This window comes from Cryptomeria japonica, chromosome 3 (assembly GCF_030272615.1).
Source record: "Cryptomeria japonica chromosome 3, Sugi_1.0, whole genome shotgun sequence".
Lineage (NCBI taxonomy): Eukaryota > Viridiplantae > Streptophyta > Pinopsida > Cupressales > Cupressaceae > Cryptomeria > Cryptomeria japonica.
Genome location: NC_081407.1, coordinates 140,076,044 through 140,204,887, shown reverse-complemented (window position 1 = coordinate 140,204,887; position 128,844 = coordinate 140,076,044). Strand labels below are relative to the sequence as shown.

General features: G+C 37.7%; 1 protein-coding gene across 1 annotated transcript; it reads right to left on the bottom strand.

The window, feature by feature from the left end:
- Positions 1-12,042: 12,042 nt before the first annotated feature.
- LOC131027340 (lanC-like protein GCR2) lies at positions 12,043-113,445 on the bottom strand. Its single transcript, XM_057957368.2, has 6 exons — positions 113,036-113,445; positions 29,199-29,380; positions 28,941-29,052; positions 13,526-13,651; positions 12,848-13,159; positions 12,043-12,715 (listed from the first exon to the last, which is right to left on the bottom strand). Exons 1-6 carry the CDS (start codon positions 113,276-113,278, stop codon positions 12,374-12,376), a joined length of 1,317 nt encoding a protein of 438 aa, XP_057813351.1. The 5' UTR covers positions 113,279-113,445; the 3' UTR covers positions 12,043-12,373.
- Positions 113,446-128,844: the final 15,399 nt, after the last annotated feature.

Below are 128,844 nucleotides of genomic sequence, written 5' to 3'. Positions count from 1 at the left end.
CTCTTTCTTTTCAAAAATTCCCTCTCCCTTATATGTTCTGACTATAATTATTGTTTTGAGTAGTGTTATAAACTCCTTCTTTTTCATAATGTGTTGTACCACTTTTTTAATGTCCTCTTCCTAGAGAAGAATCTTCTTCCTCTAGAACTGTTCTACTACTTTGTTGTCAACTCCTCTCCTTCCTTCAAAGAATAATCATAGGCTTCTTCTAGTAAGCTCACTCTCATCATACTAAACCCATCTTGATTAGATTAGGTATAATCCATTTACATACCTTGAAATATTTTTTCAACATCATCCTCCACATGGCTAACCCGAATCTTAGACTTGTAGAATTCTTTCATGTAATGTTTAAAATTCATCTCCTTTTGCTTTATGTTTTGTAACTTAAAAAAAATTATCTAATAATCTATCTATAGGAATTCGACCTTCAACTTTACAACCATACAATCCCAATCTATTTTATTTTCTCCTCACCTCTCCTTTTTCTCTTTATTTATATGTGATCTCGCCACAAGGATGCATGATATTTTAGCCTAGTGCAAACAAAGTTCACCTTCTTGTGAGTTTCAATTGGCTTGTAGTCAAAACAATTCTCCATTTTCATAATGCAATATGTTAGCTCCTTAATGCTTAAACTTCCACTGTAGTAGGGGGTTTATAACTTTAGTTTCCTACCCATCTTCAAAATAACTTTTAAAAATTAATTTTAGGACATGCATCAAGTCTTCTACTTCAAGTTCTTGTCCTTTTTTTAAATTCCTTGTCAATTACATCCTCTACATGCACATCTCTTTTTTGTGTTGTCTACATCACATCCACTCTAGCAATAGTACCTCTTAGTTCAATTTTTCTATAACTACAACCATAGGATATCTATATCTTCCCCTATGAAGTATGTCTTATCCTCATAACTATTTATAATTATAGGACTCCACAAACAACCTACAACAATATTCTATAGATTCTTCAAGGCATAACCAACAAAAAAACCTTGCTTTAATACTAATTGGTGTGGTCTAGACAAGAGGATCTAGCTAAAGACTTCCTAAATCTAATTTAGCCTATACTCTTCAAAGAGTCACACAAGCCAGCATAGAACACCAATATATTTTTTATAGCATTAATTTGGAAAACATTATTTTATAACAGATTAATATATGTTCAAAGGATAAAATTATTTTCTCACACTCAAAATTAAATCAAATAACAGTATAAGGATTAGATGGATAAACTATAGACAAAAAAATTGTAATGAACCTTAGCTAAATATTTATGTAAAATTTTTAGGAATAAAATATTCATAAAATATATTTAAATGAAATGCATTAGATTTGAAAAATCTACAACTAAAATAATTTGCAATCATCAATATATTAGATTATATATGTATTAACCTCATAAAAGTGTTGAGTGCATTAGACAACCCAAAAGGCATAACCAATCATTCATATAAACCATCATTAGTCTTAAATATTGTTTTCCATTCATCCCCGGTCTGATTCTAATTTTATAGTATCCACTTTTCAAATCTATCTTAGAAAAATACTTTGAGCCACTTAAACAATCCATTAAATCTTCAATCCCGAGAATTGGAAATCTATATCTTATGGTTATTTTATTGATAGCCCTAGAATATGTGCACATACACCACTCTCCCCCTTTCTTCGGTACTAGTATTATTGGAACAACACAAGGGTTTAAGATCTCTCTTATCAAATCCTTCTTTAAAAGATCTTCCACTTGCTTCCTAATCTCTTCATTTTTCATAGGTGTCAACCTATAGGCAACCTTGTTTGGAAGGCTAGACCTTGGGATCAAATCTATATGGTAGCTAATGCTCCTCATAGGAGGAAACTCACTAGGTAAATTAGATGCACCAATATCCAGATGTTCATCCAAAATATTTTGTACTTCAAGAGGCAAATCACTTTTGCCGTAGTAAACACACTTAGGTTTAAGGACCAACGCAAATCCTACTTCCTCATTCTTCATATCATGTATAAACTCCTTACCAGCATTACCTCCTTGTTGATACCACTACTGGTGTGCTCTCCTTGCTCTTGTATAGGCATCAAGATATGCTTGACTCCATCTTTCTCTATTGTATAGGTGTTCTCTCTTCCATTATGCATCGCTTTCTTGTTAAATTGCAACGATCTTCCAAGCAATACATGACACACATCCATGGGCGTCACATCACATAATACACTTGTAGCATCATAAGATTGTGACCCTTGCAATTTTCGATCGCATTTGGGTCTTTGCATTAGCGGGTGAATCCCTAGCCCTGATTGGAGACTCGAAACATGCTCAAGACATCAATAACTTGCATTTTTCATCATTCTACACTACCTTCTTGCTATTGTTTGTCCTAAGTTAGGGAAGGACAGGGGCGTGACACCCCTATCCCCCTACAGGGGCGTGACGCCCCTATCCATAGTGGTGTGGCACCCTTGCCTTGGCCATATTTTGGGCCCCCTTTGGTCCCCCCTTGCATAGGGCTTATCAATTTGTGAGCGGGAAAAGGTTTTCCTATGTCGGCCTAAGAAGGGAAATTACCTAAACACCCCTACTTGGCAAGTATATAAGGAGCACTTCCCCTCCTCTTTGCATAAGCGAAATCAAGTGCAAGAGAAAGTAAGGCGAACAAGAGAAAGGTCTCCATTATCGTCATCAAACATTCAAGCATTGAGCATTTCAAGTCTCCTTTCAAGGCTAGGAGTTGCATTCAAGACAAGGATTCAACCATTGAAGGGGGGATTTCTATTAACATTCAAGACATCCTATTTTGCATACCCATTCAAGCAAATTCATTTACAAAGGTATCGACATTTCAATTACATCCCCTTCTTGAGGTGGATTTTACTTCAAACATTTCCTTTCATTTACTTGCAACATTTTACAACCACTTGGTTAATTCCAAAACGGGGTTTGACCTAAAGGCAAACCCCCAATCCCAACAACATTTCCCTCTCTTTTCTGTGTGTAGGTTGCAGGTGCGTGGCTATAATTGCAGGTTTAGGCTTCATTTTCAGAGACAGAAAAACCCTTTTCGGCATGGGGATTTTTTGGAGGACCGTGCATAACTTATGCACGGTCCCTGCAACTTTTGCTTAGATTTGCAGGGAAGCTTCGTCTCAACATTTTACTGCTAATTCCAGGTGCACAGCTTCATCTCACATCTCTATCTCAAGCTATAATCGTTTCTTTGTCATTTTTGCACTTAGTCTCAATTTGCTTAATTCAACTAGTCTAGTACAAAAGAGGGTTAATTTACTTTCCTAATACTCTCCAAATTTAATACAATCCACTTAGTATTCAATCTCTTACCATTGGGGATTGGATCTAGTGAATTCAACCCCTCTTTTGAATGTAATGTGTGAAAAATTGAAGGGAATCCTTTGTGAAACTTTCATTCCTCTTTTGCGGGGAGTAAAGCTTTCCACTTGATCTCCCCTCATCATTTTTCACCATATTACAACACTATCTTTGTAACCATCAATCTGAAAATCAACATAAGCCTGCTCATTTACCAACAATTGGTGTCCTTTTTGCAACTAGGATACCTTATAAGGAGAGGGGTGTTTAATTATTTCAAGGCCTAACTTATCTACCATTTTTGTGGAAACAATATTATCTGTACTATCACTATCAATGATCAATTTGCAACATTTACCTTTTGACTTACATTTGGTTTTGATTAATGCTCTCCTTTGGACTGCTTCTTGACTTTCCTTTTGGGGCTTCAACAATACCTTCTTTAGTAACAAATATTCTCCTGATTTTGGCTCTTCCTTGTGGTGGATAGGTGGCCCCACACTCTTTTGGTCAACATGAACAATTTGGTTACTCCTTTCAAAATTTGTTTGTCCTCTTTGCGAAGATTCGAGACATTCCCAACTTTTGTGTCCAGCATATTGATTGCACTTAAAGCATTTTCCAGCAAACCCTCTCCCTCTACCTTGAGAACCACCTCTTCCATAGGATATTCCCCCTTTATTTTGATATCCCCCTCTATCATTATTGGTTGTTCCACTAGAACTTCCAACCCCTTATTCTTGATGATATTGTTGCCCTATTTCAATTTGTTGTCCCCTTACTCTAAATCCTCTTCCTCTCTTTCTCTCCTACTAACTTTTTTTCCTTTGCAACTTCTCTTCTACCTTGATGGCAAGTTGATAAGCGTCTTCAAGACTTTTAGGGGACACTAGACTCAATTAGTCTTGCAAACTATACTTCAGACCATTCATATATCTTGACACTTTCTCCATGTCATCCTCACTATGCCCTCATCGTATCACCAACTCATAAAATTCTTTAGTATAATATTTCATAGACGTATCTTTTTGTTTTAGTTTCTGCGATATTTTGAAGATATTAGTTTGATAATCCCCTGGAAGGAACTTAGCCTTCAACTTTACAACCATCTAATTCCAAGAGTTAATCTTGTCTTTATTTTTCTTCCTTCTCTCAGATTGAACAAAGTCCCACCACATAGCAGCATGGCCCTTCAATCTTGTGCACACGTCCTTTCATCTGCAACTCCCTCATATTCAAAATATTTATCTAAGTCTGATCCAGTCGATAAAATCTTCTCCATTGAGGCTTCTGAAATAAGCAGGAAACTCCATTTTGTGTTTGGCGCCCACATTCACCACTGTCCTCAATAATCTTTCTTCTAACCTTTCAAGTTTTCCTTGCTCTTCTTCATCATCCTTTTGTGGTTATTATTCTTCTTCATTATCACTTGCATCATCATCAGGGGTTCCTCTTCTCTATGCCCTCTCCGTAGCATCCATCCAAGCAATCAAATGCTACAAGATTTCTTAGACGCCTTCACCATGTTCTCTCTTGCCTCGTCATCGGGCACCTACTTTGTCCATTCTCCTTGGAGGCATTTTGTCCACACCACTAAATCCCAATCTCTTAAGGCTTTGATACCACTATGATGGCAACCTTGCTGACAACAAAATTATAGGAACTTACAAATGATAGAACGAGAGGAAATAATGATAGGAAGTTCAGATTATAAACATAAATTAGTCAAACCAACATTCTTACTCCAACTATGACAGGAAACAGAATTGGGTTGCGTACAAAACATGCAAACAATGCACATAATCAATATTAACTTGGAACCATTCACAATTATATCAAACACATTAATATAGTTCTTCAATCCCCTACAGGAACCAATCTACAATGGTTCATCACACTTCAAAACATTCAAACTTCACCTTGACCTTTATTTCCACATACTCGATTGGCCTACCTCTCGTATTCCCTTGTCGGGCTTCTCTTTTCTCTGATCCCTTTTGTACTTTGACCAACCAACCCCAAAAACTAAGCAGTCCCCTTTGATATAGATTGAGGAGTCAGTTGATAGCCGATTGACTACCAACCTTAACCTTGCAAGAGTTGGTCGACGTAGCTACTGGCAGGTCTGTTTGTCTTCCTATCTTTGTTGTGGCAAGAAGTCGGTAACTTAGACACCCATGCAATGGTAAGATTATTATATACCAATATAGGAGGCACAAAGCTTGTATATTCAACCAAAACAAAAACTAAAGAATCAAAAACCAAAATTGAGAGAAGAAATACTGACGAAAAGAGAGGGAGGGAGATGCCCTTGCATCAGTAACTTGAAGGAAGGGAAAAACTCCAAATGGAATGACTCATTTTATTTTTGTTATAGGTTTAGAATTTCTTATATTCTTGTAGTGTAGTATGTAAATACAACTATTGTGAAACTGACCTCCAATTGCAACTGAACAAAATGTTTATCACCTTTCATATGTGCGTTGGAGCCTTCCATATAATGCTTTGCTCCAATAGTTTGACGATTTAAAAAGAGAGAAATATTGTTACTATTTCAATCACCATTAAAAGAATCAATGTGATATCAACAAACATCATCAATCGTTGCATGTTTCTATTATAGGAAGAACCTACATCTCATTGAACTCTCATTCATCCCGATGATGGATCACGAAGTGTGATCCGAAACGTTGATGATTAAAAATCTTACACACAATCAAATCCATAAATTGTTTTCATTAATATGTAAGGTTTTAAAAACTTATATTAGAATGATATATAAATATTATAAGGGTATGATCCCTAATAACATTATGTTCTAACACTCCCACTTAATGTTAATAGGGGGCATCACATGTCAATTTCCATAAAATAAAAAATGAAGTACCCCAGCAATGTAGGTCTCCTTTGACATTGAAAATAGGGACATCAATATATGCCAACATGAAGTTCGTCATTACGAACTACATCAAAATCATCTTGTCATAATTTATAATCCCAATGTTTAAAAATGAAGTTATGAGGTCTTATAAAAAAATATTGTGAAGACTAGGTCTCCACATATTAGCCTCTTCCCAAATTCATTATATAGCGTCCATAGGTCATATAATACAATACTTTTACAAGTGGAAGATTTACAAAGAGAAAAATTTACAATATGTCCATAAGACTTAAAAATACCCAATGGACTTACTAATGCCTAAAGTGCTTACGATATGCTTGTTAGAACTTGCTTATGCCTAAAGGACTTACATTTAGGATTTAGCCACTAGGTAGTGTCATTGAAATGCACACTCCCCCTCAATGCCATCACCTAAGGCCAAGCATTGATTTGAATTTGGAGCATATAATGCCTAAAGTTCTTATACCTATTAGGTCTTACATATAGGATTTAGCTACTAGGTGGTGTCATGTACACTCCCCCTAAATGACATCTCCTTAAAGTCAAACACTGCACAGATGTTTTACTATGTGACGGCTATGATTCCAATATATAACATACTTCTGCTTGAAAATAACTGGAGATAATTTTTATTATGAAATATTATCACTTTAATGAGGTGCTCATGATCTTCGATATGCTTTCCTCTCTTTAGAAATTAGACTCTTTGGAAACAGTAGAATAACTTCAACTATCATATAGTAAGATGGTACTTTTACACATATCCAATTGAAACTCTTCCATAAATGTCCAAAGCCATATTGGTTATTCAAGAGCTCCTTTAGTATCTCACTCTTTTGATTAATAAAAAAAGAAGATATTTTTTTTTAAGTATTGCAACAACCATGTAAGCACTTGCGCCATTTACTTTGAAGACAATCTATGGTAGATATTCTATAATAGAATCACCAAAATAATCAAGAATAATCAAGAAGTTTTTATTCATAATGTAGAAGTAATAAATACCATAATTAATTATATGTATTTTTTAATTTTTCAAAGAGCATGAAGTATTCCACATAGTTACTTTCATTATAAATAATCTGATGATCATTAGCAAAGAGATCATAAGATATTTTCATGAACATAAGTAAGAATAATTTGTCATATTTCTTTCAAAAGAAATAGAATTAGTCGTGCTACTAAACATATAGTAATGGTTCTTAAAAAGTTTAATCAACAGGCGAGCTACCCTTTCCAGGCTTGCTCCTCAGACAATTTTATTAGGGCAATAGCCACCCAGTTGTAATAGTGTTTTGTACCCAATGAATTTAGATAGCTGAAGCTCATAAAAAATGTTAGCTAAAATAACATGAGAGAAAATAAGATGTAGTAGCAAATTTTAAAAGTTTGAAAATTTTTGCCCTTACCTTTTGATTTATCTTGTCATTCTTTAGCAAGGGGTAATATATTTATCCATTTTAATATAAAAAGAACAAGAAGTCTTTCTAGTTTTTAGTATTGACCCTCAATGGACCTCTCTTCTCCATGACATGTATTATAAAATTATTCATTGATTATAACAAATAAATATTATCAATCGCCTAGTCATGCAAATTAATCCAAGATTTTTATCAACTATTTCATATACAAGAAAATCATCTAAAATCAAAGCCTTTACATATGAAAATATCTTATATGCATGATAATATAAATTCAACATTCTAGCTTTTTTATTGAACTCCTAGAAGCACACCACATGGCATCTATTAGGAAGCTACACAAAAAAAACAAAATAATAGAACCAAAGGTGGGTCCCACCACTAATAGAAGATACTTAGGGCAAATGGAAATGAGTCCACCAAATGATGTGGACCAATAGCAAGGCTTGGCATCAAAAACTCAAATTGTAACACACCAAGACCTTGAACATCGTCAAATGAAGGCTAACATGGCATGATCATATGACACTTCAACATTTATACAATAGCCCTACATGCTCCACAAAAATTTAAATAAACCATAAGAGATTTGTCATAGGTATGAACAACGAACACAATTGAACAAGGAAAGATAAATCTACTAGCTATAATGAAGAATTCACTATGTAATGTTCACTATCATGATTGTCTTGTGTACCTTTTGATTCATATGATATATATTGTATTGACTGTTTCATAGGTGTATTGTGCAGTCCATGTGTTTTCATTACACCAAACTTTTCGATGAGGCTTGTCATGCCATCAAGGTGTTCTAATGATGTATTCTAAGTGCTTTAATGGAAATTCTTGTATGACTATTGAGGTGTTTCTAATGAGGCTTTACTTTGGTATTGGCTTTCCAACTACACATTATGGAGTACATATGTTGTGCTTGTGTATGTTAGAGCATTTCAATTTTTCAACATTCTATGTTAGTATTATTTATGCATCTTGCTCCTTGTTATGCTAGTTGTAGATGCTCTACAATAGATTTAATGAATTGAATCATGCTATGATTTATACCATGTTGGCTAGGTTATGTCATTTATGCTATTATTATATAGAGAGTACGCCTGATATTTGACATTAAGTGTACAATTTATAAGTATTAGACCAATGGTTGATACTTGGAGAAGTTAACATGGATTTCATCTACCCATCTCACCCTACTTAATCCTTGTGAATCCCTATATTAACTTGAATCTAAATTGATGATGAGATTGTGATTCATATGTTGTGAAAACCTATAAAGTGTGATTGAGCCCTTTGTGTGTGTTTAAATTATCTTTTGCATTGCATTTAAATTTACTTTGAAATGTGTGATTGCTATAGTTGCAAAATATTTAATGCATGCATGGAGAAAAGTCTATTGCATCATTGACTTCGAGTTAGATTGTAGTTAATTATTCTTTCACAATGAGATACTTGACTTAATAAAATAATTGCTAGTTAAATCAGAATTTAGTTTAATTAATTAATTCCTTAATTATTGGAAAGGGTGTCGATTAGAATTAAATTAGCATATAGACTATAAAGTTTTAATACAACCATTTTAATTATTGTTCAAATGTATTTTTGGGTAAAGTGAATAATTGAAAATAAAGAAAATAGAAAAATAAAGAATAGAATATAAATAAAAAGGAAAAAACCGAAAATAGAAGACTTTTTCCTATTTATTTGTTTTTAATGTCGAAACCCTCTCTTACCTTTTGAGAGAAAATAAATAGATTTTGAAAGAAAGAAAAATTGTTTCAAAGTTGATTTTGGAGTACTAGTGATTGGAGTGGGAATGCTTAGAAGTCAAAGAGAACATTTGTTTGTGTGTGGAGTTGGTCAAGTAAGAGATTTCCTCCATTGTTGTCGGTTTGGAAAGATGTATTCTATTTACTTAAATTTGTATTTGAATTTCCTTCCTTTGGCCATGCTAACACGGCTAACATGAGGTAAAGTCAAAAGGCATCATTCTATAGAATAATTTAGAATGTTGAATGGTAGAGCTATTTTATATTTTTAAATCTTAGAAAATAGGCATTTTGAGGCCAAGTTCTTGCAAAATTTCCTAAAATTGATCGTGGAAATATGTGGTTGTGCATTTTTAAATCAAAGGGGTATCTTTGAAATTTGAAATTTTATTTTATTTTTAAGCTGAAAAGTTTGGAGGAATTTGAAGATAACATGTGACTCCATTAATAAAAATAAAAATTAAGAATTTTTATGGTTTGACCTCCTCAAAGAAAAATAGAAACAAATCATTTTAGACCTCATATGAGTGATGAGTTGTCTACTTAAAATTTTGGAATTTTCATCTTTTGCCAATGTCATGAAGGATTGCATTGATTTGTGTGCCAATTCACATTTTTAGGATTTGGAGCATTGGAATTATAGGAATCTCATCTTGCCCTCGTTGGATTTTGGAACCTAACCTAACTTGTGATCATGCATGCATATGTTTTGATTGGTGTGTGTCATGTATTGCCTTATGCTTGATTTGGCATGAGTTGCCACATGTGAAGTGCAACTTGAATTGGCATGAGTGTTGCCATGTATGATTTACACGTGTCTTGGCCTTGATAGTGGTGCATCCATGATCTTCTTCGTAGCTCAAGGGTTGCCTAGAGTGGCATAACCATGTATTGCATTCGATGATCATAATATGGTTGAGAGGTGGGTAACATTCCCCATTCATCCATTCTAGAAGATATATGAGAGCCTGGAAAGTTCTTGGTTAACATTTTATGTTATGATTTATGATTACTAGAGCTCCTTGGAGATGGCTCCCAACTATTGTAATAATATTTTGAGCATCTCATTTAAGAATTTTTTGCATCATTGTAAATGCAATCCGCAAGACCTTTGTTTTTAGCACATAGTTGTACTTTGATGCAATTTTGTAATGTGGATTTTGATTCATCCACATTTAGGATGAAACGCTTTTAAAGGAAATTAATTATTGCCATTGTTTGATATTTTTCCACACCTCATCTTGTGAAAGTGTTGGCATGTTTGTAATGTTGAAATCATAATAACTGTCTATGTTTAAATTATATTGGTTAATTTTGCAATCATGATTATGGATGTTTCTAGGTGAATCTATATTGTTTTATCTAAATGGTTGCTTCTCATAGCATTGCCTTGTGTTGTCTTGATATTGGTGTCAAACAAAGATGGCCTTCCGTTTCAGCTTTTCCACATTCTATTTTTTAGTTCCCTGTCATTGTGCTTGAGAGCTAATGTGACTTTTCTCCTTGTTTCTTAGGATCCATGCCCTTCGGGTCACTCTAGCGTAGTCAAGTTGGTGCTCATAATCCCTTCAACTACATAACTCAAAAAAGTCATGCCCCATCGAGTGAAGAAATTGTGTTTGTTGGTCCTATAAGTCAATGCATTTTGGTTTCAAGATATCGAAGTTGTGTTAGCTCCAATGTCATGCTTGGTTGTGTGTTTGTTGTTAGGGTGTCAAATTTCGGCTAACTCCAATACAACCCCTTTATTGTTAGGGTATTGAAGTTAGCGTAACTCCAATATTGCCCCTTCATGCTTTGGAGTATCATTCTTGGGCTAACTCCAATAGTACCCCTTTGTGCTTTGGGATATTATAGTTGAGCCTACTCTAATACTACCCTTTTGTTGTCAAGATATCAGAGTTGGGCCAACTATGATACCACCCCTTTGGGCTTTGTAGTATCATAGTTGGACCAACTCTAATGTCGGCCCTTGCGCTTCAAGGTATCAAAGTTGGGACACTCTTATACCAACCCTTTGTTGTTAACCTTTGTGTTTGAAGGTATCAAAGTTAGGCCAACTCCAACACTGCCTTGGTCATTGGGAAATCGAAGTTGGGCCAACTTTGATACCTCGCCTAATTTCGATATCAACCATTTGTGCTTCGAGTTATCAAAGTTGGGCCAACTCTATTATTGCCTTTGTTGCAAAGGTATTAGAATTGAACCAATTTGGATACCACATTTGTAGTTGGGGCATCGAAGTTGGGACAACTTTGATGTCACTTGTGTGTTTCAAGATATTGAAGCTACACCAAATCCAATACCGACCCTTGGTTAGTCAAGGCATCAAAGTTGGGCCATCTCCAATATTGCCATTGGTTTTTGAGGTATTGAAGTTAAGCCATCTCCAATATTGCCCTTGTTGTTGATCAAGGTATCAAAGTTGGGCCAACTCCAATACTGTCTCGGGTTATCGGAGTTGGGAGGACTATGTTACACTCTCAAAGTGTTAGAACAAGATGAGGCTTGATACCTTGCTGAGGTGTTGAGGACCAATGAAAAGGGTGACCTTTAAGAGAATAATTCTTTTTTTGCCATTTTAGTTTGTCTATAGGATGCTCAAACAAACAAGGCCTGGTCAAACAAACACATTACCATCTTATTTACAAACATAGAAAAATGCACTAAGAAGTTGGCTTATAGAAATACAAGCCAGATAAGATTTCTTTTATTGTCTGTATTTCTTATCAGCAGCATATTGAACATCAATATGCTTCCTACAGTTTGAAGATCAAGGTCACGACTCCTATGCTTCCTACAGTTTGAAGATTTCATATATCTGTCAAAAGTTTCCTTGTGAAACTACATAAAATGTTAGACACCAGACAGATCTAAAAAAGTCTTCCTAACACACCCATTGAATAGGTATCATAATGGTGATATGTACAACCTGACACTGCATTGATCTAGAGCTCGTATGCTGGAAATTTAGCTGCCAAAGGTCTAATCATGTCATACCACAAGTGTGCAGTTCCAGCAAGTCCTTCAAACAATGAGTAGGGATGATCCCCTCCATGCATTTGTCCAGCAGAAATAAGCTCATGAGACCGACCCAGTAGGAAACTCGTGAATGCCTTGGCTCGATAAAGATGTTTTTTATCTCCTGTTAAACGATATAGAGCTAGAAACACATACGCATTACCACTAATACCATGGCAGCTACCAACTCTTCGTAGCAATCCTCGATTCCATACTACTTCCCCAGCATCTAGTGCAGCTTCTTTGAATTCTTCATCTTCAGGAAACACCTATTGATTACAAGCAGGAAATCCACAAGTCAAGAAGCATCATAACATTTATTGTGGATATAAATACCAGTTTATCTGTCGCAAGCACCATAATAAAATTGTGCATAAAAGTCATTATATAATATAACAAACCTGAGCAGCCTTGCACAGTGTAAGAGCAACACCAGGAGCCCCATGGCACCAATGTACTAGCCTATCTGTGGTGCTCCCCTCACTTGATGGGTAATTACCACTAGGAAATCGATGTTCAATCATGTAGTGGAGAGTTTCTTTTACATCTTTCTCAGCATCTTTACTTAGTTGAAAATGCATCAAGACATGCATAATCCCTGCCAGACCATGGGCTGCACCCCAGTACTTTTTTCCATGCCATTCATACATTAAAGGACAATCCTTATGGGATAGGCTTTTTCCTGCTTTTAAAATATCATTAACTACATGATCCTGCAAAACCATGCCCAATTTAACATTTTGCTTCTGCAATACAGCGCAATCCATTATTTCCTGAAGCACTCTTTTTAAAATAGCCAGGGGATATCTGATACGATGGAAACAAATTGGCAATAAAGCACAAGCAAGAATCCATGAAGATTTGTTGAAATAGACCAAGTTTTTTAAGTACATAAGTAAAATACTTTCGATAAAAAAATGAACCAAAAAGAATAGAATCTTTCATGTTAAATCACTTCATCGTAATCTTTACTATAATAATGAGAATTTTTATCATTCCCTTCAGCCATTAAGAAAAAATTGACAAAAGTCAAACCTGAAAACTGATGCCGTAGAAACAACCTGCAATGGTTTACTTACCGTGATGCTGGAGGGAATTGTCTCAACCTCAAAATATTTATTCAAGAAAGCCACTGCCCACAAAAACCCAGCTCTACCATACAATAATTCGTAAGGCACGTCATAAGAGTCAAGCTGTTTAGGAATCTGCATTGCAGACAACCTGAACATTAGTCACTCAAAAATAGTCACAGTACAACACTCATTTTTCTTAAGATATCATAGACAATGAGAGATCAGTAGCATCAACGAAGATGCTCTTACTGTTCAGTGTTGATGTATTTATGTATTTATGCATTAATTATGCCTTATGATATTAAGCTGACTTAAGTAAATTATTTATTTATTCAGTAAATACCTCTAGACATTCAATGCTTTATTTCCACTTTATTCTCTGATTTTCACAAAGAATGCATTGTATCTTTCTATTCTGGAGTATGACTTGCCATCCTCATCCGCTTATATTTTCTATAAATAGTAAATACAACTCCCTTGCATTTATTGACAATTTAATGGTTAAATGAGTTATGTTCAATTATATGACAAGCCGGTCTGGATTAGGCTCTTTAATCTACCAATAGAATTCTGGGGTAAATCCAGCCTCGAGAAAATCGGCAGAAGTCTAGGTACCCTGCTAGAAATCGATGAAGAAATAATAGGGAAAGACTTGTACACTTATGCCAGATTAAAGATAGCCGCTGTGCAAAAAATCCCAGATCATATAGTACTGGTAAATGCAAATAGGAAATGGTCACAAAATGTGGAAATCGAAAGAGAGATCAACCCCTGTTATAAATGCGGGAGCATACTTCACCATGGAAGTAGTTGTAAAATGTATGTTTGCAAAGCCTATGACAGGCGAAACAGAAAAGTAAATCAGATATGGAAGGAAAAAGCAAAGGAGGTCATTAACACGAATAGTGGAGACAGGCCCTTGGAGAAGGAAGTTTCAAAAAACAACCGGCTACAGTTAGTGCCTATGTTGAAGCAAGCAGGATATGAGGACCCCCAACTTTGCAATATAAAAGAACAAGAAACGACGACCCTAACAAATGCAAACGACACCATGGACAATCAGGATATGGCCCCGATGGCTAAAACAACAGAGGATCCTCTTAAACAATCACCAAAACAGTACATCCCTGTTGCAAACTGCTTGACTCCACCTTTGAGTTCCATTAACAATAACAACTCAATGTCGAATACTTGGACACAGAACAAGCTATCATTGGGATCAAGGCCAGGGAATCCAGCAGAGGAATACCCGTTGGATACTGACTCGGAGTCATCCTTTCCAATCAATGATGGCGACGACCTAGACGAACTTAATATTTTGGACCCCAAGTGCATAAGCCAATCTGCGAATGCCTTACTGGGAAGAGTAAAAGGTACAAAGGGAAGAAAAAGCCACAAGGCCATAAGGGAGCAAAAGGCGGGGGAAAAAGGATTAGTAAGCATGCTCAATTATCTGAAAGTGTCCAAGGGAGGTAAGCCCTCCCTTGGAGAACAATGAAAATTTCAACATGGAATGTCAGGGGCCTAGCGGCCCCTGACAAGAGACGCTTGGTCAAGAGAGCCTTGACCAAGCTTGGTTCGGATGTAATATTGCTGCAAGAAACAAAACTGAACTCAGACAAGGCACTGGACTTTATCAAATTCTGTGTTAAGTGGGAGGGTTCATTTCATAGCGCAAGGGGTTCCGCTGGAGGACTTGGATTACTATGGAATTCTGCTTATATTGAGATTGGCTCTGTGCTATCTCAAGACTACTGGATGGCCTGCATAATCAAATGCAAGAGAACGAATTTAAGCTTCCCACTATTTAACATTTACGGACCAATTAAGACTGATGAAAAACTCAGAGTATGGAATGAGATCTCACATCAAGCCAAGAATCTGGATCTTGGGAAAGCTATAATGGCAGGTGACTTCAATGCCATACTAAGCTTTGACGACAAGGAAGGAGGATTAAAGAAACCCAACAAAGTTATGGTTGACTTTCAGGAGTTTGTGCACAATTGCAGATTGGTGGACATTCCTCCAAAGAACGGGAAGTTCACATGGAACAACAGAGATTAAACTTCTCTAATATCGCAGAAAGACTCGACCGAATTCTCGTTGGGGAATGGTGGGTTTTAGGCAACTATTCGCTCGAAACCACAATTGAACCACAGAGTGGATCAGACCATTATCCGGTCTCTCTGGCAATTGCCCATGCTGCCCCGGGTTCAAAAAATTATTTTAAGTTTCAAAACATGTGGTGGCAGGACCCGGCTTTGATGGAGCTCCTCAAAAAATGGTGGCTGGAAAGCAAGATTTTTGTTGGCTCCCCTAGCTTTACCTTTGTTAAGCGAATGCAGTTTTTGAAAAGAAAATTAAAGGAATGGAACAAACTGAGCTTCAAAAACATATTCACAGAGAAACTGCGGACTAAAGCTGAGTTGGAAATCCTTAACAGCCATGTAATGGATAATGGAAAGACCAAGGTGGAATTTGAATGTGAAAAGCAACTAAAAAAACAATATTCTGATTTACTTCGGAAGGAAGAGGTATTCTGGAAAGACAAATCCAGGGAACAGTGGATTGCAGAGGGGGGCATGAATTCAAAGTTTTTCCATGCCTCCATGAAGGGAAGGAACTGAATCAACAGAATTAGCTCGGTCGTGAACAATGGTGGCATTTGAGTCTCCTCGGATGCAGAGATAGAGCAAGCTGCACTAGACCACTACACAAAACTTTTAGGCTCTGGCAATGAGTATCCGACCTCCACATTTCCACTTGTCAATGAAGTCATCTCACCAATAGTCACCGATATGGACAGAGAGATGTTGCTTGCTCCATACACATTGGAAGAAGTCAGAGTTGCCACTTTCGCCCTACAACCCAACAAGGCCCCTGGCCCGGATGGAATGAACGCCGAATTCTTTCAAAGATGCTGGGAATTCATGGGTCACGACATATGGCTGCTCGTGGAAGAATTCAGAAAAAAGAGGAAATTTGTAAAGGAATTAAACCATACAGTAATTTGTCTTATTCCGAAAAAAGATGTATGCACCTCCATGAAGGATTACAGGCCAATTTCACTATGTAACACGGTGTATAAGATCATTGCGAAGACTATGGCGGAAAGACTAAAGAAAATCCTACCAAAGATTGTTTCAGAAAACCAAAATGGCTTTACGCCTGGAAGGGGAATCACGGACAGTATCATATACGTGGCTGAAGTAATCCACACAGTACATAAGGAAAAACTAAAAGGCATGGTCATCAAATTAGATGTAGAAAAGGCGTTGATAAGGTAAGATGGCGTTTCCTCACCTCCGTTTTAGCAAGACTTGGATTTCCAGAGCCATGGATTGAATGTATCAGATATTGCATTTCATCGGTCAAATTTTCTCTCCTCATAAATGGCAAGATATGTGGTTTTTTCCCTGCTACGAATGGGTTGCGTCAAGGCAAGACGCAACCCCATCTCCCCATCTATTTTTGTGTTAATGGCCGAAGTATTGGGGAAAATTATCCTGAAGAAACAGCTGGCAGGAGAATGGAAAGGGTTAAAAATCCACAATGATCTAGACACATGCACTCACTCTCAATTTGCCGACGATATAGTGGTATTTGGGGAAGCATCGATTGAAGAGGCAAAATGCATCATAAGCACGCTTGACAGTTATTCGGAATGCTCGGGCCAGGTAATGAACAAAGAAAAGTCCCAATTGTTTTTCTTTAACACAAGCAAACAAAACCAGCTGCGAATTGCGGAGCTAATGGGGATAAAAATCGCGGAACTAGCTTCTTGGAAAAATCGGTGGCTCTCCCAGGCAGGGAGAATAACAATGGTCCAATCTGTACTCTCTGCAATTCCGATTTACAGCATGTCCTGCTTCAGAATGCCTTCCTCCACAAGCAGGAACCTTGACAGCCTATTAAGAAAATTCATATGGGAGGGTGCCAAGGATGTTAAACGAATACCTCTGATCAGTTGGGATACCATGTGTCTCAAAAAAGAGGAGGGTGGGGCTGGACTCAGGAAAATGGATCTGCAAAATATGGCCCTTGGTGCAAAACTCACATGGAAAATGTATCGGGAACCCGGGAAACTTTGGTGTAAAATTTTTAGGAAAAAATACATGGACTCCGATTCACCTCAGCGTATTCTTATGATTGCCAATACTGACTGAGGCTCTGCTGCATGGAATTTCTTATGGGAATGCAGACCGGTAATAACTGACCATTTATCTTGGCACATTGGAAACGGACAATCGGCCAAATTCTGGCATGATTCCTGGGAAGGAGAACCTGCTTTGAGTGATCTAATTTTGGACAAGGCATGGATCCAATCAGTGGAAGAACAAATTGGCTCCTTTGTGAGCGACTATTTCGATTACAATCCGAGTAATGGAGTTACGCACTGTTGGAAACAAATAAACTCAGGCAATCCACAAATGTGTGATGAAATCAATCACATCCTAGAAAAGAGGAGAATCCCTATATCTCAAACAGAAGATAGTATATTTTGGTGCTGCTCTAAGTCTGGAGAATACAATGTTAAGTTGGGATATGAGGCAATTAGAGACAGGGGCTCAAAGGATTCTTGGCCCCACAAGATATGCTGGAATAAAAGGATACTTCCCAAAGCTGGTGCATTCCTATGGATAGCACTCCATAATAGAATTTTAACATATGACCGACTAAAACTCATAGGTATACCTGGTCCAAATATGTGCATAATGTGCAGAATGTCAGAAGAAACCTCCAATCACCTACTTTTCGAATGTCCGATTGCGATTGCATGTTGGAACTGGTTTTTGGATATGGTCAACTTTTCGATGGCAAGAAATGAGTTACTCAAAGATTTCCTCATTGCATGGCCCACCCAATACACATCAAAATGGAGTGACATATGGATAAATGGACTGTCATTGATAGTGTGGCATATATGGAAGGAAAGAAATCACCGGATCTTCAAGGAAAAATTCGCTACACAAGAAACACTTATTGGAACATCAAGAGTGCAATTGAGGAAGTAATTAATGGCAAGCCTAGGAAGAACATAAGAAGTTTCAACAGTTGGGATAAATCCATGGAGAAAAAATGGCTACTAAAGAATGACATCACAAGGGTAGTGACCCATAAGAGTAAGATCGAAAGGAAACACATCAAATGGAAGGCACCACGTCCAGATTGGACCAAACTAAACTTTGCCGGTGCAAGCAGGGGTAACCCAGGCATATCGGGCTATGGAGCATTAATCCGGAATTGGGATGGAAATGTAATTGCTAGAACATATGGTTCATTAGGCTGGGCCACAAACAACGAAGCGGAAATACGTGCTCTCACTGCAGAACTGATGTTATGTGTGGCAAAAGGACTAACAAAAGTTATCATCGAAGGGGACTCACAAATTATACTTAACGGTATTGCCCGCTCTCACTTCCAATCCAGGAACCTAAACAAGTGGAGGCCACGCATCAAACAACTATTAAGTCAGATCGATTGCTATGAAATTGTACATACATACAGGGAAGGAAATCGTGCTGCGGATATCCTTGCAAATGAAGGCATAGAAACACAAAGGGTGGATGTGATTTTCAACGGCACAAACATGCCTGCCAATGCCAGAGATCAAATCGCACTGGATATATCCCATAATGAAGGTTGTAGAACAGAGATTCCCGGTACTATTGGGAATGTGTTGGCACAAATCTAAACCAACGATACCTTGTCTCGCTGCACTCTTGGGCCTCATCAGGTTAATGTGAGTGACATCTAACTGATGTTGTGTTCCATGGAAGACCGAGCTATCCACATTGAGCCGTGTTGAGGAGGGGAAACTTCTAGAGATGCAGAACTTTATTATATAAATCGACATTGCCTCGACGCTGTTTAGCAAAGCAAATACCATGGCTTACTTCGGAAATGTTTCATGTGTTAACTGTGAAGACCCTCTCGACTTCCAGATTAGGTACCTGTTTCACACAGAAGATTTCGTCTATGATGCGCTGACGGGGCTATTTGAGACTATTCTCAACGACCAAAGGCATTGGTGCGATGCAACTGTCTACGTAACAATTCTACTCCCACTGGCAGACATTCTCGAATGCAAGGAGAAATTGGTGGTACTACTGGACGGGTTCATTAAGCCTGTTGTGGGTGACTTGGTGGCGGACGCTGTCCTACAGCTTCCTGGGGTTTCGTGGATAAGTATCTTGAAGGGATACATCAAACCAGAGAATCATCTCCCATCGGATTGTTTGGATTCTGAGGAGTCGAGGGAGGATTCTAGTGAGGAAAAAGAGCACGAGCGGTACTTTAGAAGGCTGCGGGAGCTAGAGAAAAAAGGGAGCGTCTAACTGCATTCATTGAGAATGCATGGGAGGTTTTTCGATGCACAATTTTCAATGATGATCTAACTCCATTCAGCAGGCTCACAGAATCCCCCGATTGGTGGTTATCGGATAATTCAACCTTCAAAGTTATCAACATTGGTGGTTATGCTGCCATTTTCCTAAATGCCATGCAAGGCAACTAGATGACTTTGCTTGCTAATAGGTTTGAAAATATACCTAAGTATGTATCTGAATCCTATTGTCACTGTATTTTGTAATACTCACGGTGAACAACTAGGAAACTTCATATTGTAATTAAGCATTCGAAATTAATATAGGGCGCTATCCCCATACTTGATAGCACTTACCCTTAAAAAAAAAAAAATTATTACCCCCCACTGTCTCCCTCTCCTTCCCCTTACCCCTCCACCTTTTCCTCCCCTCCCCCCGCCCCTTAAAACCCCATCCCAGAAAATCAGAGAAACACTAAGAAAATAGCATAAAAGGTTGGTTTGGTGATAAGTAACAATTTATATTTGTGAAAAATTCCAATCTAGATGACTAATTTCCTAATGTTAGAAAACATTGAATCAATCACAAAATAACTGAAATGAATACAAGTGCACAAACAATTTATACCTTCAAATCCGTTTTAGATAAGTCTAGACCATTAGTACTAATGCACACTTTATTTATTATTAGACTAAATAGTAAATATCTAAATCACAGTTGAAAAACTTGGACTCAGCATTGACTCAGCTGGCACAATATTGTTAAAAACTTGGGACTCGCCAAAAGCTCAGGAAAAATTAGCAATAACTCGGCAAATTTAACGAACATTTGAAAATATATAATTTCTTTTAATATTCTTAAAATACACACATATACACAAAATTGTAGAGCATATTACTGATTTCCATCATATAAAAATCGAAATTAGATACCATTGACATTTACATATATATTAGTGGGGATAAGTTATTAACTATAATACTTTAAAAGATATTAATATTTAGATATTGTTATGTTATTGTTAATATTAATTGTTATACTGGTATTCTATAAAGTCTAAATACATATTATTGTTATATTAATTTTTATAACAATATCTAAAAAATTAACAGTATAACAATTAACAATCAACGTGTGGCCTTAATATTAAATGTCTAACTATTAACGATCTCCTTGTATGTAACACACAATTAATACATTGATTCATTCATATTATACAACGGCAGAGGCCGGAGTGAAGCAGTCTTAATCGCTCAACGTGTGCCCTTACTCAATCACCTGTCATGTGCCAAACAGAGGTTGGAGTGAAGTCAAAATCAGTGTTTTATTTAACTGCAGCATTAAAATCGTTGATCCTGTGATTTGAACGAGTTTTTCACCAAAAAAAGGCAATTTATTCAGGTTAATGGCAAGTTTTGCATGTCATATTTGCTGCTAGTTTTTGAAAAACCCATTGATGAGTGATCAAGCGAGTGACTTGCCCAGCTCGGTGGCTTGCGATTACTCGCAAGTTTAGCAAGTTATCTGCAAATTATGCATCCATGATTGTAATGTCCCTTCTAAGATTTCTTCTATCTTCACAATCTGATGATTATACTTATGATCTCTGCAGATTTGATTGAAGGGTCTAATGGATTTATTGCTATGCAATACTATAATCCTAGAGAACTTAATTCGTGAGATTTGTACAAATTTGGAAGGCAAGGATAAAAACCTTCATATCTAATATAACATTAAATATGCAATGAATCAAAGTTCCTTTGAATTTGTGATTGTAATAATGTTACAAAGTATAGTTTCGGATCTTTATCAAGTAAGATCGCTGTCCCTGCTATATCTTTATAATCGTGCAATTGGATGCGTAGTGAATTTGATCCAAATTGGAATTTCTGTTGCTCCTGATATAGCCTTGTAAGTATGCAATCTTGACACCGTTCCAGTTATAATCTCTTTTGTGCATGGGCCTTCTAACCTTGCAATTGGATGGGTAGTCACCCTCCTTCACTAGGTTGTTAATTGGCTTGAGTGAGCACTGCAGATACACATAAATATATGAAAACAAAAATTCAATGCTTTTGGAAGAACTTGTGATTGCCTTTAAATACTCCACGGTAAGGCATGATGTGAGAAGTTGTGTCTCACTTCCACATCCTTTGCAATGATTAACTAATTTGTGCCTCTTCATTACGAATTCATTTGTCATTAGTTAATTAACTAATGCAGATCGGAATTCTCCTCCTTGAACAGTGATAAGGTAGAAGATAATCTCTTGTTCGGGGGTTGATCTATATTACTTCCTTGACAGTGATTATGTAGAAGACTATTTACTTGTTCATGCAATCTGTAGTGTCTTCTTTGACAGCGATCATGTGTGAGATGATCCATGCCTAGAATTGACCGGTTTATTCCCTTCCTTGATAGTGATCCATTTCTTGCTACTAACTAAAATGAAAGTGTCCTAGGCCTGCCACGCCTGAACCATACAAGGTTCTTTTTGCTTGTTTGGTTTCAGAAATTGGACAGGGATATTACAATGATCTAAATAAAAGATTTTCACTTCATCACTTACATGAATTACAAAATAGATTTAACTCAAACTATGTGCACCATCTCCCTCCACCCTTCTCCTTTTTAGTCTGGTAAAGTCTGCAACCAACCCATTTTCAATCTCCTTTTGCTATCTACCATCCTAATGATGGATTACAGAGTGTGATCTGAAATATCGATGCAAAAAATTCATGCAATCTACGCCAGAAACATCAACAGTGTAACTCAAACTACTTGCACATTCACATTGAACCTATGCAAAAGTTCCTAACTAAGCTAAAAAAAGCAACACTCCCTCTTAGTGAGGAAGGAATTCTGCACCAATTTAAGTTTGTCCATGCATGCTTCAAACGGCTTGATCAAAGTATTAGCCAACTGCTAATCCAATGCTTCCAGTAGGTTGAATTACTCAATTATGTTACTCATCAAGGCTATTTAGTTAGTAAACCTCTTCAAAGGTCTACTCTACCTGAATGTGCTCCTTGGAACCTCAATATGCTCTTGAGCATCCCCTAATATTTGTTCCAACCATCTAGGTCTCCTAACAAAAGGAACTGAAGCTCCTTCCTTCTCAACTGAAGGCTATTGTCTTAAACTAGAAACGATTGGAACCTTTGGAGATTTAACCTTCAAAGCATCCTACTTCTCATCTACTGTTGATGGAATGAATTCTTGAGACTTTTTGGATGCAAAGTCTTCCACAAACTTTGCATCCCTACTTACTTAATAAAATTTTCCTTAGCTCTAGAATGTAGAATTAGACCCTATAGGCCTCTGAAGTCTCACTATAACCTACAAATATATGGATATATATGCTAGACAACCAAAGATGCAGAAATGCAGAAATGACTCACCTCTAGCTTCACAGCACTGAATGCCTCCTCTGGTGTCTTGTCATCCAAGATCGTACGAGGAAACCTATTCTAGATGTAAGTTGTTGTAAGACATGCTTCTAGCCTTCTACCAAAAGAAACACTGGCAAGTCCAGGTCATGAATCATGGCCTTAGCAACCTCTATGATGGATTAATTATTCCACTCTGCAACCTCATTCTCTTGTGGGTTGTATAGAACTATTAACTCTCTCTTTATCGCTGCAACCTTACAAAAATCCTCGAACTCCTTCGAGATATACTCACCCCGATTGTCAAATTTCAAGACCTTAATATTCTTCTCTATCTGGTCCTTAACTAGATCAGCATCTTGGAAGAGAAATCATCAATGAAGGTAACATAGTACATGCTTCCTACAATTGATCCTATTGACATCAGTCCACACACATCCAAATGCACTAAGTCTAGGATTTCCTTAGATATATGCTCGTTGCTTGAGAAAGCAGCCCTGATATGCTTTCCAAGTGTGCATCCTCTACAAACTCCCTGTTGTTCAATACTGAACTCAGGAAGTTTTGTGACAATCTCCCTCAGAATATTCAACGTTGTGTGATGCAAATGCCCCATTCTCTTGTGCCATAACTCACACATATTGTCACTGTTATGAACTAGAGCTGAAACTCGTTCACCCTGTAACATGTAAAAGTTGCCTTCTCTAACCCCTATAGCCTATGTTGTAACTGGGCTAGATTCCTTTAACCTGATAAGAACTTGTCGTTCACCCTGTAACATGTAAAAGTTGCCTTCTCTAACCCCTATAGCAAATCCCTTATCCTTCAATATTAAAACTGAAAGTAAAATCTTTCTGAGGCTAGGAACATCTGTATGGCCTTTAATTATTTATTTTCATGAACTGCTAAATTTTATGAATCTATAGGCAAAGCCACCAAATTCTTGACAATTCCCATTGAACATTTTCCTTCAGTAATAAAGTCACCAGACTTTCCAAGGTAGAAAATTTAGCATGCCTTCCAACCTATCCTCGAAATGGAGAAAAGATTATGCCATTAAAAATATTTTTTCAGAAACAGACTCTCAGATCTAGAAATAAAATAAATAAACTACTCAATTTTTTTTGGAAAAATCACCTTAAATCAGTTACATCTGTAAACCCTAATTCATGTGGCTAACCTAACTAATGCTTCTAGCTACCAATTTCAGTCCTTCAAAAATACAATCATGGGTTGAAATACCTAACCTTACCAATCATTTTCTCTTCCAAAACAAAACCTTCAAAAATTTGCTGCCCAAAGCTCTTGCAGTTTCTAAAGAACATTGCAATTTTTAGTTTGACAGGTGCAAAAATGGCACACAAATTTATGAAAAATGATGCACAACCTATTGGTAAAAAATAGGGCCCAATTTCATCAAATCCCATGCACAAATTTAATTCCTTTCTGCCATAATTTCTTACCTTACGTAAAACGATTTCTTCCACTGCTTCTGTCACAATTTCTCACCTTACCTAGCACAATTTCCTCCACTGCTTCTGCTGCAATTTTTCCACCCATAAAAGCCACGATTTTATTTCCAAAAAATATTCCTATGAACTTTCCTTCAAAAACTTCCATTTTCCTTTTCTGTTGTTGGGTGGGATTTTACACAAAACACCTTCACCCCTCCTCGAACTACATGATTTCCACCTATGTTTTGTAGCTTTGATACCATGTAAAAAACTCTAATCTAGATGACTAATTTCCTAATGTTATAAAAAATTGAATCAGTTACAAAATAATTGAAATTAAAACTACAGAAACGAACACAAATACACAAACAATTCATACCTTCAAATCAGCTTTGCATTCCTTTGAAACCTTACAAGAAAACCTCCACAACTATTTCTTATAGTTGCACAAAATTATCTTGCATCTACCTTATACTATTTAGCTAAAAATCTTATCTTCCAAAAAATAACAATCTTCTCTCACACAGGAGATGACTTGGAAAATAAGTCCAAATCATTAGTGCTTATCTGCACTTTATTAGACTTAATTAATTAAATAAAAGATTTCACTTTATCACTTAAATGAATTACAAAGTAGAAATAACTTGAACTACTTGCACATTCACATTAAAGTTTAAACCTATGCAGAAGTTCTGAACTGAGCTAAGAAACTCAACAATATTGGCCAAGGCTCTACGGCTTGAAGTATATGATCATATTTCTCTAGCCTGGGATCAGATACCAACTACTGCCTAAAATCAACATATAAACTTGGGCATATATTCAAACAAAAAGCCTAGTATCACCTAGGACAATAAGCTTTAAACATATTATAAGAAAATCTAAACATTCCGGTTAAAAGTCAACAGTGGGATAAAAAAAGCCAAGCAGTACACAGCCCCAAGGTACAAAGACTTGGGTGGAAGACAAAGAGATTCACTCAATGCCACAACCTGCTAAAAATGGGATCTTTTGTGCATGCAATGAACATGCTATTGCACGTGATTTGTGCCTGTCATGGCAGTAGCATAGGCAACATTTGGGTACTTGTACATTTTGCAAATTTATAAGCATAAACCTTCTGACATATTTTACAACCAAAGTAAACAGTGCTGAACATGTAGACGTAAAAATTGTAAAATTGATGGATAAAGTAGTTATTATAAGGTTCCATCAAGGGTTCTGAGTCAAATGCTGCTCTTGGTGACAATCATCGAATTGTATATATAATGAACCAATAGTCACCAGGAAAATCAATTAAAGAAATGTGAACTACATCCCTGCCCCAGTACTCACAATTTCTAGTGCGTACATCTATATGTAATATAGCTCTCCTTACTCATTTACTTGTATACCCTAATTTACCAGTACCCCTGCATCTCCTGGTAACTATGAATAAATCCTTATTTATAATATATTCTCACATTATTGCTACTTCTGCTCTCATATATTTGTTTTGTGTAAATTTACTTGCCCCCTGATTCTCGAAAAACAACATACTTAACAGGAACTTCAACACGTTATGCTGATACCTCATATGGTCTAACATGAGAGCTATGTCGATTCCAAGGAAATTCCAATTAGGGAGTTTGTCCTGAGCTAGCTGAAAGATAATAGAATGAATGTGCAAGGATTTTGATTGGTGGTCGGCACCCTCAGATTTGATGTGCACCAATTGGTCATATTATCTAATATCCACTACATAAACTAGTATTGTGTAATGAATAGCGGTATCAAATGGTCTAACATGAGAGCTATGTTGATTCCAAAGAAATTCCAATTAAGGAGTTTGTCCTGAGCTAGCTGAAAGATAATAGAATGAATGTGCAAGGCTTTTGATTACCTGGTCGGCACCCTCAAATTTGATGTGCACCAATTGGTCATATTATGTAATATCCACTACATAAACTAGTATTGTGTAATGAATAGTGGTACAATGGAACATTAATGATATTAATGGATATGGTATTTGAGCAGGCTGTGTGCTTTATGCGGCTAGAACTTAGTCTACTTTCTTGCAAGTGGTGGTATTTCTTTAGAGCTAGCTAGCATGGTAAGTTAGTGCATATCTAGCAAGGGTAAGGAACTTAAAAGCCTTATAGTTATGTTATAGACAAGGATTAGGATGCATTTTCACTTGCAGCTTGATTGCAGCCTAAGGGTTTGTAAAAAGCATGTTGAGAGAAATTGGTATGAAGCAAGGAATAAGTCAGAAGGTGGCCATTACAGGAGCCTTTGTCTCCAATCTTGCATTGTGTGTTCCAAATGCCAACTTAAGGTTATGCTAGATGAAGTTGTTTCTTCCTAATTGATGTGGAGACATGGAGGTAGTGAAAAATGAAGATGAGCCTGGGATTCCAAGAAAGGCAACTACTAAAAGATTGGGGGGGTGGGGCACAGAATTTGTGAATTGACCAATGACAATGGAGGGTCGACAAGCAGAACTAGAGATGCCCCAGGAGATTAGTGTTCTAAAAGCATATTGTACCAATGTTGGCAAAGTTCTAAGGTTGCACATTTCCCACCAGAATGGCTGTATCGAAGTAGGTAGTGATCACAAAATCCCATTCTTTTGTGGTGGTTTGATTTGCAAATCTCAACACCATAATGAGATGTGTTTCAGCATACACTTCCCTTCCTTATCTTTATCTAGCACAAATCAATGCAAGCTGAAGTTTTATGGTGTTTTAGATGTTGTGAACTGGGTGGAGGAAACTATGAAAGATAAAGGTAGCAGCAAGCTGTTGAATCTTGGGGTGTAACATGCGGATGGTGTGGGTCATGGCCTTGTGTTTGTTTCTTGTGGCTCTTTTGCATGTTTTACTCTTTTTATACACATCTAGTATAGGTAGTATGATAGTTATACATTCAAATTGTTAGAATTTTGGTGTGGACAGCATAGAGTTGTAGTTTGGCAAGTCTTTCAAAGATGATATCGTACGCAGTAGACTTTGTTTCTTTCAAGGGTGGGACCCTAAAAGAACCCCAACTAAAATATCTAAAAAAAATAAAAAATTAAGTTTGATATTTAATTTTAGTTTATCTTTAAGTTTACTAAGTTACTTACAAAGTTATAAATATAGCCCTTACTACTTACAGATTTCTGGTAGGAAGATTTTGGTGCAATGACACCTAGTCTTCAAACCCTCACCATCAACATTTTGTCCCAGTCTTGTAGTGCTTATGGGTATGATTGGAGCACAATGGAGGTCATTCACACGAAGTGCAATAAATTGACTCAACGACACTTGAGTGACCCTGTCTTTGTGCATACAACCTTCATCTATATGCAAAGGTGGTGGGGCAGCAAACATATGAGGCGACTGACCTCAATATTAGTAATCCATTTTCATATTGGATTGCAAGGGATGTGGATCCCACGTTTCTACACATGATATCGATTGTTTAGAGACAAAGGCAGCAGACATAGCAACAAATGAGGAGGTTGAAGGCAAGAGACCTTGTCTTTGTGCCATACAACCTTCGTCTACAAGCAAAGGTGGATGGCAACAAACATATGGTGATTGACCTCAATGGCAGTATTTTCAAGTTGGATTGTAGAGGATGTGGATCCCATGTTTACTACATATGATATAGGCTACATAGCTGATTAGAAATGAAGGCAGCAAACCCAGCAGCAAATGAGGAAGTTGAAGGCAATGCATCAACAGGTCCTTCATCAGATGAACATCATATACCTAAAGCTCCTATTGAAGATGATATTTTTCCTTGACAACATGCATTACCATCTAGTTTGAGGGCACCCAGACAGCCACTTAGAAGCTTTAGTAATAGAAAAAAATTATATTTTTGATCATATAACATATCACATAAATGCTTAAACACTATAATGTGTATTGAACTCATTTTTTAATCTATAAATAAAGGAAAGCCACTTATGAGTTCTCTAAATTCAGTTTTATGCATGTTTTTGTAGATTATTTTGCAAATTAACATTTAAAAAATAATTGCTGAGACAAATTTTGGATCTGCCAAGTTTGTGCCCAGTCTGAGATTTTGAACTAGTTCCAAACTGTACTGATGATGCACCATGAACCTTCACGATATTTTTGCTCTTTCCCAAATAAAATTGCCATATTGACAAAAAGAAAATAAGAGCTGTTCATTGTGGTATGTTAATACTTATTCCCAACAAAGCAAGAAATAGGAGTGGCATTTGGATCACATTTGTTTCGTGCATATTGTATTTTACCTTTTTGAAAAGATTTAGATAATGTTCTTGCAGCTGCTGATCACCACTGTACTTGGCAGCAACTGCTCCTAATGCATATACACCAGCTTGTCCACAAATAAATGTTACATACCTGCAAACAGCATAGTCACATTCAGACATTAGATATAAACCATAGCCTCGATGTTGGCTATTTTACTTTACATTTATGCTATCCCATGTTTAACAATCTTGCACCAATTTAGAATGCTTAAATATAATAAGTTAGTACAAACATACTCCCTCATGCCTCGAGCAGCTGTAACACAGGATTCAATAATCTGTGTGCAAAGAGACAAGTCATCTGGGTTTTCTGTCGCCTCATAAGCTTTGAGACACAAATATGCAGTTCCAAGAGAGCCTGTGTACAGGCTGAAATCCCTTACAATAGCCTGAGAGTTAGTCCACGTTTCTCTCACAATCTGCAGATACCATAGAGAGATTCAAACATTTTATGGGATGAAAGAAGCCACATGCCCTACACTCAAAGTTTTACAATGACAAAACAAGGATTGTCCAATATTACAGAAGGAATAGTGCAATGATATGAGTTGCTCGCACCAAAGAGCGATAAAAGAACAAATAAACAACATTTTAATGGAATCACTTGATTGAAAGCCTTAAGTGGCCAAATTCCTCACTCAAATCAGAACACTTTAGAATTTCTGAACATGATTCAAACATTGTAAATTTACATAATAATTAAAAACATGGGTTTTTAAAGTTCTATTCATAGCAAGATTTTCTTATTAGAAACACTAATAATTTAATTCATGGCAATTCACTTACAACAATGACTACCCATCATAGTTACCTACAGATGGGACAGGTCTTGGGTACAACAGATAAGGCCCAAGACAAACACCATCTTTAAAAAAACATGATAGTGGCTACTTAAAGACAGCTACAACACATGCATATGCACCCACATGCACGTGTGCACACATGTGCATGCAGGTGATTTATTGGGATTCAATTTTGTAGTTGTGAGTCAATCTTCATCAATCCCTACTTTATAAATAACAGTTCACAAGAACCCATCTCTCATGACCATAAATGGTTAAGTTAGCACTCATTGTATCTAGGTGATGCTCATAGGGGTGAAGCATTGAAACTTCTGATACTACTAAAATGTAAGTGCACATAACCATTGAGTTTCCCTGACAATAAAGCCCACTTAGCTTCCTGTACTATTTACTTGTGCCTAAATGGTAAGGGATGGATAATCTCCTTCAATGTTGTAGTGCTTCACTCCTATAAACATCACCTAAATGCAATGAATGCTAAACAAACCATTCATGGTCATGAGAGATGGGTTTGTGTGAACCAGTAATCATGAAATATACGTCAATGAAAGTTGACACAAAAGTATGAATTTGATTTCGAATAAATCATCACATAATTTTATACACTACAAAAACAGCACATAAATGAATATGTATATATGTGTATGCATATGTGTGTATATGTGACTCATAGGTATTCATACATATATACATATGTATTTGACAGTTTGTTTATATAGTGAATGTATGTATATACATATTAGCATTAGTTCCATTTCTCTTTTTGGTAAGTCAAGATTTTTAGGTCAGGCTGTTGTGAGGTATTCACAAATCGCCCCATTGCAAATGGGGACCCCCACTTTTTTCCTGCTTTCTAGGTTGTGTTAGAGTCCTTAGCTATTAGCCTTTGCATCAGAAGGGTATAGGTGGTCAAGAGGCCAGGAGTCAAGTGGATAGTCTTGTGTAAGGTGTGAGATGAGTAAGTCAGAACCTTCACTTCATGTGCATACCCTCAGGAGTGTACTTCATGACCATCACCCTTGGGGCAAATTCCCTTAGAAGGCCTTATTTGAATGTGTATTGGAGCATTTGAATGAAGATAGGGAGCATGGTTTTGATTTGAAATCATTCATTCTTTAGAGCAAAGTTTCCTTCATGTGCTCCATGATAGGAGTGAATTTTGCATCTTAAGCCTTCATGAGGTTAATTTGACATGTTTTGATGATGAAAGGATCTAACTTCAAGAATTGATGTACATCAGCGAACTTCATGTTTTGAGCAATAAGATCAAGTCATGAGTGAACTTCATGAGTTGAAGGAGAGGAGCAAACTTCATGTTTTGTCATACATGAACGAATTCAATGTTAAACTTCATGAACTCCACTAAATGAGCGAACTTCAAGGATCAGTACACATGAGCGAACTTCGTGACTTGAGGTGGGTGAGCGAAATTCATGATGGAAGAACAAAGGAGATTTGCCTTGAGTCGATTCAATCTAAAACAAACTTCACAAACTCAATGATATCAGCGAACTTCAAGAATTGATACACATGAACGAACTTCATATCTTGGCATACATGAGCGAATTTCATGATGAACTTCATGAACTCCACTAAATGAGCGAACTTCATGAGTTGTAGGAGAAGAGCGAAGTTGTCTTATTTATCCACAATAAGATACAAAACTGCCAATAGATCATTTCCTAGAGCTTATTTGATGCCTTAACATGCCTAAGAGAGAATAATTTTGAATGAAAGGCATGTTAAGAGGTTAACTTCATGTTGAGAGCAAGATGAGCGAACTTCACAAATCAAGCTACATGAGCGAACTTCAAGAATCAACTTAGATGAGTGAACTTCACAATTTGAAAGATATGAGCGAATTTCGCAAATTGAGCTTCAAGAATGAATTTCAAGTGAGTGAACTCTACTCCATGTATTCTTAATAGAAGGCGAAGTTGCAAGATTGATTTGATGTTTGGAAGAGTCGTTTTGAGTTAAGAAGATGAAGGTAGAAGTTCAAAGATCACTCCATGTGAAGCAAAGTCAAGGCGAACTTCATGAGCAGCACTCCCAGAGCGAAATTCCTATAGAGGCCTATCTTAAAGGTAGTTCGTCATGTTGTCATCAATTAATGACTAAAAACTTTAAAGTTGAGCTCATATAATGAAAGAAAATGAAGGAGAGCAAGTTCAAAGACAAGGGTAACTTCATAAACGTCAAGGGTGGGGTGAACTTCAAGAGCTCCTCTCTAAGAGAGAAAAACAACTTCAAGTGCTCCTTCATGAAGGCGAATTCTCTCCAAATCCTCTTATCAAACCTGCAAATCACATAAAATCAAGGGATATATCAAGTTAAGAAGAACTATCAAAGTTATATATTATGTATTTGATATCATGTTTGTTTTGTTTTACAGATGAAAGAGGATGATGATTGCAAAGCGGAAGGAGAAAGGTTGTAAGATCTACATCCCCATACAAGGAAGAAAACTTCATCTACAAGCGTAGAATGCCCAAAAGGAATCTCAACTCTTACAACACTAGGGAGTCACAAAAAAGGAATTCCAAAGCAGAGGCAGTGGTGACATCAAGAGTTCGTTCTAGGGCACATCAATACTTCAAAACCAAGATCTATACCTTGCACTTTCATGATTGAAGCATTCAAGAGGATACTTTCAAAAGAGTTAATCAAAGTTAGAAGATCATCGTCATCATCGCTAAAGCTGGATAATGTGGAGTATCAAGAAATATTCCTTCATGATGATCTATCAAGCCTACAAAGTGCAAGTTGAGGTGGAATCCTAGTCATCATCCCAATCACCACTCACCAAATCAAGAAGTTCCACATCAGCATGTCTAGATGCAATGTACCTAACTCACCCATGATGGCACAAACTTCGCGGCACCTACCCCTATCATCTATTGGTCATGTTAAAATGTTGTAATTATTTCATTGGCCAAGTTGAGTTTGTTGTAACAAACCCTAATTAGGCTTTTCATTGTAAAATCTCGGCCATTGATCTCAAATTGATCTGAGCCATTGAATTGTATTGAGAGCATTATAAAAGGCTCAAATCTCTCATTTGTAAAGGTTAATAGTTAGTAGCAGGGAAATTAGTGAATAGGAATAGAATAGAAGATAGAATAGAAGTTAGAGTAGATTAGGAGAATGAAGAATTATTGTTACGACTTGTAAATGAGATACTCTTTTCATTGAAGTTATGGTGAAATTTTTTATTTCAACAAGCCTCATGGTTCTACTTCTCATTTTGTTTTCATGTTAATTAGATTGGATGGAGGAAATTGTTGAATGTATTTATGTGGAATCTATTTAGTCCATACCACTAGCCTCTTGCTGATTGTAAGCTCATTTTGTTTTCATGTTAATTAGATTGGATGGAGGAAATTGTTGAATGTATTTATGTGGAATCTGTTTAGTCCATACCACTAGCCTCTTGCTGATTGTAAGTGTGCCTTGCATGGTCAACTGGAATGATATTAGCTTAACTTCGAATCGTTATACATCCATTGTTTATGCATTAACTTTGAATGGTGAGCAAGGTTTGATGGTAATGATTTGAACATCTCCAAATTGCACCTTAAAAGATTGCACTGAGCTTGTGTCAAATTGTTCAAGTTGATGGTGAGACCTCGCCCAGTAGGATTTCATCTGATCATTCACCTATCTTCTTACATTCTAGGTCTTAGAATATACTCTCTCAACCCTTCATCTTTTGCCATTTTTTCAAACTCAAGCTAGTTTAGGATAAAACAAAGCATCACGAGATTGAAATATCAGGTGATCAAGTTCCAGCAATTCAAGCATTTGATAATTCAACGTAAGTCCCCTTGTGATACCAGCAATCACATCAACCAAATGTGCTTATCCACACATCCTGACCCTACATTTATGAACCTTGGAGTTGTCTCAAGTGATCCTTAAGCCAATCTTTAGCATTTGGGAAGCTTTGTTCAGGAGAGGAAAAGATACTTTTGGGTATTTTATTATGTGTTCGCATGTGCGTAAAAAACACATCAACACAGGCCAAAACGATGGAGGTGTACCTCCCCCCCTCCAACATTAATGCCAGCAACTAATTCAATTTACATATCAACATGAGAAGTACAAGAGATAATTAGATATATCAACATTAGATTCAACTTAGATATCAACTTAAGAAGTCTCTAAGTCACTTAGAATAAGATATCAACATAAGAATTCTATGAGTAACACTTAGATACCAGCATTACATTACAACTTAGCTATCAACTTTATATAAAAACATTGGAAGTCAACGAGTCAATTTGATATCGATGTTAAATTTCAACTTTCATTTCCACATTGGATGCCACTTTGGGGATTTAAACTTGGATCTCTACAATGAAAACCTAATGAATTAAACAAAGTTGCATCGAGACGAGGATACTTGGAGACTACGGAAACTAGTACCAATACCAATATGGCTATTTTTCAAAATAGGGGATGAGGTTACTTGGAGATGCCAATTTTTTTTATATAGTTCAATAATTTATAGAAAATCTGAAAATAGGTGTATATTTGTAAAACTAAATACAAATAAAGACAAAGTGAATAAGGAAATTGAAGGCAATGGCCCAAACCAACAAGTTGAATCTTTCAACACTACAAATCCTTTTGCTATTCTATCTGAATATATATATGAGAATGTGAATGTATATTATATATATGAGAATATGAATATAGACATACTCACAAGAATGAAGAAAGAAAATATAATCATAGGAAAATTCCCAACTCTCGAGGATCTAATACCTTTTGAGTTTTGCATCGAACTACGAATAGCCAAATGGCAAATACTTGTGGTCTTCTTAGCTCGTGTTGACTGTTGACTCTTGCATTGCGTTGGCTCTTATTTTCCCTTTTGTGGTGTGTTTATTTTCCAACTTCTTGGTTCATTTAACTTTTAATTTTCAGGGATTTCTGTTTTATTTGTGTGGGATTCGATGCCCTTTTGCGTGGGAGACTACGATTGAAAGTCCCCTGCAATTAGAGACGTCTTAGGCAAGGTATCTAGTACTGGAGATGTTTCTCGGTCTCCAAGACACTTCTCTGTACAATTATGGAATTAACCAATTGAGCTCAACCTCTTTGATTACATTAGTGTTAGTGTTTGTAGATGGTATATAGTTTATTAGCACAAGTTACCATCATGGAGAACTCGCCTTTCATATTTCAATCAATTGGTTTGAATCAATTCATGTAGAAATATCAAGCATTTTTTACTTTTCTCTACTTACTAGTACCTCTTTGAACTTTACTAAGAAAATTTTCAACAAAAACAAAACCTCTATGCAAAAAATAGAAAATTACAAGCTACTTCTTTGGTTCTTTCGCCTCTTATAAACCAATTTTTTTTCAAAGGGGACATATAAGAGACATATAGAGACAATAAGAAAGCTCATTCCAAGTCCCATGATGTCTAGAAACATCCCCATGTGTCTGTGAAAGGGGTATGCACTTCCAATATAAAAGATGAGTACCATAGACCTATTGACATCTTGAGGTATAACTAAAGTGTTGTAAGGCATGGGATGAGAATTTCACATAAATTTTGCACTCTTATGATATGGTAGTCCATACATCAACTAGTTTGTTACTATTTGAGCCATGTTTTGCTTACATGCCACCTAGTCCCTTCCTTCCATGTTGCTATAGAGTAGAAATCAAAGATACTGGATTCAAAGGTCCACGAAGCCAAAAAGTTCAATGACAAAGTTTGGGCAATGCATCTCTAAGCTCAAGAAAAGCTAAAGGAGTCACAAGCCAAGTACAAAAAGTGACATGATTGACATCAAGTAGAGCACAAATTCAAAATGGTGATCATGTTTAGTTGTACATGGGAAAGGATAGACTCCAAGGGCAAGCTAAGAAGTTTAAACCCTCAAATATAGCCCTTTCAAAATTATAGAACAAGTAAGAAAACACCCAAAAGAATTGAACCTAGTAAAAACACATTCTAAACCTTCTAAATATCATGTCCATCTAAAAGAAAAACAAAGCTTACATTTTCATTACAGACTTACAAAGTGCCATTTACTTCAATATATTTGTATTGCTAGAAGAGCCAAGGGATCAATGGATCAAGTTATATTGCAATAACTTGAAATGTGTCTGGATAATATCCTTTTTCGATTGGGCAAGGTGCTTACCAATCTTGAAGCCAAAGAATTCGTCAACCATGGGCATATCTCGGTCAATGATTGTATAGTGGATATACCAAGTTATTGTTGTATACCCCAAGATTTAATATCTATAAATGATAAACATATATTGAGAAATATAATTAATAAGAATATAGATATTTTCCAAAAGGATAAAATGGGGGTGCCAACCCATTTAAATCTTATTTAAAAAGTCACAGTATAGTGGATTGGTTAAAAAAATGATGGATAATAACTGGATTAGTTTGAAGATTAATGAATTATTTGTTGTAGAATACTATTCCTATGGAAGTTTTGTATTCACCCCAACAATTTTGTAACCGACAAAGCGATTTTGTAACTACGGTTACATAATTGCCCTAGTAGTATAGTAATCCCCCATTGTCATTTAGAGGTGGTTTCGCACGATTTTGGACAAATCGTGGAAATTGAAGGTTTTGTGACTTTCTTTTCATTTTGAATTTTCAGTATTTAGACTTTACTTTGCATTGAGGGATGACATAGGAAAAGCGGTATTATAATCCCCCACTGTCATTTAGTAGTAGTTGTGCATAATTTAGGACAAATTGTGGAAAAAGAAGGTTTTGTGACTTTCTTTTCAGTTCAAATTACAAATATTTAGACTTCAATTTTGCATTAAGAATGTAGGAAGTTATTAAGAATACATTAACATTGTCCAAGGGTTGCCTCTCAATTCTAAGTTCCAAATGTTCAAAAATTTGACAATTGCAATAAAATAGGGTTTTCATAGTGTTGCGACCATCTATAGGCATTAAGAGCTTGCTATAATTGTTGATAGAGCTCCAAAATGTCCATTTGGACCTTGTAAACATTTGTACTTGACTAAATATTAGTGGCACGAGGAGCATAAGTTCACTCTTATAAAGTTTTCTTCTTGTTGGAGGGATGCTTTGGATGGAACCTACATTTCTAGTCTCATTGATGATGTGCATTACATTTGTATGGTGGATGTGTTTTGCTTGTTTTCTATATTTACTTGCATAACTCAACTCAAGCAATTTTCAAGAAAGAATTCAATACATATGAGGTTTATGTAGAGTTGATATATTTAGAAATCTGTAATTGGTGATTGTTTGGACACTCTCGAGCATTATATAGATCTATTATTTAGGGAATGAGTTGAATTCTACTATACTTTTAACCTATAGCAAGCATTAGGATATTTGCAATTGACTTGTGGCTAGCATAACCTTTAACTAAATCACATGATCATTTCTATGGCTTTATATTGGTAGCAAGGTAGGTCTTTGTGGCATAAGAAGGGTATATATAAGCGATGGTCACTACTATATTATCCAAGGTTGCAGGGAAACGTGTACCCTGTCCCCTGGGATGTGTCCCGAAGACTGGGACATGACTCCCACACCCAACACGATCAAGAACGTCCCTACTCACAGGAGATGCCTCACCGACGCCTCTGAGCATCTCCAAGCGTTTCTAGACTCAACAAAAAAAAAAGCTAAGTCAACACACTAAAGTAAAAAACGTAGGCAGTAAAACCAAAAAACGCAACAAAAATGGAAAAAAATGCATCAAGAAGTCGAAAACACAACGGGAGAGGAAGACAACTCTGCATGAGGATTTTATTTTGTGGGATTTAAAAGATGTGATGCCATTTAAAAGCAAAAAGTCACGGAATGAAGTGTATATTAGGAGAGATTTCATTAACTTGCAGGTTCTATTCCTATTTTGTGGGTTTCATTAAGTCAAAAACTTAAATACCTTCGTAGGTTTTAGTATTAATGAAGCCTGTAAGTGTATATTAGCAGTTTGTTTGTTTTTTTTTATGTCGAGGGTATCCTCGTGACCCAGCCCAACGCCCATTTTTGAGGTGATCTGAGGCGAGACTAATCCCTGGGATGTGGGTAAGGGCTCGTGCATTACACACATCATATAAACACCAGGTTCAAAGAGTTGAACTTGAGACCAATGGGGAACAAGCCCACTACCCAAGCCAACTCTCCTACCTGTTGCAAGCTGTGCATATTAGCATTTATATTCCTTCTTTATATTATAGTATTTAAATTCATGATTGTGTATAACTATAAAATATTTTTTATTAGCTTATAATAATCATAGATTACAAAATTATTAAATTTAACTATATTAGTATATAGTTATACTTAAGCTGAGATTTAAAAAAACCACAAAATTAACCATAAAAAATACAATTAAATTATTATTATTAAATTATATTATCTATAAATTTATTAAATTAAATTTAAAAATTTGTTGTCTCCTATTTTTGAAAATTAGCCATACTAATACCGGTACGAGTCTCTAGAGTCCCCAAGTACCCCGTCTCCTGGTAACCTTGATATTATCATATTGCAAATTCTAATCTTATCGAAAACTTTTGGAGGTTGCTCCTTAGAAGTGACTTATTATTATGTACAAATAAAAATATATATTATATTCTCAAGTATTTCCTATTATATTCTCTCTTGTGCAAGTAATTTCGTTACAAATTACACCTTCAATGTAACTAACCACTCAATCAATGATAACCACCAGACTAATTAGGTCCAATACAACTTATCTAAGTTTTACTTGATATTTTATTCTAAAGTGTGAGCCTTTCATGGCCTCGTCATTTCACTCCAATGATTTTAGAAAAAAAAAAGCTTTATCAAATTAGTCTACTAACTCATCTCATCAATATGGGATAACACCTTTTGTTTAAATCATAATTACGACCCAACAACCTGCCACAACAAAGAGGCTTGTAAATGCTCCCACTAATTAACCATTTTTATCACTACACCAATACATGACCGAATCACACATGATAATCATGATGAAGCCATATAGATCTGACCCTTTCAGAGTGAAAGGAATACTAAAGGGACAACGGGTTACATGTTTAGTTGACAATGGCGCAATTCATGATTTCACTGATTAAGGCCTAGTGGCGAAGAGAGGATTGTGGGTTGAGGACTTTTAAGGATTCAAGGTCATGGTGGTTAATGGATTCAAAATTAGTTGCACAAAGAAGGTGTCACAGTTGAGCATTCAGTTGGATAAGTACATAGTTATTGATGACTTCTATGTGGTTGGGATTGGTGAGACTGATGTTATTTTGCGAGTCCAGTGATTGCATTCACTTGGCAGATACAATCAAGGCTTTCAAAAGATAAAGTTGGAATTCATGACAGATGCAAGAAAGATGGTATTGATAGCTTTGACAGATGGTCCCCCAAGGATAGCAACAGCAAAGAGGATGGAAGCGTTGTTTGTGTGTGAAGAGGTTGAAATCAAGGTATGCAATGTTTTGAATTCAGCTAAGCCATATTTTAATGATGGAGATTGTTCTACATTACGTCATCCTTGCACAATGTCTATGTTTTCTAGTTTGTGCTTGCCTAGTAATCTTTATGAAAAGTTGAGGAACATTAAAATCAAAGTGGTGCAGTGGAAATCGGTTAAGGCTGTACTTGATGGTAAGTTTACTGATTTCATGCAAAGGATTATCATACTTCTAACTAGGAGAGATAAGGAAGTATTGTTTGTAGGCATGTTGCAGCATAGTGTTTCCAACAGAAGATTATACCAACCCCCTAGATTGACATGGGATCCTGGTGATTGGCAGATAGATGTGGATGATAATTGGTTTTGGCATGCAAATGCAGATTGAATGGAGGATCGCAGTGTCCCCTTTTTCCAAGTGATTCTCCAGCAGGGACATCTGGTGTATTTTGAAATTATATGGGAATAAATTCATTAAATTATTTACTTTAGAGTTTTCCCAATTAATTATATCATAAGGATAGCTTTATTTAATTTATTAAATCAAAGTGACAAATAAAATTTAATAAATATTATAAAGTAACTTTATTAAATAAAGCGTTCTTCTAGAAACCTTGAGGAGTTTAATTTGGATTCTTGTAGAAGACCTAGCTAGGCTTTTATAAGTAGAGGTTGGCAAGTCATGTGCATCATGTTATCTTGACTTGTTATGTTTTCAGATTTCTTGGAGAGCTTGTATTTGCAGGGTCAGCATGCCCTAAGACAAAAACACTTGGGTCACTTGGTGGATTGGATGAAAACCCAACTCTATCCATGGGTGAATTCACTTCAGGATTCTCACTGGGATTCATTTCCAAATCTTTGGAATAAAGGTTTATATCAGAGGTATTCACTTTATTTTCAGAATAAAAGATTTGAAGGGGAATATTAAGCAGTTGGTGAAATTAATTAAATATTATTGAGGTGACTTTATTGCTGGGCAGTTTTATCAATTCTGAGAATTATTATTTTATTGTATTCGTGGATATCATTTTTCGTTGGATTTATACTACTATGATGGGCGATTATATTTTATTGAGGTGATATTATTAGCATGAGTAGAATCAGCTAGGCATAGCTATTTATTTGGGCAATCAATTTATTGTAATGTCCCCTTCTATATGTTGTACTAAAAATCAGAAAAAATTATAAAGTTAGGGTTAGAGATGATACCTGATCAGCTTAGGAACATAAGATTAAATATAGTTTCCTGCATATAACAATAAACCAGATACAAATAGATATATTCCTCTGATAAATAAGCATGCAAGATTTACATTATGATATGAATTCCAATTTATGTAAACATGATGTTTGGAAGGAGGATACTATGAGGACAGCTTTAGAGTCTCTCTTCCCAAGCCCAAGGGAGGTTGTTTCCTCCAACCCTCTCGCTTCACTTGGTGACTCTAACTGATTTCCTCATGTATCAACCGTCTTCTAGGCTTACTTAGCTTGTGGGTTTGCGATGAGGTCGTAACCAGGTTGCTAGACTCCTCAAGGTAAGTGCTTTCAAGTCCTAGACGCCTCTGGGGTCGTTCTAGGACAGCCAGCTTACAAGTCTTTCCTAACCTTTCCATTACACCTCCATTCCCTCCCTCACAAGTATGTACTGTAATTCTGATTTAAATGCTTAATGTTTTATCAGTATATTTTCATGACTTGTGCATTCATGGTTCATTCATAAACTTTCATATTACTCACATCTTATAATCATTATGAGAGATTACTGAGATAACATTGATTCTCTGTGTGAATTATTATTAACTTATAAACTCAGTATTTTAGCCTGCTTATGTTGGTAGAGTCAATTGTCTGTAAAATTACTGCAGTTATCTTAATTTATTCCTTATGTATATAATGCTGTGACTGTGAAAACATGATATACTGCAGTTATCTTAATTTATTCCTTATGTCTATAACGCTGTGACTGTGAAAACATGATAATATGCAGGTATGATTCTATTAAAAATCAGAAAGATGTTACTGTGACAGAGTCGCTGGAGTATTGCTTTGCCTAAAACTCGAACTTGCTGGCTTGTGCGGATCATTTCCTGCTATGTGTTTTATCTTCTCCTCCTACCCCATTGAATGTGTTTGAGTCTTCATTTATACTTCTATCTCTTACAAGTCACACCTCTTTGATAAGTCATATCTTTATCATTCGCATCGGTTCATTATACCAATAACACTCTTATTGATTGCTGGCAACTTTAGCTGATAATTAATCTTCTTTTAAAGGTGGCGTCTCTTGGTAATTCTGTTTTAAGACTTGATCGATGTCATTAACCTTCTAATTCATATCCATCAAGCATGATCATAATCAAATCGGATTTGTACATAATCAATGTCTTCTTATCATGATTGCTACCCAATTCACTCTTACTGTCGATTATACTTGTGTAGTTAGTCAATCAATATTTTGTTTACTGAATATAATATAGTTAAGAGGTGTCAATTGTAAATGATTTCTTTATGCTGTTATGATCGGTGAACATGGCTAATCAATTGATGAACATAATGTGTGTAATCACTACCACTTCTTCATCCATCGATTTCCATTCACTATCGTCATGCCATTAATCGATCTTTGTCTTCCATGGTTTAGCAGCACTTACTATATTCATATACGATGCTTGGTGACCTACGATGTTTGTATGATCGGTTATTAATCTTGTTTGTCACCGATGTTCCATTATTTAGACAGTCGGCATTTATCAGTCTTCATTGTATTTGAGAATATGTGACCTCCATGTGGACTAATTGACTTAATGCTCTTCTTGCTCAATATGTTGATCCTTATCACTTTTGGAAAGGTGATCAACAATGTAATTAATGGTAGAGTCATGATTCATATATGTGTAAGATGGTCAATTAGCAAGGTCATCATCATGGCAATATAAGCTTGGATGCTTGTAAGTCTTTATGCCTAAATGACTTATGCATCTGTTTCTTACTTGTCGTTATCCTTATCATTCTTTGAACTAAGGGGATTTTCCCTATTACAAACTATACAGCTATATAACCTACTATTGATACTATGTACACTTTACTATTTTCTACTCTTAATTACTCAACAGTTGTTATCAAGGCTGCCACCCTTGATCACATAATTGTTTATTGCTTATTGATATTAGGTTAAAGATGGGGATATCACATTGGTTCACTGTTTTGGTCTAGTGTCCATGGTGGGACATGACATTTATACTATGATGGCATGGGATTCCTTGAAAAAGCTTCGATAATAAAATATCATATCACCTATCGTGTTTGATTCACATGCTCAAAGTAAGGTTTGATACCAATATTGGCAGTGCGGAAAATATTAAGAGCTGACCAATTCTAAATAATCAAAAGGTTATGTTGACCGATTCTATAAAAGCATAGGTGTGAACCATAAATAAACAAGGAGGTCATGAAAATAGGTTCAGCGACATATTAAATTTTAGAGCACTCAAAAAACAAACAAATTGTGGAATTCGACATGCACAAGGATCCTTCATAGTGTATTCAGACCTCCTGTAGCAGCATGGACATTATTTTAGAGCTGTGATTCCATTTATTGGGGTGACGTGGGAAAACATCAAGGGCAAATCTGAATTGTTGCAGCTCAAAACCAAATAAGGGAATCGTGCAGTGCAGAATTAAGATTTCTGTGTACATAAGCCAATAAAGTAATGCAGACATATGTTCATTGTTCAAAAATAAAAACAGGATTCTCTATCCTCTGTGATTACCACTGGAATGTAGCTAGTGTTGGGCAGAACATTTTTGGCTGATAGGAAGTTCGATGATACTGATAGGAAGATATACTTGCTGTGTATGCATGTAAGTCAGTTCTCTCATGGCTCTGAAAGCTTCATACAAGGTCATCAATTTCATGGCTAAAGTCTGTAATCATTTTCTATTTCTGTAGATTGTTATTTCAATCGATTCTCTGCTAAATTTCTGTGTATCCTTTGTGACTCTCAATTGGTAATACATTATGGGAGTCTGAGTCATATGCTTGTTGAGCATTTAATGAAGTTATAAGTGTTCAAACTGTCAAGCACAATTACCTTTGAATAGTATAGTGCAGTTCTATGTTTGCATTTTTTTTATTAGAAACTATTGCATTAAGAAAAATCAGAATTAGCACACATTGAGTACTTCACCCGTATTCCCTATAAACTTGTTGATCAAACATTCCTGCCCTAAATATTGAGGGGAAGAGGAAAGAAAGTGCATAGTTCCAATAAAGGATTCTACAGTGCTATCAAAGCAAAAAATCCTGCCATGAGGTTTGTGTACTAAGTCACCAGGTTCGAATTCAAGTTCGTATTTGGCAACATTAGAATTCAAATGAAGTTCATCAAGGAGAAAAAATTCGAAAATAAATTTGTCATTCAATTCGCCTTATATAAATTTTAATTTTTTGGGATATAAGTACTATATTCAAAAAATTATAATTTATAAAAACTTAAGTCTACAATAATATATTTTAAGTTGATAAGTTTAAAATTTAATTTAAATATTTAAATTTGTTTAATTATTAAATGTTAATATTACAAATAAATAAAAAATAAAGAAGTTAAATAATATTAAATTTAAATACATTAAATGGTAATCTTAAATAAAAATTTAATATAAATAAAACAATATTAAGTTTTTAATGGACTTTAAAACATAAAATGTATGTTTTAAGAAAATTTAAACTATAAGAAAGCCTTAAAACATCTATATATAGAAAAAAAAATCAGTTCAAAATTGCGACAACCTACTTGTGGAGGGCCATGACAACTACAAGCAAACTACACAAAGAGAAAGAGCACAAAGGAAGTGATGTATAGAGAAAGTTGCATAGTTTGTGGTTGTGATGGTTGACAGGACAATCACCACTGAGGAGGCAGACCTTCTAGATTTGACATTCGACACCAGGCTCAATTCAAAGCAACTCCTCTCATGGCTCACCCACCGTTTTTATGTTGTCGTGTGTTGTTCCCTAGCCGCAAGTTTGAGAGATTTGTTCTCAAAAACCCTAATAAAAACTCGTTTCTTTTCTATACGAATTTACTGCAATTTTTGACAGATTTTATATATATTTTAAATGTTCGCCGAATTCCGAACTTCAACCATGAAGTTCAGCAAACCCTGTGACATAGGTTATGTACACCAATGAAATATAATTTCAGTCAAGTTACAATGTTTTACATTTTTTTCTTCCCTATATACATCCTACTAATGGTTAAGCTCCTACTCCTTTGTTATAGTTGTGGCATTAGCCCTGCTCTCGAAGTACGAGGTAACGACTCCTCATAACCATCTTCATCCTTAACCATGATCTTCAATCTAATGGCATGTATTTTTGCTTCTATTCCACCCTCCTCAATGTCTCTTTCAAATCCAACAATCTCAACTTCCCATGGGGTTATTATTGAGGCTAATCCAATTGCTATATGGATTAATGTCATCCAAGTCAATCGTCTCATGACTAATTGAGCCCCCCACCTTTTTGAGGGAAGGTGAATGTTATATTGCAAGAAGACAAGGTCATTGAAGCACTTTTGTGTCAAATTATTGCTTGTCTTCATGTGAATGGAATCAAGTAAACTCCAATCGCACACATCCAAAAGTGCTAGAAGGCAAAAACAAAATTTGAAGGGCTAGACTTTAAAATTGGGGTTTTTGCATCCCAATCTTCACACACACTAGTTAGAAAAGAAAACATTCACAAGTTTGCAAATAAGAAATCCAATGATCTCAAAAGATTTGAAATGAAGTGGAAGCTAAGAATTTTTTTAATCTAGAGCTTGCTCTCCCTCAAATAGCTAATGGTGAAGGAAAAAGGCCCCCTTCAACACACTTGTATCTCTACAACTTTTCTATAACTAGGTCCTTGACATCAATCTCAATCAACATCTTCCAAATGTATGTTAAGAGGCACTCAATAACTTCTCCATCAACATTCTTAAAGTTGTTGGGAATCTAGGATTAAGGTGTCTCAACCTTTGCAAGTCCTAGCATCTATTTGGTGATTATTTAGTTGTTTAATCCTAATTTTATTTTCCTATGTCATTGAATTATATGTGCACCTGATGATGTCATTTGTGGGAGTGCCACATTTGATTTGTCTTCTTACATGAGAAGTGGCATGGGTGACATTGTTCCTAATTTTTAGGAGGCAGGCATCCCACTTTGTATAGGTTCAATGGAGTCATAGTTGATAGTTAACTCATGGCGAATTGTTAGTTACTAGTGACAAATTCTATTTCCGAGGAGTCAAGTTTGGAAGTTGCTATTACAAGTGGATTTATGCATGTAAGCGCATTCTATTTTGTGTTTGAGTGGTATGTTACGTGGGCGCCTTGGAGGTGCAGTTAATAATTGGTAGGTTGCATTTTTGTTGTCCTCGTTTTTGTTTTCAAAAATGATGGACCATTACATAATTTTTTTGTCAAAAAATTAAAAAATTACTCTATGGCACACTTCCCGAGGCATAATTTCGCCTTACCCTTTGACTGGACTAATCCTCAGTCCATCCACAAACCACGTTTCAAATTTCATCGCATTCTGGGTTCGTTTGATATGTTTCTCCTTCAATTTCGGTTTTTTTCTCCCTGACTACAGGTGGGAAATTTTCCTAAGTTGCAAGTTTTATGTTTTCCTTTGTTTTAATCTTTGTAGGGAAATTTTTAGTTAATTACAAGTGCACTTTATGAAATTAGAACTTGTAACTTACTCTTTATTTCCCCCTTGATGCTTTTTGGCTTTTTAAGTCATAATAGGAACTTTTTGGATAAGTTACAAGTTAATTTAAAAGTCACTTGTAATTCTTTTATAAAGTTCCTATTTAAGTGTTTTTACTTGTAATAGGGATTTTATTTCCCTATTACATGTTTTATTTTCTTAGTCACTTGTAAAGGGAATTTTAAATCCCCATTACAAGTTCTTTTTTTAAGTTAAGTTATTAAAACTTGTTGAGCGAATTTTTTTTTCCTCTTACAAGTTATTATAACTTGTATCTCTCTCACAAAAACCCGATTTTGCCTTGTGCAATGAAAAGTAACATTTTAAACTTGTAAATGAGTTTTCAAAACCCGATTTGCTCTAGAATGGAGATAAAGTGACATTTTAAACTTGTAATATGAAAAAAGAAACCCGATTTTCACTATTACATGTAAAATGAAACTTGTTGCATTTCTCCAAGAACCCGACCAGCCAAGGAAGGCGAATTTGTTGAGAGTTTCACCTATTTTTGTGGAGATTTTTTAGGAAGAAGGTGTTTTGAATTCTTATGCTATTTTCATGCATATTGAAACTCTTTCCATGCCATTTGGTGGATTCATTTGCTGGTTTGAAGGCGTGTTAACAGCAACACGTGTTTGCCAGAATACCAAGATTTTGTCCTCCAAAATGCCACGAATCTCTTTTCTCCCATATCGTTTTGCCTTCTCAACCCTAGGCCTGGAGATTTAGGGGAGATTTGACCGATTCTTGTGCCATTTTGCAAAGCGTTTTTGCTGCTAAAGACATTTTTCAAAAACGTGGCTAGGGTTTTCAAGTTCGCTTTGTTGCTTATTTAAAGGTTTTAAGTCTTCATCACAAGGATTATTGCATTTCCTTGGAAGAGTATTTGGATTAAAGCAAGGCATGTTTTCTTTTCTTTTTGCTTTTATTTCTTGTCTTCTTGTTTTATCTTTCTAGTTGTGCAAGTGTGTTGGCAATTGGCAGGTTGCAGTTTTGCATGTGCATGTGTGTTGACCATTGGCAGGTTGCCATTTTGCATGTGTAGTCGTTTCTGACACCTTGCCTTTGCATCTTAAGTCTTGGTGTACCATTTTGGAAGCATCCATTTTGTGCATTGTATTCTCCTCTTTATTAAGAACTTGTATTTTGGGTTTGGGGTTGTGTTGATGTGGCTAAAATCCTATTGCTACAACTCTTTCCGACCAACGCAGAATAGAATGTTTTGCTAAGTATCCTATCCTCTCTTGTGTAAGGAATCCCTAATGCTGTTTTAGATGATCAAAAGGGACAACCTCAAGGTTCCAAATGTCAGTTCATGACTGCGGAATAACTCAATGATTTAATGTGTTTTGCTAGCAACACAAAGGGGACTTACGTTTACAACAAGCTGGTTTGCATCCAACAATGCTGGGATTCTCAGATTGCGAAATAAAATCAAAAGGGAAGGGTTCAAGAGACCTAAGGACAATGATGATAACAACTAATGCAGCGGGTAGATAAATTTCGATAAACCAGTTCTTGTTTCACCAGAGACACCCTCACAACTCGACAAGAACGGTGCAAGCTCCAAAGGATAAATGGATTTTCAGAATATGCGGATTCATCTAGGCACCCAATTCTAGTGCAACCTAAAACGAATACCTACAGTTGAACAAAGCATAGTTTTGGGTTCAAACTAACCATGCACGGTGACCTACAATCAACAGATCCTCAATGGTATGAACCTGAAATGCATCAAATACCCCCCACACTTCACCATTAAAAATTTTACACTCTAATTAACCAACTGAGAGGAAACCATGCAAACAGAAGAAAACAAAGACAACAAACACCATGTTTCAATGTTCATATATTTGCTTCAACTACTATTACAACAATTTATGCAGCAGTTCTATTCTACTCCTAATAGTCTAACTACTAAAATCTAACCTTCTACAAAAACTCTAACACTTTAGAATGAGAGGCATCCTGCCTTTTATAGATTTTACAAATTGAACCAGAGGCCAAGATTGACTGCAACCAACAGTCCTGATCTGCCTTCTAGAACTTGACATCTTTAACCCATGCCTAGTTAATCCTCAATTATCCTCCCAACCACTTTCTCAACTACCAATCACTATTTGACATCAATTTGGTCAATCAAGTAGTTGGAAATAACTGACCTGTGTCCCCTCATTTTAAATTCATTAGACGGGGCCCACAGGTGGTCATGTACATTAAACAATTCAGTTTTGCAACTGATTTTCCGGAATTAAGTCCAGCTGTGTAACTCTGAGTTTGCACATTTTGAGTGTTCTTTTATCTTCAATCTTGCTGGGACTTCAACTTGTCATCTGATGATGGCGCGTTTCCCCGTGTTTCGTTTTACGCTCCGTGATGCGTTCTTCATTGGCAGTGTTTGGGACTGTCATTTTGATCATGCGCTTCTGCATCCTTAATTCTCGGCATCGATTGCAATCAAGTCTCCGATTTGAGCTTCAGGTCGATGCCTTAGCTCTCCTAGCGTCCTAGATCTGCAAACAATCAATTTCAACCTGGATTAATCACTTTGAAAAATTAAATAAATTAATTTAACAAATATTAAATTTAACTTTAAATGTCCCTCTTCTCCAGTATGAAATTCGGACCCTTTGGCTAAAATGCACGACCTCCATTCAGCCATAAAATTCGGCCTTTAGGGCTACTTTGTGCAATTTTATTAGAGGCCCCATACTCTTGTTTGCAAACTCGATAATTTCTAATTGAATGAGCGAACCCTAATTTAGACACCCCTTTACTTTAAGTTTGGAAGAAATATCGACCATTTCAACCATAATGGGCGAATTTGATCTTTAGGCTAAAACGCCTAACTTGTTTATCAAATGGGATTTTGTATTTGCTAACTTTAACGCCTATTTCATGTTTAATGAAAATTTGCCCCTCTAGCTTGCAATTTCGGCAAAAACTACCGAACTTTAATTTAATGTGCTTTCCTTGCCAAGCAAACTTCGAGTAAATTTGTGCGATTTTAGCTTTAGCCTTCAAACTTTATGAAATTTGGCCTATTTGGGAAAGGTGAAAGCAATGTGTAAAGCGCTCAAGTCATCTGTCAGATACGGGATTTTGAGAGCAAATGCGCGATTTAAATTCATTTAAATAAAGCCGAACTTTATTATTTTCACCCTCTTGCCTTAATGATTTCGAGATGTTTGAAGAATTTGAGCGAACTTTCTAAACTTCTCACAAAATATAAAATTGCCGAACTTTATTTATACACCTCTATTCTTTCAAATTTGGGCCTTTTGTATGAAGTGAGCGATTTAAATTTTCGTTTGAATAAAGTCGAACTTTAATACTTTATCGGCAAAATTGGGAGCAAACATCGGGGCCTTTCTCGGCATTGTAAAGGCGTTTGCGAGGGCATATTTTTAGCTTTGAACGCCTCCCCCATTTCTCTGTGAAACTCGACAATTTTGGTGAAAAAGTGCGGCTTGACCTTTGAAAGAATTCCTCTATACTGAGAAACTCATGCAATTTGAGACGACTTCACCTAAGGGATGCAATATCGGGTATGTTTCTACACCTTTCACTCTACTGATATTCGGGTTTGAGGATTCGCGTGAAGTTTAGGGTTTGGTTTGGTTTGCAACTTCGGATGTTTTGCCAAAGATGTGCGATTTTTAACTTGGACATTTGCAGCTCAGCAGATGGCTCGAGAGACTCTTGCTAAATCGCGCAACTTAAACCTAAAATCATGAGCCTGATATATGCATATGAAATTCGGGATTGTAAACAAATCGACGTGATTCTCTATGAAACTCGAGGTTTAGGAATAATGCGTGACTTCCTTTCACACCAAACTTCTCTAGCGATGAGATTAGGTTATTGCTCTCAAAATGAGCGATTTCATCAAATTCCCTTCTTCAGGCAGATTGCAAAAGAAATGGGGGCCCCCTGAAACAAGGGTGTGTGCGCGATGAGCACAACAGGTTGTATCATGTTGTATTCTCTAGTCTTGTTATGCTACAGGAATTACTCCAAAATCTTACATTGGGTCGTGTTTTGGAGTGTGTGGTTTTTCCCTAGAAAGGGTTTTCCCCACGTATACATTGTGTTACATGTTATTCTAATTTGAATATTTGTTTATGTTATGTTGCATGTGCATTTGAATCTATAATTGTTAAGATGTTAGAAAAATTTTGCACATAGGAAGCATCTTGCACGCGCTTGGCTTCCTTTCAAAACTTCTCTCCAAAGAAAAATTTGAGATTCAAGTAGTGTTTTGCTATATAAATGGGTTGGTGGATATGATTGCTCCACCTCCAATGAATAATGTCCCAAATGGATTGGAGTTTCTTGGATCTCCCTTGTAAAATTTTGGATGTGCTCCTTGGCTTTGTCCATGGCCTCATATAGGTAGACCATTAGATTTTTCTCCCCATCGACCAAGCACAAAACACCAACTAAAGGGTCTAACATCTTAAACAAACTAAAGTTGCAAATAAAAATAAAAGCTTAAAAAATTGAACAATATCTAGTACTAACAAATTTGAAAATGTGTACCTAAATATACAATTTGAAATTTAAATAGAAGTTTGAAGTCACCTTAATGATCTTCATAAAAACATTAACAAAAAGTGTCTTCACAACCTTCTCTGCATCTACAAATAAGCATATCACGTCCATGCCTTGCTCACAAACATATGCTTCATAGGTGTTATCAAATTATGAATGCTTTGCAAAAAAATGAAGTTAGTTGCAAACGTTTATGTACTTGTTCACACAAGCTCCTTGCCTCAATGTGCTCTTTCATCAAGCTAAGCACTCAAGGTTGATTGTAGTTATATTTGGTGATGTTCTTGGCATCTTAAGTAATGGACTTCGCCTAATCAAGTTTTTTATGGCCTCCAAAAGAATATTAAGGCAATGCGCAACACAAGGGATGCCAAAAATGATGGATGTCTATCCTCAAGGAGTCCCTATGACTCCACACACCACTACATTATCTATCACCACTTGAACCACTCACGATGCCAACCTCTAGGGCAACCTCCTCCAACATTTTACTCAAATTCTTCGCATTCTTGACTATGTTTAAGACATCAATGTACTTCAAGAACACTAGCTAAGTGTGGTTCCTTCCATCTATCTACCTTGTACCCTTTCTCTAATGTGATGTCCCCAAACTAAACCTCATCAAATATTGTTGATATTGAGGAAGTTCCTTGTATTATCTTTACAAATGATAGGAAGGACAAATGATTAAAGTTTAGTGTTGGAAATGGCATCAGATGTTATAAGTTAAGCACGATGATAGTATAGAGCCTATTATTCTCTAAATGGAAAGCAACAATCATTGTTTATTTTAATACAAAAATTAATAGTGCCATAGCTAGGAAGAACCATCTATATACGACTTGCTCACTAGCACCATCACTGGTCAAAAGACCCAATCTAGACTCAATGAATAATCAAGCAACAGTTTATACATTTCGGTTCAGATACAAACAAACCATTTAATGTTCCATGGGCATCGTGGAGAATTAATAAGGACAGCATAAATGAATTTTGACGTCGTCTAAGGAGTATCATATTCCTTGAAGAACCAATCCTTCTCTAAGGAAATTCACGAGGAAAGTTTCTTCTAAGACGCTGCTACGGTATAGACGCAGACTTAAGCATCTAACAATTGATTAGTTATGTTCTTCGATGTTAACAGCAATAAATTAGTTATCGCTAATAATTTGTCAAGCTCAACATTAGTCAGCGACCCCGTATTACTAAGTAATACCGCCTTGGATGAAGGCAAGCAGTCTAATATCAATATGGTTCATTGAATATATTAGATGGGTTATTGTGAAGAAATGTGAATTGTTTATTTGGAAGGTCGTCACCCTTCAAGGAGAGGTATCCCTCGATCAGATAGAAGTTAATATAAATTAGCATGAGAATCGGGAGGAGATAGAGGAGTATTACGGTGTTTTTCTATATATATCTGATTGCTAAGGCAGCCTAGTACAAGGGGATAAAAACAATGGAAGGAAAGAGAGGAACAGACCACGTAAGCTGCCTCAGTCCATGTCTGCACTCTATTCAACACGATAGGGGGAAAAACATTTATTAAGTCAGCAGCCTTTCTAATAATATTGCAATGTGGAAGCAGACTAAAGAGGAAGGAATACCACGTGGAGGGGTCTTTTATCTGTCATAGAGATCAAAATTAAAGAAAGAGGACTTCAATAAGAATTCAGATTTATTAATATTAGAATAAATTTACCAAGAGTGTTTTGTGGGCCCCAAACAATAATTATTCAGATTTTTATAGTAAAAGGATGCTCAAAGGGTGATTGCATCAATTAGGAAAGATTTTAGAGATTCCACAATTATTTTGTGTTTTTAGCGGCAGCTACACTAAATAGGATGGGACCCACTTGGAGGACTTAAAATATTGGAAAAAGGGGCAGAGAAATATGTGAGAGTAAAATAAAAGAATATATATATTTTGAGGATGGATATTCCTCAATATAATATCATATAAAAAGATAGTTTTTGTGGTGTCATTAAAAATAGAATTAAATTAAGGATCAATGAGCAGATATATAAAAAAGTCTTCAGAAGATTTATGAATACTTGGTGAAGAAGATTATGAAGGATTCATGGACTGATTTGATGGTTAAGATTGAAACATATTTTGAAGGGTTATAGGAGACTTGGAGCTGACCAAATAGCAGATTTATAATTTCAACAACAATAGAATAAACAAAGGAAGATGATTTATGGTCAAATGATAGCAGGCTGAAAGGGAGAACTATTGCACAAGTTATGAAGAATCTATTTTATTATGGCTCCAATTTGAAGGTTCAGTTGAGCAGAAGTAATGTATAACATTAAGGCATATATCTCAAGTGCACAAATCAGAGAAAGTTATCAAGATAAGTCCTATCCTTGAACTATCTTTAAAATTTTAAGTTAAATATCATAATAAAATGCTTCAGTTTGGGTAATTTTTGTATTACAGTTCTCACCTTAAGTTGTAATTGTTGTTTCAGAATTAAATTAAGGAAATTCTCAAATGGGGACCTTACATCTAACAACCAAGGTTATGACCATTTTGATTGGCCAACTTGTACCCTTTTCTTGCAACAATCAAGGTTGTGACCGAATTGTCTTGATATGGACTTCCTGCCACATTATATGAAAGGTTGTTGTAATTGTTAAATTGGTAAAGCAAACACACAAAATCCAAATTATACCATTATTGTTGATATTATAAACAAAATGCTATATGATATTGATCTCTTTGGGATTATATTTCTTTACAATACATTGGCTTTATAAAAGCATAGCAACTTTCATGTACCCAATAACTACCCTACTCAACTACATACAAGAAATATCTTTCAACTACTTAATGATTTACTAGCCTATAATCCAACTTATTAACTTCTATTTATATTCTAACCTAATGATGTAATACTAATTCCAACATTCCCCCACCCTATTACACCAATCTAAAGAACGGAACACTACATGGACCAAACATTGCAACCCATATGAAAATCTAATGAACTAGGACATACACAAAACTTACCAAATCTCCTAACTCACCAAGAACAAACCAAACGAAACTAAACATATCAATTGATGTCCACGTTGTCCAACAATACCTATAAATCGAGGCATACTCAACTATTCACAATCACTCCACTCCTCTTGTGAATTAAAACATACTCAACTATCCATAAGAATATCACTCTGCATGTGAATAGAGACATACTATTCACAATGCAATACTCTAGCTGCAAATTGAGGCATACTCAACTATCACATAACACTCCTATAGATCAAGACATGGTCAAAAACCCACAATTACAAATCTTCAAGTCTATGGATCAAGACACTTGGCTATACACAAATACAACACACTTTATGTGGATCAAAACATACTCAACTATCCACAAGAAAAAACATGAGCTACCAAGCACCCCTTGCTCCAAGAAGGGACACAAACGAAGAATTGGTGCCTCTCGATCAATTTGACATCTTTGAGAAAGAAACTAGATTGAGATGGAAAAAATTACTCCAACCTCTTCTATCCTTCAACTTTCTCTAACCCTATTACAAGAGATTTGTCTAATGTAATATTAAAATCTTTGATAATCATACAATCTTCAAAAGCCCCACAAGCACTAGATGGAATGGACATTTTTAGTTTGTAGGCTTTGGTTTCAATTGAAAATGCACCTTTTCCATTTATGCATTAAAACTCCTTATTGCTACAAATGAAACATAAAGATCAATTTTCACTTATCACTCCTAGGTGGCATGGAAATTTTTAGTTTGTAGGTGAGTTTTGAACTTGTTACTTATAACAATGACGAAGTACCTTTCAAATCACCTTCCAACCTATTGGTGGTTAGATTTGTAAGTCCCTAATCCCTAAATGTAAACTTATCCTAAGCGCAAGGGATGCCAAACTCAAGGCCAAAGGCAACACAATAGGGTGATTGTGGACCAATTTACTATGGTGGGTAAGACCTCCAACTTCAAGTTCTGCAAGGCCAAGGAGGGCTTCCCTAAGGAGTTGTTTTAGGTATGACTATATGTTGACGTGTCTGGAATCGCATTGCTGCAAACTCCATACGGCCAACGCAGAATAGAATAGCCAACTGATTATCCTACTCTCTCTTGAGATAAGGAAGTCTCTAATGCTGTTTTCTGAGTTTGATCAAAGGAGACTACCTCAAGGTTTCTTTTGTCAGGTCTTGACTGCAGGATCTCTCAGTGGCTTGATGTGTTTATGCTGGAAACACAAGGGGGACTTACGTTTAACTGGCAATTTATAGAAAAGTTCCCTGGAACTTTTACGATCTCTCTATCGGATGATATCGGTTAATTTGATACTGTTTTAATAGGGCTGCAGATTTTCTGAATAAAAAGGGGAAAAAGGAGGGAAGGATAGAGAGGGAGAGAGAGAGAGACATAAACTGTAAATTCTAACTAAGATAGCAAATTCAGTCAAGCAGACAGACACCTCCAAGAAACTAGATTAAGCATCACCAACTATTTAGACACAATGTTTGCATAAATCCAGTGCAATCTTCAAAGGAGAAACTAGATTTTCATATTATCAAGTACGATATTAGAACTTCTACATTCATAGTATGTATTGATAACCGAACTAAGCATGAAAGGGTCCAGATTAACCATGCGGAAAGAAAAGCAATCAGCCGTTCTCTAATGGTATGGACTATATGGATTCTATCAGATGCTTGATTGAAAAATGCTATGTAAAATAAATAGACTTAACTGAAAGATTTCTAAATTAAGTGAAGAAGGAGACCATGCACTCACAAGGAAACTTGAAAACAGTCTTAATTCTTTGCATTAATTCCTACAAATTTCTCTAGAGCTTTCGCAACAATCCAAGAACTTCTTACAAAAAGAGGGAAAACCAGTCCCTTAAATAGGCTTCAAAAAGGATGAATGGCCTAGATTTAATCTAAACAAGTGGCCCAGATTCATCCATAAAGCATGGCTGCCCATACCCATAAATGGGAGGCAAATATCAACAACCACCCCAAAATGGGCAATAACTACCCAAAAAGGGATAATTACAACAATTTGAAATAATCCAAAAAGGTGCATCAAATAAAGCTTTACATTTGTTGACCAAAAGTCAACTGTCACCCTTTTGTGCAAAAGTGCACTTTTAAGACTTGGAGGGAAAAAAGCACTTTTGAGAAATTACTTTCTCTATTTCGGTCTCACACTCCTTTTCTAGAAATTGATCCTCTCCATGCAGGTATTCCCGCCATAAATCATGACCTGCTGTCCGTTCCTCGCAAACGTATTCCTGGAACTTGATACACAACTGGAAGAGCAGACTGAATGGAGGCATGGGAGGATGGTGAATTTTGTATTGCATGCCCTCGAGATACTGGTCCACATGCTTTAAACCGTCCTTCCAGCTGGAGCGATTACGCTCAAAGCATAATATGTCTGAATGGAACTGACCAGCAAAACTCAAGTCCTTAGCGGAATAGGAAATCTTATCCGTCCCCAATCTTTCTTCCCAGTCCGGCTGGATTGCATTATCGGACAGGTCATTTATCCATCCTGAAACCATTGATCAGAGGATGGTCTTACCTAGTTCTTGCATGTTTCCCAAAATTGACTCACATGCGTCACTTTCTTTGTCAATAATTTCTTTGGTGTCGTTCTTCATGGTGATGGTCCAGTACCACTCCTTGAGAACACTGATGCTATGAGGATCTAGGATGGCAGACAATGTCGGAATTTGCGCGTGTCCAGAAAAGAGCTCTCATGAGGGGAAGGGTAGTGGCTGCCACTTCGTGCATATGAAGGGATTCCTTCTTTACCTCCAATAACTTGACTAGAGTGAGCTCTCAATGAAGGGCCATTTCTTTCACCTCCTTAAGGATCTGCTCTCCCTTTTTCTTGATGTCTTGTATCTATTCCCTGACAGCTTTTGCGGTGTCCCGAACTCCTTCAAATTCAATTGTGGTCCTTTGCGCCAACGTTGTCGGGGGAATATGGGATTCGGAGCAAGAAGATATCCTCTAGATCAATGGGTGGTTTGGTGGCGGCCTTGCGCTGAGCTCTGGCAATCAGCCACTCTTGAGGCACTGTTTGGGTTGATGATAAGGTCAAGTCAGCATTTTGTTCTCCTACATTCTCAACCGACTGACCACAGATTCTCAGTTGCCCTGCCACCGGAGGAGTGAAAGAGGTGTGAAGCTCTTTGCTTGCAGCTGAATTCTCCCCTATTTCGCTGAACAACTGCCTGACATCTTCATGTGAAGGTCGCTCTTCAACTCTCTCGAGCTCATGAGTCTCGTCTATCCTTTGTTCTCCCTCGATGGTGGAGTCATCTTTGGTTGTATGGTGGAGCAGCAACTCGTGATGGCTCTGTTGAGTAGGTTCATGCACTTTGACCCCCTGGGTGGATGGAATTTCTCCTTCTTCTATTTGGTTACCCAGTTCGGTCAACTCGAGGGCTCTTAGCTCAGGGTCTAGCACATCAGGCACAGGAGGATCATTGGCTTCAAATGCATCGATGTCGCTCTGGGAAGGTGGAGGAGGTATACAATCCAATTCTACAGCATCGTCAGACGAACTGGGATCTTTTGAAGATGAAGTGACCTCCGGCCTCTTTATAGGAATCTTTTCCCTTCTTGTTCTTTTGGACGTCCGAGTCCCTCTGCAAGCCTTAGCCTTCTTTCTTTTCTCTGGTTTCTCAGTTCCTTCCCGGGGTGCACTAGATGTTCCCTCATCTTCTGAAGACTGAGAATCGAGGCTGCCCATTAAATGGTAAGTGAACTGGACTCCCTCATGGACTAGCCTCTCGATCTGTTGATGTAACCACTGATCTGTGTACCTTGCTGGGGCTGCCATGACTGCCTCGAAATCTGTGATTGGGTCCTGGGACCAATCAACGCCTGGCAAGAGATGCCTTACTACTTCAAATTTTCGGACCTGGAGGCAATTCCCTAAGTCTGTGAGCTGATCTGGGACCCGACGGTATTCAAAGAGTCGCATCTGCTGCACACTCTGCCTAGAATATTCCCGTCGCCTAACCTCGTAGTCATCAGAGCAATTCTTCCAATAGTCTTCAACTGACTCCTTTGCTCTGTACCTTCGACCATAGGCTCTTTTTGCCAGATTGTCATGATCGAAGTACTTTCTTGGAAAATGGTCCTGTAGGCCATAAGAGGCCAGCTCTGCAAGGGACTCCTCTGCTAGGGTAGGGGTCTTCAAGTGGACATCATGGTTGCCTATGATCATAGGAAATGTGAATCCAACCTGCTTGCTTTCTCGGAGTAAGATGTCGGTCGGGCGTGACTGCCTTGCAACCTCCATAAGAATTACTTTGTTGGTTGGATACCCTGGAAGTCGGAGGGGAGCACCATCAAAGCCAACTATTCAGATGTAGGAAAACCTTGTGAACTGAATGAACCAGGCTCCATACCTCTGCACTAAAGTAGTAGCTTGCTCCGCGAGCCTTATGTGTAACCCTCCCTGCATTAGCCTGACCAGGCGCATTGTGAAGGCGTCATTGACGCGTTCATACTGACCAACCGCATAAGCCGAGCTGTTCTTTTCCCTCTGAGCTATATCTTGGTAGTGTAGCTGGGGGTAACAATCATAGACTTTCACCTGACCGGGCCCATTCCCGATTTCACCTTTCATTATCAATCTTGGCAGGGGCTGGTTCTTGGCGAACATATAGACCAAATAAGAGGTCATGGTGAAGTACTTCTTTGTTTCGAGCTCAATCAGCTGAGAGTGGATGTTATCGCTTATGATCTGGGCCCAGTCAAACTTAGACTTTCCGGCGAAGACCTGCTTTGTAAAATAGAACATCCACTCTTCAAAGTAGTTGGACTTAGGAAGTCCCATGACTCGGCTGAGTAAGGTGACTATATCCCCATGTTCATTATGAAAATCACTCCTGGGGGTCTTTTTCACAATTCTGGTGCTTGAAGGCCTTTTCTCCTTGAACCATTCTTCGTTGATCAGTGCCTTGCATCGGGCCAGGTTCATATCATATGCCCCTTGTGCTTTGTCTATGGTTGTAGCTATGGGATTGTTTGGAAAGGGGATGTCAAATGCATCACCAATAGCCTCAGGGGAGAAGTCGGCGATAGTCATATTCTCCAGGAGCACTAGTCTGGAATTCGGTTCATAATGTCGGGCAGCCTCCACTACTAATTCATAGTTCTGTATTGCTAGAGGAAAACCCGCCGCTTGGGCGATGCCACTTTCCACCATCTGTCTAGGCCTGCCATATGCGTTGGGTGAGAAGACCTGATTCCTGAAGTCCTGAATATCGATATGGCCAAGGTCAGTATCACCAATGTTGTCCCAGATGCTCTGAACTTTCGACTCCCTCAATCCTCCCCTCTGATATTGATACTTCATCTTTTCAACCTTACGCAGGATATCTGATTTGGATGCTCATGAGGTTTCGGCTACAGCGGGCGTTTTTGATGATTCCACCGCCGATTTAGGCATTTATCCTGCACAGCTGGATGCGGATTACGAGGTGATACAAGAAAAGTAATGCGGGTTAGATAGCAAAACGCTCCAGCATGCCGGGATTAATTTAAAGTTTAGTTTGGACATGGAGCAATATTTCTAGCTAACAGCTTGATCAACTTGAAACCAAAATATTCATGAAGATTTCTGACTACGCATTTATACTTATCATTTCTGGATTTTGGATTAATTTTCAATAGAGGCAAAGCATGGAAATTTTCCTAAGTTTGAAAAGAGATGCAATTTCTGGTGAAGCCTTAGGAGTGAATTCTGAATTTTCGAGTGCTTTGAACAACGTTTATGAGCAAAAGAGATGCAGATTTCAAGAATTCAAGCATTGTGATCAAATTTCACGCATTTGTCTATTCGATTTAAGCATTTTTCAAATGATCATACGCAACAAAGCGTACTTACCTGATGGGAGCGGATGGCGAGAGATTACCCAACCTTGTCGCATGAAATGAACGGACGATCCTGCAAAGTTCGTATTCCAACGGTTATCTCTTTGTTTTAAATTTTCGCGGTTACCGGACAAAAGAGAATTTATCATTTTTAAATGGTTTTTTCCTCTTACCCTGGGTAATTGGCAATCTGAGTTTAAATGATCAAGAGGGAGTTAATGCAGCGTTTTACCTTCTTATTTTCGGACCTCGGAGGGTTTTCAAATTTTGAATTGCGTTTTCCTCCTTGCAAGTTTCACAAATTTCGCGTTTTATATTTCGCAATTTGCAAGCCTCTGGCGAATTTCGGAGCTTGGAGCCTGAGGAAAACTTCGGACCTAACACTTCCTAGTTTGCAAACTTTGGAGGATTCAACACCTTCTGCGGTTTAGAAAGTTCGCGATTCTACCTTGTTGGAGGTCTGGGCGCTATGGAGTACATTTCATGAATTTAGACAAACTTCGGAGGATTCAACACCTTTCGCGATTCTGGTGATGCCTGGTGAATTCCGGAGCTCGACGCTTGTAAAAAAAACTTCGGACTTTCAACGCCTATATGCAGTTTATGCTAGACGCATTCGCTACCCAAGGAAGGGTTTTGGCGATTTGAAAAAAAACTTCGAAGGATTCAATGCGTTTGCCAACCTTTTACACTATGCCACCCTTCGCCATTTTTGCGACTTCAAGAGTTTAATGTCTCGCCCGGAACTTCAGACCTAAGGGCGTTTTCGATCTTCAGAGCATTCGCCCTCCTTCGGAAATAAAAACTTCGGAGCTGAGCGTTGAAGGATTGAATGAATTCGCAATTTTCCTTAGCAAGTTGTAACACTTTTACCTTTCTAATTTTCACTTCCCAGGTCCGAAAAGGAGGACTTCAAGATTTTAAACGATTTTCGGACCCCAAACCATCTTTCGCGATTTTCTTTTTCTCTCACATTTCGAAGCTAGGGTCCAAAAACAAGCTCTAAGTGCTTTTCGGAGCTGGGAGCACTTTTGGCGAATTTCGGACCAAGTGCATCCCTTTTCAAATATTTCGCGTTTTCACTTTAATCCAAAGGGTCCGAAAATATAAGTCTAAGGCGGATTGCAGACCTAAAGGGTCCTTCGCAAAATTAAACGCCTTTTACTCTCTCCACTTTCGTTCCCAGGGTCCGAAAATATAAGTCTAAGGCGGATTTCGGAGCTGGGAGTACTTTTGGAGTATGTTGCGATTTCACCACTTTTCATTTTCGCGTTAGGGTCCGAAAATAAAAACTTAAGTGATTTTCGGGGCTTTTAGCGTCTTTGGAATACTTCACACTTTATCTCCATTTTTTAATATTCGCTCCAAGGTCCGAAAATGGGCATATTAAGGGTTTTCGGACTTGGAAACACATCTAGCGAACTTCGGACCTGAATGCCTATATGCGTTTGCTCTTTACGTTTGCCAATTTTCAAATTTCGGAGCCGGGGTGCGAAAATATGGGGGGGTTTTAAGGCGTTTTCGGGGTTGGAAACACATCTTTTGCAACACTTAAAGGCTTTTACATTATTTTCGGACCAAATGGGAAGCATCAAACTTTGAAATTTTTGCCCCAGGGTTCGAAATTCGGCCCCTTGGACGATTTTGGCAAGATTAACTTAGTGAAATTCTAACCCCTTTGGTCCTCTGGGTCCGAAATTTGCCCCTTAGGCAATTTTGAAAACTTGCGCGAAACGTCGGACCTCAGACTAGCCTTTTGCCAGATTCCACAAATTTGGATTTAGGAGGCTTCAGAATTCTAAGGCATTTTGGCCAGGCAATTCAATCGCTCATCAGCAGGTGAAAATCATCTCTTATTCAAATCTTATAAACATCGCGGCGACAAACCTTATGCAGTCTGCTTCATAGCTGTTGTGCAAAAAACGGCGACTTTGGTCTTTGTGTGACCTTTAGGCACACGGCTCTTGCTTGGCGGGCTTCGTCAATTCCTACTACCTTACACCTACCCAAGGCGATTCTCAAAACTTCGAACAAACTCTTGGCGTTCACGCCCGAGAGCTGGACTAGCCGAAAAGATTCATCGGCTCATTACTCTAACATCAATCACTTTATGGGCCAGTCGAGGACTCGCTCGAAGAGACGCAAGAAACTCTGCACAGAACTCAGCAGGGCAAAGATGGAAAGCTCAAAACAGGAAGGGGGACCCTGTCGGCGACAGGGAGCGTGTGCAACGCACAACACTATAGGCAATGATTTATACCTTAACACAAACTATATGTCACTCTATATATGTATGTGTTGACGTGTCTAAAATTGTGGAACTACGACTTCATCCAGCCAACGCAGAATAGAAATACTAAGAATCCTATCCTCTCTTGAGATAAGGAAATCACTAATGCTGTGTGAATTTGATCAATGGGGATGACCTCAATGTTTTGGTTGTCAGGTCTTGACTACAGGATAGCTTAGTAGTTTGATGTGTTTTGCTAGAAACACAAAAGGGACTTACGGTTAGACGGAATTGGTTTCGTACAAGTTCCCTAAAACTCACAGTCCTATATCATCTGATTTTGCCTCTGATTGATGCTATTTCAGCTTGACTGGAGGGTTTTTTTAATGTAAAAGGAAAAAAGGAGAGAGGGATAAAGAGTGAATAAGAACAGCTAACTAATTCTAACTAAGACAGCATATTTCAACACATAGATAGAAATCTCAAAATAACTAGAAATTACTTCGCTAGCTAATTAGCACAACTAGGTAAAAACCAGTGCAATCATCAAAGGATTTCGAATTTTCAAGCTATTTAGATATGAATGATAGACTCTCACACCTATATATATAAACCTATATGAATGATAGACTCTTACACCTATTTAGATATGAATGATAGACTCTTACACCTATATATATAAAACTAATAACCGAACTTAGCACAAAAGGGGTTCAAACTAACCATGCAGAGGAAACAATAATCAACTATTTCCTAATGGTATGAACTAAGATCTCTATCAAATATATGCATAAATAACTGTCTAAAATTAAATACAGTTGCAGAAATATGAAATAAATGGAGAAGAGGACCATGCACTCATAGTAGAACAAACACAGCTTTAACTTCCATTAAATCTTGTATGTATTTTGCCAGAGTTTCTACAACAATCTTTGTTTTTTCTCTATTACAAAGAGGAACTAATTCCTTTATATAGAATTCCAAAACCGGATGAATGGTCAAGATTTAAACTTAAATAAGTGGGCCAGATTCATCCTATATCAAAACTGCCCATACCCATAAATGGGAGGCAAAATATCAGCAACAACAAAAGGAGAAGCAATAACTACCAAAAAGATAATTAATAACTACCCAAAAAGCTGCTCCAAAAAGTACACATGCACGGAGCTCAAGATTTACAACTGTTTTGGCAATTAGAAATGAACTTTATGCCTAAAAAGTGTTTTTTTAAGATTTTAAAAGAAACATGCACTTTAGGAAAGCACTTTCTCCTCTCCTGTTGTGGACTCCTTTGTAATAAATTCGACCTCATCATGCAAGTAATCTCCCCAGATATCCCGATTGGCTACACGCTCTACTTGAACGTAGTCTTGGAATCTTAGACATAACTTGAACGATTCGGTTGTCAGAGGCATAGGAGGATTAAATATTTTATAATGAATACCTGTTGTGCGTTGCACACGCTCCCTGTTGCCGATAGGGTCCCCATTCCCGTTTTGAGCTTTCGGTCGTTGTCCTGAGGTTCCGAGCCGAGTTTCTCGCGTCTCTTCAAGCGAGTTCGTGACCGATCCGTAAGCTAATTGACGTTGAAGTAGTGAGCCGATGCGTCTTCCTGACTAGCCTAGCTCTCGAGCGTGAACGCCAGGAGCTTTGTTCGAAGTTTTGAGAATCGCCTTAGATAGGCGTAAGGTGGTAAGAATTGGCGGAGCCCGCCAAGCAAGAGCAGTGCGCCTAAGGGTCGCACGAAGACCAAAGTCGACATTTTTCGCACCAGAGCTGTGAGGCTGACTACATAAGGATTGTCACCGCGATGTTTATGAGATTTGAGCGAGAGATGTTTTTCGCCTGCCAATGAACGATTGAGTTGCTTGGCCAAGTGCCTTGGAATTTTGAGGCCTCCTAGAACTAAATTTGTGAAGTCCAGCAAAGGGCTGGTCTGAGGTCCGAGCAACTTCACTAAGTTAAAATTGCCAAAATCGCCCCAGGGGGCCTAATTTCGGACCATGGGGTGAGAATTTCGGAGTCTGATGTTTCCTACTTGGTCCGAAAATAATGCAGAAGTGCTTTTAAACGTTGCAAAGGTAACTCTGGGTCCAAAATCACTTAAAAGCGCTCAAAGTCGGACCTTGGGGCGAAACTGGGGTTTGTGAGAGGCACGTTTGGATTCGAAATTCGCCTTGAATGCCCATTTTCGGACCCTGGGGGGTAAGTGGGAAAGTGTATCAAGTTTGCAAGATTATCCCCCAGGCCCGAAGTTTCTTTTAGAGCTCGCCGAACATGTCAAGATCCGAAAATCTTTAATGCGCCCATTTTCGGACCTTGGAGTGAATTTTTAGAAGATCACTTAAAACGCGAAATGTTTCCAAAACTCTTGAGCCCCGAAAATCACTTGAGTTCCTGTCTTCGGACCTCAACGCGATAATGAAAGAAAGGTATAAAGCGTGAAATTCAGACCTGGGAGTTAAATTAGATGATGGAAAGGGCGAAGTCGCGAAAGCACGTTTAGGTCCGAAATCGCCCGAAATCACTTAAGTTCTCTTTTTTCGGACCCTTGGGATTAAAGCGGAAAGTGTGCGAAACATTTAAACGAACGCCTCCAGCTCCGAAATTGCGACGAATACAGGGGTCAAGTGCTCCTAAGTATTGGCAAAATACACTTCGGACGCTCAAGGCAACATAGCGCTTGGAATCCGAGCTTCCCCATTCGAGCCCCGAGGTCATCGCGGAATTCACCAAAGCGCCTCCAGCTCCGAAAACTCTAAGCCCTCAAATTCAGACCCTAAAAGCAAATGAAGAAAACGCGAAGCATTTAAAGGGACGCATTTAGTCTGAAAATCGCGCAGCTTGCGAACTCATTCCACCTCCGAAGTTCTATTGGCAAACTCTCCAAGTCCTCCGCAGTTTTTTGTAAAACCGCTAAAACCTCTTCCTTTGGATATCGACAAGCATCCAACAAAAAGTTGCGGGTACAGCGTCCGAATCCGAAGTTTTGGGCGAGGCCAGCTGAAATCCGAGAACATCTCCGAGGTAGCGAACGCCTCCCAGCTCCGAAATTCGCCATAGGTGTGCAAATCGCGAAGTAGAAGGCGCGAAATTTGCAGGACTTCCAAGGAAGAAAACGCAGTTCAGAATTTGAAAACCATCCAAAGTCCGAAAACAAGAAGGTAAAATGTTGCGTTAAATCCTCCTGATCATTTGAACTTAGATTGCCAATTACCCAAGGTAAGAGAGAAAACTATTTAAAATGATAAATTCTCTTTGTCCAGCAACCGCGAAAATTTGGAACAAAGAGATAACCGTTGGAATTCAAACTTTGCAGGATCGTCCGTTCATTTCACGCGACGAGGTTGGGTAATCTCTTGCCATCCGCTCCTGTCAGGTAAGAACGCTTTGTCACGTATGATCCTTTGAAAGATGCTTAATGGGCGAATGTGTAAAATTTGATCGCATTGCTTGAATTCTTGAAATTTGCATCTCTTTTGCTCATAAACCTTGTTCAAAATGCTCAAAAATTCAGAATTCACTCCTAAAGCTTCACCAAAAATTGCGTCTCTTTTCAAAACTTGGAAAAATTTTCATGCTGTCTATGTTAAAAGTTAATCCAAAATCCAAAAGTGATAAGTATAGATGCATAGTCAAAAAAAAAAGAATCTTCATGAATATGCTGCGGTTAAAGTTGATCAAGCTCTTAGCTAGAAGTATTGCTCCGTGTCCAAACTAAACTTTAAATTAATCCCGACCTGCTGGAGCACTTCTTTTGTTATCTAACCTGCATTACCTTTCTTATATCATCTCGTAATCCGCGTTCGACTGTGCAGGATAAATGCCTAAATCGACAGTAGAATCATCAAAAACTCCCGCAGCAGCCGAAACCTCACGAGCCTCCAAATCAGATATCCCACGTAAGGTTGAAAAGATGAAGTATCAGTATCAGAGGGGAGGATTGAGGGAGTCGAAAGTTCAGAGCGTCTGGGACAACATTGGTGATACCGACCTTGGCCATATTGATATTCAGGACTTCAGGAATCGGGTCTTCTCACCCAACGCATATGGCAGGCCTAGGCAGATGGTGGAAAGTGGCATCGCCCAAGCGGCACGTTTTCCTCCAGCAATACAGAACTATGAATTAGTAGTGGAGGCTGGTCGGCATTACGAACCAAAGTCCAGGCTAGTGCTTCTGGAGAATATGACTATCGCCGACTTCTCCCCTGAGGCTATTGGTGATGCATTTGATATCCCCTTTCCAAACAATCCCACAGCTACAACCATAGACGAAGCACAAGGGGCATATGATATGAATCCGGCCCGATGCAAAGCACTGATTAACGAAGAATGGTTCAAGGAGAAAAGGCCTTCGAGCACCAGGATTGTGAAAAAGACCCCCAGGAGTGATTTTCATAATGAACATGGGGATATGGTCACCCTACTCAACCGAGTCATGGGACTTCCTAAGTCCAGCTACTTTGAAGAATGGATGTTCTATTTTACAGAGCAAGTCTTCGTCGGAAAGTCTAAGTTTGCCTGGGCCCAGATCATAAGCGATAACATCCACACTCAGCTGATTGAGCTCGAAACGAATAAGTACTTCACCATGACCTCTTATTTGGTCTACATGTTCGCCAAGAACCAACCACTGCCAGGATTGATAATGAAAGGTGAAATCGGGAATGGGCCCGGTCAAGTGAAAGTCTATGATTGTTACCCACAGCTGCACTACCAGGATATAGCTCAAAGGGAAAAAAACAGCCCGGCTTACGCGGTTGGTCAGTATGAACGCGTCAATGACGCCTTCACAATGCGCCTGGTTAGGCTAATGCAGGGAGGGTTACACATAAGGCTCTCGGAGCAAGCTAATACTTTAGTGCAGAGGTATGGAGCCTGGTTCATTCAATTCCCAAGGTTTTCCTACATCCGAATAGCTGGCTTCGATGGCGCTCCCCTCCGACTTCCACGGTATCCAACCGACAAAGTAATCCTTATGGAGGTGGCAAGGCAGTCACGCGCCGCCGGCGTCTTACTTCGAGAAAGCAAGCAGGCTGGATTCGCATTTCCTATGATCATAGGCAGCCATGCTGTTCATTTGAGGACCCCTACCCTAGCAGAGGAGTCCCTTGCAGAGTTGGCCTCTTATGGCCTACAGGACCATTTCCCAAGAAAATACTTCGATCATGATAATCTGGCGAAAAGAGCCTATGATCGAAGATACAGAGCAAAGGAGTCAGTTGAGGACTATTGGAAGAATTGCTCCGATGACTATGAGGTCAGGCGACGGGAATATTCTAGGTTGAGTGTGCAGCAGATGCGACTCTTTGAATACCGTCGGGTCCCAGATCAGCTCACAGACTCAGGAAATTGCCTCCAAGTCCGAGAATTTGAAGCAGTACGGCATCTCTTGCCAGGTGTTGATTGGTCCCACGAACCAATCACAGATTCCGAAGCGGTTATGGTAGCCCCAGCAAGGTACACAGATCAGTGGTTACATCAGCAGATCGAGAGGCTAGTTCATGAGGGAGTCCAGTTCACTTACCATTTAATGGGCAGTCTCGATTCTCAATCTTCAGAAGACGAAGGAACGTCTAGTGCACTCGGGGAAAGAACAGAGAAACCGGAGAAAAGAAAGAAGGCTAAGGCTTGCAGAGGAACTCGGACGTCCAAAAGAACAAGAAGGGAGAAGATTCCGATAAAGAGGCCGGAGGTCACTTCATCCTCAAAAGATCCCAGTTCATCCGACGATGTTATAGAATTGGATTGCGTACCTGCTCCGCCCTCCCAAAGCGACATCGATGCATTTGAGACCAATGATCCTCTTGCGCCTGATGTATTGGACACTGAGCTAGGACCCCTCGAGTTGGCCGAGCTGGGTAACCAAATAGAAGAAGGAGAAATCCCATCCACCAAGGGGATCAAAATGCATGAACCTACCCAACAGAGCCGTCACAAGTTGCTACTCCTCAATTCAGCCAAGGACGACTCCACCGTTGAGGGAGAACAAAAAATAGACGAAACTCATGAGCCCGAGAAGAATGAAGAGCAATCTTCGCATGAAGATGTCGGGCAATTGTTCAGCGAAATAGGGGAGAATTCAGCTGCAAGCAAAGAGCTTCACACCTCTTTCACTCCTCCGGTGGCAAGGCAGCTACGAATTTGTGGTCAGTCGGTTGAGAGTGTAGGAGAACAGAATGCTGACTTAACCCTATCATCAACCCAGGCAGTACCTCAAGACTGGCTGATTGCCAGAGCTCAGCGCAGGGCCGCCACCAAAGCACCCATCGATCTAGAGGACATCTTCTCGCGTATGGATCAAGCAAAAGCCAAAGGAAAGAAGAAGCCGAGGGCATATTCTAGAGTGACCAAGGACGAGCAAAGGAACCGCACTCTTCATATTGCCACCCCGCTCGTAGACATGCCAGTAGATCAGATAACACTGGCAGATTATAGCATCACAACTGTCCCCATCGAACGAGCTACCAAAGAACAAGAAAAAGAGGAATTTAAAGATTCAATGCAGAACATACTCAGACAGCTTGAAGAGATCACAGCAGAAAAGGATATGTATCAGGCCCGTGCTGAGTAGGCCGAGAGATACATCAATCAGCTCCTATGACCATTACACAATCCCTCCGAATCCCATATTCCCCCAACGGCATTGGCACAAAGGACCACGACTGAATTTGAAGGAATTCGAGATACTGCAAAGGCCGTCAAGGAGTGGATGCAAGACATCAAGAAAAGGGGAGAACAGATCCTTAAGGAGGTGAAAGAAATGGCCCTCCATCGAGAGCTCACTCTAGTCAAGCTGTTGGAGGTAAAGAGGGAATCCCTTCACATGCACGAAGTGGCAGCCTCTACCCTTCCCCTCATGAGAGCTCTTTTTTGGACACATGCGCAAATTCCCACGTTGTCTGACATCCTAGATCCTCATAGCATCAGCGTTCTCAAAGAATGGTACTGGACCATCACCATGAAGAACGACGCCAAGGAAATTATTGACAAAGAAAGTGACGCGTGTGAGGTAATTCTGGGGAACATGCAAGAACTAGGTAAGACCATCCTCCGATCAATGGTTTCAGGATGGATAAATGACATGTCCGACAATGTAATCCGGCCAGACTGGGAAGAGAGGTTGGGGGCAGATAAGGTTTCCTATTCCGCTGGGGACTTGAGTTTTGCTGGTCAGTTCCATTCAGACATATTATGCTTCGAGCGTAATTGCTCCAGCTGGAAGGACGGTTTAAAGCACGTGGACCAGTATCTCGAGGGCATGCAGTACAAAATTCGCCACCCTCCCATGCCTCCATTCAATCTACTCTTCCAGTTGTGTATCAAATTCCAGGAATACGTTCGCAAGCAACGGGCAGCAGGTCGTGATTTATGGTAGGAATACTTGCATGACGAGGACCAGTTTCTAGAGAAAGAGTGTGAAACCGAAATAGAGAAAGTAGTTTCTCAAAAGTGCTTTTTTCCCTCCAAATCTTAAAATGCACTTTTGTCCCAAAAAGGTGACAGTTGACTTTTGGTCAACAAATTGTAAAACTTTTGTGCACCTTTTTTGATTTGTTCCAAATTGTTGTAATTATCCTTTTTTGGGTAGTTATTGCCCATTTTGGGGTAGTTGTTGATATTTGCCTCCCATTTATGGGTATGGGCAGCAATGCTTTATGGATGAATCTGGGCCACTTATTTAGATTAAATCTAGGCCATTCATCCTTTTTGAAGCCTATTTAAGGGACTGGTTTTCCCTCTTTTTTGTAAGAAGTTCTTGGATTGTTGCGAAAGCTCTGAAGAAATTTGCAGGAATTAATACAATGAATTAAGACTATTTTCAAGTTTCCTTGTGAGTGCATGGTCTCCTTCTTCACTTAATTTTGAAAGCTTTCAGTTATGTCTATTTATTTTGCATAGCAGTTTTTCAATCAAGCATCTGATAGAATCTTTACAGTCCATACCTTTAGAGAACAGCTGATTGCTTTTCTTTCCGCATGGTTAATCTGGACCATTTCATGCTCAGTTCGGTTATCAAATACATACTATGAATGTAGAAATTCTAATATCGTACTTGGAAATATGAAAATCTAGTTTCTCCTTTGAAGATTGCACTAAGTTTATGCAAACATTGTGTCTAAATGGCTGATGATGTCTAATCTAGTTTCTTGGAGGTGTCTGTCTGCTTGACTAAATTTGCTGTCTTAGTTAGAATTTACAGTTCATGTCTCTCTCTCCCTCTCTATCCTTCCCTTCTTTTCTCCCCTTTTTATTCGGAAAATCTGCAGTCCTACCAAAACAGCATCAAATTAACCAATATCATCTGATGGAAAGATCGTAAAAGTTCCAGGGAACTTATCCATATAATTGTCAGTTAAACGTAAGTCCCCCTTTGTGTTTCCAGCATAAACACATCAAGCCACTGAGAGATCCCGCAGTCAAAACCTGACAAAAGAAACCTTGAGGTTATCCCCTTTGATCAAAACGTAGAAAATAGCATTAGGGATTCCTTTATTTCAAGAGAGGATAGGATAATCAATTGGCTATTCTATTCTGCGTTGGCCGTATGGAGTTTGCAGCAATGCGATTTCATCCACGTCAACAATACCCTGTAGGAGGCTATCTATATTCTCCAGTTCTTCCCTCCAGTATGATTTATGATTTTCAAAGCATGATATGTCCGATTGCAGCCCACTAGCAAAATCTAGGTCCTCCATGGAGAAGGTGACCCTGGTTTTAAGCCTGTCCTCCCACTGTGGTTGCACCTCATTATCTTCCATACTATTTTTCCAACTGGGAACCATTGACTTGAGGATCTTTTCACCAAGATCCTTCACATTTGATAAAGCGTCATCGCACTTATCTTGCATTTTATCGATATTATCCTTCATGTCGTTCTTCATGCTGAGAATCCAATACCATTCCTTGAAGGTACTGACATTATACGGATTTAGGATAATATCAACAATGGAGATTTGAGAGCAGGTCCAAAATAGAGCCCTTATAAGGGGCAATGCCTTGGCAATCGCCTCATGAGTGTTATAACATTCCTTCCTTAGCTTACACATTTTGATAAGAGTAGATTCCCTATGGAGAGCCATTTTACGCAGGTCCTTGAAGATTTGATCTCCCCTTTCCTTAATGCCTTGAATCCATTCTTTGACAGCTTTGGCGGTATCACGTAATCCTTCAAACTTTGTTGTAGTCCTTTGTGCTAGTGCCAACGGGGGAACATGGGATTCAGGGGCATGTTGCAATGGTTTTAATAGGTGATCAATATATCCCTCAGCTTGCTTCTCTCAGCAGTCATTTCGTCGAGTTGTCTGAGCATATCCTGCACGGAATCCTTGAACTCTTCCCTTTCTTGCTCTTTGGTGGCTCGCCCTATTGGGATGGTTGTAACGCTATAGTCAGCCAATGCAATTTGATCTGCTGGCTTATCGACAGGTGGGATAGCGATATGGATGGTGCGGTTCCTCTGCTCATCCTTGGTGATCCGGGAGTAGTCTTGGGCTTTTTCTTTCCTTTGGACTTTGTTTCCCCTATGCGAGAGAAGATATCCTCCAAGTTGATAGGCGGCTTGACGACTGCTTTCCATTGTGCATGAGCAATTAGCTTGTCTTGAGGGATGGTCTGTCCGGATGTTATGGCCAAATTCCCACTTGGTTTCAGCTGGCTCACTGCCTATCTGCAATTGATCTGTTATAGAAGGAACAAATGCAGTATCCAGCCCTTTACTCATAGCTGAGTTCTCCCCTACCTCGCTGAACAACTGTCGGGTATCCCCTTGTGATGGTTGCTCTTCAGTTCTATCGGGCTCGTTGGTCTCATCCCCCTTTCCTTCTCCTTCGACGATGGTGTCATCTTTGCCGGCACTATTCCGTTGTAATTCATGCCGACTCCCCTGGGTGAGCTCATGCTCACCAGCCTCTTGATTAGGCAGAATTTCTCCCTCCTCAACTTGATTTCCAGGTTCATTAGAACCAATGATCCTAACCTCTGCATCTAGCTCACCTTGTGCTGGAGGATTATTAGCCTCAACTGCATCAACATCGCTCTGGGAGGGCAGAGTAGGTATATAGTCAAGCTCAACTACATCATCCTCTGAACTGGGGTCTTTGGATGACGAACTAACTGCTGGCCTTCTAATAGGGATCTTTTCCCTTTGTCATGTCCCCTCCATGATCGTTATCTATATATCCTAAATAAGCCAATGATTATTAATTTATATAATAATTACCAACGAATGAATATTTGAAATAGAATTTAATAATAAATGATAATAATATCCCCACTTTGAAATAGAATTTAATAATAAATGATAATAATATCCCCACTTGAAATAGAATTTAATAATAAATGATAATAATAAAATTAAAATATAAAATGATATAATTAAATATGATTAATTAAAAATTAATCATGATTAATTAAAAATTAATTAAGTTAATGAAAAGTCAAAAGACATGAAAGGAAAAGTTGTGACTCCCTCAACAATGATATATAAAAGGGAGAAGAAAACCTCATTTGAGAGGGGGGGATAATTTGGAAATGAGAAGTGCAGATCTGATTATGAAAAGTTGGGTCCCTTTCAAATGGTAGAAATAATGAAGAGTTGCACTCTTTAAAAGGGTGCTAATGGTGAAAGGGTATGTCTCTTGCCAAAGGGCATACATGATGAAGAGGTGTGACCTCTCCCTCAAATTGAGAGATATAAAGGGAAGGCATCAAAAGCATCTAGTGAGATCACCATTGATTAGAAAGGATAGCTGCGTAGGCAGAGGCAAGAGAAAGAAGGAAGAAGGTAGGGAGCAGTCTGCGGAAAAAGGTAAGGAAGAGCAGACCACGGAAGAGAGGTAAGAAACCGAGTTCCCACTTATATTAAACAATATAAGTATAGGATATGAAATGTCATTCTTACTAATAGTAATAGGTGATGTTAATTATAAAGGTTCATTAATATTAGTTAATATTAGTTAATGAGTAATGGATAATGAATAAGGTTCATTAATAGGTGATGTTAATTGTAGTCTAGTGGATATTTATACATATATTAATGTATAATATTCACTAGTCATTAAAATAGGTAAAAGATATAATCTTGTTAATTGTTGTATAAATAAGTTTGTATATTAAGAAGGATTATGAATACAAAGGTATTCTAAGAAATGTAATGCATATGTAAAAGATGGAAAATCATATTGATATATATATATATTAATTTAAGAATACATTAAGAATTCATGTTAACACAAGGGATAGTTTATGAACTGAAACTGTTATGCAAATGTATGGCTTGGTTGACTAAACTCAACCAAGAAGAGAAGGATCTGGTCAATTCCTTTTGAGGACTTGGAGGATGGAGGCATCATCCAAGACAAGGAAAAGGCAAGGGTCTTCCTTGGCTGGGGTATTTTATATTTTAATTTTATTATTATCATTTATTATTAAATTCTATTTCAAGTGGGGATATTATTATCATTTATTATTAAATTCTATTTCAAAGTGGGGATATTATTATCATTTATTATTAAATTCTATTTCAAATATTCATTCGTTGGTAATTATTATATAAATTAATAATCATTGGCTTATTTAGGATATATATATAACGATCATGGAGGGGACATGACACCCTTCTAGTTCTTTTTGATGCCCGAGTCCCTCTATTAGCTCTGGCCTTTTTCCTCTTCTTTCCAGGTTTTTCAACCTCTTCTTTCAGTGCACTTGAGGTTCCCTCATTTTCTGAAGACTGGGAATTGAGTTTGCCCATCATATGGTATGTAAATTGAATTCCTTCATGGGTTAGTCTCTCAATCTATTGGGATAACCAGTGATAGGTATACCATCCTGGAGCTGCCATAACTGCCTCAAAATCAGTAATTGGATCCTGAGACCAATCAATGCCCAACAAAAGGTATTTTACTGCCTCAAACTCTTGGACCTGCAAGCAATTGCCAGAATCTGTCACCTGATCTAGGACCCAACGGTACTCATAAAGCCACATCTGCTGGACACTTAGCCTGGAATACACACCTTTGGACCTCATAGTCATCGGAAAAATTGCTCCAATAGTCCTCAATTGGTGCCTTTGCTCTGTAGCGCCTGCCATAAGCTCTTTTTGCCAAATTGTCATGATCAAAACATTTCCTTGGGAAATGTTCCTATAGGCCATAAGATGCTAATTCAATTCTTGAAATGCACATCGAGGGCACCCAAAATCATAGGGAAGGTGAATCCTGACTGCTTCTTATCTCTGAGGAAGCTGCCCGTTGGATGTGCCTGCCTTGCAACTTCCATAAGGACTATTTTGTCTGTGGGATAGCGTGGAAGTCGAAATGGAGCTCCCTCAAAGCCGGCTATCCTAATATAGGTGAACCTAGGGAATTGAATGAACCATGCGCCATACTTTTGTACCAAAATGGTAGCCTGCTCTGAGAGCCTTATGTGCAATCCCCCCTGCATCAACCTGACTAGGCGCATTGTAAAGGCGTCATTGACACGCTCATATTGACCAATTGCATAAGCAGCGTTGTTCTTTTCCCTTTGAGCTATGTCATAGTAATGTAGTTGAGGATAGCAGTCATACACCTTGACTTGATTTGGGTCGTTCTCGATTTCACCCTTCTTGATTAATCCTGTCAGTGGCTGGTGTCGGGCAAACATGTAAATCAGGTAGGAGGTCATGGTGAAGTACTTCTTTTCCTCAAGTTCGACCAGTTGTGTATGGATGTTATCACTAATGATCTGGGCCCAGTCGAACTTGGACTTCCCAGCAAAGACCTGCTCCGTAAAGTAGAACATCCACTCTTCAAAAAAGTTAGACTGAGGGAGTCCCATAACCCGGCTAAGTAAGGTGACCATGTCACCATGCTCGTTATGAAAGTCGCTTTTGGGGGTCTTTATACTAATCCTAATACTCGGAGGCCTCCTCTCCTTATACCATTCTTCGTTTATCAATGTCTTGCATTTAGCAGGGTTCATGTCGTAAGCAACCTGTGCCTCATCTATAGTTGTAGCGATGGGATTATCAGGAAATGGGATGTCAAATGCATCCCCAATGGCCTCAGGTGTGAAGTCAACTAGCACCATATTTTCTAGAACCACTAATCTGGTCTCTGGCTGATAATGTCGGGCAACCTCAACTACTAGCTCATAATTTTGCACGGATGGAGGGAAACCTGCTGCCTGAGCGATACCACTTTCCATCATCCGTCTAGGCTTGCCATAAGCGTTAGGAGAATATACCCGGTCTCTGAAATCCTGAATGTCTATATGGCCCAAATTAGTATCACCTATGTTCTCCCATATGCTCTGGACTTTTGACTCCCTTACTCCTCCTTTTTGGTACTGGTACTTCATTCTCTTGCCTTTGCGGGGAATGTCAGATTTAGAGAACCGAGATGTTCCGGTTGCACCAGGTGTCTTTGAGGATTCTACCGCAGATTTAGGCATTTATCCTACACAACCGGATGCGGATTACGAGACGAGATGAAGGAAACAAACAGGTTAGTCAAAAAAGAGGATGATGTTAGCAAATAAGGATCAATGGGAAAACTGAAATTTGAAGAAAGTACGATGCTTCAATAAAAGAGCCTGATTAATTTGGAAGTGAAATGCTATGAAATAGGGAATTAAGCTCTTTGTTTAAAATCTGCTACTTGGCTGCAGTTCAGGGCTCGGGAGTTTAATGATTGCCAGTTTCCGTACTTGGAGAAAAGTTTTGCCTAAGTTCAGTTTTTTCAAAATGTTCAAAATTCCCCTAAGTCTGAATTTTGCCTTGCCATTACGCTATGTTTAACGCTATGCTTGGCACCTTTCAAAAGAAAATTGCAATCTACAAAATTTCACCTGAATAATCCTCCATTAACCGTTTAAGCATAGTGACTAGTCTTGCATTTATTTTAAGTGATTTTAAAGGAGACAAAACGAGCTTACCTAGCGAACAAGGTGATTATCCCGCGATTTCTCCAAACTTCGGGTTTAGAAAAGCTTTGTGCAAATTCGGCCTGCAAGGTCCTTTTGAAAACTTCAAAAAAAACGCCTTTCCATTTATCACGATTTACTCTCCTTGGCGATTTTCGGAACAAAAAAGAGTTTTGCAAACCCTTGAAAACGCCTTCCTCTTTGCTTGCGATTTAACCTAGTTCGGCGATTTTGGATGCTGGGCGATTTTCGAGGCTGAGGAGACAAATGCAAACTCTAAAAACTTAACACTGTTTCTGTCGCTTTAGCGATTTTCAGCCCATGAGGCTTTTTTGCAAAAAAATTAAAACCTAACACCTTATCCGTTGCTTTAGCGATTTTCGGCAGAAATGGGCTTTTTGCGAGGTTAAAACTTATAATGCCTTTTCCAAAATATCGTCATTTTCGGCATTTTCGGGTTACAAGGCTTTTGAAAGTTGACTTTAAAGTTTTACCTCTGATTCTGCCTTTCTTCGGGCTAAAAGGGGAGAATGAAAAACTTTTGAAGTTTTCAATTCACTTATGATTCCCCATTTTTGGGCCAAATGAACAAAATGCAAACCTTAACACTTAACTCCTTTTCCAAAATGTTGGTATTTCGGCTTGAAAAGACTTTCCGCAAGCTAAAACGTTTTTAACATTTCGCGATTTTCATGTGCCTGCCGAATTTCGAGCCAAATGGCACTTTTGAAAAAAATTTAACTTTTACGTTTTGTTCACTTGGTTTGCACAATTCGGCTTGAAAAGCCTGTTTTGAAAAGGTTTATAAGTTTGCGCTTTCACGTGTTCAGGCGAAATTCGGCCTAAAAGTGTATTTTGAAAAGTTTTATTAAGTTGGACGTTTTAACTCTGGCCCTCGAAATTCAGCCTAAAAGGCCTTTTTGAAAAGTTTTTAAAACTTTGACTTTTCCCTCTTTTTAGCAAAAATCGGCCCAAAAGGCCATTTTGAAAAGTTTTATCATTTTTCACTTTACTTGCTTTTTGCGAAAATCGACCCAAAAGGCCATTTTGCAAGGTTTTTAACTTACACGTTTTTCCCTCTATCTGGTGAAAATCGGCCCACAAGGCCATTTTACAAGGTTATGGAATAGACATTCTTGCCCACTTAGCAGACTTCTCAGGCTTTAAAACTAGGTCTCCCTTGGATTGATTTTGGGTATTCAAAATGCGAAACTCTCCACGCAGAACCCCCAGGCCATGCGACTTAAAATCCAAACATGCTCTTTCTTTAACGACCACAAAGCTTATTGCTTCACCACTTCTTGGATCCCAACAAAAAGAAAGAGACGGCGGACAAAAATCAAAATTCGAAACTCAACAGGACGAAGGCTGAAAATTAAAGAGGGGGACCCTGTCGGCGACAGGGAGTGTGTGCAACGCACAACAGTATGTTGGCTTAATAATACAAGGTCATTCACCTTCTTAAGCAAATAAGCAACCAAGTAAAGTATTTGTGGATGTGGTTCCAATAAACCCTAAAAAAATTATGCACATCTAAACATGAAAGCAGATGAAACTAAATTAAAAATAATTGAAATAATGATTAAATTCAATTGTTTATTGTGTGTTGGTATGATGGGAGGTTGAGTGTAAAGCAGATGGATGCTTATATCCAACTAAGCAAATAAACTCTAAAGGCTTCATAAACCAAAGAATGCAACAACTGAAATCCCCCTTTGGAATACCTTAATCAATATACTACTAAAGACTCTATCTTTTCAACTGCATACATAAGCTAGGCTCTATGCATATAGGCGAGAAGATAAATGAAACTACTTTACATTAAAAGAATCTAAATTAGTTATCCATGAATAAACCCATACTTTTCTTGTATTAATCTAAGATGATACCTTACAAAATCTTTGCAAGGATTGTATACCCATTTATATGATCAACTAAAGCTAACACCTAAATCATGGAATATATGATTGAGAAGCACAATGAATCATTCAACAATGTAGACAAAACACATGGAGACATTCAAATAATGTTGGATTCACACATTTGATTCATTTTCTACTGATTACAATACCATATTACAAATTTGGAATTGTTGCCATGAGTTTGTTATTTGCATTTGTCTTTTCCCATACCAATCATTAGCAAAACCATTAGTTGTGAGTCTTCTTCAAATCTTGCCCAAGTGTTGTGTCATTGGCAAAAATGTTGAGTTCCAAAGCCTTTGTCAACCCACAAAGAGCATCTGACAACCCCATTGGCTCCTATTGAGGTTGTCACAACCTTTTCAAAGCCCGACCATCCTTTCACAACCTCTTTTGTTTGAAAGTAAAGTTGTGCCAAAATTTATCTAGGTTATGAGATCAATGAAGTGAGTCCTATTCGAAGAAGAAAGATAGTCATAGTTAGCATTGATGATTCCATATGGTTTCAAAACTTGTGTCAGAGATCGACAAGGTTTTCACGAACTCGTCAAAATGCAAAGCACTATCTAGAGCATCCAAGAAATAAAGCAAAAGGGAAGATTTTAAGACTCGAATGTGATCGTGAAGACACTTTGATTTGTCCCCCACTAAAAGAGCAAAGAGAAGAATTTTGCGAGGATTTCTCGAAGCTTGTTCAAGTTTTCAAAACCTATGTCAAAGCCCGACAAGGTTGTCACAACCCCATCAAAGTCAAACAAGGTTGTCAAAACCTCATCAAAGACAAATGAACAGTGATGCACCCCCCTTGCCGCACCACCAGCACCGTCGGGATCCACCAAGACATTGAGGACAACGAGACGTCCTTGGGATGTCCTAAGGACTCCTAGGAGTCCCTTGACCATCCCAACCCTAAACAAAAAATAGTGAAAATGGCATTTGTAATGAAGGTTTGTGAGTTTTTGGAGGACTTATTTGTGCCTGCCAGCAGGGGCTCCGCCTCTCAACCCAACCCTATATCACATCAAGGAGCCACCATGGGTGCTACCTATGAACCCCACTGGGGGGCTCTGCCCCCAATCCTCGCAAGGGGCATTGCCCCTTGATCACGTTGGGAGCTCTACTCCAAACCTCCACCCATCATTCTTATTGTTAATGCAACCATTTCCATGTTTTTTATATTTTTTAGTTTTAACTTTGCTTAGTATACCAAAGTTTCATTTGCAATTCCAATTACTTATTCTTGGTTCGCTCCCAAAGTTCCAAAAGTCAACACACCATTGTTAATGTTCAAATTTCAAAGCAATCATTGTCATGTTTTTATTTTTATTAGTGTAAACTTTACATAGTGTGGCAAAGTTTCATTTTCAGTTCTTATACTTATTCCCTAATGATCTTTTTATAACTAATTTTTCAAGTACTATATGTATTTGGGCCACCCCCTAGCCGTAGTCCCCAAACTTAGGCCCTTGGTCCCCCCATCTCGAAACTTTGTGGAACATTGCAATTGAACAATTCACAACCATGATCAAGCAATTAAATTATCTAAAGATGACCCATTGAAAAGACATTTGTGGAGAAAAATTACCCCTTGCATCTTCAACACAATTTGGTTTCAAGGGCCGATAAGGTTTCAAAAACCCCTCAAACCTCCAACAAGAAATTTGAAAACGGCTCATATTTCAATAGGAAAAAACAATTATTAGTTTGGCCAAAGGAGACACACCAACATTCAAAGTGCCATTAATGACCTTACGAAGCTCAAGAACATTATATGCAAACCAATATAAAACTAATACAAAATGCATAGAAGATATTTTAATAGGCAATTGTCAAAGGCAAACAAGGAAGTGTGAAGACGAATTTGCAAAGTGCATCCAATAAGTCAAGCAGACGGATTCCAAAGCAGTGCATAGCAAGAGAGATTTTGAGCATAAGGTGCATAATTATTGTCTGCTCTCATAGCTTGTAAAGGGAAGAATTTCAGTTGTTAGGATCGATTTCATGAAAACCTACCTAATACAGAATTGCTTGCTAAACTTCAAATTCCTCTGGATTTGCTCAATTGTGTCAAAAAACATAATTTGCCTCTTGTACAATTAGGTTTTGGAAAAAATGAAGCACAAATACCTTGGATATGAGCATTTGTCTAGTTTAGAGAGCACCATACTTGAAATTGAGAATACAAAACTAGGGCATGACAATCTCAAAAACATTTGGAGGAGAATGAATGCAAAAAATAGGTCCCCGATTATGCAAAGAATGGTCGATAGTGGATTGTTGCAGGTGGATGGTTTTCCCATGGATGTACAATGCACAAACTTGGTTCTAGAATTCATCACATGGGTCCATTTCGAAGATGAGATTTCAAACATCATTGTGCTCCTGCACAAACTAGATGGTAATGAAGATGCTCATCACTTCAAGCAATGAATGTACCTATTCATTATGGTAATTACTTAGGAAAAACAATTCATAGATTGGGGTGCCATAATCAATGACATAATTCACAGGTAAATAACCCAATTTCAGCTAGATAAATTCTTCTACATCTCTTCCTATTTATTTTACACTATTGTTGACATAAGGGCCTAGTCGAGACTAGTCGTAGTTGGTAATTTTGATGAGGTAACTCAAATCTATGATCTCTACCTGTAACTCCAATTGCAGAGAAGTTCCAAGAGAGTGAATGACGTGTTCATAATGCATGTGGTCCAAGAGCTACGAGTTGATATAGGCATGAGGATGTCCCTAGAAGCTACCCAATTAGTCAACACATATGGGAGCTATTTCATTTAGTTTTGTATATTCACCTAAAAAAAAGTTAAGATTTTTCATCATTTCCATGCAACTACCCAAGTATGTGAGTGGAAAATCATCCTGATAGAGATTTGTAGACAAGTAGGTGAATTGTGCAAAAGGTGCAAAGAAAGGAAGAAGGCAAGTGTCCCCTTCCCTATTGACCTAGCTAAATATCAATACAAATCACTATCTGGTGCATTGGATATTGAATGAGATTTGGTGAAATACACCATGCATTTCTTTAAGATGAGATTTCCACTCAACAACAAAGATTATATTAGAAATAACTTACAGCGAGGACATGGCTTCTCCCATATCCTTGGGATAGAGGATTACTGAGCCAATTATGATAGTGAATATGAGGTCAAGAAAAAAGATTGGATGAGCTTGACATTGTGACAAGTCAACACTTTCCAATTAAATTGGGATATCCAAGGCATAGAAGATCACATATATTTTGCTCATATCTAGACACAAACAATATTGCCTATTAATTGGGATGTTAGAGAGGTGAGGACTGTAGAAGAAAGAATAACAATGGTACTGAGGACACAATAGTGGGTGTTAAAAATTATATAATGGGATTGATGTCAAAAGGAAGGAGATTGATGATGAAAGTAATGTGTCAAAGCAAGAAGAAACAATCTAGGTGATAGTGCATAAAAACCTCAAAGAAATGGTTGAGATGGGAAACAATAATCTTATTGCAAAACAATCTTTACAAAATGCCAATGAAAACAAATGTCTCCTATGGAAGAAAAGCATTGGATGGAGGTTGATGGCCCTCAAGAAAAACATCCAAGAGCAAATCAAATTACTAAAACGATGAAATCAAATCAAAATGAGTGTCCAAATTGACTTTTTGTCCATCAACTCAAACATTTATTCAAAGGATAGTTCACCTGTTTTCAATGCTTCGACTATCAAAGATAGCTTCAAAACAATGATTGAAAGACTGATAAATAAACATTTAATGTAGAAGCTATGAAGAAGTTGAGCAGTAATATTGTCAACTTGTTATAATGCATTGGTCATCTCACAGCATTTCAAAACAAACTAGAGGACATTTGGGACAAACAACAGTTTGGAAGCTAAGGGCCAACAATGTCATCATTCCCAAGCACAACGAACCAGGTCCTATTGTTGAAGCATTCCATATCTACAAAGTCAAGCTTGATACCCAGACATCATTGTCTCCAATGAAAGATAGATAATATAGATGGAGAGATTACGCCACCTCAGCACCATGTTTAACTATTTATCATTTTATTTTATTTTATTGTAAAAAGACTTTTAAGCTATCAAATGTTTAAAATTCCAAATTTTAAGGAAACTTTTAACTAGAATCAATTACATCAAAAGATTATTTATATGTAATCAATAAGTCTTACAAAGGATCTTTTTCTAATTAAAGATGATTTAATTTTGGACAGAGTTAAAGACAGAATATTTTTCTAATTCACAAAGACAGTTAATCTTTGTGCTATGCAGTTTCTAAACATTGAAAAAAAAGATACCAGTTTTTAGTTTGTGTTCTTACACGATTTCTAAGTTATTATTCTTGCATTGCATTATAACTATTTTAAGTGTTTGATAATTCATATTGATTTATGTTTTGGATTATTTCAAGCTCATATACAATTCTTTTGTCTAGAATGTGGTTATTGGTCTGTGTTTAACACCATCTGAAAAATATCTCAATTACATGCTCTATATATTTGTGGTTTTAAAAGAATGGGACATTGAGTTTGTTTTTCAATTGCATTAAGTTAGGAATAAAATCTAAGAGTTATTTGCTTTTCTTTGCTTTACCTTTCCTACTTTTTGGTTAAAACACATCCCTGAAAACCCTAAATATATCATAAGAGGGAGTTGTACCTCTAAAATTCAAAGGAAAGTTGTTATCAATAAATAACAACTTCTCCAACTAATGTTTAAATCTGTCATCACAGATTGGGCATTTTCAAATAAATCAATGATGACAAATCTATTAACCAACAAGCATGAAACCCAAATTGTTACAACACAAGAAAATGCCTTAAACCTTTTGCTAGAGACAAACCCTATGGCCTAGAAGTTCCTTATCTTCTTATTCGTTGAAACTCTAGAAATATATACCATTCAACACATTTGAGCTACCTTGGCAAACGATACAAGGTAACCCACAACTAAAGAGATCACCCACATCTTTTGTTGATAATATATATAGCGTCGGTAGTAATCCTACAAGCCGACTAACTACGACCAAATATGTGAATGGCCTATCGGCCTTACATATTTGGTAAACCGATTATTTACTATCACCATGCTTTATACACTATTCGTTTAATTCTTATATGCGTGACTAATAAGCAAACTAATATTATTTAAATCAGTGTGTGTATAACCGAAAACTAATATTATTTAAATCAGTATGTGTATAACCGATTGGGCTTTGATTAAATATTTGTTAAGTTTTGAAAGGGCCGACTTATGAAGAGACATGATGTTTAAGGGCCGACTCTTGGTGAAAGGGTGCCACGCATATATATATTTGAGAGGAACAATCTTATTGATGAGGATGATTATCGAATAAGAAAGGCAGATCGATATTATAAGATCAGATCGACTTGATAATAATTATAAAGGCAGATCGCTGTGTACAACAGATTGAACATACTGAAGGTAGTTTGAATTATACAAGACATACAAGCAAATCGATTAGAAGAACAAGCAGATCCGCCTTCACCTTCAGCCTGTGCATTATCATCTACAATTCGTGTTTGGTCTACTGCTGATCGTCTTACATAGCAGATTGACTTCATTCTTCAGCCACAGCAAATTCATTAGAAAAGCAAACTTATTACGTACAGATCGTATTCTTTGTATGGCAAATAAACTTGTTCATATAGCTTCAAGAAGTGAAGCAATACTGTAAAGTCATATCCAGATTTGATATATATATATATATATATCAAAAATATAATTTCTGTGCTCGGGGGAGACGATAACACTATATCGTTTATGGTTGGGAGGGCAACAATGATGAGAATCATTGCCCGTGGCTAATCGAGCACACCCTATGATCACTGTGCATGGTCATCTTCTTGTGATCCTAATATTGTAACAAAATCAACATCTTTGACATCATCAAATCCACATTTTGGTAATGCTTTAATGAGATTCATGGGTACCAAGAGACGTATCGAGGCCATCCTTTGTAGAAAGGTGTAATGACCCTAATAAATAAGTTCTAAAAAGATTAAACGATATTAATTATCTTATATTATCCTTCCATTTAGAAATATAAATAATTAATATTACATGAAAGCATGTTAATAAAGTGAAAGCATGTTAATAAAGTTTTTTATTTTAATAAAAGCCCCGTAATTAGTCTCTAACTATTACGGGATTAACCAACTTTGGCAAATAAAAGATGGCATCAGGAGACTCCAGGGGGATGGAAATTGATTTACAAAAATCTGGCCTGAAGAAAAGTTTGATTATCTTTGATATATCAAAGTTTGTGATGGATTCCTTTCGCCAGTCATGATTGGCCTACTGGAATTAAAACCGAGTGTTCTGTTCGTGGGATCTGGCAGAAACTACTGAAGCTCACGTTCTCGAAGACTAATGGCGGTATAGCAGAGTGGTATAAGACCAACCTTTTCCACCGTCTTCCAAAAGACCCGATATCGGGTGCAGAAGTTAGTTTCAATTGCTTCCCCATTCACGCGAGTCAGAGGCCTGATATCGGGCATAACACAAACGTGGTCCTGCAAGTCATACAGGTAGCGTGGGTAGCCGAGTTTAATGTTTATTGGCGTGAGTTATGCAAAATGGAGTAGCGGAGTTTTCTGGTTAATAGCGTACAGAAGGGGTCTCAACCATGGTGTGACGGAATAGTGTCCCAGCAGACAAAGACTTCAAATGTATTGCATCCATAGTGGGATAGTGTGAGACGTACCTGTGTGGCGCTGTCGGTGAATTTTTGTAGAAGTCTGCATCCAGCAACACATGGAAAAACGACAACAGATATAGCGTGGGCATCAGGTGCACTGTGTAAACACTTTTTCGAACAATGAATGATTTCTTAATAAAAACCTTGTTCTGTTGATCTATAAAATACCAGAGAGTGGAAAGAAAAAGTTAAGTTAGTGTGAATGGAAATTATCACTGTTTGAATGTATTCTTTGTCCTGCTCTCAACTCCCTAGCTATATTGAAAAACTTATTGCTGATGAACTGGATAACTATTTAATAAATAATTAAGGAATTTTACAAAACGCAACATTCCACAATCATGAATGGCACTCTACAATTTACAAAAGTGTAGATATCCTTCATTTCAATTTGCATGTGGGATCTCAACATGAAAGTGGATATCATTATTTTGGAACACACTGCAAGTTTAATCCCAAGAAATCTACAAGATGAACAATCAAGATGTGGCACTCAGATCCTTAGGACCTAAAATCACCTACTTCATTAATGGGGGCAGGACCGCCCTTACCATTTATCACTGAAAATGTATTTCAATCCACTCCCTTAAAATAAACAATGGTTTATGGACAGCAAAAACACGTTTGTGTAGTTGTAGGGTCAAATCTAGTATTAATGGAAATCCTAGAGCAATTTGGGAGTGTTGGAGTGAACACAAGGTGTTCTAGAAGAATTGCAAAGATCTATTTAGGGACCGGAAATGAGAATGGGATATAGGATTTTAGGTCAAGACTAGACAACACAATGGGATGAAGGTGGTTTAAATTTATCTTGACTTTGGAAAATTCTCACAAGAAAAGAGTGCAGAAGTGGATGGAGGATTGGACATTTGGAATGAAGTCAAGAAGTCTAGGTGGCCAAGGGAGATCCGCAAGGAAGAATTGTGGGAGGAATTGCGAGAAAAGAAAGGGAACTAGATGTCATGGATCTTCGTTGGTGGGAGAAATTTCCACAAGGATATGTTATAAGAGGTGTGGAGAAATCATGTGAGACTAGACATGGGATGTGGATGTGAAACAAATGTCCACATCCACAACAAAAGTCCACAAGGATGAGGGTAATGAAGTAATGTTGACTTGTAGGGGTTTGGTGTAGGGAAGGATTAGAGTTTGAGATGTTGAAATAAACATGAAATGTCCTAAAGGAACTTAAAAGGTCTAGAAAGAAGAAAATAGAAGATTACAACGAAATGTTGTGTAAGTGGAGGCCATGTTTGGACATAGGAGACGAGTCCAAATCCACTTCGAGTTCCCATAAATGGGTGAAGTGAAGGGAAGCAAGGGAAAGAATGCCTCAAGAGACCATGTGAAACTTTCATGTAGAATTGGACACTAGATTTGGATATCTATTTGGGGAAGAAAATGTCCATTCCACCCAAAAAAGTCCACAAAATTATGAAAATAAGGGGAAACTACAAAACACACCCAAACTTAGATTACCTTTGACATCTTTGTAGCCTTCTTCCTTTAGATCTCTTCTTGAGAGTTTCCTAGGAGACTTGCCAAATCAAATACTTGATCTTCATCTTCATCTTCAAGCACAACTACCCTCATAAGTCTTTCTTTTAGCCAATTTGGAATGGAAGATTTTCTCTCTTACTTGTATTTCCTCAGGCAAAGGCCCTTCAGCTCTGAAAGGAGATGTTGCTTCATCATCATTCTTTTCGTCTTGTTGCTCATTAGCACCAATTTGGAGAGGAAGAGACTGAATTGATGAGTGTTGAGGTGTTCGTCTTTTGCCTTGTTTATCATTCTGCACCGTGGATTCCATAGACTCATCAACTTCATACACTCTCTCTTTGATCCTCTCCTTGACTTATCTCCTTTTCATGTCTAGAAGAAGTACTCGATGGATGATCAGGATTCATCTTTTGTTTCTTCTTGGATGGTTCTTTCTTCTCAGGTCCTTCCTTTCTCTTTGACCCCTTGGACTGAGAAGTATTCTCACTCACACTTGCTTCTCCTTCTTCTGTTCTTGCTTCTAGGGTGAATGTCATGGCTATATTCTGCTCCTTCAATTTTTGATGTTGTACGTCCACCCATCTGCAAGTGCAATTTAAAACTAGGTCCATCAATGCTCCCAGGTCTGCAACTTCTTGCTCATTCCAATCTATCTTCACTTCTTTATCTTCCTTCTCATAGGATGATTGGAGATATCTACCACTGTCTTGTGCTTGATCGGCTACACTATAAACTTTACATTTCCTGATAAGATCTAAGGGTAATCTAGAATGCATCTTTCTTTTCACCTCCACATCATCTTGAACATTCATCCAAAAGTCCTCTACTTGAAACTCATGTCTGTACTTCTTCCCAACTGTCTCTTCCATATGACCATGGGGATCAAAATTCTCTCTCGAGGCAAAGGATGTGAATGAATACAGAGATAGTTCCTTTTCTGCATCTTCGGCTGCTTGAGAATTAGGACACACTTCAATTGAATTTCCCAGTAAAATAGGTACGGGGATACCATTTCCATGCTTATGTCTTGAGGCTTTAGCACAAGCTGCCAATTGTCTAGTCACTTCAAGTAGTATTATTCTATCTGTAGGATACCTTGGCAACATATAAGGAGGTGAAGGACATCCATGGACCCTGATGTGAATTTTGGAAATTGAATGAACCATGCACCATGTTTCTTCACGAGCTCTTGTGCTTCCGGAGACAGTCGATGGTGAATCCCTCCTTGCAATGTCCTAGTGATATACATTGTGAAGGTGTCATTGACTAGCTTGTAGTCATTCTTAGGCAGATGATGCAGTTGAGCATAAGAATCACATGCTCTTATCTCTCCTGTCCCTCTCCCAACAACTCCTCTATGTGGTAGCCCTGCATACTCAACTTCTGACTAAAGAATATATAACATATGAACTCATGTGGAATGACTTAGTAGGGACTAGCCTCCTCAACTGCACATCTAGGTTGTTGCTAATAATTTGGGCCCAATTGAACATTACTTTTCCTTGGACGATCACTTGAATAAAGAAGAACATCCATTTGTCGAAGAAGAAGGCCTGAGAAGAACCTATAACCCGATTGAGCATGGTTATCAAGTCTTGGAAATCAATTTTGTGTGGCGTATTAGGTATCTTGTTCAAGCGAGGCCTACTCTTGAGTAGCCAATTCTTATTGATGAGGTTCAGACAGATATCAAGATCATCTTCATAGATAGACCTAGCTCCTTCTAAGCTCTTGTAGATCATATCTCTTGGCTTCGGGAGATGAAAAGCTTCACTTATAGCTTCTTCTGAAAGATAGGCTAGGATAGTTCCATCCTCGGCTACGATTGTCCTTGAATGTGAATCATAGTGCCTGGCACATTCAATCATCAGCTCATGACATTTGACTACGTGAAGGAAGCCTGCGGCCTTGATGATGCCACTCTCAATTATCTTCTTGGCTATGGGTGATGGCTTGCCGATGTAGGGTGCTTCTCGAAACTTCTTCACATTGAAGTTCCCTAAGTTGGTGTCTCCAATATTGCTCCATTTGGACACGATCCTTGTCTCCAAATTGTCATTCTTTTGATCTTCTTTGATGAGAGCTTGTCGGGTAGCGGATCCACTTGCCTTGGGGGTCGCCATTAGCTACCTACAAAAAAAAGCTTAAGTTAGGTTTAAGTGTAGAACTTTAGCTAGGTGACTTGAGATTCCTTAAAATTTGAAATGATAAAACCTTAAACTTATGAATTTTCAAACTTGGCATCACCTAGAAATTAGACTAGATATTGAAGACCTAATCTTAAGAAGATGCATGCAGAAACTTGAATCAGATCCTCAATACCTTGTCAAAAAAATCAGATTGTACACCTTACCTTTGATTTTTTTAATTATCAACTTGGAAAGATGGATAAAAAATGGAGATTGCTGCTAGATTCGCCTCCCTTCCAAGTGGTATTCAAAGGGTTTGGAAAATCTTTGATCTGCACTTCAGGTTCGCCCTTGTTGATTCAGTCCTTAACCAGCCTTTCTGGATCAGAAATTCGCCGCCTTACTCCAATCTGCTCTTCCACTTCTGCTCCTCAAATTCGCTTTAGGAAGAAATACAAATGAATGAATGATGAATGCTTGTCAAACCTTCCTTCCTTTATATGGCGTTTTCCTCATTTTCTCAAGAGGCCGACCTCTTAGATAAACAAATAAAATTTAAAAATTCATTCTTAAGGTGGCCGACCTAGCCATAACGCTTTTAAAAAAAATATAATTGGGCGGGGCGGCAAAGGGTGAATTTTTGAATTTTAAGGCTTAAAAAATCAATTTAACACATTTGACAATTGTTTAATTAAGGCGGATTTGCATTATTTATTCAGATGAGGTTTAATTAGCAATTTATGAGAGGGAAAATGTGTCTTGAATGTGGCTTTATTTGTGAATCTCTTGAAGAGGCATAGGCAAGCCTAGGAGATATTGATGTTTCTTTAATGTTTGCCACTTTTCTCCCTTTTTCATTATTTCACCATCTTGATCCTTAACTTCTAATGTTCTTGCCATTATGAGCTTTGCCTTCAACCAAGGTGAAAATGGGGATTTCTAAGGACTTCACCCTAGACCCTTTGGAAGGGTCAGGAGCGATTTCTATGAATAGGCCCAAATTGCATCACTTCTTCACTCTAAATCGCTCCTCAAGGTAAGTATATGCTAGTCTTAGCTCTCCCAAAGCCTAGGAGTTCACTTTTTAGCCTCCATTATGAGTGAATTAGGTAATCTTGAGAATTTCGCTCTGGACCCTTTGTAAGGGTCAGGAGCGAAATTCATCCCTTAGCTCAAAATCCTTACTTCTTGAACTCATAACCTATTCAAATACATGCCTATGGCAATCTTTAAGTCCAATTCACCTTCATCAACGTTTTGGCTTAATACAAATTTGAAGAAAAATGATATTTTGTGAATTTCACTCTGGACCCTTTGGAAGGGTCAGGTGTGAAATTCAAGTTTTAGACTTGACCCTTCATTTCCTTCACTTCAATTCATCTTCCAAGGCGAAAATACATCACTCCACCTTCAATCATGCCATAGGAATCAAGGTTTTGGCTTTACACAAGGAAAAAATAAGTGGTTTGAGGAATTTCGCTCTGGACCCTTTGGAAGGGTTAGGAGCGAAATTCTTCCTTTGCTTATTTCCTCTTACTTAGCTCCATTCTTCTCACTTAGTTCTTCCTTGACTCTCACCTTTGGATCCATCTCTCAACATGACAACACTTGCTTGACCTCGAAATGGCTTGCTAGGAGAAATTCGCTAAAAATCATGGCCAGGGATAGGACCTATTTAGGATTTCGCTCTGGACCCTTTGGAAGGGTCAGGAACAAAATCCTTGTCCTAGCTCAAAATCTTCATTTTTGGTGGCCATAATCCATTCAAGGGCACGCCTAGGGGTATCTTCAAACTTATTTCACCTTGATCAAGGTTTGTCTTGACACAAAAGTTAGAAGAAAGAATAGGTTTTGGGATTTTCAATCTGGACCCTTTGGAAGGGTCAGGAGCGAAATCCATGTTCTTGAGCTCATTTCTTCATTTTTCCAATTTAATTCACCTCAAAAGGGCAAGGACATATTACTCCATTCCTACCTAGGCCATAAAAACCAAGGATTTGACTTTCTTTGAAGGGGAAATAGGTGTTCTTAAGAATTTCGCTCTGGACCTTTTGGAAGGGTCGGGAGTGAAATTCTCCTTCTAGGCCAAAATCCTTCATTTCTTTGCATTCCATCACTTCAAAAGGCAAAGACACGTCATTTCCCTTCCAAATAAGTCCAAGGAAAAAGGCTTTCAATGCAAACAAGGAGGAAAAAAGGTGTCTTCTAAGAATTTCGCTATGGACCCTTTGGAAGGGTCAGGGGCGAAATTCACATTCTTGGTTGATTTCACACCTCTTTCATCCAATACATCTACAAAATTGATCAAATTCGCCTCTCCTTACCATCATCAAGTCCATTTGCCATGCACTTGGCTCAAAAAAACTTCATTTTTTCAATGCCTTAGGCCAAAATTGAGGGTCAAATGAAGATTTCACTCTGGACCCTTTGGAAGGGTCAAGAGCGAAATTCTCCTTCTAGGCCAAAATCCTTCAAATTTGGTGATCACTAACTCAAAGCCATGCTTAAGGACATTTCCAATCTTAATTCACCCTAACCCACACTTGGCTTGGCACAAAATTGAGAGAAAAGGGAAGTTTTGGGAAATTTCGCTCTGGACCCTTTGGAAGGGTCAGGAGCAAAATTCTCCTTCTAGGCTTGACTCTTCATCTTTTCAACTCCAATCTTCCTTGCAAGGGAAAAACACACCACTTCACTTGCACCTACGCCATAGCAATCTATGTCTTGACCTCACCCAAGAAAAAAATAAGAGTTTCCAAGAATTTCGCTCTGGACCCTTTGGAAGGGTCAGGAGCGAAATTTCTATTTTAGGCTAAAATCCTTCACTCCTTCACTTTTAGTCACTCCCTAAAGCAAAAACATGTCAATCCCCTTCCCAACATGCCTTAGAAAGTAAGAACTTGGTCTAAACAAGGAAGAAATTGAGGTCTATTGGAATTTTCACTCTGGACCCTTTGGAAGGGTCAGGAACGAAATCCATGTTCTTGGTTGGTTTCCCACTTCCTTCATCCAATTCTCCTTCAAACTTGATCAAATTCAAGCTCCTTTCTTCTCACTTAAGTGAATCTGCCATCAAATTAGATCAAGACAAGGTCATCCTAGGGCTTAAGGCAAAAAAAAAGGTCAAATTGAGGATTTCGCTCTGGACCCTTTGGAAGGGTCAGGAGCAAAATCCATGTTCTTGAGTTCACTTCCATCATTTCATCGCCTCAAACCTCCTTTCAAAGGAAAACATGTATCCAAGCCCTCCAAACCATGCCTTAGAAGTTACAAATTTGGTCAAGTTAAAGAGCAAAATAGAGGAAATATGAATTTCGCTCTGGACCCTTTGGAAGGGTCAAGAGCGAAATTCTCATTTTAGGCTCATTTCTCATTTCCCTTCTCCTCTCCTTGGCTTGGACATAACTTGTTAGGCCTCCTTTGATCACTATCAAGCTCAACTTGGCATCCATTTGGAGACTTTGTGAAGAAAAATAAGATTTCATATGAATTTCGCTCTAGACCCTTTGGAAGGTTCAGGAGCGAAATCCACCTTAGGCTATAATCCTGACTTCATTTTTTCACATTTCTTCATTCAAACAAGTGTTTTGCCTTCATACAAGCCCGGGAATGGGTTAGCTCATAGTTTGGGTCAAGGTGGAGTGTCTGGTAGAGGAATTCGCTCTAGACCCTTTGGAAGGGTCAGGAGCAAAAATCCTATTCTAGGCATAATTTCCCTTGAAATTGACTTGACTTTGCCTTAGACTCATCTCTTGATGCATATTCTTCCATATCCTTGCCAATTCGCTCAACAATTCTTTGACTCAAGTGAAATCTTGGGTCCTTGGTGAAATTTCGCTCTGGACCCTTTGGAAGGGTCAAGAGCGAAATTCATTCCTTGGTTCGAATTCTTTACCCTTTTCATCCATCATGCCTTAAATCGCCTCCTGAATCTTCTCTTTGTCACTGGCTCTATTCAATCGACTCTAACTCGACAGAAGACAAGACTTTGACTCAAAAACCAACAACCCTGACCTATCCTGACTTACAACCTTTAACCTTTTTCTCACAATTCATCCATTTTCCATCTCCTGAGAGGCAAGATCCTTCTAAGATAACACTAGGGTTCAAGGCAGACAACATATGACTTCCCCAAGCCCAAGTCAAATTTGGCTTTGAAAGAAACCCGAGGTGAGCTCTTCGAAGGAAACCCTAACCTACCCAGCCCAGGCGACCACTAACTCACCCAATACACCTAGCGAGCAGAAAAAAAACCAGCCCAGAGAGAGCAAAACCAAAGAAAAAAGAGGGGGTCCCCATCCTGATGGGGCGATGTGTGAAATGGTCACAACAGGTATCTAACTTCAGACTTTTTTGCTTAGTGCCGATTTTTTCGAAAAATTCCTGCGAGTTTCGACGAGTTTAACCTGTAAAAATTGCTGCAATTGAATCGAAAACTCGTCCGCGAGTTAATAGGTGAGTGACTCGCGGTCGATTAGGGCTTGCAAGTTTCATGCGAGTTTTTCATTTATGGTTTGAACAGTTAACAACCTTTGAAAATAATAAATCAAGTTAATACTCATCTCCTTCGATGCATTTCTTGAACCAGATACAAAGCTTTTTGTCACCAATATAAATTGAAAACTGTTTCCAAACAAATGACTAACTGTCCAAGACAGTTAGAACCAATTAATAACCTCTAACAATTGCTAACTGTCAACAAGTATAACTGTTCTTAACCAATGTATATTAAAACTTTGTTGTTGCTTAATGTTTCATATGAAATCCCAGTTATAAATAGAAACCCATTCACCAATCAAACTTAGATACATCCTGCAACAAATCTGCCATTAATCATCAGTTCAAGAATGTGGAGGACAGAATTGTAAGCAAAATCTGATCCTTTTAACAAAGTTACTGAAAATTGATTTACTGTTTTATCATCATACTAATATGTTTCCTCTACCAGGCCTAAGGCACAAGACCCTCAATGATGTGCTGCTACCATAGAAGCCAAGGCTGATTCAATCTGGAACATCTAAAACCTACAATCTGATCAGAACATCTGCAATTTCAGAATCTCTGCAAATTTCATGAATGCATCTAACTTGACATCAATGACAAATATACAGACTTCTAACAGTAACATGGCATATGCACAAAAAGGGAGCTAGATTTAACCAAATTTGGACACAACAAAACGGGGTGCCAACACAACCAATTCTGCTACCCAACTCTTTTATAAGAAATCCAATGCCATTTGTTTTTAAAAAACTCAAAGCTCCTATTAGCAACAAGCAATATGCAATATGTTGTTATTGAAAACAACTTTTCCAAAGTTTCAAACTTCTAAGCTCCAACAAGAGTGATTTGTGTCCAAGCCTTTAACCAACTAAGCCATACAATGCACTTAAATATGGATATATCATATTGTCAAATGAAATTAATAGATTTTTGTTTCCAATGGATTCATCGTGCATCTTCGTTCAGTAATAAAATCTCAATGCAATTTTCCATATCAAACTTATCTTGCAAATGGTACTCACTTATTAGCATCATTTGAAGTTTTTTTTGAATGCTCCACTCTCAAACAACAAGAAATGCCTGCTGCAATCAAATACAGAAATGTTCCCAAAGTTCACATATTCCAACAATTCAACACCAAACTTCACATTTGCCACCAAACTAAATATTTTTCAATGCGCAGATAACAATTTTCAATGCCAAATGCTAGATTCCAACACCTTCGAGCATATTTCAACCCCAAGAAAATAAGGAACAGTAATCTTAACCCCTAGACTTTACACCCCCTCATATCTTCTAACAAAAATGTTTCAGATTATCTTTTGATACAAATTCCCATGTTCTAAGTTGCAGCATCTTTGTAAAGTGCCAACTTCAATTAATTTATGTTTGTGGACAAAAAGCCCATTTCCTATTTTCAACGAGCTAAACTTGTTGGAGCCCACTACCATAAGCCTCAAAAATTGCAAATTTCTATAAATATCCTTGCTGCCTTGTTGCTCTTACCCTATTTTTCCCATCAATTATAATTGATCTAAGAAATCTTTGTATGGGTCTCCATTTGCTAAGATTGCCCAAGTGTTATCTTTCTTTTTCCCTATGTGCCTATCAATGGGTTGAACATTACAAAATCCCAAGAAAATCCTATGTAGGACGTTTTTGAGTCATTTTGCCAAGTATGGGCAGATTGTTAGAGTTTCAGAGTTTTTGATCCTTGAATGCCTTTCCTCCTAACTCTACTATTCCCTTTATTCCTATCAAGATATCGAACTTTCCCATCTAGGCATGCTTTTCCCTCTAAGTCCACCTTTTCTCTTTGTCCCTGCAAAGATTTTTGAGTTCTCCATCCCGTCATCCCTTTTCACCAAACCTCGCTCTTTGCCTTACCTTTGTTAGATTTTTGCACCATTCCCTATTGACATGCCTTTAGCCCAAACCTAACTACTCGATACTTGCATTGAGTTACCTTTTGAGACTGGATCTTAGGCTTTCCCTTACCCAGGTACCTTCTTCATGGCACCCCAAACTTTAATCCCTGACATTTTACACTGCGTCACCTCATCGAGATTGCAGGTTCATATATCTTCTTATTTGGATACCTAGTATGCTATACTCTCTAACTATGACCCCTGGCATGTGGTATGTCTTGAGGTATCCCTAACCCCCAAACTCTGATAGACCTACCTTTTGCATTGCTCTCTCCCACCTACCTACCCACACAACCCAAAATGCCATTAATGGCCAAATTTGCTGCAACTACACCAAAAAGGATTTATCCCACCAAGAAGACATTGTTCAAATTTAAGGGTGCAGATTCAAATGTACCTATGGCATTGGAGGATGAGGACAGCCATGCTCTCATTAATGTGATGGTTGCATCCCAGCTCCCACTGGTCCTCACACGCAATCAAATCCACTCTTCTACGTGGGATTCATTATTGGCTATCAATTTCAGTGATTGAAAAGGAGTACGTTCATTCAAGCATTATGCATTCAATACAATAAGAGAAACCCTTATGTTCAAACAACCAGGCCTAAATATGAAAACCCTTTGATTTCTAGGATTAGAGGATGAAACCCTTTTAGTTCTTTATGATAATCTCAATCAAAGGTTGTGTATGAGCTTCATGGTTGAGGATTGCAGCTTCATCAAGTTTGTATCATTTGTAGTTTGTCATGGATTCACGTAGTGTAGTAGGGTTGTCACTCAATTGGTTGCAGCTGTTGTTTCTGCTCTTGATGCAAAATATTTTGATGTATTCAAGACACTTCGATAAATAAGAAAAGGTTCTAAATTTACCTGTCATTTGTTGATTTCGTTTATAAATCTGGTTGTTAATGATATTGTTCAAATCATGAAACTTGGGTATTAATTAGATCTAGCTAAAATTTGTAAATCTAAACACTACTTGTCAAAATAAACCGTTGGGGTCATTACAGCCTAGTGCAAGGATTGGGACGCTTTGGAAATATTGACAAAACTCTTATGATAAGCTATTTGAATATAAATACCAAAAACTCATTGCAAGTCGAATATTGGAGAACTTTGTCTCTTCTCTACTTCTCTGCCATTTCACATGTCTTCCAAGAATCATAATAGATCCACAATAAAACCAAGTTGAAGTTGGTAGAGAAAACACACAAAAACTAAATGACACCACTATCGCTAATATTATCAACAACATGCTATAATATATCTTTATGATGCATTAATGTAATGTCCCCACTTTGAAATAGAATTTAATAGCAAATAAAAATAATAATACTTTCACAAGAATTAAAAAAAATTAAAATTAAAATATAAAAGAATATAATTAAAATTTTAATAAATTAATGAATGGTCAAAAGACGTGGACTGAAAAGTTGTGACTCCCTTAAAGAAGAGATATAAAAGGAAGAAGAGTACCTCATTTGAAAGGGGATAATTTTGGGAATTAGAAGTGCAGATCTGACTTAAAGGTTGTGTCCCTTTCAAAGGACAAAAATAAAGAAGAGTTGCACTCTTTCAAAGGGTGCTAATGGTGAAAGGGTGTGTCTTGTTGGTTGATAATTTTGTACACCTGGGAAGATGTGTGAAATTGTGGTTTCAACCACAGCATGTGAGTTAAAAATTCTCCTAATTTAAGGGAAGGCTCCCCCTTCTCTACTTTTACTAACTACACACTAATCTAACTTGGGTGGGACAACATCCTTTTCTCTTTTTTCAGAAAGGATGATATTCTTTTCTCTTCCTAGAAAAGAAAATTGCACACACAATCAAATCCAAAAGCAATGAGTGAATAAAAGAAATAGCGGTTAAGAAAACAAATGTAGCAGTTTAAAGAACTTTAATAATGACAAAAATGCTTATACAAAAAGGAAGTAAAGTTTATGTGAAAGCTCAAAGTCTTTTGTCACTTCCTCGATACAAGAAAATAGAAACAAGGCTCAAAGTCTTTACTTTCCACTATCCTATCTACCTTTCCAGAATAGTAAAACAAGAACAACGTACAACATGTAATAGCACAAAGTCTGCAAATATGGTGCACCTCTGAACTACTTCAAATGGGAACAACTACAAGCACAAAGTCTTGCAACTCCTCTCAATTTTGAACACTTAACTATACTAATTTAACCCTCATTATTTGCAGTAAAAAGTCTGCAAGAAATCAAGTTAAAGCTCAATTCAACAACCTCGTTATAATCTCAAGCAAATGCAGAAAAATATGCCACTATGACACAAGAACACGATGGATATAAGGATATGACTTCAAAACAAAATCTGAAACTCAAAACCTTCTTGTTATTACTTGAGAAAACAATTTACAAGTATGAAGCACAAAGTCTTTATGACTGTAAATTTCTGCAGAGTTTTCTTGCTTGCTGAAAAAGAAAAAAAAATTACAAAGAGCACACTCCAATATATATAGGAGAGGAGCTGAGAGAAAAAAGTGGGAGAAGTCCAACTAACTAAGACCTTTTCCACAATCTCTATAACTATGACTTATTTCAAATTACAGTCCTATTAGTATCCAACTTGTAATTTGTTTACATGTAATTACAAGTTACAAGAATGCAAGTAATGTGACTACTTCCAATTACAATTTTTGACATTACACATAATTTGTCAAAACTAAATTACAAATGCATAATTGAAGCTAATCAAAATATCCAAGACACAACTCTATTTACACATCCTTTGTCTAAGAGGTCTTCATGCTGCTACAAGATGTTGGAACTTACAGTATTTGAGATCGGTAAGGTATCTATTCAGGAGCAGCAACTTGTATCATTTGACCATGAATGGTAATGACAGTGACCTCATGAAGATCAACCACTAAACCTGAAGATATTTAACATTCTTTGTTGGCCACTGTGATAGTGAAAATCATTGCTTTTTACCACAAAGCGCTGCTACCATGCATTGTAACAATGCATTCCTCTGCTGGATTACTTCTTCATTTGTCATGTTCTCTCTTATCATGGCAAGAAAATATTCCCAATGGCGAGAATAGAACTGTCATCCCTGATTTTAGATAGGACTTGACTTAGCCACTGTTTTCTGCTTCATGGTTCATGTTATTTTGATACTCTTTGTGCATATGATAGCTCTTTTCATTTAATGTTATCAACATATGACAGCACTAGCTTTTGCTTACTGTCTTTAAATGTATTAAGACCTCTTGCAATCGGGTCTCTAGGACCCAATTGCAAGCAAAGGAAACTTGCAATTTGAAGACAAAGGGTTGCATGCTTGCAATCGGGTTTAATGCAAAGACAATAAAAAGACTTGCAATCGGGTCTTGGAACTCCCATTGGAAGTTGCAAGAAACTTACTTGTAATGACACCAAAAAGTTCCTACTTGCAATGGCAGCAAAAAGTTCCTACTTGTAGTGACTAACTTGAAACCCGAAATTGCATAGAAAGCTAGGAAAATGAAGGCAAAAACCAACCAAAAATTGGACAACGGTGACAAACACACCCCCTAATGATTTGACATTAACAAATATGAGTTTTAAACCTCGTAAAACATGCCTTAGAAAAGGAAAACTATGAATTTTAAAGAAAAATTCATAGGAGTTGTCATTTTTTTGAAAGTTCAAAAATTGAGCCATGTCTCTTGCCAAAGGGCATCCATAATAAAGAGGTGTGACCTCTCCCTCACATTGAGAGATATAAAGTAAAGGAATCAAAAGCATCCAATGACATGACCATCGATCAGATCAGATCAGATCAGAATTGTTATTAAGTTACAGGAATTGGCAGCCTCCTAGTAGGGGGCATTAGACTAGCAATACTCATAGATCATAATATTGATGCCACACAGAAACATACACATCGTAGAGGATATTCATGATTCCACTAAGCAAGGGGAACCATATGCATCGATCATATATGAAGGCAATCCAAATTGATATCATCATTATGCAAAAGCAACATTCATTATGAATAGAAAAGGGATTAATTAGACATGAATAGATGATTATATTAATCATGAAGTAAAAACCAACGATTTACTAATCTATCGATTAGTTATTCAATAAATGATTAATTATTATACTTAATCATGCAAAGGCAATGATTAGGAGTAAAGGTGAGATTTGTATGATTAACAATTGCTCATGGAAAGGTGCATAGCCCAATTTGTCTAAGTAATGAAAAGATGCGATTAAGGGAAGGACGCATCTATTCTCAAGTAAGAGGTGCAACCATTCGTTATCCTAAGATATTAAAAGAGGATCGATCTCATTCCAATCAGCATCACTGACATTGTTTATTTACATACTTATCCATATTTGGATCACTCATTTGAGCAGACACTTTATTGGCAAACTCGATTGCACACATTTAAAAACAATAATCAAGAACAGCACCATAACTATTGCATACTTCCAAAGTATAATCAGAAACAGCAATCCTATCATCATAACTATATGCGATTGGGGAGAAAGCTTACAGCACAATTTATATTGTCATATCAAGAAGAGCAAAGTTAACCCCATAATTGCGGATCAGGATATAACTATATAGCAGATGAATAAAGGATTTTTTAGAGTCTTTGATTGGAAAGAAGTCTCTTGCAATTGATTTGTGAGTCGATAGTCCCTAATTCTAAAGAATTTACATAAGGGGACATCACAATTGGCATTATTAAATCCTATCAAATTTCCCATACCGACAACTACCTCACTCAACTACATACAAGAATAACTCCCAACTACTTTTTTATTTACTAAACTAATCTTATGTATATTCTAACCTACTAATGTAATATTAATTCTAATAGTAGTACCAAAAATTTGTTATGTCTACCTCCGCATGCTTGTCCTTGTTTCGTCCTATACCTTCAAGAAAAAGATGTGAACCTAAGTTTTTTGTGGCACAAAAACATTCTGCATACAGCTGCTACTTGGTGAAGTGGATGAGCTGCAAATTTGTAGACCACATGAGAAGCCCACAATTTTTGTCACTATATCTTCCTCTAATTCTCACACCATATTGGGATTCTTTACTAGTGCAATTGTTGTGTCTCCTTGCCTTCTCTAATCTTTTCAACTCAATGAAAGATGGGGCCACATTTATCTACCTCTCAACCTCCAATTGAACATTCCAGCATAGTTAGACATCATGGTCAACGATTCGTGCAAGGTGGTATTTAAGGCAATTGATGCCTCCACTCGCTTTAACACACAATAGCTGCAAATGACCACTCCTACAATCAACCTTGGTACAACATGCTTCCAAGCAAGTGCCTTTTTCACCATGGCTTCCACTTCCTAATGCCATGTGGACGCACTTGCAAACGCTAACGTTGAAAAAATAAGATGAAAAATTTAATCATTGTAAATCATATAGCATTAACAAAATAAAAAAATTGCAAAACTGAGGCTTTAAAATTTTAAATAAAGTGATTATTTTAAAAGCTAGAAAACATAAAATAATTCAGATGGAATTGACATGAAACAAATCTGAAAGTGGGACCTTTACATTATCCAAGAAATGCATAAGAGATCAGAAATCTAATGTCAAAATCCCAATTCCAACAAATTGAAAAATGTGAAAGCTAGATAAACACTTCTCATTCTTCCAATTTGGTAGGATATTGAGAGGGCACCTCCCATTACAAGATACAATCCCTCAAAAGACTCTTTAGATCAAGAGAATCCGATTCAATGAATCATTTTTTCTTGAATTCATTAAGTATCAAAACCCAATTACAAAATCAATTACCTACTTATTATTTGCATATTAATAAAGGCCTAGAATAAACCAAGTTCATTGCATAGAGGTAGGATTCCAATGGGCTTCTTAGAGGAGTGGTAAGGCACCATGGCTACCATAATGCAATCTAAGGTTCAAAATCATTCAGACAAGCTCTTTGAGCTATAATACCACCCATCCATGTAACTTTGCCACAATGGAGGCATGTCCCCAAATGGAATTGGGGTACTAATCTCTAGTAATCTTAGTGAAAAATTAAAACTATATGGAAATAAAAAAAATGATTTACCAACCCAAATTGTCCACTGTTATATTAATAAACAGTAGGAAAAAACCAATTGCATTGTATGGAAGTGGAAGTTCAACAAGCTTCACCACACGGTATAGGCAAAGTAATAGTGTAGTAAAGGTTGAGGCTCAAAACGCACCTAATATTGACATATTAGTAAAATTTTGGATCATCATGAAACTGAGTTACTTTATGATTGTAGGAGTCCAAAAAGCTCAAAATCCGTCTACTTTTAGTTTATTAATAAAACCATAATTATAAGGAGACTTGTACATTGACTCTTGGTACTTGTCTCTCATACCAAAAATGTGTCCCTATCTTGGAGAACCATATTGTGAGGTCAACAAACATTGGGAGACTTCACACGAAGTTTCTTTACATCTCTATACATCTCCTAGAAGTGTCCCTTGAAAATTGGTAAACTTCCTAGAGAGATTTCTTAGATATATAATATAAATTAAACAATTTTTTCCTTAAGTGCTAATATGTGGTTTACAAAAGCTACAAGACCTAAATAAATACACCAATAGACTTCTAATTTTCTATTTTATGCATTAAAATTTAAAAGTTATTTATAGCAAAAAAATTCTTATCAAATCCTATGGAGGTAATTGTACAGACAAAAACAATAATAAGGTTTAGATGTGTGAATGTGTTGAAATTCTATCAATTGATTGAAAATATAGTTATCTCTAAGGACCATTGTACCATGTTTTTAAATGATGGCATTCCCCCTAGTCTTTGTCTGCCATCTCAAGTGATTATGCTTTAAAATAATTTTTTATATTGTGATGTTGTTTTTAAATATCAATATGATCATCAAAGTGTCGTAGATCAATTGATTAGGATGATGTATGTTCCTTGAATACATCATCCACTAAGGTTCAAATCCCTAGAGGTGCAATCGGACCAGGTTCAACCCCTAGATGACTTTGGCAAACTAGTTCCTTCTATGCAAGGCAACATAGCCAAATAACAACTTCTAATTTAGATGCATGCTCTTTCATCATATTGTAATCCACTTAATATAATGGCAACAATGCCAATATCAATGTAATCCAGTTGTTTCCATCAAAATAAAAATATCGATACAATCAATCTTTGCTTTCATTAACATCAATTTCAATACTTTAAAGTGATGATTTTTATTTAGTTTTAAGAATTTTAATATTTTACATTCTTTAATGTTTTTGATATTAAAAGCAGTAAAACAAGGGTGTTGTCCCTATAACATCCACAATCCGAAGGCGTCCAAAAACAACAGCCAAACTACAGCAACCAACTAGTAACAACTAGTGTCACAGCAATTCGAAGGCAGTAAACATAACCAACCAAAGTCTAGAACATCAGCTAACATAAAACATACTATAATAACCTAATAAGTTTATCTAAGGAGCCAAGCTCCAATAAACAAAAACAACAAAAAAGAAGGCCCATATAGCACTAAGCATTAGTAGACTTCTAAACACCATGGTCTGCTTGCAGCAGGACATTGTTCCAATCCTCAGTCAGGAACTTAAAACGCTCCTTGCGAATGCCATCCTCGCCTGCAGCATCGCCAAGCACCTTGTCCTGCATTAAGAAAAGTGAAGTCGCTGAACTACGCATAACCCTAAGGCTGAATCTGCATATGCTGCCCATCTTTAATTCCAACTCAAGGATTTTGTCCTTCAACCTCGCAATTCATCCCCCATTTCCTTCAGTTGTTGTCAGCCCTCTAACATCCTGTGCAACTCTCACCCGCGACATTCATCTTCACATTCTCCTCCATGGCAACCTCTTCCAATCTTTCATCCCCAATTGGATTCCCCTATTCAACCCAGCTATTATTAACCAACTTCTCTGGGTTCTCATCCAAATTCTCCCCACCACCATCAGCATTTCCCTAATCCTCTTTTTCGTCATACTCCTTCCCCTATCTCCCTTCCTCTTCTGAGCCATAATCAACAAGCTTGAATCTTTTACCGTTCCCAAAATCACAAGAGGTCAGTCTGTTTGACCTTCTTCTACCTTCATTCCTACTGCTCTCCCTTTCATCCTCTTCCTCCTTCCTTGACTCTTCTAAAATAGTAATCTTCTTACGGCTCATGTTCTTTCCTTTCTTCTTGCTTGTTGAGGGCTTTTGGGCACATCAATTTTTGTAATTACCACTGAGGTGGAGGGAGCTCTAGGGGAAGCAATGAAAGCAGCCTCAGGTTGTTGAATGCAATGTTTGGTCCAAGTACTAGGTGCACCAATTAACAAGGAGAAAGCACTCAAGGCAGGGGCCTCCATAACGAATACAGTTTATAAATCAAGCCCTGATGCAAAGGCACAGGCTTTTTGCCTTGGTTTTTGGGGTCGGGCTTCTTTGACAGAGTGTTCCAAGGAGTGAAACGGATAGAAGGGGAAAGAGATGGTGTCATGGTTCCTAAAACGATTCAGAAGTGCATATGGTGCACCTAGTACTTGGACCAAACATTGCATTCCAGAGTGAAATATTTCATAATCATCAAACATATCGTTTTCTAGTGGCCAAGAAGCTCCTCTCTTGCATATCCACCTTGTAGCTTCACAAAGGCTTCATTCCCACGAAAGAACTGGTTAAAACATTCACTATTTGCCAAATGACTAATTATCTTCCACTTCTTGCCTTACATGGAGAGGTCAGTCACTTGCGCAATTGCTTCCTCATTGACTTAAAACAAAATTGTTGGTGTAAATAATTATTCATCTTGGATATTATTACACTATACTTAAGTTTACTTAGGAAATGCATTTCATAGTAGTTTGGGTATGAGACACTTGGGTGTTTGTGCCACATTGGGATAGTGTGTGTAGGAGAATTTCCACCTTTCATGGTGTGATCTTGTTACTACTCTATCATGTCCACTTATTGTGGAGTGATAATTCCACCTTCGATGGGTATTCCACCTCATGTGGAATAATATATTATTTCTCCTACCTACCCACACCTATTTCCTACCTACCCTTGTTTCTTATTGAGCCACATGTCATGTTTGTGTGCTCACATATCCATATTGCCTTGCCTATATAAGCAGGCTCATCTACATTGTTTGTACGAACAATCATTGAACGATTGATGATCCAATTGATCACATTTTGCATCTTGATAGAATACAGTTTATTCCTATCATCTATTTTGTTCTCTCTTATTTGTGCTTTCCATTGCCTCTAGATTTTGGCAAAATCTCACAAAAATTCCTCCAACAATGACTCTCCTATTATCCCAGGAGGTAGCAAATTGCATCGACAATTCTTCATCAAACCCTTGCATCAGTTCAAGGTACCCATCAACCCCTCCTTCCCTACAAATGTGCTATACAATTCTACATTCTTGAACTCATCCAACTTATCGAGCTCAGTACGCACATGGTCTCCCCCCATTCTGTGAGTAGTATGAAAGTTTCACAAAAAAACAAGAGACACGCAAGAGAAATTTGTGAATGTCTTTCCAAAAATATCATAGTATATGTGGAGCCAAGTCTTGTGTAGGCTGTCGAAATCATAAATGCACTTGTATCTTCCCGTAACCCTCACATGTGCCAGCAGCACAACATGCAACAAGAAGTGATAGCGGAATTGAAGTCCGTAGGCTTTCTTTCCCTAGGGATTAACTTGTCATCATTACTCCAATTCCCACACGGCTCGCTACAATGATGCCAGAACATCATATCATAGCAAAATAAAGGACACAAAAGGTGGGCCCCACTCCACATTAGTGTAAAAGGGTTGCCAATTCCAGCATGATTGTACCACCTCTGCCTAGAAGTCCACCTCAGTTGATTCAACATCATCCAAAGCGCACTCCTTTTCATATTCAAATTTTCCCTCCACCTAAATTCAAACTTGCAACCCCTATCCCAAATTGATAGGTGTTGCAGAAGCCAATTCCCCAAGAGATGGAAGTTACCCATTAGACTCCACTACCAGAGACTCTCCATGCAGTAGTATCTGAACATTATTGGGGAGGGCATCCTTCCTCCTTCAACATCTCCATCCTTCAATTTGGAAGCCTAGCACCACCAAGGCATCTGCAACCATATTGCCCTCCCTATAGACATGACCAATTTCAAAGTGCTCTAACCCCAGCAAAAACTTGTGAATGTCTCTAATTATCCCTTCAATGGAATAGTTAGTCTTACTTAATCCCTTAACCACATGAATGATGAGTTTGGAATCACCTTTGATGACTAAGGTCTTCAATCCAATTGAGAGAGCAACTCTAAGTCCCCAAAGTAAGGCCATCCCTTCAGCTTGGTTAAAAGTAAAACCCTTCAAGTTCCCAGAGTAAGCTCCACCAATTCCCTCGTATGCATTCTTAGAACTCCTCACACAACCACCTCCCCCATGGACTGTCTCGCAACACCATCACAATTCAACTTATACCACCCCAACTTAGGTGGGCACCATCTAGTATTCCTTCTCAACATCCTTTTCAAATTATCAAATTTGGCATAAGAGGAAGGTAGGCCCCAGCTCTTAGCAATTTTGTCATCAAATAATGAGGGAGGAAAGGATGGACAAGGGCAAGAGATGGCAAAGAGGTTTTCCAAAAGGAGCTTAGAAAAAGTTTTGAAAAACCACCTTAAAAGGATTTTCAAGATCACGGAAAATCCTATTGTTTCTCTCTTTCCAAATGCTCCAGCCAAGATGGGGCGGGATCAATCTCCATAGCTGTTTAATTAGGGGGTTGTGAGAGGGCCCACGCCAGTCTATTAGAAATTGTTGGAGGTTCCTATTCATAACCTAAGGAAAATCTAGCTTTGCAGCACCAAGTCCCAAAGAGTTTTAGTGAAGGTGCAATGGACTAAAAGGTGGGAAGGGCTTTCCTCATCACGTTTGCATAAGACACGGCAGTTCAGGAATTGAAATCCTCTTCTAGATAAATTATCTTGGGTAAGGATCTTGTTGTGTAGGGCAGTCCATCAAAAGAAGTTAATCTTAGGAATTAGCTCCTGGTTTTAGAATTTCCCCCAACACCCCAAGGAATTGTTTTCCTTTAGGAAAGAGAGATAAACAGACTTAACAGTAAACTCACCCCCAGGGTTCCACCTCCATATGAATTTATCTTCTCTTTGGAAAAGGGGGATTCTGGTTTGTTTCAACAAATTCTATAGCTCTTGAGCCACATGCAACAAGAGAGGTTGAAAATGGCAACATAGTGAGATGTCCCTCCAAGATTTAGAAGGGGAGATATAGTCCAAGACTCGATGTCCAAATAATTCCTTAGCATCATCGCAAATGCTCCTGAAGGAATGGTGCAGAACTAATGGTTTCCCCCAACCAAGTATTCTCCCTAGAATGAATATTGTCCCCATTCCCAATCAGCCACAACAAGCCTGATTGGATTATGTTTCTACATTTGAGAACATTATTCCAAATCTTAAAGCCACTAGGGAGCCCTTGAGTTGGAAGAACTCTATAAAACTTCTCTTGGCTAAGATACTTAGCAAACATCATTCTGCACCAATCTGCTTTATGAAGGGCCAGCTTCCAACCAATTTTTGCCATGAGCGCTCTGTTAAGCAAAGGAATTTTCCCGATCCCCAAGCCTCCCATAGATTTAAGACAACAGACCTTGTCCCAACTAACCAGGGCCATTCTTTTCTTTTCCTCCATGCCTATCAATAAGAGAGTCTTCTAAATACTTTCAAGTTTTTCTGCCATGGAACCCGAAATCTCAAACAAGGAGAGGAAATAGACAGGGATGCCTTGTAAGGAGGCAGCAAGGAGTTGAAGTTTTCTCGCACTGCTTAGAAGCTTGCCCTTCCAACCAGCCAGCTTCCTTTGGATTCTTTCTAGGATTGTGTTCCAGAAGGTATTTGAGACCTCTTTAACCATGAGGGGGGCAACCCCAAGTAGATCCCCGAAAGAACCGCACTCTGGCAACCTAGAATAGCCCTAATTTTATCCTACGATTTCACCGAAGTGTTGAAAAAATAAATACTACTTTCATTGTAGTTAATATGCTACCTTGAGGCTTCTGCATACTGGTTAAGAAAGTTTTTTCGCTCCCTTGCTTCCACAACAAAAGCCGCACCAAACAAGATGGTATCATCAACAAATTGCTGCAGAACAGCTAGCAGTAGAGAGAAACTAGGCTTAACCCCTTGAAGTTTTCCTTTGCTAATAAGATTTAGAAAATTTCGACCAGAATCTAGGAGATAAGGGATCCCCTTGCCGAATACCTCTAGTTGCTCCAAAAGATCCCCTAAGAACTCCATTAACCAACACTGCATACCTCACAGTAGTAACACACTCCCTGATTAAACCAATTAACTTGTTCCCAAAGCCAAGTTTCATTAGGACTTTAAAAAGAAAATCCTAGTTAACTCTGTCATAAGCCTTAGAGATGCCAAGCTTAAGAACCATCCCCGATTGGCGACTCCTACCCATAGAATGAATAACTTCATGTGTGGTAACCACAATATCAAGAATCTGTCTCCCTAGAACAAATCCCTTTTGGTTGCAATTGATGAAACCATCTAGAAAAGGCTTAATTCTATTCACTAAACTTTTGGAAAAAAATCTTATAAACAAATAGGTCTAAAGTTTGTAAGCCTTAGGGATTATTGAATTTTAGGGACTAGAGCAATAAAAATGATGTTCAGTCTTTTCAGCAATTTACCAATTTTGAAGAAATCCTTAGCAGCCATGGTCACATCAAACCCCACAATGTCCCAAAACTCCTGGAAAAAAGACGGGGGGAAACCATCAGGTGTTGGGGCTTTATAAGCCCCCATAGAGAAAGCAGCACTTCTAACCTCCTCATCAGTGACTAGGGCCATTAGCAACGCATTGTCAGCCTCATCCAAAGTTGTGGGAAGACAGTTGAGAAGTTGGTCCTCCAAAAGCAAGTTCTTGACCCTACTCACATCTCTAAAAGTATTAAAAAAGTAATTAGATGCCATGATACCCAACTAGGTATCATCCTTAATTTCTTGATCTAACTCATCCCTAAGGCTTAGGATCATATTCCTCCTTCATGTTTACTTGTTGATTTATGAAAGAAAGCCAAATTTCTATCACCATCTCTCAGCCACTGGATTCTGGACTTTTATTTCTAGTAGATTTCCTCTTGCTTCAGATTTTCCTTCCCTTAGTTCATCCTCATTCCTATGGATAGATTCTGAGAAGTTCCCATGTTCCATTCTCTCCTAAATAGTGGTCAGTCTTGCATTAATCTCTTTTTCTTAGTGAAAATATTACCAAACGTGAACTCATTCCATCCCTTCACATTTTTCCTTATCAAGTCAAGCTTCTAAGCAATTCTATACATTGGAGTTCCCTGAAATGGGGTGCTCCGCCATTCACTAATACAATCTCTGAGTTTTGAATGCGTTGTCCACATAATTTCATAACAGAAAGGAATTCTTCCACTGACAGGTCTGTCAAACCATTCCAAAAGAATAGGGTTGTGATCTAAAACTATCTGGGAGAGAGCATGAAGAGAGGCATTGTATCCAAAATCCCAGTTAGCCGAGACCAAAAATCTATCCAACCTAACCTAGATAAGGTAACTCCCCTTCCTATGATTGGACTAGGTGAACAGCTGCCCCCTCAAATCAACATCCAACAAACCATTTTTACTGATGAAGTCTACCAGGTCAGCCATACTATCTGAATAATCCATCAAGCCTCCACATTTCTCAAAAGGAAACAGGAGAAAATTGAAGTCACCCGCCACCATCCAATGGGAATCCTGATCCCAACTCATCAAATTGGAGATCTCGTCCCAAAGAACCAAACGACCAATCCGGTTATTGGGCGCATAAACATTAACAAGATGTCAGGAGTTAGCTTGAGAAGTAAACTTTATAGACAAGGAACTAGCAGAAGAAGAAATAAAAGAGCCAACCAGTTTCATGGGATCCCACATGGTGACCACACACCCCGAGGCACCATTCACATTACTAATAAGGAAAGAGGAACCCGACCAAATATTTCCAGCAATATTACTAAAAGAGCTGTCTATTATCTTAACTTCTTGAAGTAGCAAAATATCAATCCTTTTTTCAAGAATGCAATCCCTGAGGGCCAACTGTTTTTGGGAGTTGTTTAAGCCCCTCATATTCCATGATAGGAATTTCATTTTTTTATTCTAGTTGAAGAATCAAGGGCCCTCTGCCTTCCACTGTCAATTTCCCTTGCTACTTCTTTATGTCTAGAGGCTCTCTGAGAAGGTCATCCCGTCTTCACTTCCAGCCCCACATCTATCTTCTTATTCCTTGTTTTCCCTTTCTGAGTCACCCAACCTTCATCACTAGCTTGGGCACATCCACTAGAGGAAGCACCAGGTGAGGAGAAGGTTCGCACCACATTTGAGGGTGGGGGAGAACCAGAGGTCATGTTCTCACCCGATTTACATGTACCCGAAGTAATCGAAGTTGGGACGTCAATCGCAACAACATAGGTGGGCAGGGTAGACAAGGAGGTAATCTCCCCCTCCTCAAGGGGTCCTGAGACCACCGCACAATTCAATGCACCCATCAAAGTGACATTAGGAGGCAACGGGATCTCAACCTCCAACTGGGAACCATTTTGTGGAGAAGAACATTATAAATCCACCTGAGAAGACTTGTTGGGAGTTTCCATCATCTTGAGGAGCCCTTCAATAAAAGGGTACTCCTCACTATCATCCTCCGCGTCAACCCCATCTAGAGTCTCATCAACCGCTTCAAGCTCAACAAATGTACATATTTCCTTCTATTTGAGAGGGTTTTCAGGGGGGCCTTACAGTCAGAGATTAGATGTCCAGGCTTATAACATTTTTGACAATAAACTGTGGCATTCTCATAAACAATTGCCTGGGTCCAGCTTCCCAACTTAAATTGCAAAGTAATAAAATTGGGGAGATTCTTTTATACGGTAACCAAGACACAAAAACGAGCAAACACTAACCTAGATCTTAGTCTGGTCACCTAATCTGTTGACACAAAATGTCCAAAAGTGTTGCCAATCCACCGGAAAATATATTCATCCCAGAACTCAAGAGGGAGCCCTAGCAAATGGACCTACACAGGAGCAGCCTTGTTCAAATCCATTGCAAGATCAAAACAAGGTTCCATCTACAAAGAGAGAGATGGTGTTTTCCGTTGGCCCAGTAACCATTGCCACTAAGTCCTCCTCCCCTATAAATTTAAATAAGAGAGCACTAGGCATAGCACTAATTGAAATGCTTCCCTTCAGCTTCCATTTTAAAGACACCCATTTCCTTACCATGTCAATAGTTGGTCTAAAAGAAAAAAAATTCCCAACCAAAGTGCCTTTCATTGAAGAGACAGCTCGGTCCACCACCAAATCCGATAGCACAATAGCAAGACCATCCTCATTCTACAAGCACTTTGGTACTATATTGATGTCCACTTGATTTTTTGCCTCGCTAACAAGCGCATTCTTCCACCCATTGAGATGTGCGTTCTCCTTTGGATTCAATTTTTTTGGATTTGTCGTCTCCAGCTTTTTGGAGTTATCAATACTATTATTACCATCCAAATTGGGGATGGTAGAGCTTTTAGGCAAAGAAGCAGAAGCAGCCAAAGTGGGACCATCAAGGCACTTCAGTGGCGTCCATAAGGGAATCCTTCAAAATGGACACACCAACAACATCTAGAGGAGGATCCGCAAGTGGGAGACCATGGCCCCCACCCTCCATAGGCTCCATGTGCAAAGATCAGAAGGTTGAAATTTGAAAAAGTTTGAGCAGGAAGCTACAAAGCTTTCGTCAGACTGTTAAGAGAAGTTGATTCTTTAATGTTGCATATCCATTGTATCATTATTATTTTCTAAATTTAGATAGTTTAAAATAAAAAACTGTCTCCACCATTTGAAAATGGCATACAAGTACCTATCCCTATTTCACATTCTATTTCTAGTACCAATCCCCATCTCCTAGAGACTAAGATAAAATCTTTAAAGAAAATCAAGTTAATTGCATGAAAGCAGTGTTGGCATTTGCATGAAGATTGCATTAATGATATGTGATGTTGTCATTGATGTCAATTGAACCAATAATGGTATTTATGATATTGTCTTGTAACTGGTAGGAAGAGCTTTATGGAAGATGTTGTAAACCGGTATATAAGTATGTGAGTTGAACCGGTAACCGGTGTATAAGGTTAAACCCTTTCTATGCAATGTAACCGATAAACCCTACCAGTTGTTTTTGTTAAACCCTAACCGATTAAGTTTGTTGAAATGGTTATGTTGGTTTATTATCTGATGTTGAGCGGTAATGATAGTGACACATGTGGTCATTGTATGAAGATAAGTTCAGATTGTTTTGGCGCATTTGTTTGATTGTCTAGGGAATGAGCAAAGTGGATTGCATCTAATGCAAAGCGCATGATGAGTTACAAGTCCGATGAAGCGGTGATCATGGAGCGGTTGGAATTTTCTTGAAGAATGTGTATAGATTGCTATGTAAATCCAACGGTCACACTTGAACCGATTTGTTTGTAATCTCTATGAGAGAATTAGGTTTTTGTTGTGTCACCGACCTAATTGATTTGTATTTAAGGACGATGAAGTTGTTTTGTAAAAGGTGTTGGCAGAAATCAGTTGAGTGTGTGGTTGCCTAACCGGAGAATGGATCTGCAATTTGTGTAAAGGCAAATTGAAGCTTAAAAGGATCTGATCAAGCAAATGTAGTGCTATTCAGACAGATCAAGAAAAACCTGTTGTCTTCTAACAATTACAGCAGAATTGAAATCCCCTAACCGGGTAAGCTCTAACAAGCTTGGTTACTTCTTAAATCCTCTAATAAGGTGGTCCATTAGCTTGGATTCTCAAATCCTCTACCGAGGTTAATCCTAACAGGGTATTTGCTTTTTATCAAGGCATTTGTAAATCCCTTAACCAGGTGATTCCTAACAGGACAGTTCTTAACAGGACTTATTGTAAAAGCTTTAACAGGCTTGGCTCCTAACAGGGCGAACTTCAAAAGAGTTCATATAGCTATCTTGTGAGTCTCATCTCACCGTGGTTTTTACCTATTTGGGTTTTCCACGTATAAACATTTGTGTCATGTGGTGAATGTTTTTGTGGTTATGATCTTATTTGTTGATTTGATTAACTACTTAACTATTCTGATAAGGCATGATAACTGGAAGCATTGAGAGATGGAGTGTGTTGATATATGATTAAGCATTTGGATGTTTACAAGATTAAAGTTGTTTACTGTTAAGTTGCTATAACAATCAACCGGTATTCTTATGAGTATTGATCTTGACAGTGATATTTTATTGATAAGTTTACTTTGTGTGATTGAGTTTGAGTTTGGGAAGTTTGCATCAGTTTTTCAATATACTGATTCACCCCCCCCCCCCCCTGTCTCAGTAATCTACCGGATACTTATCCTTTCATCATACCATCAAGTAGAAGTCCAACGAGATTCATTAAGTGGCATAGAAAGAGCAATTAGAACTAATGAAGGCTAAGGCTCAAAACCCATCTACTATTGGCATTTAGATAATCTTAGAAGAAACTAGGTATATTGTATAAAAGTAACAAAATCCATCAAGTGGCATAGACAAAGCAACTACTATAGCAAAGGCAGAGGCTTAGCATATTAACGTTTCCAGCCCCTAAACCGGGGGTGGGGCCTAAATAAAATCTTAGAAGACACCGAATCAATTGTATAGAAATAGGAATTCAACACCCTTTGTCAAGTTGTAAAGGCAGATTAACTCCATTATATGGGAGGCCGAGGGTTAAATTCCATCTACTTTTGGCATATTAATATGAGATCTTAGAAGAAACTAAGTTTATTTTATGAAACTAGGAGTCCAACAAGTTTCATCAAGTGGTATAGGCAGAGCATTTATTATAAAGCACATCTTTCATCTTAAGGTGCCTTATAAAAATGCCCATGGTCTGCTGGTAAAGTTGAATGGTTCTTAATGAGCCCACCAGGGATCAAGTCTTGCTGAGTGCAAGGCTCCGACATCACAAGGGCTAAGGTCGGGATGGTGCCCGGCAGAATTTGAATGAATAAATACCCCTCAGTTCTTGGCTCTTAGACAAAGAGATTTCAGCCCAAGGCTCGTGCTCCTATATCGGAAAGCCAAAACGACTTTATGGATGAAAAATCCTCCATTAAAAAAAAAAGAATAAAGGTAAAAGTTCAAAACCCTTGGAACAAGCTTTTCATGCTGAAAGGCTCTGTTCGTCTAGACTATCTTAGCAAATAAGAAAAGAAAATGTACAGTTAAAGGCCAATTCCTGGGGTAACCTTGCCGAAGCTTAACAGCCCACATACATATCCAGGGATCCTGGCAAAGAAATGTGGATGGTGAACGCAAAGATACAAAACTCACTAGGCAAGCCCCCTGTCAAAATATCAGTTAGTCTCCTCTATCTTAGAAATACAGACACAGAAATTTAACAACATTCAGGAGGCAAAAGTAGTCTACCGGATCATAAGAATAAACAGCATTGCAGGAGAAATGAGAAACTACATAAAGACTAAACAAAGGGAAATACAAGTTGAGTCTGAGTAGCAATTGTCTGAAGTTTAATGCTCCTAATATTAATTTTGATCAGAAGTTCCCTTACTTCCTCAATTATAATTTTTTACACAGGGGAAGCACAGGGAATGCTCGAGTTCCAGACCCTTTGGAGAAGCTACCCTGATTGAAAGGACAATTATCTCCAGGTATTTTTGGGTTTCGAAAAAAATATTTTTTAACATACCTCGTCTTTGAGAGTTGAAGCGGCTTGAAGAAACTTTTTGGCGGCCAAATCGTAAGGCAAGCGCAATAAATTCAACACTTGGTCATCTCCATCTTTAGCTGCTACCGATTCTTCTTCATCTTCTTGAACAAAATCGGGCATCGTGTTCGAAAAATATCGCTCAGCCATTGAATTTTTCAAATGAAGTTTCCTATTGCTGTTGTTTTTCTTGAGAAATCTACAGAGCAGGCGACGCCAGTCCATTCACTCTATAAAATGCCTTGAATCTATCATGGTAAATTCCCTGACAGATGTTTAGAGAAATTTGTGAGTGCGTGGGCGTGTCCAAGATTTGAATTTCTTAAAGTTTTCCATTTTATCATTTTTTATTTCGCGATTTAATATAAGTCAGTAGGCTAGAAATCCGCACATATCCTGGTGCTCCTTCTAGGTGTCTCCAAAACATTACAACATTAGAAGTTTCGTTTGTTTGTTTTTCTCTTTTTATTAACTACCTTGGTTTACTTATTATGTCTTGCTTTTTTAATGGAGCTCTATTTGAGTTTTTGAGTTATTTATGTCACACTAATTTTTAAAGTAATAATTTTTTAGCTTTTTTTAAAAATTTATTGTGGCATTCTTTAAGGTGTAATGTATGTAGGTGATCTTGTTCTTTTTAAATGATCTTGTTTTTTCATATTTTTGTAATTATAGTTCTCAAAGCTAAAGGATTGACAGTAACTATTAATGGCATTACTTTTGCTTAATTATCTCTAAATATTTGTTTCCTGAAATTGTTTCATGAGTTACATTCCTTGAAACACTTCCAGATGTTATTCTCCGTATTCCTTAATTTGATAATGATAAAGTCGTTATTTGTTGTGGCCCTTCGCTTGTATGTTCATCTTTGTTGGTTTTCAAACTCTAGGCTTGGGACTTTGTTGTCACCAATTAAAAGACTCTTAGGTGTTTGTTTAGGTTGAGTTCCCTAGGTTACCCTTGCCATGCTAGAACTTTTTGAGCTAAATAAAAGCTTCCTTGTGCACTATTATTTTTTGAACTAGGATGATTTCATCCAACTTGTCCTTAACAATGGGTTTGTTTTGAGATAAATCTTTTTAAAGATACAATGAGACATGCTTAATGCATTATTTACTTGAACTTGTCAAACACCTGATATTGTTACTAGTCCTTCAAACATAAGATTTGTGACTACCCTTTGGCTTCTCCTCATCCAAAACACTCCTCTCAACCCATAACTAGCACACAACCTATTGCAAAAAAGAGGAAGGGAGGCATACAGTTGTTAATGCAAGGCCAAGAATTCAAGTAACAATGCTCGTCCCCATAGACCTTCTTCAAGCTCAAGAGGCCAAGACTCAAAAAGTGACTTAAAACTTCTAGAGCCCATAAAATATATGTAATATCCTCTTGTAAAATAATTCAATCTCCTCCTAGAGAGAGCTTGGAATTGAAACATATGAGAGACCCACTAGCGATGTCATCACCATCTCGACCACCAACTAATATTACCTAGCATGCTTCCCCTCCTCTAGTTGGGCAACAAAGGCCCCACGACCGCCCTAGAAATGTAGAAAAGGGAGAATATGTGCCAAAAAATGTCTAGCTTAACTTCTACATGGGAATTTTTGAATCAAGTGATGCTTCACCTCCTCTAGTTGGGCAATAAAGGCCCCACGACCACCCTAGACATGTAGAAGAGGAAGAATGTGTGCCAAAAAATGTCTAGCTTAACTTCTACATAAGAATTTGTGAATCAAGTGATGCTCTTTTGAAATATAAGTATCACATTTTAGATGAGTTAGATAACAACGAGATGATTGTAATGTTTGAGATCTAATGAGCCTTTACAAAAGCACTCCATTTGAAATGCTCAATTTTATTTTTCAAATATAGACATTCTTTGTTTACTTGTGGTTAATTTTTTTGGTTTTTTCAATATCCATAACTTGTTGTATCATTTAGCCTTCGAGTTTTTTTTGTGATGTAACCATGAAACAAGTCAATGTGGTGTTGTCACCTTTCTCTCTCCTACACGCTATCAACGCTTAGTTGACCAAGAATGTGACACCCCATTAATTGATTGTTGCATGGGCTCTTTTCAACATTAATAAGCATTCCTTTGGTGTTATCAATGTTTATACTTTGAATGATGTTGAGAGATATACCCTTTGGAGGTGGGTTACTAATTCAATGTATGGAATCACCTGGATTATATGCATATTTTAATATGATCGAAAGGGACTATGATAATTGTGGGGTCGTGTGCAAAAGAGAGGCATGGTTTTTCACGTGCAATAAATTGGGACTTTTTGATACCAATCTTGGTTGCCACAAAGATCATATGGCAGGGTACACTTTGATTAATCTTAAAGCAAGGCATAATAGAGTACTCAAGCATCTCAATCATGTTATGATGTCAGCATAATATTTTTTCTCTTTTTTTCCAGTAATTATTCCTTGGTAATGAAGCCTTTATTACATGTTCTTTTTTGAACCACATTCTAATATTATTTTGTATTGAGGCAAATTTGTTAAACCCGATGCAATAAAAACTCATTTCTTTCTAAACATGTCATTTTTCAATCAAGACTGTGTCTACTCACATTCAACATGTTTTGAGCCTAGAACTATGTGCCATGTATGATACTAGATGGATAGTTGTGTGAAATGATGTCATCTCCCATACTTTCTAAAAAAAATCATTTAGGGGAATTCGTTAGCCTATTTCTATCACCAATCATATAAGGGTACCACCTCAAAGATTTACCAAGCCATTGTGCTACTTTGGAAGTGTCGCATTTTAATTTATTCATTCAACTTAAAGTGGCTCAACTTTGACACTAAAAGAAAGTAGTTGATGTCGTATGCTTAAAATCATCATTGCTTAACTAGAAATAATAAGGAAATCACGAATCCTTATTCTAGCAATTCAAACATAAACCAATGAAATAGATGCATAATAGAATTAAATTAAACAATATAAAACTCCCTATTGTGCATCATGGCTTCCATTGTTCTTCTCTTCTTCGTGGTATGATGGCTTTCAGATATTACGTTGGCAACCTGCAATTGACACAAACATTCAAAGTTCATGATTGTTGAAAATGGAGAATTGAATGCTAAATTTATAGATTATTGGAGGGGATTGATTGAGAGGTGGAACAGATTGATTAAGAGGTGGAACTCAGGTGAGCTCAAATGTTGATTAATAGTTGAACTGTTGATTTGGAGGTGGAATAGAATTGATTGAATACTTAATTGAGTTAACTGATTGAGAAAAAAGTTGATTGAAAGATGAAAACGAATGATTGGAGGAGAATTGATTGATGACAAAGAAAGCTTTATTTAGGAAAAGCTAACTAGAAGATAGAAATAGAGATTGAAAAGATAATTGATTTAATTAATTTAATTAATTAATTTAGCATGTGCTTGCACTTTGACTTTGATTTTCAATTTAATCTTTGAATGAGATTTAATTCAAATATTGAATTTATTTTAAATTCAATTTATTATTTGAATATATTTAGAACTTGACTTTGATTTTCAATTTGATTTTTGAAATCATGCACACGTATTTGAAATTAGAAGAAATTAGAATAATTAATTTGAATTTGAATGAAATTAGAAGAATTAATGAAATTGGAAGAAATGAAATTAGATGAAATTAGAATTTGGGGATTTGGAATTAAATGAGATTAGAAGAGTTAATTAGCTAATTAAATAATTTAAAGAAACTATTTAATTATTTATAAATTGAATTTAATTAAATAATAAAGATTATTTAAATTAAGGATTAAAATCATGATTAATTAAATAATAAATATTTAATTAATATTAAGAAGATGGTTTAATGATTAAATGATTAGAGATAGAAATTGAAAATGAATTTATTTAAATAATAAAGATTATTTAAATTGAAGGATTAATATTCACGATTAATTAAATAATAAATATTTAATTAATCATTAGAAAATGGTTTAAATGATCAAACAATGATAGAATTGAAAATAGAATAATTAGTAAGATTATGAGGAAATATGAAATTGGAAGAATAAGATTAATTAACTTAATTAAAGAATTAAAGAATTATTTAATCAATTAGAGGAATAATTAGTACATGATCAATGAGACATTTTTAGGTGTCTACAGTTGATGCTCACACTATATATGGAGCTTAAATCAAAGTGTGCATCCACTAGCTTAAGATTGGACACAAAAGTCTCAAATGAATTCTTCTAGGCCTTGCAAGATTATCAAACATCCCAAACTATTAAGCCAATCATAGAGGGGCAATATCTGCTTTTGATATCCTTGATATTCTTCACATCTTTGTTTAGCATTGTGAGCTTATTTTAGTAGCTCAAGAATACACTTTATCTAGGTTATTGCTTTGCAATAGTGCCTAAATTTGGTTCCTTGTTATGTCTCTATCTCACATTACATTCTTTGTGACCAACTTCTCACTAAAGTATATTTGTAAGAGGCCATTTTTGTAATGTCTAATGACAAAGCTCCTAGTTTGGATGCATATCCCCATGAATTCTATAAATCCTTTTTTTCGGACAATGTATGCGATGATCTCGTAAGGTCTATCTCGAGGCCTCTAATTCTAAATCCTTATAAATTTAATATATAAAGGAAGTGTCAAATTTAAATCTAAAGCCAAAGACCCTCAAATTTAAACCTAAAGCCAAAGACCCTAAATAAATCTAAATTTGTCATCTATCACTTTGTTGAATGCCTCATACAATATTATTGCCAAAGCTTAGGCGCCTTCTTCCTCAACTCATCCATCCCAAATAAACAAGCTTCAAATCCAAAATTATATTAGTCAATATAATTATTGTTTAGGAAGGAATAGAATGGGCTCAACACTCTAAACCATTTGCCATTTTTATCAAGATCGATTTTGTCAAGGTTTATCATCGCATAAAGTGCCCTTTCATTATAATCATGTTTCAAGTTCTTAGAGGGTGTCCTCATTCATTGTATGTAAATATTTTTCGTTGATTCCTCAACATACATTACCACCAATGGTTAGAAATCCAAGCCATTTAGATTTTTTTGCAACACATGTCAAGTTTGTTACCTTTCTCCAACTCTTTTTGTGCTTGTGATAGAAGGCTTTGGCTATTTGTCAAATAGCTTCACAAACCCTAGTTAAGGGGATTTTTGTAATGCCTGCCAAAATACTCCAGAAAAATAACCTATAATCTAATAGCAAATGGAGATATTATTTTTTTTAAACATTCATTACTCTAAGTTATCACTATCATACATTAATGCAACATCAACTTTTCACAAGATAACATATACCACAATGTACATAATCATGAAACTATATTACGCAAGCGAAATTAAAACATTTAAACACATCAACATATCTCAATTATACTCTTGCAAACATAATCATTTCCTAGGGTATCCTAACATCACTACTTGACATCATTCTAACATAACACCTTTTTATCTAGAACATCATCACCTTCTATCATTCAACCAAACATTTACTTTTCACACAACTAGAGTAACATTAACACACATGCATAGCCCATTTATGTAATACTTTATTAGATTCATTTTAACATACCAACCAAATGTTCTCGATTTAAAAAAAATTACTTAACGCATCATGAATCTAAATGCATTTATCCTTCTCCTACACATGGAACTAAATGATCTCCTTAAGCACAACTATCACACAACTCTTTACAAATACTAACTGTAGACACCTAAAATTGTCCAGTCTAATTAATTTAGCTTAATTCTTCTATTAATTGAATAAATCTTTATTTATTTAATTAATTCATTTATCCTCTTCTAGCTTTATTTCTCATTTAAATAAATACATTTATTTATTTAAATTACCCTTTTCCCAAATTAAATAAATATCTTATTTATTTAATTGATCCCACTTCCTCTATTAATTAAATAAATCTTTATTTATTTAATTAATTCATTAACCTTTTCTACCTATGACACATGTCATTCATCTCTTAATTCCTACACTACCTACCCTCTCATTATTTTATTATTTCCTCTACCTACCCTCTAATCATAGCCGACCATTTATCTTTTACACCTCTCAATCTTATCCCTCCATTTCTTATAGTGTCTTCTATATAAGGAGATGCTTCCTTCATTATCAAGGCCCCCGATGACTACCCAACTACTCTACGTTTTTGAACTTTCATATGCGATCAAACCTACTTGCAACCACGTTTTTGTTCTTTGTTGAGCTCTTGTGCATATAAAATCTGAGAGCAAATATATCAAGCAAGATCAATGGAGATCCAAACCCTATTGGACATGTGATGGTATAATCTTTGTGATTGCATTTGATTTGCATTGTCTTAGGTAATCTTCATATGTTATGGTGGATCTTTGTTGTTGTTAGGCTAGGGTTATATGGTTGAATTCATTTAGTCTTTCAACATTTTTGTTATCCATTTTCACCATAGAAATTTTGGCACGCCCGGTGGGACTCTTGTCCCTTTTTGCATTTAACATCTTTTGTTGCAGATTTTGTGTTTTTGAAGTGGCAGATCTGATATTTTCGACAACATTTTGATGTTTTCGCGTCTGCGTACTTTCGGATCGCGTTTTTGATTTTCTGTCACGTTTGTGACATCTGGAATCGCGTTTGCACCTTCGACAATATTTTATTTTTTTGTGGATTCCAGGAAACGCGTATGTGTTCCCTAGTCGCGTCTGTGAAGTCTTCCAGCGCATCTGTGTTCAAGAACCACGTTTGTGTTCAGGAACCGCGCCTGTGTCAGATCTAATTGCGTCTGCGAATTTATAAGGCATCTATGTTCAGGAACCATGTCTATGTGCAGTTGTTGCATTTTGATTTCTTTGATCTGGTTTTTCCTCATTCGGAATTCAAATCTGGTTTATATTGAGCTAACATCTTCAGATCTAGCTAACGAAATTGGTGCAGCTTGTCTTGAAAGAAAAAGAAGAAAAGAAATCGTTTTGTTGAAGGCCCCTATTTCACAAAGTCTTTTGGATCTAAAATTTACCTAACTTGTGTGCTTGCAGGAGGGGTATTATTGCAAAACTACTAACAAATATTTGTTGCAGAATTTTGGCAAGCATTTTTTATCTTTATTGTGTGCCTTATTTTCATAGACTAGCAAACACTTCAATTCATGCACTAAAATTGAACTAATGTCTTTTGTGTCTTGAGCAATAGGCTCTTTTTGTTTCATCTTTAGAGGGCTTGTCTCCCCGTGTGGTCATTAGGACTACTAGTGAGGAGAGAACGACCCAAGTGGTAGCGAGGAAAACCCACCTCTTCTGAACCACTATAAACAAATGTATTCATGGTGAAAGCTATGTATAACGTGTGTTGATTAGTTCATACCGACACTATGTCTCCCCATAAACCTGTTTGATCAAATTTATTTGATCAATTGTAGGGCGTAACCCCTACCGGCTGGGAGCCTTCTATATTTACAGAGCTGAAAGTGTTGCATGTATGGCCACACGAGTGGATGCCCTTACTAGCACCTTTTTGTTTTAGAAGCCATAATCCTTCTAGTTGTTGGGGCAGGAGGTCGGACCTCTGGAGCGACCCACACACATACGGTTCTTAGTAGAGATACAAAGTTCGCCATGAGGAGTTTTCATGGGGACTGATGCTTGGCTGCTCCGAGAAGTGAGTGTCGAGGGTGGAGCCAGTGGGGTCAAGCATCTAAGTATCTGCTCTGAATAGTGTAGCCTCATGTGGGAATCAACAACTATTGTCTTGGCCAATATAAGAATTGTGCTTGTCTTATTTTGAACAATCAAACATTCAAGACCAAATATTAAAACATTGTGTCTTTTGTGTCTTCAAGTGTATGCAAAGCAATTTTACATCAAACAAAACACTATTCTTTGAGTCATTTTGAGTCTAAACACTTGCAAACATTGATTCATCATCAACACTGTGTCCTCTTGTCATGAAAAATAGTCAAACATTCAGATTTGGTCACAACAAACAACTTCACACATTGGGAAAATTGCACAAAATTTTTAGGAAACGCATCTGTGTCTGACAAAACCACGTCTGTGTCATATAACCGCGTCTGTGAAGGGCAGAAATGCGTTTGTGTCTTTTGAGAAACATTGCACTTACAATATCTCAAGAAGCGCGTATATGTCTGACAGAATAGTGTATGTGTCATTTAAGCGCGTCTGTGAAGTATACAGGCACGTCTGTGTTTAGAATTGAAAAATTTTACAGTCCAGCAAACAAGAATAGTCAGTTTCAGACTTATTGAGCTTCCTAGGTTATCTCTTTGGGTTTTCATCTAGCATTCAACCTGTCTTTGGGTCTCACAAAGTCCATCATTTCTTTACACCTTACATTACATTCACATTTGTCTAAACTTGAGTCAAAAGATCACTTGCTTGTCCTCATCATACTTTGTCAACACACTACATACAACAACATTTTGCTAAGTGGTCCCTCATCAAGGTCTATCACCTTTGGGTCTCATTTGGTCTTACTTAGAGTCAAGGTCAACTTACCTCATCAAGAGAAACTATCATCTCTTTGGAAGTCACACCTACTCTACTACATACATACTTGGTCTTACACTTTGGACATTGCAAGTACACTTCAAATTCATTTACATTTCATCCAACTCTTGGTCTTCCATACTCTTTCCATTTTCATCTAGTCTCACAAATCTTGGTCAATACCTAGTTCATGGTTGAAACCCGTTCCCACAAATCTAGGAGAGAAGCTAAAGAGGCTCAAGAGTCTGCAAACATGAGTTCCTATGAGTATGACAATGATATCTTTTTCAACTCTAATCATACTACATTACTTGACATGGATGCTTATAGAAACATTCCAAATGTTGAGAACATGGACACTACAAACAACAATGGTACACACAATGACAATATGGACAACATTTCTGTATATTCAGCAGAAGTGGAAGACTCCATTATGGATCTCGTTTCAATCGATTGGTTGAGGAAATAATGAGGAGAGATAGACAATACTTCTTACAAGTGATGGCACAAAGTGGAGCCAAGATCCCTCATGATTTTGACATGTCTCAAATAATGGAAAATCGACCTTTGCAACAACCTCACCTCAACATGGATCAAAGGAGGCCTAATAGTGGAGGCAATAGAGGACCACATCTTGTGCCTGAATCACCATCATCTTTGTTTCAAAAACCTGAGGTCCCATACACACATGGTCAAGCATATGATACTCACCTTCGTAGACCATTGTGGAAGTCTTATGCAGAAAAATATACTCAATCACATACCAATGCTAAGGATCAACCACCAAAGCAATTGGATATTCAAAGGCATGTTCAAAATTTGGACACAAGGAAACCCCGCATCAAATTTGGGGGCAACACACTAGAACAAACTCATGACATTCCTATAGAGTATGGTATACAAGGACAAAGCAAATATTCTGCTCCTCATCATGACTCTATACCAAGTGGTCCATATACGCAACATCATTATAGACCTCCTCCATATGAACATGTGTATGATCAATATCATCCATATATGCAACATGCTCCTCCCCCGCTCAGTGCTTTAGGAATGGGATATGGTCCAAGAAGTCGGTCTCCACCTAAGAACAATTTGGAACAGCAAATCAAGGATTTATAAAAGAAAATGGAGGACATAAATACACCGAAGCCAACTTACACAATGAGAGACATATGTCCTTATCCATTTGACAAGAGTATTCTAATGCCTCCATTTCCTACACATTTCATGACACATAAGTTCGATAAGTACAGAGGAAAAGGGGATCCTAAAGCACATATAAGACGGTTTTTCATAGCCTGCATTGAGGTAGCAGCAAAAGAGACATATTTGATGAGATTATTCCCACAAAGCTTAGGCGATCAAGCTATGGAATGGTTCTCCCAACTCCCACCTGGAATTAAGTCATGGGGTGACTTAGCAGAGGCATTTATTCAACATTTATCATACAACATAGAGACAGACATATCAGTCACCACTTTGTGCAACACCAAGCAAAAGGATGGAGAATCTTTTTCATCATTTTACAAAGATGGAGGAATCTAGCTAGCAGATGCTCTTGTGAAATTCCACAAAAACAAATGGTAGAGATGTTCACTCAGAATGTTAACAAAGACATTGGTTATGACCTAAGGAAAGCTTGCTTGTCCACCTTCAAGGACGTCATTGAAAAAGGCTTAGCAACAAAGAAAGTCCTAATTGAGCAAGGCATTATCAAAATATTCAAAGAAAACAAAGAGGACTTTAAAGGAAAAAAAAAGCCAAGATTTTGGAATAAAAAACAAGAACACAGTCAATGATGGTGTTGTGGATGCCAATACAGTACGACCCAAAATCATTTTTTTCTGGATCAAGCTCTACAAACAATCAAGTGAACACTCAAACAACTTCCAAGTCACGAAGGAAGTACACTCCATTGGGAGAACCACTTGAGTCCGTTTTCAGAAAGCTAGTGGCAAACAAAATAATAACGATTCCAGATCTACCTCCATATGAGCCAAAGGTTAAACCAAATTGGTGGAATGATGATGAGTATTGTGAATTTCATAAAAACAAGGGTCATAAGATAGGAAATTGTTACCGGTTGAAGAACATCATACAAGATCTCATTGATAGAGGTGACATTGAGATCGAGGGACACTCATCTAACCAAGAACATGAGATGTTTAAGGAACTATTCCCAAAACATGACAAGGGAAAAGCTAAAGCCACAGATGACCAAACCAACTATACCAGAGCATCCTATAACTATGATTCAACTATCAATTACATTTCGATGGACAATGATGTCTCTACCATTATCATCAAGGACAAAGCGCCTGAGAATTCTACCGAGAGACCCAAGATCATCCTGAAAGGAATTGGATCTTCTTTTGAACCTACCTTTGAATGTAATGTTACAACTCATCGAGGTAAATTCACTTTGCAAGGTGCTCCAGCTAAAAAAATTTCTTCATCATCAACCAAACCTGAGTATGACCTTGTAGAATAGTTAGGGAAGACACCCGCGCTCATCTCCATCCTTGAGCTCTTACGCATATCCCCCGCACATAAAGCCATTCTTGACAAAATCTTGAGAGACACTGTTGTCCCCACTGATCTGAATGTGGACCAGTTTCAAGCCATGGTGGGATACCTTTCTGTTCCACACTCCCTTACATTCACAGAAGCTGATGACGCCTCCGTAAGTCAGCCACATAATGCACCATTACACATTGAAGCCTTCATACACAAACATCAAATAAAACGAGTCCTGATAGATGGAGGAGCAGGTCCGAACATTTGTACATTGAGCACTATTAAAAAATTGGGATATTCTGATAAAGCTATGAATTCTACAAACAAAATTACCATCAAGGCATATGATGATGAAGAGCGTTCATCCAAAGGCACAGTCACCTTACCTCTCAAAGTTGGGCTAGTTACAAAGGATGTGGTTTGTCAAGTCCTAGACCTGGATCTCACATACAATATATTACTAGGACGTCCTTGGATTCATGAAATGAGGGCAGTCCCATCTACATATCACCAATGCATTAAGTTTCCTCATAACAAAGTTGAAATAACAGTTAATGGTGATCCTAATCCATCCATATACTGCAATAACTTGAGACCAAAAACTGAGACAATCATTCCAAGTAATAGGGAAGTTGTCCCTTCTTCTGCATACATTGATCCTGAATCATTAAAACCTTCGACATCAAAACAAGGTGAACTTAAAGGGAAATTTCAGGACAAGGGCATGGGTGAATACACCGTGAATCAAACCATGTGCTTACAACAAGTTATGAGTTCACCAAAAGAATATGGAAGACCACATCCTAATAAGTAGGTATCTATCATTATACTCAAATGGGACCCTACTATCTTTCAAAGATGGGGTGAACTGGAAGAAGAAGACTTATACAAAATGCTTTACAAAGACCCTGAAAATGATACACAAGATCACATCAGCCTACCATGTGAAAAATATGGCAAAGGATTCAAGATCCTACAAAAATTTGGGTATGATGGCAAAAGTCCTCTTGGCTTAAGAAAGGAAGGCATCATTGAACCTTTACAACCTGAATTGACATTCAAAAAGGAATGCTCTAAAGGACTTGGTTTCATGACCTCCAAGGTAAACACTCAAAAGACAGGAGAAGCATTACAAATCAAAGCTGCCAGAATTCAACAAGAGAATCGCTATTCCACAAACTCTAATGAATGGTAATGGGATTCAGACAAATCCTCCAGTGACTATGAACTCACTGAGACATTCAGAGAACCAGGTGAACCCATAGAAGAAGAAGAATTTTATAGAAAATTCAAAGTTGGTCAAGAAACAACCCCTGAGGACCCCATACAGTCCTTGCCTCTAGGTTCTAGGTCGAAATCACATAGAATGAGAACACCTGTCCCAGAATGTGCTACTAGTGATGATAATTTGAATTCGTTCATGATCGAGATAGATGAGGAGAGTGCCAACGATGACCTCAATGATTACCTTGACATACCTGAGTATAACTGCATTTTCACTCTTAGCCCTGCTAACTTTGAAGACATCAAAGGCCTTCCCCTTGTTCACCACCAACTTATTGATTGGGACCATGAAGGACCTGCACAATTTGACACATTCCAAAATGATGAATCCTTTATTGATTATCTAGGCATACGAGATGATCTTCCCCCTAGGGACCATAAAGCAGGATACACTATAGAACTCAACAGCGCGGCATATTTTGGTGAGGGTGTCGGGCCTTCCATTCACAAAAACATAAAAATAAAAACAAATCAAGGGTCTTATGGCGAAAACCACATTGTGGCGTTGTCTAACCCCAAAAAGGTAAAAAGAAAGGATGTATCTGAGGGCGAAAACCTCTCTGAGGCACCCGAGGATGGAAGGCTTGACATTCTCCCAACATCATATGAAGAAAAATCATCTATGTTGGTAGAGGAAACCATCAAAACAAACATTGGTACAGAAGAAATTCCACATAACATATTCCTAGCTCAATCTCTGACGGAGACAAAAAGATCAAAATTCATAAATTTCTTCACAGAGCGACAAATCAATTTTGCATGGTCATACGCTGATATGCTTGGATTGGATCCGGATTTGGTATTGCATCATTGGACAGTTAAATCGGGGGCAAAACCAGTGAAATAAAATTTAAGAAAGATGCATCCACAAGTGGCATTATTAGTCAAGGCAGAGCTTGAAAAATTATTGGATGTCGGATTCATACGCCCGATTGATTATCCTGAATGGATCTCCAACTTAGTGCTTGTCAGTAAACCAGATCGTAGCATCAGAATATGTACAGACTTCAGAGACATCAACAAAGCTTTTCCTAAGGACGACTTGCCATTACCAAACATTGACCTGATTGTAGATCTCACAGCAGGTCATGCAATGTTATTTCTGATGGATGGATTCTCTGGTTATAATCAAATAAAAATCGCATCCGAGGATCAGCACAAAACAACATTCACTTGTCCTTGGGGAAATTTCTATTGGAATGTCATGCCCTTTGGGCTAAAAAATGCAGGCGCTACATATCAAAGAGCCATGACTACTATCTTTCATGATCTCATGCACGTTACTATGGAAGATTATGTTGACAACCTCTTGGGAAAATCAATAGACAGAGATACACATTTGGACATACTTTCAGTCGTCTTTGATCGGTTGGAAAAATACAAAGTAAGATTAAACCCCAAGAAATGTGTCTTTGGAGTAACCTCCGAGAAGCTCCTAGGATTCATTGTATTAAAAAGAGGAATCGAAGCCGATCTAGCAAAAGTCAAGGCCGTCCTAGAGATGCAACCACCACGAAACATCAGTCAACTTTGATCTTTGCAAGGGAGACTCCAGTCCATATGAAGATTCATAGCACAACTTGTGGATAAATGTAATCCTTTCCAGCACTTGCTACATAAAAACATCAAATTCAAATGGGATGATAAGTATCAACAGGCTTTCCAGACACTCAAAGATTATCTTCTAAATCCGCCAGTATTGATGCCACTAGTTCCATATCAACCTTTATTATTATACATATCAGCTACTCCAACAACATTGGGGGCACTCTTAGCACAACAGGTGGCTAAGGGCAAACAAAAGACAGTCTACTACATCAGTCGCACATTGGTGGGATATGAGCTAAATTACACACCAATTGAGCGTGCATGTCTCGATGTGGTCTTTGTTTCGCAAAAATTACGACATTACATGCTAACTCATAAAACTAAGTTGGTCGCAAGGATCGATCCATTGAAATACCTTCTCGATAAGGCAACGCTTACTGGTCGACTAGCCAAATGGGAGATGCTCCTGAGTGAATTCGACATTGAGTATGTGGACAAAAAAGCAATAAAAGGACAAGCTATCGTAGATCAATTAGTAGATGCTCCCATGATAGATGATGTTCCTCTAACTTTAGAATTCCCAGATGAATCCATCTTGACAATATCACACGCAAAGCCTTGGCAACTATACTTTGACGGCTCATACACACAACATGGGGCAGGAGCTAGTATCCTCGTCATAACTCCTCAAGGGGATTCTATACCAAAATCATATTGATTATCATTTCCTTGCACTAATAATATAGCGGAGTACGAGGCATTAACAATTGGATTACGGATTGCAGTTCAGTGGAAGATCCAGGAACTTCATGTTTTTGGGGACTCTCAACTTGTAATTTGTCAAGCAACTGATGACTACCAAACAAAGGATGAGAAATTAATGCCTTACTAAAGAATGGTGGATGACCTGAAGCAACATTTCACGAATTTAGACTTTGAGCAAATACCAAGAGAGCAGAATCGAGTCGCGGATGCCATGGCTACAATTGCTTCACTAATCGATTTACCACAGAATGAGACCCACTATGAGTTCTTGATGGATAACCTTTTGGTTCCCTCATATGAGATCACTCCTACTGAGATGATATGTGTCGTCGGTCCTGAGTCCCAGTTATATGGTCCCATTTTCACATACCTTCGTGACAATACCCTTCCTCCTGACCTATCCAATAACCAACATCGCACTTTCATTCACCAATCTTCTCGATACGTCATTTTAGCCGATATCATATACCATCGAGGTCTAGATGACACTCTTCTTAGATGTTTAGAAGGGGACGAAGCTCAGATTGTGTTATGTGAAGTTCATGAAGGGATATGTGGTCCACATTCTAGTGGTCCTACCTTAGCCAAGAAACTCATTTAGATTGGATATTACTGGACCAATATGGAAAAAGACTCATATCAGTTTGTCAAGAAATGTAAGCAGTGTCCAATTCATGGAGACCTCATTCATGCGCCAACACAAGAACTTCAACCAATTGCGACTCCTTGGCCCTTTTGCCAATGGGGACTCGACCTCATAGGCAAGATTCACCCTCCTTCCTCCAATGGTCATAAATTCATCATCACTGCCACAGAGTATTTCACAAAATGGATTGAAGCGGTGCCTCTTACACAAGTCACTGGAAAACAAATTGCTACATTCATTCTCAACTATATCATTTATCGATACGGTATGTTTCCATCATCATTGATAACGCGCGTCCCTTCAAAAATCAAGATGTTCGTGAACTCTGTGACCACTTCCATATTACCCATCATTTCTCCACACCTTATTACCCCCAAGGTAACGGTCAAGCTGAGGCATCTAATAAAACCATACTTAAAATCTTAAAAAAGACAGTTGACAATGTTGGCCGCAATTGGCATATCCAACTTAATCCCGCACTTTGGGCCTACCGCACAAGCGTTCACACACCTACAGGAGCTACACCCTA

Coding starts and splice junctions, on each gene's coding strand:
- LOC131027340 (XM_057957368.2), bottom strand. CDS start 113,278: ATGGACTGGCGTCGCCTGCTCTGTAGATTTCTCAAGAAAAACAACAGC. Junction 29,053..29,198: donor GCTGCTCGAGGCATGAGGGA/GTATGTTTGTAC, acceptor TGCTGTTTGCAG/GTATGTAACATTTATTTGTG. Junction 13,652..28,940: donor ATCTAAATCTTTTCAAAAAG/GTAAAATACAAT, acceptor TCTGCAATGCAG/ATTCCTAAACAGCTTGACTC.